The sequence below is a fragment of the Vigna angularis genome, chromosome 9 (genome assembly GCF_016808095.1).
Source record: "Vigna angularis cultivar LongXiaoDou No.4 chromosome 9, ASM1680809v1, whole genome shotgun sequence".
NCBI classification, from domain to species: domain Eukaryota; kingdom Viridiplantae; phylum Streptophyta; class Magnoliopsida; order Fabales; family Fabaceae; genus Vigna; species Vigna angularis.
In genome coordinates, this window is record NC_068978.1 from 6822944 (window position 1) to 6967122 (window position 144179).

The window sequence follows — 144179 nt, forward strand, 5'->3', positions numbered from 1 at the left end:
AAGCAAAGAAAAATTATAATGTTCAAAAGTTGTATTTCTTAACTTTAAATTAAAATATTAATATATATATATATATATATATATATATATATATATATATATATATATATTATTTCGAATATATCTTGCAAACTTTTGTTGAATTTTATTAACAAAATTGTTGATGTTATTAAAGTCTATATTATTATATTGAATTTTTGTTGATGTTATTTAATTTTATATCCAAACTTTTTTATTGATGATTATGTGGAAGTCTATAAATAATACCATTTTAATATATATATATATATATATATATATATATATATATATATATATATATATATATTTATAAATTAGTTTTTTTAGAGATCGAGTTAGATTTAGATTCTACTTTTTAATATTTGAATTAAATTTTATTTTAATAAGATTTATTTATTATATATATTATTTCATTCACTATCAGATTATTTATTAAGATTATTTATTAAGATTGTTTATTAATGTCTAGTTTTATTCATTGTAATTTTTAAGCGATGAAAAGTGAATGAAGAATTTTTTTCATAAAGTAGAAGAGACCCTGATAACTATGATAACTATGAGTGTGTAAGAAACTACACTAATAAAGTTTTTGTAATAGAATAAAATTGAAAATCAAATTGAATGATAGTGTATTATAAATGTTTGTATAATATATTCAAATCACAATATCTCAAAATTCATCTATAATAGTGTGTTATTTGTTGTATGATGCTTTTAGTAAATAAGTATGATAATATTATTAAATGAGTAATAAAATTTTCCTTAATAATAATAAAATTGTAAATCTGGTTTTTTAATGTGTTATCTTTGAATAATGACCATGTTTTTAATATGGGAGAAGATAATAGTTAAAATATTGGAGCATGGTCATAAATAATAATTGATGAGAGGATATATGTTTCAAATTTTGTTTTTATTTTAGAGAATTTTATATTTCATAGTGTGTATATATATATACTTGGAACTTGGACATGTTTTTTTTATAGCAGTTAAGCTGTATTATATTTGTTCTAGATTTGTTACACTTTCTTATTCTCCCCATTATTCTTCATCCAAACTTTGAAATGCATCCTTGTTGAATTGTTTTAAATAAACATTAATATTAGATTCACATTCACAGTACAATCTTGACTTCCTATGAATGAATTATCATTGACGTGGACAATCATACCAATAAGGTTTTTTTTTTTAACACAACCACATTTCTCTTATGGGATTTGATGTTTTTTATAGGAAGGGTGGGATACATTTTTTATTTGGTATGAAAAACCATAATTATACAATATGTTTATTCATTTTTTATATTTTAACGGATCAAATTAATTTCTATTTTTCAAGTCTATATTGATTTTCTATTGATACTAAACTATATCACTTTATATTCAATTAGCCTAAACACTAATAACCAATATACATGTTATAATATAACACACAATATTTCAACGATTATAAAACTCTAACATAGATAGATTAAATAGTAAAAATGCAATGATAAAATTTGCAAGAGAAAAATATATTTAGACTGATTTTTTCTACGAATTTTCAGACAATTTGTTAGATTATTTTACATTTTCTTTTATTTGTGTATTTTTTAATCCATTTTCTCATCCTTTGTTGCAATTTTCTTTTCCATTTATTACGGATGTATTAATGCCTCTTGAATTTCTACTTTGCGATATAATATACGCAAATAAAATATACCTGAACGGATTAAAACTATGTGCATATTTAATTAATATACTTTCAAATTTTTTTTTCATAAACATTATTAATACTTTATTTTGAAAATTGTCAAAGGAATGGAATAATGGTGAAGTTTGATTTGGTAAAGAAGTAGCAGAGTTAAACACAATTTTGGTTACTTAAACATGCTGATTTTTTGTGTTATTATTGATACTTAATGTAAAATTAAATTTTATTTTAACTAATTTGAGGAAATTTAAAAATAAAAAGTAAAATTGTTAAATTATTTATATATAAGTGGGCCCGTCCTAGGTGATGTCGGTGAATGTGGTCCTGTCGAAAAGAGAGTGGTGAGTGGTGACGTGTGTCTAAGTGCGTTGTGAAGGAATGATTGATACGATAGAAGCTGTTTGTTGCGTACCCAACTCAACGCGTTTTTTCTTCATAAACCTTCTTTTCACACCAAATCTGCTTCTACCCCACCAATATCAATATATCAAAATAAGTTTACTCCTTTCTCTCGAATCTTTACATTTTAATTGTAAAAGATACAGCAAGAAAAGTAAATAATTAGTAAAGTACTTTTCAATAAACTTTAATCTTATTTTGTCACGTTGTAAAAAAATTAGAGTAATTTTGATCTTCGTATGTTTGTGCCAGGAGGGTGAAAATGAAAGTATACATAAGGTTATTTTGTTTTTAGTTCGGAATAAATAATGAGAACTTGCTTATATTGATTTTTTTTAACACACTTTATAATAGGATATATATTTTTCTTAGTTGTATAAGATTTAATTTTTTGTAATGAAACATCCAGTTATTTATTTGTTTATTATAGAGAGATTATTTAAAAAATAAAATAAAAGTAGAAATTTTACTTTATATTTAATGTTAAATTGAAATTTTAATCTTCAAGTTAGTTTTTCTACAAAATCTAGTCACAATTTTAAATTTTGTTCTTTCACATTATTTTTAAACTCTTGAGATTTTTTTTTTCAATTTTTTAATCAGAAGTTCCAATTTATGTGACAACAAAATTTAAAACAATCTAATTTAATCAAACTTTTGCTTTAAATAAGTTTTCTTTTACCTCATGTTCCAATTCTTTTTTTCTAGTGAAGCTTGCGTGTATAATTTTTCTTAATTACAGATAAGATTTAGACAGAATAGATTTAGTTTTATTAGTCTTCATATTTAGTAATTAATTTGATTTTTTAATCATATTTTATGGGAATAAATTATGATTTTTCTATTTGCATGCCCTTTAAATAATTTTCTAAAAAAAATAAAGAACTCAAAGTAATGGAAGCTAGATGTTATTTAATTATGTATGTTTTATGTTTTACAATTGAGTTTTAGGTTATTTTAAGCACTTCGGAAAATTTAATTACCAATTGTTTTGAATTCTATGTAGTAGAAACATAAAATTTATATTTGCATTGAAATATGTATAAATTGTTTGTTTATGTGTTGATATATAATGCATGAAGTTTGTGAATGTAAAGAAATAAAAGGTTAATATATCATATGGAATTGATAACAACTTGGTAAAAAACTGAAATTGTTTTTCATAGTCATTCCAAATTCTTCGTAGGACAAACCTACGTGGACAGTACATTATGAAATTATCAAAATCATGTTCAATCACATGTATTACTTTTGTATAGATACAAAAGTATATCAATAACATTATTTGGTCTAAATACTCTCAATCAACCCAACATTGACTCAAAATTATTAATCATGTTATTAACCACACTATGACTAAATAACGCTATAATCATAATTATTATAGTGTATTTGAGTTTCTAGGTCAAGATTTATTAAAGGTAATATAAATAAGTGAACATCTCAATAAAATCATGAGAGTTTAAATATAAAATCATGAGACACCAATTAACACGACAAGTGATTTTATAAGATGAATTCGATTTTATAAGAATAAATATAAACAATGTGCGAACTACGTTGGTTTATTTGACTATCGAACTACATTTAGTTTTCAATCAATTAATTAAGTTTCACTAAATAAACTAAAATTTTGATGAATAAGATGAATATTCTTTAGGCTCTCGTGACCACCTAACTAACCCATTAAGTATTATTTAGACTTGTAATTACTTATAACTAATATCTTAAGTATTATTTAAGCTCATAATAATTCCTAAATAGTCTTCTACTACTCCTTCAACAAGGTGTCATTAGAAATCAAAAAATTGGAATTGGACTTTTCAATCGATTTAAAACATTTCAACCACAACTAATGTCTATATGAACTCCTTTTACTTATAAGAATACATATTTAATCTATCGATTATATTATGATCAAAATCCTACTCAAGATTCTTGATGAAATTAGAAGAAGCTGAAGGTTATATTGCAATCAAACATTTAGTTAACATTACGTACTTTAATGTATTTAAATTTCTTAAAAATATAAAATTCTTATATAAAATGAGGTTTAGCTTAAAATATAATGAATATACATTCTATTAAAAAAAAATTAAACGAATTTCCTTCAATGAAAAATTCCATAATATTGTATGAGATTAGAGTGATAAATATTTTAACTTTTTTTTTGTTAACTTCTATATTTTACTGAAAATTTAAAGTAGTCTTTTTAATTAATTAATTTTATGAAATGTTTAAAATTAAAAGAATTTGAGTGTTTGATCGAAAACGAAAATAGTATAATGGAAAAATATATATTTATTAAAAATGGAAAATTTAATTTCTCATCTTAACAATATTTTTTTTTTCTATTTTTCAAGTTTTCTTTTTGTTAGACAATTATGTTAATTCCGGGTAAATATTTATTCTTTTTCCTATTTAAAGATCACAATATGTATGTTCTCGTTTTTAAGCTAACTTTCATTTGGAACAAATAATTGTTGTATATATACCACTGGAAATTCATCCGTCATCGTGCCTACCTCTTCATATATTTTCTCATGATAATTAAAACTCATTAATTAATGTAATTAATTTTATAATATAACTATTATATTATAATAAAAATAATTATTAAGACATAAAATGTAAATTTATAATAAGGATATGAAACATAAAAAAGGTAAAAAAAATGTATAAAAGCAGTTGTAAAAACAATCCCATTATTCATAATTAGAGATAAACTCAAGAAAATATTGTCATTAAAATGGTGTTTCTCTACCTTAACTTTCACCCCTAAGGCGATGATCATGTAATAGTGTAGTCATTGGTTGGAAGCAAGAGAACTCATTAAAATTAAATAAAACTAAAACATAGAAGAAGTTATTTGAATTAAGTAAATCTGAAATGTAGTTTCTCTATTTATTTAGACAATATTATAATAATAATTATAATTTCATTTTAAACAAAGACATTTGGCTTTCCATTTTTTAAAATAGATGGTTTTGATAAATTTAGAACAATTAATTCTATAAACTAGATATTTTATTTTGGAATGAGAAATTAAGAATTAAAAAAAGTGAGAAATTGAAATGATATTTTAATTTTAATAATATGAAACCAGAAATGATGGCTGCGTTGCATGTGAGTGGGCCTAGTGGGGTGTGACGCGTGCATTAAAGGGAACACGTCAGATAGAAACGCTGACCGTTGATTCTTTTTGGAGATGCGATTTTTGCGGTGGATTTGCGTTGTGACGTGTTCTGCTTTTCTCTTCCAATGCCTTCTTTCTCGCTACCGACAAAATGACGTGTCCCCGCATTCACATGCAATTTCTTTACTAGCTACATACGGTGGGGCCCAACCATTTTTGTTTGGACTATTTTACCCTTCTTTTCCATGTTCACATTTCCAGATAATGAATGTGGTGGCATAGTGTAGCATAGCATTATTGTTACTCTATCATCCGATTTAATGTCAATTACTATATAAACATGACTCTTATTTTGACCCCTTCAACAGATAAGTAATTTCACATATTTAATTTGAATAATGGGTAACGATTTTAAAATAAATTTATCAAAATCAGTGTACCTAAATTTAAGGCTGATTTTACGATTGACCTTGACAAACTCACTAAATTAAATTTGACTCTCTTTTTTTTCATTTTTTTAAAATCAGGTTTTGGTCAGTTAACTCACGCTATTAGTAAAACAAGAATTAAGGTTAAGCCTAGGTGGCATTTTTTTTAAAATAATAAGGTGGATGTTTTTCACTTGATTTGTGATAGTTATTGGAGTTCGTTTTTTTATTCAATGGAGATAGTGTATGAACTATTAGAATAACGTTATTTTTACCGATCAAGCATTATTTTAAGGAAAATAAATCAAAGTAAATGTTTTTGTCATTTTTTTACCAAAAAAATATCATAAGAATCTTAGAAAGAGAAGAGCGAAAAAATGTAATAAAATTTCATGAAAAAGATTTTTACATTAATAAAGTACATTGTAATAAACATAAATTTATTCTCTTGTATTTAATACAATTACTTACTAAAAACTGAAAGTCCAGTTTGTTGATAAAGTTAGATCACACGTTATATAGATAGTATGATTTATTATTAGGATTAGTAGTACCACTTTTTCTTTTAATGTTTTTATTTTTTATTTTTTATTTTTTAATTTTTAGAAATATTCTTTGTATCCTTTATACTAACAATGTTTAATTTGCTTGTAGTGATGGAACTGATGAGATTCATGTTAACAATAACACATGTAACTAAAATAATAATGTGAAAGTTTATTTTTATTTTTCTATAATATCTTTTTAAAACCTTAAATTAAGTACACTTTTATTTGATTCCCCAGAATTTTAAGAACCATTTTTTAATCTCTCAAATTTTAAAAATAACCTTTTAGTCCCTTATATATAAAACTGATTTTTTTAGTTTTAAATTAAAACTGATATGTACTTTACTTTTACAGTGAAAAAGGTGAATTAAAATCTGTAATTGAACCTTTTCGTCAATATTTAAGATTGGCCCATTACATCTATGATGATTTATTTTATATTTCATGAATAGATTTAAGTAATTAATAATACTATTTCTAAGAGAACTAAAAATAACGTATTAAATAATAATATTTTAAAATAAATTTGTATATCATTTTAAATCCCTAAATCTAATGAAAAAAAATTAAATAAAACGGTTAAAAACTTTTCAACAACGTTAACTTTGCAAATCGAAATAAATTATTTTCTTAAATAAAAGACAAAATTTTAAAATTAAATTTTTTAAATATTATTTTTATTAAATTAAATTATATGAAATGGACGCACTGAGTTTTCCTCAGAAGAAGAAAGTCTCACTGATGGAGTTTTTCCATTGGGCTAGCTCGGCCCATCTATTCATGGTAGTAAGTAGATGAAACTACTTTTGTCAACTTCTACTTCCACCAAACAAACGTATCATATCATCACTCCACATATAAATTAAATTACGTCAAAACAAATGATGTAGATATTTTCACCAAGTAACAAATGTAAAAACACTTTAACCAAGTGTTCTACGTTTCATCTCTTGACTAAATCATTTTTAATGTGTTTAATTGCACCCCTTTTGATTATATCCTAATTATATGATTAGGCAAAGCATATATTACATTACATTTCTGCAAATCAAACCGTCTCATGCTGTAATTGTAATGTACAATATTGATATATAATACTCCAAAAAGGATTAATATAAAAGAAGATTCTTATTCAATTGACTAATTTATCTATAATTATAATAATAATAATTATAGATAAATTTCTATAATCTTCTTAGGGTTTTCTTGTTTAGACTTAATATTTTATAATATCGCTTTTTTTTTCAAACAAGTGAATGAATATCGATCATTATCATAATTTATATACAAAATCATAAAATGTTCAACGAGAAGTTATTCAGTAAACAAGTATGTTAAGTGAAATCCAAAACTCTAAACTCAAATGAAACATAAAAAACAATAATAAAGCTAGAATCAAGATTTCATTTAATAAAATGTCAATTTATATTTATGTGTTTGGTTGAATTGGTAAAATAACAATAACTTTCCCAATAGAGAAGTAGGTTGAAGTGTTGCTACATGCATGCAATAACATATGAATAGGAAATAACCTATTTTAAATTATAAAGCATTTAGTGTGTTTGTTAATTAGTTAACATTAGTTTACTTAATTGAATGATTTAGCTTCAAATATATAGAAAGGAAGCCACCCTATAATCCTATAGTTTTATAAATGTCCTTATCCTTAGCTCCTTTTAGCAGAATTAGATTTTGTGAGAACTTTAGAGCTCATAGTAAGAAATTGAGTTCTTTCTAGAATCATATGAATTTATATGTTGGAAGCTTTTAGCCTTTTATATGCATTGTAGGTAAGTTCATCTTCCATAGGTTTGTTAACCAGTCACTGTTCTAAAATAACCTATTCAGTGTTTGGCTTTATCTTGAGAAGCATGCAGTTCCTATAATATGGGTCTCCGTTTGTTACCTTTATCAAGATTAGCCTCTGGAAGAGCTTTTATCAAAGGGAAAAAAATAAGCAAAATGGGTACCCTTAAGGTGTCCAACAGTTCATGCACATTTTCAAAATTCTTGGTAGTTTGCATGGTGGCATTTTCTTTGGTTGATTCAAGTTATGGTGACTGTGATTTTAAGGCAATCTTCAATTTTGGGGATTCAAATTCGGATACTGGTGGGTTTCATGCAGCCTTTCCTGCACAGCCTGATCCCTATGGAATGACCTTTTTCAAAAAACCAGTTGGTCGTGCTTCTGATGGAAGGCTCGTTCTTGATTTTCTTGGTAATCAATCTATTGTTATAATAATATTATAACTTTCTGATATATTTTAACGTATTCTGTTGAAAAATATTTGATATTGAACATGCAGCTCAGGGTCTAGGGCTTCCATTTTTGAGTCCATATCTTGAGTCAATTGGATCAGACTATAGCCATGGAGCTAACTTTGCATCTTCAGCTTCCACTGTGATTCCTCCCATTACTTCCTTCTTTCATAGTGGACTCAGTCCATTTTCCCTTTCCATTCAACTCAGCCAAATGAGACAATTCAAAGCCAGAGTTGATGAATTTCATCAAACAGGTACACAGAAAAATGTTACTACAGATTTACATTTACTAATCTAATAATGGTACACTCACCCATGAATCTTTCTTTCCATGCATGCACCATACAGGAACTATACCATCATCTGGTATTCCTTCACCAGATATATTCAAAAAGGCCATTTACATGTTATACATTGGCCAAAATGATCTCACTTCCAAAATAGCAGCCACTGGCAGTATTAATGGACTCATGGAAACCTTTCCTCAAATTGTTTCACAAATTAATGATGCTGTCAAGGTTTGAGTATATTCTGCATTTTATTTAGTAATCTTTCAGAAGATTTTTATCTTATGTTCATTCAACCTTGTTGGCAAATTATATATATGTCACACTGTTTTAATAAAGCATCTCAGGGCCAGTTGTGCAAGAAATTTGGACTATTATGTGTCATATAATTATGCATGATGTAATAACATTTAAATTATGTGAACATTTTTAAAAAAGTTAAATGACTTTTTGAAAAGCGTATATATCTTTTGACCATTATCAAAGAACCTTTTTCATATGATTAGTTCTTTAAGAAAAGTTTTTATAAATAATTCTACTCCTACATGTAGATAAAATAAAGAAAAAAATATGGTAAGTTCTCTTAAGCTGTACAAACTTTTCTTATTAAATTTCTTATAAAATATTTTCTTCTTACTTAGCTCAAAATCATCTCATTTGTTTAAATATAAAGGAATTTAATGTAAAAGAGAGTCTTATATATAACACAACTAGGACTTAATTATGTTGTTGATAGTTCAAAATTTACAGTGAACATAGTTTAGGTTTTCAAATTAAAAAAAAAGAAGAAAAAGTAATCTCTTACGTTTACTAAAATATTGTTTTAATCTCAAAATATTAAATTTAAAGAATTGGAAGGATTTTTTGAAAACTATTTTAGCCTCTCAAATTTAATATACAACATTAAAATCACATTTTTTTAAGTTTAAAAACTAAAATAAAATATTTTTAAATTTGAAGGACCAAAATCATGTTTTATTTTTTTCTTTAAGAATTAAAAAATAATCAAACCTAAAATTATGTACTCCTCAATTTTAAGGACTTAAAAAAAACATAGTAAACCTAAAAACTATTTCTTTTTTCTCTTTTGTTGGAACAAGTTATATAATAGAATATTATTGGTTTTACTTTAATTTATGGGTTCTATAGCATAATATCAGTTGATTGAGAAAACTTTCAAAATTGAATTTGTTTTGGAAGAGATTACTACTGTGTATATATATACATAATAAATTCATAAAACATTCTTTACCTTAATTTCTCTTTCATTTTCTTTCATCTTATCAATACTTTACAGTATACACTCTCTGTTTCTGTAACATTATTTGTATGAATTTTTTGTACTCATAAAGTTTGTGTTTTTAGGAGCTTTATGCACAAGGGGCACGCACAATTATGGTATTCAATCTTGGTCCTGTGGGATGTTATCCAGGATATTTGGTACAGCTTCCTCATGCTACTTCTGATTTTGATGAGTTTGGATGCATCGCTTCTTACCAGAATGTTGTAAATTATTACAACAAATTGTTGAAGGACACAGTAAGCCAAACCAGACAAAGTTTACCAGATGTTTCCCTCATTCATGTAGACACTTACTCTGCTTTGTCGGAGCTCTTTCACCATCCCACACTTTATGGTACAAACATATTCCCTTCACTTGTTTATCTCTGTAGTTCTTCTAACTGGTGATTTCAAATGGTTGAATAGCATTACCAAGTTTTATATGCTGCAATTATACACCAAACATGCTGATTTAACATATGCAACTTTGGTTTCTGGTTCAATTTTGTTTTCTTTGAACAGGGTTTAAGTATGGTAGCAAAACATGTTGTGGATATGGAGGGGGTGACCACAACTTTAACCCTAAAATTTTGTGTGGTAATATGCTAGCAAGTGCTTGTGCTGAACCCCGAGAATACGTGAGTTGGGATGGAATCCATTTCACAGAAGCAGCAAACAAGATTGTTGCAAATGCTATTCTAAATGGTTCTCTTTTTGACCCCCCTTTCCCTCTCCATGAACATTGTGATATACAACCTATTGTTTGATCCAGTGCTAGCAACCAAAGGTCTTTCTTATGTAGCAATTTAACTATTTTGAAATACTCAGCTGTCAAATTGTTAAATAATGTTTCGATTTATGGGGTGTTGTTACTTTCACCCTTGTGTGTAGCAGTTCAAGCAAAAACATGGTACTTATTGGTAGCATTACTGTTTGGAGGAAAAAAAAACATGTTATCATAAAAATGTTGGACTTTGGTTATTATATATTGTATCTGATATGAACTACCCTGCTTCATGTTATGCAGAAAATAATTTTTAGCATCTAGAGTTGATTTATCTTCCTTGAAAGGTTGCTATGAGTGTGTTGTAGTGCTTGGATTTGAGTTCCAATAAAAATTTCATAAGGTTTGAGTTTTAATGATTGTCACTTTCATTGATTTAAGAAAAACTCAAGGGTGTAAGACATAAATCAAGCTACACAAACTCTGGTACTTCGTGTTCAAATATAGACAGCAGAAGAGAATACAAACGTTTTGTTCACATATTCCTAAAAAGAATTTGACGTGAAAACAGAACATGAAATAAAAGTGCTATTAACAGCTGTAATAACTACATAAATATAGGATAGTTTCTTGTTGTTGTTGACTGAACAATTGTTTTGTTGATAAGGACCAAAGTTGAAAAGATAACATTTATGTACTCATCTGTTTGCATAAAAGTATCACAAGTGATATTAATGTACATTTTAATTCTCAAGGATTGGTTGTGTTCTAATCGATGAAGCTAATGGTAATTTAGTTTCTCCAATCCAAAATGTGTCAAAAAGCTCTTCCCCAGCTGAATTTTTCTCCATTTTTCTTATTTTTCTCTTCTTGACCTCCATAACCAAAGCTAACAAGATCAAACCCAAAACAACCAACCCAATGAAACCTATTGCAAACCCCAACACCCACCATGTGGTAAATCTCCTGCCATGACTGTGAGTATGAAGTTCATCTGGAAAAGGAAATGATGGAATTACAAGAGTGTAATGTCCTTGTCTGTGTACTTCACAAACATATGGCTTAGTCATGTTCTTGAATTTCACCAACCCATTATCAGTAAACTTAGCACAAAGAGGAGTGTGATTTCTCCCACGTTCATCGGCAAGAGGAAACCAAATTTTGATGGGATCACCATGAATGGTAAAGTTAATCTTCTCATCCACCAATGCTGATTCTGAAGAACTGTAAGCCATGACACCAAAAACTGGAGCCACCATTGTGTGGTTAGGCACATTGTAGTAATGAGAAGAACAATTGCCTAAGTTTTCGTACAAAATGGTTATTCTTTTCTGGCTTGGCCGAGACATAATCCGTGGCGGAAGGTTGAAGAAACTGTAGTTCATTCCTCTTGACCATAAAGAAAAACTGCGCAATCTAACGACTGAAACTTCCATACCTGTTAAGTTGGAAGGAAGGGAAACATTGTAGAGAACACCTGTTTTAGGATTTTTTATCTCTTCATTTGCTTGCATGCGAAGAAAGGAATCCAGTGATTTACGATCAGAATAAGTCTTCAAACCTTCAACAAGAGATGATGAAAACAAACACACAATTACCAACGTAACTTGCCACCATCTATGAAGCCCCATGAATGTCACCCCAGAAGCCTTTTTTTGTCTCTAATGTTCAATTCTTGAATGATTTTCAAGGAAATCCATGCATGCACTAAACCCATTGAAGCTTTTATGATGCAGTAGTAACTTCACTACTCATCAATGGAAGAAGGATGAGTTTTCTCACCACAAACTTTCTTTTCCTCTAGTTTTATTAAAGATAACTGAATGTAACTCACAATCAGAATCCTTCCCTAACCAAGTATATATATATAATATAACAGATCAGAATCTGTTTACAACAACACTTGGTTTTCTTCTCTTAACACATAAGAAAACTTGTACAAGGAGGTTTTCTTGATGATGTGATGCAAGACAGTTAATGGATTTGGTTGAGAAGTTACATCTATAGCATGTTATGAAAATGATTAGGTTCCAAAGTGGAACAAGAACAGAAGCCTGAATTATTCAACTCTTGTTATATGAATGTGGAGATCTATTGGAGTTTGTTGTGCCTAGAAATGAGAGGTGCATGTGGAAGAATGTGGGTGTAGAGAAATTAATGAGGCGATGAAATATGAGTGAAAATGTTGTATTGTGATGACATTGGTCAACAAATGAAAAGGGGAATGGAACCTTTCAGAGTTGGTGATGCCTAATAGGGTGTTGTTTTGTTATTAACTATTTGTCATTATTAATTATTGGATTGTTGAAGAAGAAGGATATTTATTGAGGCACATATTTTTGGTCCCACATCGATTCTATTTAGAGCTTTGGTCAAAGAGATAAAAGGGAAAGAATGAGTTGGTGAACACCTGTGCCAACCACATGGGGCGGAAGCCATGCAACTCCAATGCCTATTTTAGGTTACAAATTAGTTTGAGTTTTAAATTACTAGTATTATTCTTATTCATCTACCTGTAATTAGTGTAGTCTGGTTAAAAACATGTTAATTAATTACTAAGATGCCATTCTTTAAGTAAAAGAGGTTTCTCTTAACATATTAAAATTAATCATATCATATAATCTGTAAACTTATATTTCTGTTGTCTTTCTAAGTGTGTATTAAGTGTTAATGTACATGAACCAATTTTTAAAGGAAAATAATAAAAATGATTTAAAAGGAAAATAATGAAAAATATCTTCAAAAACTTTGATATGTTATATACATGTATGTATGTATGGTTAATTAATTATAAATGTTTAGTATTTTATTGAATGCATTACAAACAAAACTTGGATTGAAAATTACTTGCACGATGTTTGGATTTTGGTAAAATAAGAAATTTTATTAGTCATAATAAACTTACAAGGGTGTTTTGTAAGTTCGTATAGGAAGCAAAAAATATATTCGGATGTTAGAAGTCTCTTTCAACTTATTTTTCCTATTGCATCATTTTACTCATATTTTCACTACTTATTTCTTTCTTTCTTTTTTCTTTTTCTTTTTTTCAAATTGTTATTCATGCCAAAATTAGATATTAAAATAATCGAATATGATACAAGAGAGTTGACCAACACTAATTCACCTTTTACCCAATTTATTTATATATAATTGTAAAATTATTAACTTGATCTAATCTAAACAAACAATCTATATAACTTTTAAAAATTTTATTTTTAAAATAATAAAATAAAAATAATATATTGTATATTTAGCAAAACATACATAGAAATTAAAGTTCTATAATTAAGAATTAAATCTTTCATATAACACATATTGTATAATAAATTATAAAACTAAAAAGTCATATTAACTTTCTCTTTAGTATTCGAAGCTTTATGTTTGATTGGTTTTAACATTAATTTTGTCCATCAATACCAATTTTTTGAAGTATTCTTACAATAAATTAAAAAAGTTAATATTATAATTTTAATTAAGCCAAGTTTTAGATGAGTTGGTCAGTAACCTTGAATATGGATTTTGAGTTGTTTTAATGACTCTTAATAAAATGTTCTAATTAATATATACAAAAATGACTTTTTAAAAAAGGCTAATATAGCGAATTTTATGTATAGAAATCTCTTTTCGCGTTGCATCATTCTTTGTTTTACATGGAATAAAAAAATCATATATTATTTCGCATTTAATGTTGCGTGTTAGAGATTACATACTCACAATGTCAACTTCTATTTTATAAAGCAGAATAGATAATTTAAAGTGTGAGATTTTATACTCTCTCAATCAAAATTTTCTAATATTATATTTTTTCTCTTTCTCATTTACATGTGTATTTCAGAGACTACCCGTAATTAGCAAAACAATTTCTCTTTTTTTCCCAAATATGTTTTCAAAATGTTTTCTTGAAGTATATCATTTCATCATACCCTGATTTATTCCTTTTTCTAAATATATTTAAATATTTTTTAAAAGAAATTGTCAACAAATAAAATAACATAATATATATCATGTCAGAACCATTAAAAACTCACTAAGAAACTCTATTCGAGTGAAAGCCAAGTGTCAAGAGAGTTTAGAATTTCAGAAAGTAGAAAACAGGTGGCTGCAGGAGATTGGACGTTCGATTTTGACGGTAGAAGTAAAACTTGGTTTTCAAAAATCTACGCCACTCTCTGCATGCAACCATCTTCTTCAACCTTATGAGTTTCCATTTTTTCCTTCTTCTCTCTAGATTTCTTCATCATCTCTCTAAGAAACACTCATTTTCTCTTCTCTGATCACCACTCAGGCACCACTTCTACTCTTCCGGCATCGAGGGCGTCCGTTTGAACCGATCAGTTTCGGATTTTGGGCTGGTAAGTTCATCTCTCTCAGTCGAGTGGTTTTCTGTACATGCAAACTTAGTTTTCGTTGCATGAGTTTCTTAACCCCTTTCTAAACGTCTTTCTGGTCTTTCATTTGGTTAGTTTCGTAAATCACGATCGTAGTCTTCTAAGAAAATGGTGGTGAGCTATTCTGTTCAAACTGTGAACGTTCGGTCACGTTAGAGGTAAGTGAAGCTTATATAATTTGATTTTATGTTCGTTTTGAATGGATGCATGTTTGTTGGTTTGCTGAATGAATATGAAATATGATTGTTGCTATGTTTTGACTGTGTGAAGTATGAATATTTACTATGATATGGATGTATGAAATTATGAAGATAGATGTTGAGAAATAAATTGATATAAAGAATTCTATGTATGTAATCCCATATGAAAATTGATGTTCGTCACTGAAGGTCTTTAACCGTTCAGTTTTCCTATGGACTCGGTTGGAACTGGATTCTTTCATTTGGAAAGAATTCCAGTTGAGGATAGAGCGTATTCGTTCTGTAATATCTGTATATAAGCATTCAACCAAGGATATTCGTTCCTTGGTGTTTGATGGTAAACTTAAGTATATCTATATGTAATTGTATATCTCGTTCATTCTTAAACACTAGTTAAATGGTATCTTATATTTATCAAGCCTTTATTTTATAAGTTTAGTAGTGCTTAGTCTTACACCAAGTGCTCGTACTAAGTGGTGCTCGGTCTTAAACCAAGTGCTCGACCTTGATTCTGTAATTTAATTTTTTAAATAAGAGCATTCGGCCAAAACCAATAGCGTTCGGTCTCTACAGTGCTCAATCTTCGACTAACACTCGTTCTCCTTGATGTTAAACTCATAAATAAGCTAAGTATTTATAGCGTTCGGTTTCTTCATATAATTCTGTCACTTATTATTATTCGATGTCCTACAGTATCAGTTTCTATGGTGTTCGGCCTAGAGTCTTAGTACTCAGCCTAGACTTATTGGCGTTCGATCTAAACTCTCATGAGTCAGTTCATTAAATTGGCTCACCTTGTAAATAACGTTTGATTCTATTAGTCTTTGAGAAATATTATTGTAATCGGTCTCTTTCTCAAACCCGATAGTAACTCTCTCGGTTTTGATCTGTTTTGGAACTGGAGACCTCTCGGTCTCACTCAAGTTTTCGGTCTCATTCGGGGTTGAAGGTTAACGTTCGGTATTTGGTATCCTAAGGAATCTTTATTCAAATTGGTTTAGTTGAGGTTTTAATAATGAAAGATGATGAAATATGATATGGATGAAATGACTTTGGTTATGAACGAGTATTCCGGGGAGGAATAACTCATGAATGTATATTGGAATTGGTAAAGTATGAATGTGGACATGCTAAGCTGACGGTTCATCCTGATATTTCGTGATTACTCGTTTCTCACGTAGAGAAGGGTAAGTCATGTGTGAGAATGACAGGTGGTCCTAGTCCTTATGGTTAATTTGGACGGAACGGACTAACCTCGGGTGACAGCTGTTGAGGGTATCCCAGTTACTACATCACCCGGGTGCACGAACGTCGTAGCTACACAAAATTCATACAGTCCGGACAGTCAGAGTCTAGTATTAGGCTTTGCATGTAAAAGTGAATTAATTATCTCGTTTATTTGAATTGTGTGAAATCTATGTTGATACTTGAATTGAATTACATAAGCTTACCCTACTTTTTGTCTTGTCCGTTTTGTACGCTCGGTGGTTGTCCTTCTGTTGCAATGATCATCCGTGTGGATGTGAGCAGAAGGAGAAGCTTTGCTGGAAGAGGCGGTGGAAGAAGAAAATTTGGTCGAGATAGAAGTTAAGACCGAACAGTAGAACCGTTCGACCTTCTGCTATTTTCTTGTTATGGAAGACCGTTCGGTATAAGTATTTTGTAAAACGTTCGGTCTAAGTTGTATATTTGTATAGTTTTAACCCCCTGCTATTTTGTAAGATCGTTTGGCCATAACCGTACGTTCTATCTTTTGTAAAAACTGATGTGTAGTATTATGAATGTGATGATCCCATTATATGACTTTACACTATATTTTTGAGATGTTATATATCATAATTTAAATTCTCCATTGTAAATTGAAAATATAATTTATTTTATACAAATATGTTTATGAATTATAAATTTTAATTATAATATAGTTTATATATTAAATTTACTTATGATATATTTTTATTATATAAAAATGAACTTTGTCCTAAGCAATGTAAAAGACGAAATACTAGTTTGTAGTTAAGTTTTTTTTCCACAAAAACCATTTGAATATTTGAATGAAAGAGATAATTCTATTCATCACCTCAAACCATGTGTCAAATAAAATTACCTTTGACAAAAGAAATTGCCTCTAAACAATGGATACACAATATATATATATATATATATATATATATATATATATATATATATATATATTTGTATGAACAGGAGTTAAAAATAACAAATGAAATTTCCAAATTAATTTGTAAATGCCCCATTTACTTTATGCTCGCTGTAAAATTTCTACATGATTGATTTAAAGTTTTACTTTTAGCAAATTATGTGCTTTAAACTGGTAGTAGATCTTTAATCTATCATGGTCTAGACACAGAAACAACTGGTCCCATATATGATATAATTCCTCCTTCTATACTCATATATCACTTAAATTTCTTACACAGGAAAGAAGTGGAAAGATAATGGTTCCATTCAGAGCCATATACATAAAATTTGCTACATTATTTTAACAATGAAATGGGTTCATTACAGGGGCAATAGAGGTTGAGAGGAATTCTATTCTACTTCACGGGATACATACTTATACAGCAGATAAGAGCAAACAAAAACAAATGGTGCTCACAGAAGATAAACTTCACTTGGTACTTGCTAACACCATTCTATTCAGTTCCAGTGATTTTCTTCTTCAGTCCTTCAATGTCTGTAGCTAGCTCCTTCCTGCTAGACTGTATAGAAAATACACATAAATAATCACTTGTAAAATGTACATTTTACAATACATGTCTTGTTGCAGAGGTAAAAAAGTTATCATTCAATCACTTTTGAATTCATTCGTAGCTCATTTACCCTATGCCAAATCATCATAGCACTCAAAAGGATAAAAATGAAAACAAAACGTACAACTGTATCAACACCAGCACCAAAAACTCAGCAGAGAATCCAAATTCCTCAGGGCGTGGTAAAACAAAACATCTTACATTGTAAAATCTAAAAGAGTGAAGTATTCATGATGTGTGTTACTTACCTTGAACAGAAGGTATCGGTAGACAAACCATCCAGTGTATCCTAGACCTACCAACTCCATGATCTTTGGAAGCTGAAACATAAATGGTATTATTCCAGAATGGTTCACCAAGGTTTTATATAGATGATGTAATCAGAAATATATAACCAGAAGTGATGATACAATAAGGTAAAAGTGAATTATATTCATAAAGAGTGAAGGCTTACCAAGGGAACTGAGTTGATTGCGCTCACGAGAATGGAAGATAGCCAAACAGCAACTAAAGCCCCACCACCATAGATAAGCACTGTGGACTTGTTTTCAACAGCATCCCACTGATTATGATAAACGGAGGATATTATTTCCACTTGGTTAAAAATGAGTTTGTACCAAACATTGTGTAAAATAAGGGTTGGCAAGGAGGAGAAAGCGCATGCTTGTGGATTTGTTAAAAGGAAGTTCAGGACAAAACCAAATTGCTGAAATCAGCCAAGTAGTAAACTTCTTGCCTTTTCCTTCAAATCTGTGAACAACTCATTGGCATCTACTGAGGATGATTCCTCTGAAGAAGCTCTGGTCTGAAGCAGAAAAGATTTTCGGGACACTGAAAAAGGAAAAGAAACATCACCTTAGAATTATTATAAGATAAATGAACAAGAAAGAGATGTGAAGAAATAACATGAATATTGAATATGCAACAGAAGAATTACTAGTCCTAAAGCTAGGGAGGAGCTGTCGCTAAAACTACAAACACAGAAGGCTTAACCAAGTAACCATGTGTAAAGTCTTGGACAAGTATTGATTGATGGTGGCATGAATTGCCCCATTCACATTGCAGAAACTAAATTAACTTTCTGATTAGACTTTGATTTGGCAAAGTGTAACCACTCAATACAAGATGTTTACTACTCATCAATTTCAAAATGCAGAAGTGTTTCCGTTACATAATGAACATCACCTAGGACAGGGATGATCAAAACATGGAATAATTTCAAACTAGATTAAAGATTAAAACACATAAAAGAGGAAGTGAGATAAATTATTTCAGGAGAGGACAAGATAAAAGAATTGGACAACAGCTTAATAGCGCTGACAGGCCCAAAATTAAAAATATAACAATGTAAAAAATACAAACATACTATACATGACAATAATAATGCAGCATACTTCAAGAGTTTATGTAAATGAAACCCTTTTTCCTCTTCCATTTCCTGCTATTCGACTGTCGGAAACTAAACATTGGCATCACCCAGAAGGAATTTGAACGTGGTTCGTCACTTCACTAAAGTCTAACCCCATTAGTAAATCAAATCAATCCAATTAAAAAATTTCAACCCAATTGTTTGGAGCCACCAAATTTTACACCTTTTTATGAAGAAACAAGATTTCAAAATTAAGACTAACAAGGAGAATGGCATACCAAATGGAAAACGAGAGAACAAGCAAATGCATCTCAATTGTAAAAAGAAAGACCGCTTTTTTCTTTTTTCTTTTTCTTTGTCACAAATTTTAAAAACAACTTACTAGAAAAACGCAATATTCCTAAAGATTCAACGTTTTGAGACGAACAAGGAAAAAAGAGGAAAAGCGAACCTGAAAAGTGGTTGAGGGAAGGTGAGAACAAGGTGGTGCTGGTGCTGGTTACACGTGGAGGCAGAGAAGGCAAAGCAGAACAGCGGGTAACGTTGGTGGTGGTCGGAATCCTAGGTGGTAGTAGCACCGTCACTGCCGCCGCCGCCGCTGCCATTATTATTATTAATTAATATGAGAAATATGAACAGTGTGATGGGTATCACTCTATCTATCCCCAAACCAAGAAATTGGCACTTTGGTTGGTCTCACTTTCTTCCTATTCAAATTCAATAGATATTTATTTTTATAAAAAAAAATAAAGAAAGTAGAGAAGAACATGTTGCTTACACTTGTTATCCATTACCTTAATTCAATATTCCAACCTCTTGACACGTGGACTAACTTCGCTCTCTCATTGGCCACTTCCCTATCTTCTAAATCCACATCTCTATCAAAATTTCAACTCCTCCCGAAATCAACCCTATCATGCCTACACATTTATACCTACTAAATACAATTTTTCGCCTATTACTTCCTCCACCCCCATAATTATTAAGTGCATTCATACATTAACAAAATTTTAAAAGACTAAAATATTCATCATTATTTTAACAAACCATCGTTATAGAAGAAGAAAAAGAGAGAATGAGGAAAAAAAACTCGTTCTGTAAAGTTAATTGTGGAAAACATATTTCAGAAATTATTATATACATAAGGTATTATTATATGCATTTTGAAAAGTTTATTTTTTAAATTCTATTTTATAAAACTTGTTTCAAAATATATTTCATAAAATTCTAGATATTTTATTATGAAAATCTTATTTCTAAAATCTTTTTTGAAAAATTTCTAAAACATGTGGTTTAGAAATTACTTTAAAATTTGGAATGTGTGAAGAAATTGTGGAGTGCAGGAAGTAAAAGCCCAATTTCTTCATTCAATACTCCAAGAAAGCTGGGTCCTTTATGCTGTAGCAGCCCATTGAAAATTTCTTTTTGGGCCAGCTCATTGTCTGCAGTTTCTCTCCCTGTTGCTCTTTCTTGCCCTAACTCTGCTACCCACACTTTCCTGGCTCCAAACCACCAACTTCTTAGTCCGTAGAGAACAAACCACCACCGACCCGTCACCGGAATTATGTTCCGCCTCTCAAAGCCGAACCCTTTTCTCTCTGGGCACCACCTCATACAGCGCTGCTCCGTCAGCGGCACAGCGAAGGGCAAGGCGAAGATCAAAGCGGGCCAAGCCCTGAAACGCTCCCGCATCACCACCAAGAAATCGGGATCATCCCAAATCGCAGCCCCACCAATGTCGCGCGAGCGCCAAGAGCGTGAGAATCTATACGAGCGGTGCCTCCAGGCCCCCACCCCGCTCCGCTACCTCACCCCGCGGCAGCGCGAGCGCGAAGCGGAGCGCGAGAAGATGGGGCTCATCAGCAAGGAACGGAAGCGAGAAATCGACATGATGAGAAGCAAAGACAACAAATTTAAGGTTTCAGAGAAACCCACGATAATCGGGACACCTGGGTTGGACTATGTCTCTCTGGGGTTGGTGGATGTGGAGAAGTTGCCCACGTATGAGCTAACGGTTGAAGATGGGAGGAGGTTGGCGAAGGACTATAGTAGGGTTTTGATGAGGAAGCATAGGGCTAGACAGGCTGCGGAATCGAATCTTTTGAGAATGAAAAAGGAGGCAATTGAGGCTTTGCCTGAAGGGTTGAGAGAAGCTGCTTTGGTTCCTGATTTGAGTCCTTTTCCTGTTAATAGGTTTATGGCTACTCTCACTCCTCCTATTGAGGGTTACATTGAGCAGATTAGGGAAGCTGCTAATAAGATCAGTGGAACGGAGAAGATTAGGTGACTCTGTATTGGAATGTATTGGTTTTGTTTGTGAATTTTGTCCACTGTTTGGTGGAATGGATTGGAATAGCAAATAATGTTGGTTGTTTTTGGACTGATTAAATAGGATGTAATGTGATGAGAATGAAATATATTTAGTCTGATGTTTTCCATTGTTTTGTTGTTGTTTAGAGGTATGCGATGAAATGATGTTAGCCGGTTTAGATGGTTTGAAGTTGGATGAAATGAAACAGGCTGGCTAGCTGATTTACATTGTTTGAAATTGAATGAAATGAAATGTGATGTGATGACAACTTTGATTTGTTTTCTGTCATTTTGAGGTATTGGATGAAATTAACTAGTTTTCTAGTTTACGTTTGGGTTCATTTATTTTCTAGATATTGGAATGGGATGAAATACCTACTAATGGTATCATGATTTTATGTCAATTCATTACATTACACATTAATTGTTGCATGATTCTATCTCCTTTCCCCTTGTTTTTAGATGAACAGTTTGAAAGGAGGAGGTTTTGAATTGTATAAGTGACTTGACCTTAGTGTGTGATATTGTCATTGTTATGATTGAACTGGTTTCTTTTTAGTGAAATAAAACAGAGTGAAAAAAAATTGGAAAAAGGGATAGACTAGGGAGCATGAAAAGTTATGTTTGTAAACTGATGAAGATCTTGCTGGATGTTATGCTCAAAGAAACCTGTGATTACTTCTTGTCTGGTTCACATTGGAGTGGGATTGCTCTGTGTTGTTTGCTTGTTTGGAGTGCACATATTAAATGGCTAGTATTAGCACTGATATTAAACATTTAAGACAGCAACTTCAAATCTAATTCATTGCATTGGAATTAATTGTTAAAGAAATTCAACACTGTCAAATTAGTGAATTGTGCAAGTGATTCAGTTGTTGAGTGAAACGTGTCACTGAAGTTAGAAATGACTCAATTAACTGAAGATTCTGAAATTCTGCAATGGGTATTCCTTTATACTGTCGTGTCATTTTGTATTATTGAGTTTAACTAAGGAAAAACTGAGAAATACTCAACTGGGACAAGGGGAAGACATAGTTTTGACCAGTATTGACAGCAACAGGGTAATTACAGAAAACTTGATTCAAGACTTAATAATTCCAGTTTTAATGATAGAAGTGCTGAGAATGAAATGGATGACAACATTAAATAAGTTTGTAATTGAAGAGTATAATAGAGGGTGGTTAACTGCAGTAAAATTTTGGTTGTTTTAACTACATAGGTGTGAAATTTCTTAAGATATCTGAGTTAAGGTTTCTAACCTTTCTGTAGTTTTGGTTTGGATAGTTTTGCATGCAATTTTTGGCTGAGGTTGCCTTTTAACATGTCTTTGTAACTACTAGTGTGTATTTGAATTGAATTAATTTTAGAGATTATAATCTGAATGATATAAAAAAAAACATTGACAATACTTGTTATGTAAGGTTTTAAACCTCTTATAAAAAAATCATTTCATTTTTTTATTTCTGCTCTTAAATTTTTGTTCAAGCTACCTTAATATACAAAATTTAAATTTCAAATAACCATAATATTTTATATTTTTTGAAATAGTTTTGAAGATAATTTTTGATACGCAAGCATGAAGTCTTCATTTTCTTTTGGTAAGTTTCATTCTCGTGTCATTTTAAGATCATACAAGAGTTTTATAAAACATGTTTTTAACAATTTCTTGTTTATATTTTATCTTTTTCAAACTTAAAAAATTATTTAACTATTAAACTCAAATTTTATTTTGAACTTGTTCAAAGAAAAAATATTTTTATGATAAAAAAATATTTTTTATTCTTATAATTGGAGGACTTACATCAGATCCAAAATTTTAAATTTTATACAATATTAATATTTTTAAAATCAAATTCTTTTACAATTCAAATCTTATTAATTTAAATATGATTAGTATTGAAGATGTTTTTAGAATACGACTAAGTTCACACCTACGTAAATTTAAATATAAAATATACTTTTAGTTATGTGAAATTAAAATTTATTTTTATCTAAAATTTTAATACATGTTCTAAACTTTAAAAATAAATTTATATATTCTTTTAATTAAATGATATTAAATTTATTTTATGTGTTAAATAATATTTCAGAATAATTTTGAATTAAAATTTGTTAAATAGAGTAAACCGTTTAAATGAAACTGTTCATTTTACACCTTAAAATAATTGGATTAAAAGAATTATATTTTTTTTTAAAATTTAATAACTAAATTATATCAAAATTTAAAATAATAATAAATTTCAATTTTATATTAAAATTTAAAGATTAAAAACATATTTATCTTTAAATTTAATTATGGAAACAAAAAATACCCAAGTTTGACGATAACGACGGGGAAAATGCAAAATCATTTGAATAAACATTAGAAAAGGGAAGGGAATGAAGACAAGTTTTGTAAGATCTTGATTATTTTTAATGTCCCGATAACGAGTAAAAATTAATTTTTTCAATCATAAATCATCGTGAAAATCTACTTATATAATATCAAAATTAATAAAATCAAAATAAAATAAAGTAAACTTCATTACATTATTTCTAAAATTTATAGCACAAAAGTTTTAAATAACTCAATGTCATACATTTGAAGCATATGTAACATTCCCTCTTCTCGTATAACCAAAACTCATACGATCATCGCAAAACACATACATAATCACAACACAAATCACAAATAAATATGGATAAGCTATTATAGCACAATCAATAAAAATAAAATTTGTACATAGAAAACAAGCACACCTTAATAACAAATCAATCATCTACAAAGATATCCTTATTAAGGAATCATTTGTACACCCTTACCACCATTAGTATCCTCATTAACCCTATCATGATTATACCATCAACCTTATCCTATTAATAAAGTTTCCAACCACATTATCACTATAAATTCCCAACATCATCAAGAAGATCTTGGTCAGTCTCCTGTAGTGAACCGTATCACTATAACTTTCTCATACAGGCTCATAAACATAGCACATTTTTATCATTCACTTATCAATATACAAAGTCTCATGTAAGTCTAATATAACCCTATATATAAGGCACTCAAACAATAGATCACAAAATCTCATCCATATTTTAATGTCAATCTCACATAAGTTCCATTCTAATAATAGATTAAAATTATAATTAAACCCATCAGCAAGCTAAATTGTAATTCAATTACTTTGTTAAATGCTTATTCGGACTCTTTTGTTTATCTATTTTCTTTTTCTTTTCTTTTCACCCAAAATCATTCTTCTTTCTAATATTATCGTTATTTTATCAACGCTATACTCAAACTTCCAAAAGAAAAGTTTACGGTAACTTTATAATATATATTATATTATAATATTTTATACCCATATTTTAGCATACTAATATATAACGTAATAAATATTATATATATATATATATATATAATGTATCAATCATGACCAATATATATATACATAACATAATGGAACCTGAACGCACATTATATATAGGTTTAATATCTATTTTGATCCTTTGATTTGTAGGGTCTGTTCAAAGTTGTCATCTCTTCTTTTTAAAGTTCACTAACATCCTACTTTTCACAAAAACAGTTTAAGTGGATTCTTTTTGCTTATGGCGTTAAAAAACTAACGGCAAAGTTGTTCTGCTAGTCAAAATTAGATGACGTGTCCAATTAGTCTAATTAGTTGGCAAGTTCAGCCAATAAGAAACTGTCACGTGACAGTCCCCTTTGCACTCAAAAACTTTATCACACTTCTTCATCTTCATCATTAACCAATCACACTGTAATTCAGTTACCAAGAAACAAAAAAATCAAAGTGAGGGAGAAAAACCTATAGAGGGTGAAGACCAGCTTTGAGTTCATGAGATTGTTGTTCTTCGGTTTCTTTGCTGCTTAAATCAAGTGTCGACGTTAACTGAGAAGAAGAATCTAATGTTTGATGAGCGTTTTCGGGATTATTGGCGTTGTTGTTCTCTAATTCCTTCTTCTCCGCTGTGAAATCCATAATCGCGCACCAAACCCTAATCCCCTTTTCCCTTCTTCCCAAACCCTAATCCCCTTTTCTCCTCTTCCCAAACCCTAATCCCTAATCGCACACTGCTTCAGAAATAATTTAATGTATTTTTATTTATGTCTATATTCAATTTTGTTTTACTGGGATAAAAAACCTCACTATCTTCCAATCTCAGTGTCTCACCATTGTCGTAAACCAAGATCGTCGTCGCCCCGTACGCCTTCGCTCTCTCCACTACTGTGACACGCCCAATCTCCCCGCCCTTCCACACTCAAAACAAACAAACAGTTTAGAAATACAGTGCAGGGACGGGCGAAAAATCCCTCCAGGGGCTCCGGGGGTTGAAGTCAATATCTTCTAATGGGTTGACGTTGTCGAAAAAGGAGGTGTCGATGTCATAGGAGGGTTTGCATTTAGCGTAGAGGATGGAGGGGTGGTGTTAGGATTTGGCGAAGAGAAGGGAGACGATGTGCAGCGGCGAAGGGAGGAGAGAGAAGCGGGAAGAGGGAAAAACCGAGAATGCCACGTAATAATAAACTGTACAGCTAATTCAGCTTTCGCGAGGTAAGCAACTCTGTCGTTAATCTTTTTAACGTCAAAAAGGACTACCGTGCACCGTTTTTGAAAAAAGTAGAATGTTAGAAAAAAAAGAAGACAACATTAAACAAATCTTACAAATCGAGAGACCAAAATAAGTATTAAACTATATATATATATATATATATATATATATATATATATATATATATATATATATATATATATATATATATATATATATATATATATATATATATATATATATATATATATATATATATATATATATATATATATATATATATATATATATATATATATATATATATATATATATATATATATATATATATATATATATATATATATATCCTTAACTCACATCATACAATTATATATTAAAGAAGATTTAACCAATTAATACAATAAAATATTTTTGGAACATTTTAATCAAAACAACAAACAATTCCCTGAAGCAATTTCAATCCAAACAACAAATAATTTTCTGCGGCATTTTAATGTTAAAACAGTAAATTTCTGGTACAGTAATAGCAATCAAAACAACTTAATACAGAAAGATTTTCTAATGAAGTAGCAGCAGAACACTAAGCGATTTATACACCCTTTTTCATTCCAAACAGCAACTAGAAACAACAAAAAAAGAACAGCAACATGACTGCTAGTGATTTTAAAACTGCACCACTTAGACAATTTTTTTCTTTTAAAACCACCATGGTTAATATTTCCTTCCAAAGCCAACGTGAATTTGGTTACATAATCATCCCAACATCTAACCAGATTTAAAACCATATTTTTAATACATAACAATATAATATTATAAGCACAACATGAATTATAATAGGTTTGGCATCCATCAACGAGACACATTGGTAAATGATAGTCTAACTCAACCAGAATCTTAGCGTCAAATAAAATGAGCAGCGGCAGAGAACAAATTGAAATTAGCAAATTGTTCAGCGTCAATTTAATTAGTAGTACAAAACCTTAATTGAAAGATACCGCATGGCCAACAAATATCTAAGCTAACCTGAAACCTCCCACTAATCCTTGCACCTAGCAGGATTTGAACACAAAACCACCGGCTCCCAACAAAGAGTTTTTTTTACCAATTGAGTTACACAACATCTTGCAAAAATATGCTTTCTCATAAAAAAAAAAAACATTTAACAATATCAACATCATTCTCTTATTACATTTGAATTTTCCGGGTCTTACAAATTTCATGGTGTTCTGGAAAATAATTAACAGATAAAATGCTAATATTTATCTTCCAAAAATTTGAATTTTAATGATGGTATAACAATTTTAAAATCCATGTCCCGCAGAGAACCTAAGTGGCTTGCTAGTCATTCGTATGTTTCCTATTGTTAATGTCGTCGAGTGACTAGGAAAAGCCTTCGTGGAACGTCATAGATTTCGAACATTTTCTTGTTTGGTGGGGGTTTGTAACTTATTTTCAAACATGTACATATATAATCCTATCACGTAACCAATTTGTTTTCAAACACCCGAATTCAGTAAATTGAATGTAGATTATGGAACATGCACTAACTAGGTCATTGCTGAGGGAAGTGAATGACAAGTTAAATTTTTGGCCTCACTGGGTCAAATCTCGAAACCATCCTCAGTTTTGAAGCTGCCACAACTTCATAATTTAAACAAATGAAGCACATTTTTCAGCTTTAGAACGAGGCAAAATCATATTATGGTTTACCCAAGACGGGGCAACATTTGAAATCATTGGTCAAGTAAATTTAGTACTTGACATTTAAAAGTTGTCCATTCTTTATATCTTATTCATCACACTGCTGTAGCTGCTAATAAACTTAACAATATGACGTTTTTCTGCTTAAAATCCTTGCTTATTATGTATGGGGTTCCTATATAGTTACTGCAGTCTGATCTTGCATTAAGCATCAGGTAATCTCTATTCACTTACATTTATGATAGATTTATCTTCATATTTCCAAAACAGGAGGAAGCTATATTTCGGATGGCATCCCAGCTCCACAACATTAATCACCACAGAAATTCATTTCATAATTTACACCCACACCAAAACTATAACAAAGCAGAAAATTAGACAGAGATAAATAGTCCATAAGACGATAATAATGATAAAACTCTTTAAGAGGATTAAGTTTAGGACTAATTTGAAGGGTTTTACAAAATTTAAGCGACTATGTATTAGAACTACTGCTTAAATGAATATACCTTGAAGAGAGAGTTATCCTAATAATATCAAATTGGTCGTTTACTTAAAATCAACCACTCCAACAAACAACTGCCTAGGAAATCAAATCTCATCACATATCTAACAGGTAGAAATAAGAGTACTGCCACAGGACTAGGTTCATAACGGATTGGGTCATGTTTGCTCAAATAGGCAAAACATACAGAACGTAGGATCCGTGAAACATTATAATCTACTGGCCTACTGCCAATTGCCCGAGTTGCCTGAATAATTGAAACAGAACATTCTAAATGAACTAGCCTATGAAAAACTAGCTCTAAGGACAGAACAATACACTAGCAACTATGAATGACTACAAAAACTGAAAAATCCTATCACTAATTTTGCACAACTACAAAATGATTTCACATATCAAGCTATAGCCACCAACACAAACATAACTCCTTCAAAATCTTAACAAGAATTACAACCAAAACCAAACTTCCCATGATTTTGTTTCTTGCCTCTGATGATGATGGAGAAACAAAGAGAAAAGGACCAGGAGAACAGATCCAAACACCCTTTACGTCTTCAATAAAAAAAGAAAATAAACGCCTCAAACTATGTCAAAGATATTTTCATCCCCATTTCAAAACTAAATCAAAGATATTTTCAAAACTAAACCAAAACCAAGGTTTTGAACTACAGTCCTCAAATGTACACAACCACCAAGGACTACAGTGATTGTAACTACAACCACATTGGTCACTCATGTCTGCAATCTCCTGTGAAACATGAGATTAAAAACCTTAACCAAAAGTACTCCCAACAGCTTGTTTCGTTTCAAGTTTTAGATGTGGATTTTAGTTTCAAACTTCATTTTCAAAAGTAAATGTTTATAAATCTCCCGATCCGCACATGACTTTCAAGAATTAATGGTTATAACTTTTACATGCCAAAAGTGATTCTTCCATCCTCTAGACAAGTTTACAAATTGAGTACTTTTTGGATAACCCTGTGCTAGAGGTGAATCCAAACACCCAAAACACACTATAAGTACATGCTTGGATGACCCTTCCAAAAGTACGGGCAGAATGAAAGATACAATAAACAACCTTCTCCAAACTGTACGTTAAAAATTGTCAAAGCATGTACTATTCCATCCCATTCACAACCAGATCAATAAAACAGAACAAAGGAATCAATCAAGAAACACAGAACAGTACAAGTATACCACCGTATAACAGAATATCTTATTTCATTGACACTCACCATTCATACATGGCACAGTACACAGACAGACAACACCTTAAAACCACATACAGTTAAATATAATCTCAACAAAGAAAAAAAAAGGAAACCAAAAACCGTTACCGAAACCCTAATATTTCAAATCTTATCGATATCCTCATCCTCGAACTCAATATAATCATTCCCAGCGCCATCGTCTTCCTCGTCGAGGCCAGCGCCGATACCCTCGTTGAGCCTGGTGCTATCAGGAAGCTCACCGTAGGCCTTGAGGAGACGAGCCTCGTCGGGCATGTACTTGAGGATGACGTCGGCCTTGTCGTCCTGATAGTCGCGAAGGCCGACTAGGATGATATCGCCGGCGGCGATCCAGACCTTCTTGTGCATCTTGCCGCGGATGTGGCAGAGCCGCTTGGTTCCGTCGATGCACATGGCCTCGCAGCGGCCGTTGCCGAGCATCCGGAGCACCTGCGCGTACTCCTGGCCGTCTTCCTTGAAGACGAGCTCACGCTTCTCGTCGTCCGCCTCGTTCTTCCCACGCTTCCGGTTCTTTCCTCCCTTTCCCTTGTTCTTCGGCATCCTCGATTCGAAACCCTAACAACTGATCCTCGCGCGCCGATTTCTTTTCCCCTTTCCGTTTCTGTTTCACGAATGCAGAATTTGCGTTGCCTTGCGTTGAGACGCAGAGAAATTGGGGTCGTTTGAGTAGGGGTATGCGTGGGGAACACGAATTGAGGGCGAGTTCGAATTGACACTATTGCCCCGGGTGTAACGTCACTCTTATAATAATACAACTATCTTTTTAATGTAAGAAGAAAATAATAACGTTGTTTTGTTGCTTGACAACCAAGGTTTAGATTGATTAAATCATGACTCTTGATAGTTTTATACCAATTGGACACTACTTATATAAATTTTAATCTATATATTAATTTAATCAAAATATTATACCAGTTTAATCAACGTGTTGGTGTCATAAAAAATAGTTATGATATTATATATTTCTATCATACCATAATAAAGTAATAATTAATTTTTCTTATTATTATAAGATTGATGATGATTATGAAAGTATTTTAATAATTATATAATATTTAAATATGTTATAATTAATATATTAATTCAGATACAAAATTAATCAATAATTATACTAATTTAACTAAAACATTGTATTAATTTAACTAATATATTTCGTAAATTATAGGATTCTCACAAGTAGCATATAAAATTATATCCAAATCACTTATTAACATATTTAAAAGGGTGATCTAAGTTTGGGACTATAATTTTGAAATGTTGTAGTTTACTGCTTAATTTTTGAAACGTTTCAATTTGTTTTGTAAAGAGACAAACTGATTTTGTTGCTCATACCTTTCTCTAACTAGAGTATCTTTGTTTCGGAGGTTGTACTTAGCGAATGGTCGAACTTGTTTTCACGTAACCAATGTAAGCTACTTTCTATATAAAAAGAAGGACGTTAATTTGATAGAACGAGATTAACAAAATGTTAAATGAAAGATGTCAGAACCATTAAATTCAGTTGTATGCAGCTGGTTGGACCAATCGGTTTTTGACGATAGTATATAAGCAAAATTTTCAAATGTTGAGCCACTTTTTGCATGCACCTCTTCTTTTCAGATTTCTGAGTTTCTCCTCCTTCTCTCTACAATCCTCATTCTTCTCTCTAAAAATCCTCACTTTCTTCTTCTGCTGATCATCATCTAGGCCGTGTTTGAATTTTTCCTTGGTGGCAAGTGTTTCTTTTCCATCAATCTAGCTGCTGTGCAAAATGGGTAAGTAATTTCTCTCGTTCGTTAAAGCTTCGGTAATTTCTGATACATGCAAGCACTGTTCAGTCTAAACCTGTTTATGTTTTGATCCTCTGGTTGGTCCCTTTTCACCGATCGAAATTGTAGTGGGTTGCTTTAGAAGTGATTGCTGGTTATTCAAAGTGGTGGAGGCTTAGGAAATTCCTAGTTTATTCAAGGTAAGGGAAGCTAGTGATTTAATTATATTTTTCTATGTTTGAAGTTGATGTGTGAACGTTTGCATATATCAATGATGATATGTTTGATTGAATTGTATTCAAATTCTGTGTTTGGCCGAGACTTGTGAACTGGATTGAAGTTCCTATTGTAGAACGTTCGGTCAGTCTGGGTGAGAGAAGAGAGTGTGTGAAAATGTGAGTGGTGAGTAGTGTGTAATAGGTCCAGTAGAATATGTTTAAAATAACTTAGAAATCATGTTTAGAGGGTTAGAGATTAAGAAAAATATCTTATTTTGGTTTAAGAATTGTTATTCAAAGATTTGTTCTGTTGACCGTTCGGCTGTGTTATGTACTCAGTCATTAACTGGGTTTGGTCTATTAGCAGTATTATCTATTTATGACCGTTCGGTCTAATCGTAAGTGTTATAATATTAAACTAGTGTTCGGTCTGGATAGAGTATCCAAAAATTTCTAAGTACTCGGTCTAGTATAATATTCAGTATAAGTTTTTTAAGAGTTTTCAGTGTAAGTTATGAGTGTGTGGTTTAAACTCTTTGGATTGGGCTAAGTGTCTAGTAGTTGTATTCTATGGTGGTCGGTCAATAATAGCGTTCGGTCAATTTCTTCTATTTTGTCTGTTATGAACCGTTCGGTTCTCTCGGTTGGGTAGGGTGAAGGTGTTTGGCTGTTCACATGTTTTATCTTTATTATGTGAAAATTTAATTGATGAATGATTGTGTATGTTAAGAATTGAAGATTTATACTTTCAAATATTGTGGAAGAGAATTCGAAGGAGGAATGTCTCATGGATGGTTGTGGAATTGTAAAGTATGAATATGGATATGCTAAGCTGGCGTTCATCCTGATATTCTGTGAGTTACTCATTCTCAAGTAGAGAGGAGTAACTAATGAGTGAGAATGACAGGAGGTCCTACCGCCTCAGGGTGCCGAGGTAGGTAGTATGAGATTAACCTTGGGTACTAGCTTGATTGGTGTCAGCTATTACACTACCACAAGTGCAAGGATGACTGTAGCTACATATTCATACAATCTGGATGGTCAAGTCATAGTGTTCGGTTTATATATATTTATATGAATTATGATGTTTTGGTTGTATGTGATGAATTGTATTCATTGTTGTATGATGTACTGTTCGGTTTCATATGGATTGAACTTGCATGAAATGCATATATGTGTTTATAATTAAATTACAATAGCTTATCCTATTTTATTGTTCTGTCTTGTCTTGTCTGTTTGATTTTCTTTTCCCTTGTGATGATCATCCTGTGGATGTGAGCAGAAGGTGACGAGTGTTCGGTGGAGCAAGTGTTGGAAGGCGAAGATCCTGTCGCTTAAGTTATGACCGCTCGGTCATCTGTTGTGTATAGTTTTGAATTGGACCGTTCGGTCAATATATTTAGTATTCCTTTTGCACACCGATCGTTTTATATAGTGTGTTGATCACTGTTCGGTTTATTCCTATGTTTTGTATCAAACTTATGTTACTTTGTAAAGTTTTTAAGTTTTATGGTTATTTTGGATAACTGTAATGTTAAATACTTTACTAACTCTGGTTGAACTGATCTATCTTATTATTATATGTGATTAATCTATGATATAGTATCATGCTATATTTTGAGATGTTACAAAAGATAATACTGAATTATTTGCATAACAATGTTATATTTTGAAATAAAAAAAATTAAATGAAATTTTGGAAGCATAATCCATTAATCATGTTATTCTATTTTTAAAAAATTATGTAATTGATAATATTATTATATACTTAATGATCAAAGTAATAAAATAATAGTTAAGCTTGAGAACTTAACAAATAAATTCAAAATTTCAAAACAATTTACTATATTTTTTTAAGGAGCAATGATATAACAAATTAATGATTTATGTAATTTTTTAAAAATATTTATAGGAATAGAATTATGATCGATTTAGTTTATCAAATTGCAAATTTTAGTTACTAAAATTAAAAATTTAAAAACAATTCAAAATTTATAATTTGTGCAATCTCACCTAAACTTACCACTTTTATAATTTTTTTTAACTAAATACATGTAAAATTTAGCTTTATACAAAAATGAATGTCATATATAAAAAGTCATATCCTAAAATTTAAGTTGATTTTTGTTATTATTTTGAACTTATATTACACAACATAACACAAATACATAAATGGTAAACTAGAAAAAAATAAATAAGATATACACTTTAAATCACATTTACATTTCCCACCTTATAGAAGATGCACATCTACTTCCGAGTTATTATAAAGGAATCATAAATGTATTTACACAACAATCAAGACCTTGATAATTTTTAAAAGAGAAATACTAAGTAGATTCACTTATTAAAGGGTTTTAGTATAAATAATTTTGTTATAAGTTTAATAATTTTAAAATACATAATTTCTCTACAAACTATTTTTCTAGAGTTCTCTGACTTTTATCCAGGATTCTCATCCACTGTAATTTCTCGATTATTGCTAGTTTCGTTTGGATTATATATATATATATATATATATATATATATATATATATATATATATATATATATATATATATATATATATATTATGAAACTGGTGATGCTTCATGGATTTTAATTTGAGTATGAATAGGTATGATGTTTATTTATACATGATATAGTGAAGCTAATGAGATATTATTAGTAATGTGCATGAATATTATAAATTTGAGATGGATTAGGGTGTTTATGCATGCTTGATGTGTGCGATGTTATTTATGTGGATGAAGAATATGATGTGAGATGTTGTTGAGAGAATTTCACGGAGAAATTATGTAATGTGGTAAAGTTAATGCATGCTTTGACATATGGAAGTTTTGGAAGTAGGGTATCTTGAACTCGAATAACCATTCACACTCAAATAGAATAGAATGAGTTATGTGGTGAAAGTGACATGAGGTCTTTCACCTAGCTATTTAGAGTCGATTTAAAAATATTAACCTCGTAAGTAGTAGGGTCTACCCTTTTGTTTAGTACCTACAAAATATAAATACTACGAGTGCACACCTATTGAGTACATATGTTAAAGCATGAATCCATATAATTGAGTCTAGTATCAACTGTTTATGTGTGTTGATATGACTTATTATGTTTTATAAATGTTTAGATATAATCTTTTGGTACATTAGCTTATCATTTCTTTTTAGTTTGTCTATCTATGTGTGTTCCTTCCTTGTTTGTAATGATCACTTTAATGGTGGGAGCAAATCAAGATATTCTAGTTGATCCAGTGTAGGAGGGTGTCAATGTAATAGAAATCTTATAGGTGTAAGATCTTGGTATGTGTGTCTATTTGATGTTATAGTTATGTTATAGATACCTGTAATAGCCTTATTTACATATTATTTTGTAGTTATTTGTTCTCGCATTCCTTTGTATATGATGTCTCTTTAAATAGTTGTATATTAATTATTAAACTGACATGTTACATTAATGGTATCAGAACAATTTGTCGTTAGGATGACCTGAAGGTTATGTGTTTTTTGTATGTGTTTTTTGTGTCTTACTAAGGTTTTAGATTGTAAAGTTGTGTATATTGCTAGAAGTATTAATTAAGAATAGAAAAAGTCTTGATAAGAGTAATGAGGGTTCACACTCATGACTATATCAAAGATGGTTTTCCTTTCTTAATTCTGAAGGCTTAGGGAAAATAAGGAGTTATGGTTCGAGTCTTGCTTTCTATAGTGATTCTTGTCATGTTCTTGCCTTTATGGTAGTGTTAAGAAATAGTGGTAGAGGAATGCATATTCGAGGTTAACTTGACCTTCTTATCTTTATGAGTATTGATTAAGGCCTTTGAGACAATTTCTTGTTTTGAAGATATGGAGATGTAGTGTGTTGGAGCTTGAGAGTTAGCGGATCAAAGTTTTTGGTTTTCAAAGGATGGGGAAATATGTTGGAATTCAAAAGTTATGTATTGGTTTGAGTGAGCTGCAATAATAGGTTCTTAAGATCGAATAATACAAGTTTTTGCAAGAGAAGTTGAATTCAGAGGTCGGTAAAAGGGAAGATGTTCACTAATGTAGCAAGGCTTAAGAAGGCAACATGATTTTACATCTGGGCAATGTTAGAGGTTTAAAGAAGGAGAGTAGTGGAAGGTTGAGGCCGAAGCTAAAGAGGGCATATGAACCTCAAAGTGAACCAAAGGGGATAAATCTTTGGAAAAAGAGACTAAGATGAGGTCGAGCTTAAGGTGTTATTACGTCGGGTGGTGTTTTCTAAGTTAAGAAAAACATAGTCTTTGAGGAGAATGAAGTACCATAAAGGTTTTTGTTCTAAGTTCATCGAGCAAAGGGAGATGGTTGGATCTTATCAACAGATGACAACATCAAAGTAGAGAATAGAAGGAGTGTTTTAAGATCAATGTTTCGCACAAAAAGGGTTAGTTTATTAAAGAAATAAATGCTAGTGACTTTGGAGCATAGTGAATGAAGAAAAGATAAAAAAATTCTTGAAAATGTTAAAAGGGTGTCTATAATAACAATTGCTAAAGTGGTTATCATGAATGATTAGAGAGCTTGAGTGGGTTGAGAAGTTAAGAGACCTGATGTTGCATGAGAATTTTGGAGCTAATTTCATTAGATGTACTAGGCTGACTATAAAATATCATGACACAATTTCAAAATTTAAATTTAAATTTTAAAACCTATATTTATAATTATTTTATATATTACTAAAGTTTCTTATAAAACACTAAAAAAATCGTGTATTATAATTGATAGTATGTTAAAGGATAGATAGTAGGTATGTTGTGTTTGCTTTAGTTTGTGTTATGTTCATAAATTGTAAAAGTGTTATTATAGATGTATATATATTTTTAAGGTTTAAGGCACTTAAAGATGACAAATCTCCTTTCGCAAAGCTTAATTTCTCTAAACTACATTCTTTTATCATTCTTGTCAAAGAAATATTTTTATCATTCTTTTACTCTCTTATTTAAAGATACAATGCAACAATAATACAAATTAGAAGAATAAATTGACTCAAGAATAAAATAAAGACTAAGTTAAGTCCCAACAATTTTACAATCATTAGTGCAGTCAAGGAAAATGACACCGGTTATTTTCGCTTATAGGCACTGGTTCTGCAACCGAGGCATATACAGGCGAGGTAAAAAGGGATAAGTTTTTTGCCTCAGTTCTGAACCGAGTCAAAAAGAGATAGGATTTTGCCTCGGTTCACCGGTAACCGAAGCAGTACAATTTTTTTATATATTTTTTTTCGAAGAACTTTGCGCCTCGGTTCCTATTGACACTAGAGAAGTCACACCTAGGTTTATATTTGTCCCCATTCTTCTTACGCTAGACAAGTCACACCTAACTTTACTTGAATACTTCACTAGTACAAGGATCACTAGTGGCACTGCTGACACGTTGTTAACCTTGTGCTTCTGGATTGCATCAAGCATATCTTGGAAGTCAAACTTCTGCATCAAAATTGTTGTTATACCAGCACACAACAATCCTAATCCAAAAAATGCAAATCCATAGATGTAAAACATTGGAATGAAGGCCAAGAAAATATCATCTTGGGATCCACTAACTTCAGTAGACCAGAAAATCAATCTCATTATGGAAAGGAGAATTGCATGAGTTAAAACCACACCTTTACTTATTCCCGTGGTCCCTAAAGAGTAAAATATAGAAGTAGTGTCTGACTGTGCCACAGGAACTTGCGGCAACTCAGTTGAATCATAACAACCTTCTATTAACTCTTCAACTCGGTATCGGAGGCGTCGGCGGAGGCGACCCACTCGCCATTGGGGGAGAAATGCGCGACGATGGCCGAATAGGCATGTTCCGCGTAAACAGAGACGTGAAGGGGATTCGCGAGGCTCACGATGACCACATATTTGGCGTTAGTGTAGACGATGGAGTTGGACTTGGAGTTGCCGGAGATCAGAATCCCGCGGCCGCACTTCAGAGATCAGAATCTCGCGAGGTTGAACAACGACTCAATTTAGGGTTCATGGAATTCAGTATTTTATGATTTTTGGGTTTGTATGTGATGAAGATGAATGGTGGCGTGTTCTGCTTGCGTCGCTGTGCAGATTTCTTTGATCGAGTTGCGATGTAGATGGAGGTTACAAGGCTAACGCGGGAGCTTCGTGAAGATGCTCATAGAAGATTCTCTATCGCGATGAAGATGGTGAAACGCGAGTCCGGTGGCGCGTTGATGGAGGATAGCGCCGACGCTAGGTGGCTGACGACAAGGTGGCTAGGGTTTTGCTTAGGGGTGGTGGAGGTCACAGGGGAAGAAGAAGATCGCTCTAGGGAAAGAAGAAAAATGTGTAAACTTTTTCTCAAGTTTGAGTCATTTGAAAGAGTTATTAACTTGGTTAATCTACTAACCGATGCCTAAAGAGCTTTTTTTTTTTTCAAAACCTATATGCCTCGGTTAGAAGGTAGACTGAAAATATAAATGCTCAATGACATCGGTTCGTAAAATAACCGAAGCAATAGAGTGTATAGACTTCGGTTCCTACTGAACCAAGGCATGTAAGTTCGCCTTAATTACAAAATTGTCACCGTATTTCAATATGCTTAAAAAACTGTTTTTTTACTAGTGAATGTATTAATTAGGAGGTTGAAGAGTTGGAATTAGAATGGTTTTCTTATGTAGCATTAGAATTTGGGATTACGATGAAAGAGGATCTTATTGAAGGGTTCTCATTCCTTTTGTAACATTTAGTATGTTGCTATTTAATATTTGTGTTATAAAAAATAATTAGTTATATTTATTTTCAATATAATAAATATTTATATTTTAACTTGCAATAACGAATATAAATAATTTGTTTCATAATCCATGATTAGTAATTCGTTCAAAAGTCCATTGTTTAAGTAATTTGGATTTGATTTGATATTTATTTTTGTCTTTTTCATTTTTTTGGTGGATTCTCAGTTGTTTTGCATTAAATGAGAAGGTAGATGATGCAGGAAAGTTTGTGAATTGCAAATAAAACTGGAAAAGCTTAAAGCAGAGAAAAAAAAATGGTTTAAAACAAATGTAATGCAATGTCAGTGTTTCTGTTCCTTGTCGTTGTTTGGGATATGACTTTCTGGTTTATTTATAACTCAACTTGAGCTCAATTCTCCATATCTCTGTATGTTAGTTTATGAATTTCTCAAATCCACTCTTGAGTATTATACTTTCTCATATTGACAATAATTTATATATTAGGAATATAAAAAAATCATTAAGGTTGAATAAGAATTTAATTATTAATATTAATTTATTATTTTAAAAATAATTTAAATAAAATAAATAATTTATTTATTTATTATAAAAATAATGAAAAAATAACTAATAATTGAAAATTTGAAAATTTAAAATTATATTTTAAATAATTTGTGAGGGTTTTAAATCTTTAATAACTGTTAAATAATTAAAAAATATAATATATTTTGTGACTATTTTTAATTGTTACACAATGAAAAAATTATAAAAAAAGATTAAATCTTGGAGCAGTTTTTAATTGTTTGGATTGTTTTTTTCTTTTTGTAACAAAACGTGGTTAAAATATTTTTGTCACAAAACATTTTTGTATATGTGTTTTTGAGCGTTATTTTAATTATTAAAAATTTATAATTTTAACTGCCATAAATATTTTATTTTTTTAATTTATTACAAAAATAATATATATATATATATATATATATATATTACATGATAATGTTTATATTTATTTAATATTATTTACTAGTTCAAATTGATGGTCTGTGGTGCATAAGTTGGCACAACTTTTACTAAGTTTTCCTTTAGATACTTATTAATTATATTTTATAATTTTTCTCCTGAATAAAATTGAAACTGACCGTATAAAAGTTTGTTCATAAGTTGGCAGATTTTTTACTAAGTTTTCATTTAGATATTCATTAATTATAATATTCTATAATTTTTTCCCAGAAGAAAAATTGAAACTGGCCTGTATAAATGGCTGTAATGTAAACAACATGTCTATAAACTATTAAGGACACATTTCAAACCTTTTATAAGTATTTAAAACTTTTTAAGTTCCACAAAATTGAAAACTGTAATATAGGATTAACTTGCCTGTGAGGAGACCATTGGTATATAAGATAATTTAAGACTAATCATTAAATGATAATGACTATTAATTAATGAACAGTTAATATTGATTAGGTTGTCTTTTTAAAGTTTATAAATATAAATTCAGTGTCAAGGTAATGACCTTTATTTTTTTTAATATAATTTTAATATAAACTTTATTAAGAAATATATCTTACTTAGTGTTTGTTACAAATCAACTTTCACGCTGAACCATTGGTAAGAAGAGTGTCAATAGACTGACTAATTGAGACTTAGATAGCAAAGGAGGGCAAAATAGCATCAGTCCTGAACCCCAAACAACAGAAACAGAAACTATTATACAACTATAGGCACTTTGATGTTGGCAGAAAAAACCTTTGTATGCTTCTTATTTCAGGTTTGGTGTTTTAAAAATGGGTTCAAAGTACTATAAAGAAACTGAAGTTTGAAAGTAACCTGACAACCTTGGACAAACATTTTCAATTTTTATAGTTCACCCATTTAAAAAACTATCAGTTAAAAATGTATGTGAATGTTGTAAACATGAATCTATAATTTATATTTAAATTGAAATTACTTTTTCAAGTAATTTATATAAAAAACCTTTCTATTAAATTGTTGTAGGACACATTCTATAAAAAAATCTTCATGCCCTCATCAACTTTTTTTTTAATAAAAAATATGCATGTAGATTACCTATGTGACAACAGAGCACTCAAAAGTGAACTATGATAAAAGTTGAGTAAGGGATAAAATCATTATGATCACATGAAGATAAAATTAACACCAAATGAATACAAGTACACATTTTTTTTACCAGCATAAACACATACGGTAATACACAGTCAGTGACAGTTCATCACTTCACCTTCAATCAATATTCTTGACTGTTCATCACTTCTAATCTCACATATTAGTTAATACAAATAATAATGTATTTCATTTTAGATACAACAACACAATTTTTTTTTTAAAACATAATCATACCTAATAAAATACCGACACTCTTCAACTAGGTAGAACAAAACATTCTTCTTTCATCTTTATTAATTTTTTTTTTTCAAAACACAGTCAAACATAGTAAAATCTGGACACATTCATCTTCATCCATTCCTTAACCCTTCAATCTCCTCTTAATTAATGCAATATTAGAATCGGCAAAGACTCCACCTAAAGGAATTATAAAAGCAATCAGTATACTTTCATAAAAGCTATTTAGAAAGTTTTGAATTTAATGATAGAAAAAGTACAAGTAGTGTACTGTATCAATTATAGAGTAGACGGCCAACCTAACAACCTTGACATCCTTTTGGACCATAAGGTTATGATGAAATAGACTGAACGGTCAGTCAGTCTAAAAAAAATAACTAACTCTAAGTTTGGTTAATTAGAGACTAAGTATATTTATCACTAGTTGGATTGTAATTAGGTCGATATTAATCAGAAGCTCATTTAGAAATCTATAAATTCATATTTGAAATATCGTGGTACGTTAGATACATTTAGTACACATTTATTGTTAGATTGTTGAATCTTTATTGACTTTGACATCAGAGTATCTTCTGCAAGTAACCTCCCGCTCGACCGAACGAAATGAAGGACGAAGAATGACTTATACAAGGAATTCGACGAACGAGATTTGGAGAATTTTTGACCTCAACCCCACAAACTAAAATATTTTGGCCCCATCATGGGACCCAGGAAGTTGAAGAAAACTTAATGGTGACCACAAGAAACATGGGCCTGACAAGATAGGAGAGCAAGATCCCCTGGATCTAATCCAGGAGATGCAAAGGCAAATGCAGAAGACGCGGCGAAAACACGAAGCTGAGGTAATGGTGTTAAAAGTTGAGCATACAGTCACATGTCAGGAGTAGACCTCACAACATTCGTTGCTAGTCATTGTTGAGTAAGAGGTCCCTCATAGTGAAAACGGTACAGGCAAAGGGATAATTACTTTTCATTGTTGCAGTCATAGAGGCACAAATGCTCGAGCATTCGATACCTTCAGTTTTCAAGAAATATGATGGATCCCGCTTTAATCAGCATTCGTTAACACCATGACGTTTTTCTCAACGAGCAACCATCTCTGGTGCAGAGCCTTCTCGTTTTCCTTGAAGGGAGAGGCGCTGGTGTGGTTCAACACTTTGCCCCCCAACGCGGGCACTAGGGTCTAGAGCTTGACACATCTTGCGTTGGTCAACATCAAGCAAGAAAAGGATGAAACCTTGAGAGCTTTCATTGACCGGTATAACGAAACTGCTCGGTAGGTGAAGGATGTCAGCCAAGAATTCATCCTCATCAACCTTTCAATAGCCCTACGGGCATGGTCGTTCGTGGATAACTTGTGCGTTAGACCACCTAATACCATGGACGAGCCTTGACGACTGCCAAAGGGACGCCCGACAAAGAAGTAGGAGCTGGAGTAGGAGCCATGACCACCCACTACATGGTCACATCAATACCATCTCAAGAGGATTCGCGGGCGGCAGATCGTCTTCGTCCACAAGAAAAAGTCATCTCAAGAATGACCACTTAGTGGACAAGAAGCCAAAATCTATATAGCCTATCACGTTCACAAATGAGGACATCTAGGGACCAAACCCTAACTAGGATGAAACCATGGTCATCACAGCTGAAATCACTCGGTATAACCTGAGCAAAGTCTACATCGATAAAGGGACTTCGATCACATCCTTTATTGGAAGACTTTCTAGAAGATGGATTTATCGAAGGATCTTATTGTTCCGTACAACGAACATATCGTCGGTTTTGCTAAAGCTTACAAGCGAGTGATCACCAAGAGATACAATACGAAGGCTACATCAATAAACTTTTACGAAAGGGACTTGATATGGAGAAAAAACTTGCATAGTTTGCAAAAAACCTACGCATGGAAAGCTGGTAGCAAATTGGGAAGGACCATTTAGAATTGTTGAAGATTTAAAGAATGGAGCATACCGATTGCTACATCCAAACGTCACTCCAACTCCCAACATATGGAACGCATCGCACTTAAAGTTTTATTTTAGTTAAGTCATCCCTACATTTTTCTCGAAAAAATCAATAAAACAAGTCATTTTAGACATAGAAACCTTGTGCATTCGATAATCAAGATCGTCCATAGATACTCTTTTACTTAGCGATGTCACCTGAGCAAGGGCCTTATAAAAGTCGACCACATGTTAGTCATAGACTTAGTCACCAAAGTCGATTACCTCTGTAGAGAGCTTAACTTTTTCTTGCTGAAGCATGTCTCTCTTTTTGGCAAGGTGTTAGTCCCATACAACTTTTGGACCTCTAGAGCGAGATCATCGTTCTTTCTCCAAAAGTTGTGATATACCTTCTTATACTCTTCCAATTGAGCAGTTGTATCTTGTGCCTCCTTCTCACAACTGGAGTGGACCTCAATCGCACGAACAACTTGGCGTTGGCCTTTTGAGCGAGCACTAAGCCCGCCCGTGTGGTCTTCAAATCCTCTATACAGAGGTAACATCCTTACCCTCGAACTGGGATGCTTGAGATATACATATGCCAACCGAGACGATAAACTCAAATGCCGCCTCCAAGGCCTCCTCCCTTGAGAGTTTATTTGCGCATGATCTCTTGCTCCTATGAAGATTGACGTTAGAGACGCGCATTGAACGAAAGCCCCGATCGAATGGCGCGCTATGGAAGGACCCCAAAGGAGTAGACTTCTTTTGGCTCTTTTTTTGTGTGGAAGTGGATTTCTATTTGTGGGCCTTCCTCTTACCTTTGTCTTAAGCGGTTGGCAGGACGACCATGATCGATGTAGGTTGGGCGCTCGCCGAAGTGGAGGGCCTATCAGCCCTTGGGTGAGGTTGCCCACTAGGACCTTTTCCATGCTCTCCAAACGAACGTCTTGGGGGAGGAACACAGGGACAAGGGTACATGACGTACCAGTGCCTGAAGCAAAATCTTTTGCCTTTTCCGTGTGGCAACCCACAAAAATGCATCACTCTTTGGATTGAGGATCGCCATAAGATCTTTAATATAACAAGAAATTTAGCCAAGTTAAGAATGAAGGGTCAGGAAAACGAAATGAAATTAAAATCTTACCGAACAACCTACTATAAAGGTTCGCCTTATCAATATAAGTGATGTGCGTCCAGGAGGAAAAGCGATGAAGTAGTTGGTGGATTAGTCGAACTGCTTCCAGCTCGTCGGGTGTCATCATTGATCTTGCCCACGAGGTTATTCTCCTAGGGTTCTCGGACCAATAAAATGGGAACTTAGGCCGACTGGTCTTTGAACAAAATTTAGTTCGTTCGATTTCCTTTATTCCAAATTTAACGTAGTTTGTCTTAAAATCCCTTAAAGGAGGTGTCGTAAATGGTGAATAACCACCTCCCCTTCTCCGAAATTAAAGAAACCCAACCCCTTCTGGTGTGTGGTTGAGAGCAAAAAAAGTACAAAAATGATAAAAGAGTTGGAGTAATAACAAACACTTTGCCCACCACCTCAAAAGCTTGCATAAATTCCCAATTGTTCAAGTATAGTTGGGTGGGCAATAGGTTTAGCTCCCAAAGTACACCAATCTGAAATTCGTTGAATGACAGCCAAACGAACAAATCCTTGAATATACAAGAATAAGCGTAGAAAAAAATATATGTTAGCTCGCTCCTTACCATGAAAAACCCGCTCATTCTTCCAATAAACCATCAACTTGAAACATTTAGTGTCCTTGACATCAGAAACTAAAGCCACCCTACTAGTGAAGTCTTCCAACAACTGTCCACTCTGGATTCTTGGGGAGCTTAGTCATAACCCTGAACGGAGGGGTGCACAATACCCATCCCCCTCCTTGGGGCATCCACGTTTATGGCTATGTGCTCCTTGCCGCTGAAAGTCCTATTATTTCTTTGTATAAGAGCTACCTCGTCTTCCGATACCTACTCCTGCTCGATCAGTTGATCCAAAAATGAATGACTTGATCGATGATGCTGACAATGTCGGTTGAGCACCTTTTGCATACCCTTCGTCTTCCCTCCCTTCAAACTCCTTATACATTGACATGTAGACAGTCAACATTATTACCTTTATTATAAGAGAATTTGAAAGTCGCTAGGTTGTTTGAAAAGGTTTGAAAGTTGTTTCTGTTATGGGGCCGAGTCACACACCTTCACAATTTGTCCTTCCTCGTTGTCCGCTCTTGCTCCTTGGGTCCTTGGTCCGCTAATCCGACCGATGTGTACCTATTAAAGATATTTCGATGCCAAAGTCAATATTGGATCCGTTCGGTTATCAGATAAGACAATGATAGTAGTAAATGCACAATAAATGCACAGTAAAAGTCCTTTACCTCTTACCTTTGACTTGTATTTATAATTTTCGAGCGTGGGCCTAGGATTAGCGATATTTTAATACTGGCCCAATCCTGGTCCAATGTTCTTAAACTCAATTAACCATAATCTTAATCATTTCTGCTCGTGAGGCCAGCCGTCCCCACCGACGTGTCGGTGGGTTTTATCGTCGTCCGATCAAATAAGGAAGCAGTTATGGATGACCCGTCCGGTCATATGATACAAAAGTGATGGTGAAAATGATGCTAGAGGCCACTACTCTTTATAGCCAAAATGAGCGTCAGGATGATTCAAACTCAATCGTCAGATCAACTTTAATCCAGCGGCCATCCCAATGGTCATGACTTACCCTTCAATAGTTACATCTAACATGAACAATAAGCTACGGATAGGCAAACAAGCAATTTTATTGTACAAGGCCAGACCTGTGCGACACATACTCGTTGCAAACCCCTTCATCTATCAGGAAAGGCTCGGGCTTAGGAAGCCTGTGTACCATATGATCGTCCAGTCAGCTATAAACTAGACGACCAACCTAACAACCTCGATGAAAATCATCCTTTGGGACCGTATGATCATTATGAAAAAGACCAAATGATCAGTCTAAAAAGATAACTAACTCTAAGTTCGATTAATTAGAGACTAAGTATATTACCACAAGTAGGGTCACAATTAGGCCGACACTAATCAAAAATCCATTTAGAAATTTATAAATACATGTTTGAGATATCTTGGTAGATTAGATACATTTAATATGTATTTATTGCTAGAGTACTGAATCCTTACTGAATTTGGTATCAAAATACCTTCTCCAAGTAACCTTCTCGTCTGACTAAACGAAGTGAAAGACGAACGGTGACCTATACAAAGAATTTGATAAACGGATTTAGAGAAATTTGACCTCAATCCCACAAAACAAGTAGCAGGAAGTGAATTTCAAGTTATTCACTAGCTAGTCTCATAAGTAAAACATGAGAAAGAAATATTCACTTGAATACATATGAATAAAACATAAAATGACGCTAATATAAAATTACTTAGTAATAAGACGTAATCATCTTATGCTCTGAAAAACTGTTTTCAAATTAATCATCACCTGCATGCGCAAAGAGGAAGATGATGGTAAAAGTCACCATAAAACATTAATAATTGCAATTGCAGTGGCATTAGTTAATATTTGATGTACCATATCCGGTATCTTCAATATCTGAAGTATTTGATGTAGTTGAAGCATCTGGAGCCTATTTAAAACACAAGATCATATTGAAGTTACTTTTAAGCAGGATGCAACTCAAAAACACATTATCCTAAAAATAATGTTCTCAATTGAAAGCGGGAATAACTAGCTTTGTTTATGGCTTTCTTATAAATTCTCCCGAAAGAAAATGTAAAGTATTTTTAATGAAAATGATAAATCATACAAATTGATAAAGAGAAATTAAGAAGAATGTTACAAATTAGCAGGGGCCCTATACTCCTAATAATTCTATCTAACCAAGATATTAATACGTAAAAGTATGCATGCATACCTCTTCTTCAGAAGTTCTGTGAAGAACAGAATTAAGATCAGAATACAACGGATTATCTATTTTGTTGAATGCACTGAAAGTTTTCATGGAGCTGCACTTGATGATGTGGACTTCCTCCAAGGATGGAAAACTTAAAGTAAAATTGCCATCGTAAAAGCACCTTAGCCCATCTAATTTTTCAAGATACAAATCTCGGAGCTGCTCAAATTTTATTTCTACGTTCTCATCAGATTCCTCCCCCTTCTTTGATATTATCTCTTCAACTGATTTACATTTATTTATCGCCATAATTTCGAGTTTACCCAAACATTTTGCTGTTGAAGATCTGAACAAATATGGCAGGCTATTGCAACTTTCCACCTTCAAATAAATGAGTTGTGAAAATATCATCTCATCCTCAACTAATTCCTCCCCCTCACTGTATTCCTTTGCAACAATTGCCCTCAATGACTGGCAGTGTTCCACGATTAGTGCTTCAAGTTTCACAATATCTTTAGCTACTGATTCTGGAAATATGGTTTTGACAGAATCACAGTTTCGAACTTCCAATGTTTTCAATTTAGGTAATAAAGAAAGTAAATGGAAGGGTAGCACTGCATCCGATAAAAACTGGCAGTCTTCCACAATCAATGTGTCTAACTCACTGAAACAGAAGTCGGGGATATGCAATGCGCCACGCCATATCTCTTGTAGTCCAGGCCTACTTTTTAGATCAAGTTCGTTAAGCTTTGAAATCTGCAAGTGCAAAACAATAAATAAAAATATGAAAGTAATTATTTACAAGTGTCAATGATATCTTTTCTACTGAATTTAAAAGAAATTTTCTATATTTAAAAGAAATTTTCTACTGAATCACGTTTTCTAATTCACATTACTTGACATCAAGACTTCCAAAAACAAGTTGATGGAAATTTTTATACACACGACATAAAATAATAAGTTTAAAGATATGTTTTCTTATATAATATTTAACTTTGGGACTTGATTCTCAACACAATTGGATTATTCCCCATATTAGTTAAGAATTGAGATTTGTAATTTTGTCCAGTTGTCCTAACGTCAACCACTTATATATAAAGATAATTTTTCTTTGTGTCCACATTTGTTTTTTTAGTTTTCTTCTTTATTTTTTTTAATTAAAATAGTTATTTTACTCATTTAACTCTTTAAGTAACAACTTTTTTTTAATTTAATATTTTTTTCTTTATTTAACCATTTTTTTTAAACTTCACTTTTTAAATTACTAAATTACCTACAAAATAAATAAAATTAATTTATAATAAAATTATAAAAACTATTTATATTTAATTTTATAGTAATAATAATTGTATAATGATTAAAAAAAGTAAGATATGTATTTTCACTAAGAATATAAATAAATTAATAAAAGTTATTTTTATGAATATGAAATTTTATAATTATTTTAAACAATGTCTTTTTCCTTTCATTTTCATACTTTATATAAAAATTGATTTTTCAGTGCAGTATATTCAACCGAAATTACATTTTTTTTAGTGACAAATAATTCATTGCTTCGAATTTTCTAGCAAAAAGTTAAGACTTGTGAGGAATGCTATAGTAAATATTTCAGACAGATTTTAATTAATTTTGAATTCCATTAATACAATATATGTATATATATATATATATATATATATATATATATATATATAGAGAGAGAGAGAGAGAGAGATATACTCATAAAAAACTCTTAGTTATTTATATTTTGTTTATTTTGAAATATTTCAATAGTACTTTTACATTTTTTTCCAAAATATTCATTGTAATTATTGATTAAATAATGATTTTAATTCGACTTTAAATTATAGAGATAGTGTGTAAATTTTACTTAGAAGTTATAGAAAAAAATTGTAATAATTAAAACTTGCAGTAGGCTACTGTTAGCAGTGAAAAAACATGAAGAGTATCCAATTATGACTATTTATTTATAAGAATTGTTAAATAAGTTATAATACTTTTTCCAGCATTTTGTCCTAAGTCTTGCCTGTATAAACAAATTCTACAGACATAACGAAATGTGTTCTAAGATACTGTATTTATAAGAATCAAAACAATTTCAATGACAAAAATTAAACATGTACCTTTCTCCCAAATTCCTTTCGCATGGTAGAGTTCAGATCAGTTTTCAATGGACTATTATGGTAATAAATTCTCACTAGAGACAACTTATCTGCTTTTAGCCTACCTGGACATAAAGTTATCATCTCATGGCAATTTCTAACTGATAATTCTTCTAAGGATGGAAAACTTAAACTGCCTCTGGAGAACCTTTGCAGATTCAATAACTTATAAATATTCAAACAATTGAGCTGTGGAAATATTATCTCATCCTCATCTGATTCCTCTCCTTCTTTAGACACTATTTCTTCAATTGATTTACACTTTTTTATCTCCATTCTTTGAAGTCGACCCAAGCTTTTGGCTGTTGAGGATGTGAACAAATATAGTAAGCCATCACAATTTCCTACGTTTAAACATCTCAGATTTGAGAAAGACACAGTGCATGTTACCAAGTTTTCCAAACTGGAACATCTGATGACTTCAAAAATTTCTAGATTTCTGACAAAGGGCTCAGTCCATGAGTTCTCTAATCCAATGGAAACTAGCTCTCCAAGGGACTCCAACCGTACTTCATTCAGCTGTAATAGAAGTTCAGTATTATTAGGTTTTTGATGGCAGAAAATCACCTTGAATGAACTACTCCACACTACAAGCTTCTTTACATTTGGCAATTGTTGTAGAAATCCATACTCCGGAAATTCATCACACTCAATATCAAAGCACAGACCGAGAACTTTTAAAGAATGGTTTCTATGAAATTCTCCCTCCACAATCATCTTTAGTTCATCTTTACCCACTATCAGATTCTCTAAGTTGGGTATAATTAGCTACAAAGCAGAAAAAGCAGCTTAGTACAGTCATAGATTTAACTCTATATAAAACTGAAATTGTGAAGTTTCATGCTAAAACTGATGATAGCGTATGTGCTTACAATTTTGATTTAAAATTAATTTGGATGCACATAGAAGAATGTATGTAATCGACTTGGAAAAAAATGGCCGAACCTCAAATGTTGGTGTTGCACCATCATGAATGCAATATATAGTATTATGCTTGAAGTTGGGCAAATCCCATATTGTCAATGATGCCAAACTGGGGAAAGTAAGTTTAGGATTCGTTCCTTCTGAATCAACTGGATTAGTCTGTGTAACAATTTCATCTGTATCTTCATTCCAAAGGGTTTCCAGATTTGGCAGTTTCCATAAAACTAATGTCTTCAGAGGAGATGTGAGTGTGCCTTGTACACATTTGACATCAAATATGGTTTTGACAGAATCACAATTTCGAACTTGCAATGTTTGCAATTGAGGTAATAAAGGAAGCAAAGTGTAGGGAAGTACATATGATAGAAATTGGCACCCATTAACAATTAAGGTTTCCAAGTAACTGAAGCAGAAGTGTGGGATCTGCAGTGAGACACGCCATATCTCTTGTAGGTCCGACCTATCTCTGAATTCAAGACTATTTTGATGTGTATTCTTCCAAAAGCAGCACATGTAAACGAGTAAATAAAAGTGAAATTAATCTTTTGCAAGGATTAACAAGAAATCAGATTTTTTACCAGTTTTCTTACAAATCACCAACTTTATACTTATAACTAAGTACTCAGAAATGCACACATCAATTTTAATAGTTATTCTTTCCGTACTACATCTTTTCTACATAATTCTTTTTCTGGACTTTGCGAATTGCTAAAATTCCATTAAATTTTCGTAAAATTTGAAACTGTTTCCACAATCAACTTTCATTTAAAAATATAACTTGCTTTGGCAATTTAAGTATACAAGTTAAATATAGAAAAATCTCTGTCTATATTTTAATTAACTTTGAGATTGCTTTAATTGAATTCTAAAATATTTCAAATTATTGTTTTGTTAATTTCATGTAACCTTGTTTATTTTTTTGAAATTTAGGAATTTAAATAAATATATATTAATTTAAAAATTCAACTTTCATACTAATTAAATTCAAATATAAGGATGTAAATTACATCTTCACTTAATTTTAGTTTAACTTTACTTTTCTGATCCATTAAGTTATGTTTGACATTCCATTTTAACTATTTTCTATTTTTTTAATTTTTTTGAATCAATTAATAATATCTAGGAAAAAAAATAATAACTTAATTGTAGAACTTTTTAAATGTTATTAGAAGTGACATCTTTTATGTTAGTTTTTAACTTTTTATATTTATATATATTTATCTCTCAATCATGTATTAAATTTACTTTTCACTTTTATATAAGTTATGAATTTCTTATTTTTATATTTGTACATTAGAAAAAAGGACCATTTTTAACGTATTTCTTAATAAGATATTGATAATAATAACAGATTATTATTACTATTATTATACTTTTATATTATCTATAGTCTTTATTTTATATTATTTCTATATAGTTAAAATCCAATATTATTGAGTATGGTAGATTTATTTTATTGTTATCAATATTATATATAGGAGTAGAACATTAATATGAAATATTCAATATATAAAAATTGAAAATAACATAAGTATAATTAAAATAATTTCATAAATAAAAATTACAACAATTTAAAATTAATTAAAAATTCAAAAATAAAAATAAATGTAACCTTCCTATAATTAAATTATTTAATTTTTATATTATAAAACTTTAAATTTTAACTTTTACTATAGTTTTAATAATGTGTTTGTCAGTGTTAATTTTTTTCAAAGTAAGTTTTTATTTCAATGGTGTGGTAGTGTTCTTTTTTGTAGCTACGAGAGGGAAATAAGTATAATTACTCTATAAAACAATTTAATAACATGACAATAATGAAAGCCTTATTTAGTAATTTTTTACCTTATTTAAAAAAATAAAAAATAATTTAAACTAGATATCTCTAGTATAGACTTTAATACTATATTAAAAAATATTATAAATCTAACTTAATCCTACAGAACCTAAAGTAAAATTTGTATCCACTTATAGATTGATCTTATCTGTAATGAAATTTCTAACACCTATTCTATTTTATTCTTATCTTCCTTATTAATAAGTTTGACAAAGAGGCGATAAAGTCAAACTCTTAAAATATGAATATTGAGCTATCAAAATGAAAAAGTTATTTGCTAACAAATACAGTAAACAATGTTAATATATATATATATATATATATATATATTAAAGACATACCTTTCTCAGATAGTTCTCCCACATAAGATATTTGAGATCGGTTTCCAATGGAATAACCTCTTTGGAATCAATTATTACTTGAGACAACCTGCCTGATTCTATACTTCCTACACATAAACTTATCATCTCATCGCAAAATGTTACTGACAGTTCCTCCAAGGATGGGAAACCTAAACTCCCTCCGTAGAACCTTCTGAGCTTCCATAAGCTATCAAGATTCAAACAAGTGAGCTGCGGAAATACTATCTCATCCTCATCTGATTCCCTACACGCTATCTCTTCAATTGAATAACAATCCTTTATCTCCATTCTTTTGAGTTTACCCAAACCCTTGGCTGTTGAGGATGTCAACAAATATGATAAGTTATAGCAATAATTTACTTTCAAACACGTCAGATTAGAGAAAGACACTGTACATGCTACCAAGTTTTTTAAACTCGAACAACTAATGACTTTAAAGGTTTCTAAGTTTCTGACAAAGGAATCAGTCCAAGAGTTCTCTAGCCCAATGGAAACCAGCTTTTCAAGAAACTCCAACTGTAATACTTTCATCTGCTGTAAGACATTATCACAACTTTCACAACAGAACATCTTCTTGAAGGAACTATCACGCACCACAAGTTTCTCTATATTGGGAACCTGTTCTAGAATTTTGCATTCAAATACATCCGAACCAAAGCAGAGAGTAAGAGCTTTTAAGCTGTCTAAGACCTTTTTCTCGAATCCACCTCGAAAAATCATCTTCATTCCATTTTCTCCCACTGACATGCACTGTAACAACCAAGAAAAAAATAAGCAAAAAGTTAGTTGAAACCGTTAAAGATACAAATGTTTTAAAATTTCATACCAAAACATAACCTCATAATTAGTGGCAATTTGTTTTTTCTTTAAGATTCTGAGAAGGAATATGTTATAAATTAGACAGTTAGCGAGGTTGTAGTGGTTGTTACGCAGAAGAAAATGAGCTAACTAACAGAAGTTTTAAATTGTAAGGGTTTATTAAAATAAAAATAAAAAGTGAAAAGAAGAAGAAAACGAATAATAAGCAATAATATAATTTTATCAAAGAAAAAAATTATAATACCTTTCTTTTTAACTTTAATGAAAAAAAGTGAATTTTTTTATCGGAATAAAAAAAATAATCATAAAAGAAAATTTTAAAGGGAAAACTATTTCTATTCTTAATATTTTTTTCAAACACTAAAATAATAGGATTTTTTTTTATGAATATGCTAAGATAATGTATAGCTGTTTAAATATACCAAATTAAATTCCGCTAATACTAGCCATCTTCCCATAGTTTACAAAGATTGTGGCAGCATACACATGATACATGATAAGTAGAATGGCCTGAGTGAGTATCTATTAAATTGATCTCAGATGTTATTGATGAGTCATGAAATCTGTTGGTATTTTTGAAGTTGTCAAACAGAATAGTTGATGGAGTAGAAATAAATGTAAGGATAATGGAATGTGAAAATAATAATTTGAAAGAAGCGTATTTTGTATTTGTCTTATTTTTTTTTTTATAGATGTGGCCTTGCGTTAAACAATGGAGTACATAAGTATTTATACTAGAAAATGTTAACCACCAGTTTTATCGTTTTAGATTTTTATCTATGTAGGATATCCTTCATTTTCTTCTTCTTTTCTTAAAGTTCTCTGTAATATTTTAGAATTTGTATTACGTTTCAATCAAATCTATTCTTTTACTTATTTATATAAAACACATATAACATATATACTGATGCTCTGCATCAGTGAATTTTGACAAAATTTATATTTTGCATGATGCTCCTTCTATTTTTATGGAACAATGACAAACAAGTATAGGAGCGATCAAATCATTCTGGAAGTCATTTGTGTTTAATTCTTCTCTCCAATCCATATTAATCATCTCAAATTCTGAATCCAAATTTTCACTTTTTTTAAAACTCAATTCTGCTTATATATATTGTAGAGAAACCAAGCGAACAGACGGAAAACAATTATGAGAGACCTAAAGGAAGCAGATCCCATTCACGACTCTTACTTTTTCAATTTGAATATAGATCTTTTATTTTTAACCAAATCGTTATAATTTTATCTTGTAAAACTAAACTCTCCGGCCACATAATATATAGTTTGCAATGTTCAATTTGCAGACACTAATCCAATATGCAACAAGGAGAAAGCTAAAACAATATTACCTTTTCATTAGGAAGTTGATGTTCGGTACGTGAGTCCAGATGCGTATAAATGACAGACTTGTGTGAGCAGTAATAAAAGTACGTGAACTTTTGCAATCTCCGTAATTTCAATGATCGCAGGTAAGGACAGGGAAGCGTAAGCTGTAGATTTGGATCACTATTATCCTCTGCAACAATTCCCACCAATCTCTCACACTCTTCCATTACTAGATCTTCAAGTTCAAGATCTTTGGCTACAGATGCTGGAAACACACTTCTAAGGCTTTTACATTCCTTAACTTCTACTTTTTTTATATGTTGCATGCATAAAATTCCATGAGGATCTGCGTTCCAAAAAGCTTCCAGCTCTGGCAACTTCGATAAAACCAAATTCTTAATAGGAAAAGTAATTGAAGTGTCTTGTGTTGAAGGGTTGACATCAAATATTGTTTTGACAGAATCACAGTTTCGAACTTTCAACGTTTCCAAATTAGTTAAGAAAGAAAGTACATTGAACGGTAGCAGTACATCTGATAAAAACTGGCAACCATCCAGAATTAGAGATTCTAAGAGACCGAAGTAGGAGTTTGGAATAATGCACCTTGAGCCAAGACATAACTCTTGTTTATCTCTGTCACTCAAATTTGATATACTCTCCTACAAAATAAATTAGATTTAGATTTTAATTTTCGTCACATCCAAATTTGTTTGAACTGTAAACTTCTGGGAATATATCTTTCATGATTATGAAAATGATGATGAAAAACATGAATATAGGAAAAAAAAACTAGCAAATCATAGTAATAAAATAAAAATGAGGACTTACAAAATTAAGATTATAGAAAGTAACATAGAATAGAACGAAGAAAACGATTTTTTTTATTACATTGAAGGAATAATTTCATTTCTAGGTGTGATGATAAGATTTGGAACAGAACTAAAGATGTTTAAAATGGGCGATGATAATTACATTGTGATTGTTTCTTTCCCAAAATGATGGTGTGAATAAGATATATATAGTTAATGGTCTAGGTTAATATATTGTTTATATTTATTAATTATCACGATTTGTTAAAGAGGGTATAATTCCTATTATCCGTGATGTTAGTATTTGGATAACCATTCACATTGACTCACATCCTTGTCTTGGACGTATGCTAGGGGACTAAAGTGATAAAAAAACTGACCTAATAGAACATAATTCCCCAACCATAGGCTCAAGCTAAGAGGGAAAAGATTTATTTTAGCTTATTTCACATTGTTCCTCCCTTTCTCCCTTTCTTCTCCATAGATTATTGCATTTTGTATCCTTAGGTGAAACTAGACGTAGTTAGAGAAACTTCTATTTATATATCCACCAAAAACCTCTACACCCTTTTGTCTTGCTTAGACATTAAGCTATTATGGGGTTGATGACAATATTATTGTTGACCCTTGTCTTAGTGAAGAACCAGTCTCTATGGACTATAAAGATGACTTTCCCTTATGCTATATTTACAATACAAAATTTTCAAGCTCGGTTTGCGTCTTCATTTAGACACTTTTGAGAAACTTTAAATGTATTGAATGTTCCATACGAATAATTGGGCCTATGGTTTTCCATATTTTTATGTGCCCACTTTGGCCTAGATCAGATGTCTAATGTCTTCTTTTAATTATATGAATGCAAGAGATCTATACAAATTTGTTGAGCTCTCGTTAATATTGTAAATGGACCGTGGGTTGTTATCTTTCCCATGGAAAATTACACACTAAACAAGGAGCTCTCGTTACTCACTAAAATTTCTGTAGGTAATATTATAATTGAAAAGGTGCAAAGCAAGGAGTATTACCTACGGGTTGAGGTAGGTGATAAAATAAGAAACATAGGTAATATTATTTAATGATAAAATTAAAAACATAGGTAATATGTAACATTTTCACGAATCTCCCACACTTTCCAAATTTCCAACAACATGTGTTCTCCATTTTCCCAATAACAGAACACATTTTGAAATCTAAATGCAATCTAATTCTTAGTTGTAGTTGCATAAAAAAAATCATCTCATGATTAGGGTTCTTTCTCTGATTCTTTCCATCCTTTTTGTTAAGGGGTTATATTCAATTGAACGTGTTATTGTTATTGAATATGAGTCTTACATGTTCTGGATATTAGAGTTTTCTGAATTTGGAATCTCGTTTCGGCAATAAATCCTAAGGATTTATTCCTTCGTTCACCCGTTCCCCAATCACTACTACAACGACCAACAAGAAAGAGAAGGGATACGAAGAGAGAGTAAAAGCAGGAGACAAGTTTCAAACAAGAACAACAACAAAAATGGTTGATTCTCCAAGCTTTGGATCCTACTCACATGTTAATCATTCACAGTGATCACTCTCTCTTCTAAGTTTCCACCATTTATTAATTTATCGATTGTTAGGTTTAATCAGAAGCTTCACTTGTTGACATTATGTTAATTACTTGTTAAATTTGATGTTCTTTTTGTAGTGCTTTCATTTCAGTTGAGTGATGATGTTTGTGCAGTTGGAATCAATGTTGTAGTATAATTGTCTAATGAATAAAGTATAATTTTAGTGTTGTTCCTTTCATTCAATATAAATATTTTAAAACATTCTTTCCCAACCTAAATTTCTATTGGATAGATTTTGACTCTATGAATTGTGGATTTAGTATAATTGTGGTATTTTAGAAAAATAGAAAAAAAAATTACATATTTAAATTATCCACAAATGATAAGTAGTAAGAAATTTTACCTACGAATTTATTGTGGCGGGAAATTACATACGGATGGTGGTGTGTTGGTATTATCCACATAGACTGAGTAGTGGATCATCCACAGAATTTGAGTGATAGGAAATTATCCACATATGTATTATCTATAGATTTATACTTTTCATGAACCAAAAGTTCATCCGAAATTTACGTATGCCAAGACTATATACATAACTTTGTGTCGTTGAGAATTACTGATTACTGTAGATTTTTTTCATTTTTGTTGTGGGTAAATGCAATTTTGTTTTTGTAGTGAGTTTTGCTAGTCTTGCTTCTTTACAAAGATATTAGTTGTACGGGTTTGAAACTAAAAGAATAATTACAAATTCTCTGTAGCTGGTGTGAGCCATTTTGAGGATCTTCTTTTATTGTTACTTCTGGCCTCTGATCACAATGTAGCTTAAAAATACATTATATACTTTTGATCTAACATTGTGTGTGACTTCTTTAAAAAAATCTTCAGACATGGTAAAAATTAATAACTTAGGCAATTATCTTCCTTTCACATTTTGAACAAAAACTCTGACACAACTAGCTAACTTCACAACATTAACATCCCACCTTTTTGAAAAAAACAATTTTGTTTGGAACAACTTTGAACTCTGATCTTCAACAAATCATGATATCAACAAAATGTCGTGAGACCCGTTTAAAGGAATGAAGAAGCAAACATTCATACAAGCATAAAATAAGTGTTCATAAGTTTGACATGTGTTATGAAAATAGTTACGGCATGTGTTTGTCAGATGAAGTATACTTGGTTGCATATGTTCAAGAAAAAAACTTATCAGATTAAGTTTACAAACTTGCATCTATTAAATGAAGCACACAACGTTTGTACTTGTTCAACACATAACTTCCATTTATTGGACTAAATTGAATACTTGTGTCTGACAAGATTTGATGCTCATAAAAGATTGTGTTTTAAATTTTTTCATTCAAGCACAAAACAAAAACCGAATAAATGGTTTGTTGAACTTTGGTCTAACACTGTTAATTTATAATAAATTTTGGCATATATTTTTATGTAGAATTTAACACCGAGAATGGGGAAAGATTCAAACAGGTCAATGGAAATTCTACAAGATTAAAACACATGGAAACAAGGAAATCAAAGAAGGTATTTAAAGCAACCATGAAAGGAAAAGCATCCCTACATCTCTTTTAGTGAGTCTCCACAAAACAAAACAATGGTGTAGAACAATTTTCACTTGAGCGAGAGATCTTCTTGCTTGAGGAAAAATAGCTAAAACAAGAAGTATGGTTTTAGGTATCATTTTTTCTTGAAGGAAACATTTTTAGTTAAGTAAATATACCTTTCTTTAACTTGGAATAACCAACTCTCTCAAGCAAAAATTCATTGATCACAAATATATAAATAGTTGAAGGGTAGAATAATTAAGAGAATAGAGGGGCAAGGAACTAAAAAAAATTGAATGAAAAGTTAAATTTATGAAAGCGATTGCACTCTTCTTAAATTATCATGAGTTTTTCTAATTTGTAATCATTGTCATGAATAACTAGACCTTTTTATTGGGATTTGGATGTAACTTTCAACTTTGATGTATTCTTATAATTTAGTGATTGCACTCTTCTTATTAAATTATCATGAGTTTTTCTAGTTTGTAATCATTGTCATGAATAACTAGAACTTTTTATTGCGATTGGATGTAACCTTCATGTTTGATATATTCTTATAATTTATAAACACACACATAGAGTTGTTCATTTTCATTTGTGATGATGATTTCATTATGTGTTTAATGCTTATATATATGACAATATGGGATCAGTTTTTATATCTCTATTTAGATTATGTTTTTGCTATAAAGATTGATAATGGTTTTTTAATATGGAAGAGTAACACAAAATGTAAGGAGAGTAGTATACCATCTAGGGGGAGATACGAGTTTCTATTATTGTTTGGTACTACAATTTTTTCGTATGTATATTTGACTTTGCATGTTAGGACGCCTCAAATGTTTTTTTTTATTATTAATCTATTTATGATAACTAATAAAAAATTGTGTTCTTAAACCTATCTTATTGATGGTTTTAAGATATAGAATCTAAGTTTTGATTGGGAAGCGATTCTTAAAATCTGAAATGATTACGACTGGTTGACATGTTGAAATAGTAGGAATAGATTGAGATCTTAATGTTGAGAATAGTTGACATATCAAATGTGCCTAATTTCCAAGCATAATGTTGAGATATTTATTGTATACTTGAGAATTCAATATTCAATAGTCATTCTCAGACAACTTATTTTAGAGGAATCAAATAGATAATTTTAGAATGTGCATAAAGAATGTTGTATACATATATTGTTGTCTAAAATAATATGTATGAGGTGAATTGTACAATTCTAGTTTCTATAAATTGAATTTTAAATTTTATTACAAATCAACCTTTAACTTGAATATTTGTAACCAATGATAAATTCAATTCAGAGAAATAGAATGAAATAAATGTTTTTGGTTGTAAATATAGTTTATAGGAGTTAAACTCATGATAAAGGTAAATATTTATCAAGTTTCTATGATATTTAAATATTTTTTTGTAATATACTTAAATTTTAGGAATTCAAGATTATATATGCTCTAGGTTGTTACACAAATATTGTATAAAAGCTAATTTTGAATGGTTAGATAAAGTCAAGGTTGAGAGAATTACATGCTTGGAGAAGTGGATAGAGTATGTGAGGCGCGGCAATTTCTCCAGAGTCAATGTGGTGAGATGAGGAAACACAGACCCAAGTGTTGTTCCTTGTCCTTGCTCATCCTTTCTATCCTTCTTAAATATTTCTGCCAATTCCTTACACTTTGTTACCTCAAGCACTTCAAGTCTTGTAAGATCTTTGGCTACTGATGCTGGAAACAAACTTATAAGACGCTCACATTCTTCAACACGCATTTCCTTTAGCAGTTGAAGGCCAATAGTTCCCTCGGGATCCTTGTCCCAGACATGCTCCAGATTTGATAGCTTACATAAAGACAAACTTTTCAGACGGAATATTCCTAAAGGTTTTGTCATCACCCTCTTCTCATCATTCATATTAAATATCACCTCTGCTGCTACGCAATGCCCTACATTTAACTTTTCCAAATTGTGAAAGCAAGAAAGCAAATGAAATGGAATTACATGCACTACACTATCACATCCCCATGCAGTCAAGCTTTTCAAATAGCCAAAGCTGTTTTGCTGCACCAAATGTCTTCCATCACATAGTTGCTCTATAATAAATTGATGAGTATGATTATCAAGCCTCAGATCTTCCGTATATGCGAAACTGACCTGTAAATCAGATAAATTATTAATTAGTTCTCTACCTTCAAAATATAATCATACTTTTTTTATCGCCCCTACAAAGTTTAAGAGAAAACAAATTTCAAATTAAAAATTTTACTATACCCGACACTTTAATAATTTAGTATCCTTTTATCTTTAAATTATAACCTTAAAATAACTAAAAATATATTTTTTCATTTATACTATATATATTTTTAGGACTAATAACATTAGAAATGGTGTATAAATTAAAATTATTAAATTACTATGTAAATATTTTTATATTAAATAAATTTAATATAAATATTTTAACTCTAACAAAACTATTAATATAAAATAAAATAAATACCAATACTATTATTTTAATATTTTTAGCCAAGTATAATGTAATACTATAAATTTATTAAAATAGTTATATATATATATAAGTAAAAGTTATTAAAAGTTTTATATTACAACTATTTTTAAAAAAAATTAATTATTTTAAATTTAAAGTAACAAACTTATTACCCTCACGTTTGTGTAATTTCTTTTATTTTAAAAACAAATTTTTAATATATAAAAGAAGCTATTGAACTACTACAGTGATAATTTTGTAACCGTCTTGTGTGAAGATCGCTTAGTATCAATTTTAAATTGAAAGAAAATATGAACAGGTTGGCCAGGCATATATTTTGTTCAGACAATTTATATTAGATAGATAAAATATTAAAGTGTAATACAAATTTTAGAAAAATATAAAAAATACTTAAAGATAAAAAATGTAATATAAATTCTAAAATATTATAAAAATTTTAAAATAAATAAAAAATATTATACATTTGAAATATAAGTTGTGAATAATATTTTCTAAAATAATCTATAAATTTATAAATATTAATGTATTTCATCTTTTGACGTAAAAGAACGTCTATTATAACTAAGACAATTATAAAATATACTTCTTTCAATTACTATTTCTACGTTTTCTCAATGCCATTAATTATTCTTTCATAATATCATAAAGGACTTTTAATCTTTGGAAAACTCAACATACTTACCATTTAAAGCTTATATGCTAAAACCAAAGATTTGCAATTTCCAATTGTGGTTAGGACAGAATATTTTAATAAAATCTCAGAAGAAATAGTATTAAATAGATGAGTAAGTGAATAATTACCTTATCAAAGAAAATTTTATGTATAGTGTCATTCAGGTTGCCTTCCCAGTGCCATTTGGATTTTTCATCTCCTTCCACACCAAAAACATTTTTTAACTTTGGAGTTATTGCCTCTCTCTCACTGAATTTCTCCATCTTCAAGCATTCTCTTACTATCAATATTTCCAGTGATGGGAACTCAAATTCACAATCCTTGTAACTGCAAAAAGTTGCGAGGTTGACCAGCTTCACAAGTTCTATGGTAATCAATTTGCTGAATACAATTTTCATCTCTGTACCTTCTTCACTCAGCTCATTGCTTACTATTTCCTTTACTTTAGGACAATTGATTACCTTCATAGTTTTGAGTTGAACCATGTTTTTGGCGGTGGAGGGTGTCATTAAATATTTTAACTTCTCACAATGGTATAGTTCCAAATATGTCAAGTAAGTCAATGACACAGATGAAGGACCTAAGTTGTTCAATTGGTTGCAAGATACTAAGCTTAAAAGCTCTAGTTTTCGTACAATTGAAACTCCTGTTAGGTCATTTATCCTTGCTCTCCACAAAACTAATTCCTTGAGCTCTAATGTGATTCTCAATCTTTCTTCTGATGCAAAATTTACTCTTGGCTCTAACTCTTTGGAAGAGCAAATCAACTTTAGCTTTTCAAGATTTGGCGTTCTGTACGGAAACCGGTTAAGGAAATCAACACTTTCTACTGAAGTCAGACTAAGTTCTTTTAGACGGTGCATTGGGTACTTGGGTAACAAGTTTTGTGCTTCCTTGAAATCAATTTGCATGTACTCCAATTTCGACAATACCTAGAAAATAAAATAAATAAAAGTATGAACATATGATTTTTCTCTTTGTTTGGTTTTTTGTTCTTGACCTGAATGCCTCCAAGGTATATTAACTGCTGTAAGAAGAAAATGACAGCACGATGAATGCATCCATTCAAATAACTCAACAAAAAGATACGTTGGATTGATCATTTTTGCATGGCAAGTCAAGTAGTGTAACACTTCCTTAACACTGAAGAAATTCATATCCCTTCTTATTAGAGGCAATTCCAATTTTAAAACAATTATATACACACACCCCACAAAAACTAGACTATACTCAAATTTAATTTAATTTCTTAGTTTGATTATTTAAAATATATTTAATCAATAATAACTAAGAATAAATATTTTCTTAATTTATCATTATAAAAGTAAATTATTTCTTTCATATAATTAACGATAAAAATTAACAAATGTATTACTATATAATTTTTACTTTTATGAATATAAACTTACATTGGACTTTTTTACTTTAAAATTGTCAACACACATTTTAAATTATTGGAAAGATCTAGAAATTGAAAATTTTGAAAGAAATTTTGACACGAAAGTTAAAACATAGTTTGACTAAAATAAATTATAGAAAAATAATTTTAAAGACTTCAATCACAAATTAAAAAAGAAATATCATACTTTTAAAAATTTCATTTAATAATATTAATGTCATGGATGTGCTAATGCATGATTTTAAAAGAAAAATGTGGGTTTAGAGAAATCCGAAAAAGCTTCCGGATCCTATATCTTGAAAATAAAATAGTACTAATTAAACCTCGTTTTTAATGTTAGTTTTCTTTAAAGAAATGTTAGTTACCTAAAACAATGTTTTTTATATCATTTTAAAATTTAAACTTATACTAATTATAAACTAATAATGGAGAATCAAATGTGTGTATATATATATCTATATATATGTATGTATCGGATGAAAAGTCAAAATGCCGTTAATTCCATCTTTAAGAAAGTCCAAGCTTTTAACTATCGAATGCAACATTATAATTTTTTAAACAAAGTGCAAACTTTTAATTATACCAAAAATAAATCTTTTAATAAAAATAATATTAATAATATATTATTAAGAATAGCATTCACTGTAAAGATAAAATAGCATTCCTTTATTTCTTTTTAAAATTGAATAATCTTACAAGTTTAATTTTTATTTAATCTATCTTTTATTTCTCCTCATCAGAAAAATATTTATTTTTATTTTAGTTCTCATTTTTTGACTTTCTTACTTCTCTTTATATTATGATTATTGACTACATATATATAAAAATAAAAATTGACTACACATTTTCTTTTTGTGAACTCTGAGAAAGATTGAACGTTCCGTACCTTTGGAGCTGAGAAAACAAAACTTTCTTCTTCCTCTGTCGTTTTGCTGATTTCTTTGGAGAATGTTTTAAGCTTCCGACAGTTGCTCACAATTAATTCCTTCAATTTTGGGCACTTTATCGGATGTCTCCCTTTGTAGAAATGTTTGATATTTGGTAGTAAATACAATCTGACATAGGTTAGTTCAGAAAACTCTAATGGATGATTGTTAGCTTCTGATGTATCTTTACTTGAAACAATTTCCACCATCTTCTTACAACTCCATATTGATATATGTTCAAGCTTTGATACATCTTTTGCCATAGAAGTTGGAAACAAATTCCACAATTCATGACAATTACTTACATCTATAGTCCGAAGCTTTTTAAAATGAATAACTCCGTGTGGATCTTTGCTCCACAATTCCTTCAACTTTGGGAGGTCTTGAAGAAGAATAACCTGTAAATTTGTGCTTATACCTCCGGATGCATCTATTTCTTCATAATCTTTGATTTCAAAAATCACTTCCACCGATTGGCATTTATAAACTTTCAAGTTGTCCAAACTTTCAAACCATCCTTCCATATTAATTGGAAAAATCTTGTCTAGTTTATTGCACTCTTCAATGTTCACCGAAATGAGACTAGAAAAAGAATCAATGTTCACTTTAGTATGCCATATATCTCTTAATCTCCTCATTTTGCTAAGGTGGATTTCCTCCAACTTAGGGAAGACACAAACCTACATTTTTTTATGAAAACATATAATTACATTTAGAAGTTAAACAAAAAACACGTTAAGAACCGTAAACAAAATATTAACTGAACTAAAAACATGTGCTTATTTACACTAATACACACCTTATCTGCATTATTTTCTTTTGTCTCAAAAATCTTCTCCATAATTGGACACTCACTTATGATGAGACTTTTCAGCTTCTTTAAACTACTAGCCACAGACAACGAACATAAGTATGTCAATTTATCACAGTCTTTCACAACTAATTTGATCAAACTTTGAAAGCAGAAACTTGACGAGAGTTGATCGCTCCATATCTTATGGATGTTGAGTGAGCATAAATTCAAACTCTCTAAGTTTGGAATTTCAACCTGCAAACACATACAAAGTTAATATTTTACAACAGTTGAACAATTTATTTTAATTATAGAAAAAATGTGTAATATCATACTTGTTCTCCAAAAAGTGGGGGTGGGTTGAAACTTTTCTGATCTTCTTCACTACCACTATTTTTAGCTTGAGGCTTTGTCGGATGTGGCCAGCAAGACTCCTCCACTTCGGTATAAAAACATGTAAATGATGGCAACGATTGGAATGTCAAAGTATGCAACTTTAGAAACTTAACCTTATCACAATTCATTGGTATTAGAAGGATTTCCTTTAAAGCTTCACATTCAGAAACCTCGACTATTTCTAGGGTAGCACAAAATTTATCCAAGTAAGAATTACATTCAATAATCTCACATGGTTCTTCACTGTTAGGAAGTTCCACAATGTAAACGGAGTACAGAGTCACCAATCGGACACACATATTCACCTTGATGGACTTTAATTTGGCGAATGATGCAACTGTAAGTGGACCATAAAATATCATCTCCAAGTTCTTCAGATTGTAAAGGCATAAAGATTCCAAATTGGGAAAAACATTTATACAATTAGACAATTTCATTGAATTGACATATATGATGGCATTGCTATCAATGATGGATAAGTGTTTCAGATCAGGAAATCCATCTATATTCAATTCATTAACAACTTTAACAACCTCTACCTTTCCTAACAACAAACTTTGAGCTGTTTTAAACAACAAGTTTATGTCTTCTTGGGAGTCAATGTTAGTGTCATGATTCAATTGCAATGCCAAAACTCTGAACGTTTCGTACTTATCAAGCATCTTAAAGCCTATAACAGAAAACATTTCTACGTCTCCAACCACAATTTTGTAATCTTTTAACTTGTCATAGAATAAGTGGTTTGGCAAAACTGAAAAACATGGGATGCTTAAGTCCACAACTTTTAACTGATGCAAATTCTTCAGTTGAGAAAGAAACGAATTTTGACCATGGCTTTGCCCTCCTTCCACCAACATTTTGATCAAGCTCTTTCTTATGTACAACTCTTCTAAATGTGTCAAACTTGAAAGAATATTAGGTGGAATATTAATCTCCAGTATGGAACAATCGGTGATGTCTAGCAGTTGTAACTTATCCAAGTACCCCAACTCAGTTGGCAAACTTTTAAGTTGGGATCCAGAAAAGCTAAGAATTCTTAACTTTTTTAGCTCTCCTATGGATAAGTTGTCCTCTAAAGTGCACCGCTCCAAGCAAAGCATTCTGAGCTTTAATAGGCTTTTGATCGAAGGTGGAAATCTTTTTAGATGAAAACCAGCCAATATTAAAACTTTGAGATTTTTCATTCCTTCAAAAAACTTGTCAGGTATTGTCAAAGATTGATTATTAGTGTCTATTTGAAAAAATTTAAGTCGAGAACAATTGACTATAGGAAGCTCGTCGATGATATCACAATTGCATATAGACATAGAAGTGCATCTCTTGAGTTCTGGCCACTCATCTAGTTTTCCATTTCTTAGAGTGAAAACATTTTTTTCCTTGTTTGCTATAGACAAAGCAGCATCTCGAACTATATCATGCATATTGAAATGAATATCAGAATTTCCATCCAATAGTAAGCCCGAGTCTTTTAGCTTTTGGATTGTTATCTTGATTTTGTCCCGAGCTTCCCAAAGTGAGAAGACCCCTTCAAGTATACCCAAACCAAAACAACACTTCACCAAGTCCATAATTAGTGGTTGATGGCCCATTTGAGCACAGAGTAAGAAAATGGATTTGATCTCCTCATTTTCTAGATGGTCATAACTCATCTTCACTGAAATGTCCATATATGTCTGAACTCCCACCAATTCCTTCTTTTCAAGTTTTCCAAGTGCAGCTTCCCATACTAACTCACTCTTACCTCTTAATGCCTTTGCAACTGTAATTATTGCCATGGGTAACCCTGCACAATACTTCTTCACAATTTCTTTTCTAGAATCAGACATATTATGTATTCCAGATAATTTCTGAAAAAACATCAAAGCATCATTGTCATCTAATGGCTCTACGCGGAAAGTCGATTTTACATCCATTTCAACTTCCAATACTCTTTTTTGACGTGCAGTTAGTAAAATCTTGCACCCCTTGTAACCACCAATGACTTTTTCTCTTTTCAACACATTCTGATTAAGATCCGTGTGATTTTTGTCTTTTTTCAAGAATTTATCATCAAGATCCCTCATATCATTACTTAAATCATCATTGTCATCATTATCATCACTGACAATCCCTAACTTGTTTAGATCTAATTTATGCCAAAGGTCATCCAAGATTAAAAGGGTGTTTCCTTTTTCTTTCTTTAACCTCCTCCGTAGACAATCAGCTCTCACATTTTCACCTTCCCCTTCCAATTGCAATCCAAACACATAAGCAATTTCTTCCTGGATGCTTTGCAGATTGGGATTGGCTGTTATTTCTACTTTAACCACCACATTAAACAACTTCTTATCTCTAGCTATCCTTGCAATTTCTTTGATTAAAGCGCTTTTACCCACCCCACCTTCCCCATACAATCCAACCATTCTCACACTGGAATTTTCAAGTTGTCTCATTACTTTTTCCATTGTGGATTTTGTAGAACCAAATTCTTCAAAACCATAATTAGACAATGTGGCATCATTAGATGTTACATTTTCCCTATAGGAAATTTCATCCAACTTAGGGGACTCATCAATTATCTTTTTAACACCCATTTCCATCTTCGTAGCTTGTCTTCCTAACCTATGTCTATTCCACAAGTATGGAAAAACATAACAATTGAGTGATCGGGCTCTTTTATGGCCATCATCGTTCTCAAACACCTCCACTGTAGTCTTAATTTCACTCACTTTTCGACTCCATTCAGTAACCTTACCTTCAATGTTTTTTAGATTTTTATCAGCCTCGTCACTTTGATGATCTATCTTGTCTTTTTCATTTTCAAGATCCTTAACACTATCCTTCAGTTCATGAACACTTTGCTTATAACGGACGATGTAAGTCACGTGTCGAACACTGTGCCTCCATACAAAACTAAGCACTTCTACTACAACTTTGCTAAAGGGCGTTGACCAATTCATCCTTGGAGCCTGGTTATCTTCTACAAGGTTAGACTACATCCCTTTATCAACAAAGTGTAAGTCGAAACATATCAATCCTAACTAAATAAAAAAAAAGATAACATTTTTAATAGGTAACAAAATCATTTATATATGTGTTAATGTCAAATCAATCAACCTTGTGTTAAAGTGTTTTAGATAATTTATATCTGTATAAAATTATTCTAATTACACTTACATATCCTATCTTATTGTTTGTGATTTGTGGTTAGATGTTACATTTTCCCTATAAGATATTTCATCTAACTCAAGGGACTCATTGATTAATTTTTAACACCCACTCCCAAATTCTTTGCTTGTCTTCCTAACCTATGTCTATTCGATAAGTACTAAAAAAAAATTAGGTGATCGGGCCCTCGTGTGGCCATCATCGTTCTGAATAGTCTCAATTTCACTTACTTTTTGAACCCATTCAATAACCTTTCCTTCAATGTTGTTTAGATTTTTTGTACCCGTCACACAATCACCAACTAGAGAATGTTCGATAAACTTTAAAATCAGAAGGCTAATTGTAATTTCATTTAGTGGATTTTTTATTATTTCAGTTGTAGTGATAAGTTGTTATCATTTAGGATCAATTTTGATATTGAGTCAGTTTCTATTTTGTAAAGTATGGCACTCTTCGTGGCTATTTAAAAAGCCAACGTTATTCAATGGATGCAACACACTGAGTTATAAAAAACATTACTTGTGTATGCGCAGATGCAAATATGTGCAATGTTTTATTTTTAGAGACTATAAAGGGTGTGTGCCAAGTTCAAATTCAACAAAGTATGGTATCATAGCTTTATGCTCAAGTTGTAAGTACAGAGTGAAAAAAAGAAAGGAGTAAGAGTAAAAAATCGTGAGAGAATAAGTAAGTGCTTGATTATTTGAAAATACAGAACAAGTGAGATGGCAAAAGTAAATAGAATGAGTATGCCATAGTTGATGAAAAAGTCCAATTACGAAAATTGGTGTTTGCAAATGAATGTTCTTCTTGGATCCTAAGATATGTGGGACATACTAGAGAACGAGTACAATGACTTGTGGAGGATGAACATCAGATAGTGACCCAGATTGCTGCATTGAAAAAGACACGGGTGAAACACAGATCGACTTTGTACTTTCTATACAATGTAGTGGATGAATCGAGGTTCGAGAAAATAGCTAATGCTAAGTCAGAAAAAGAAGCTTGGGAAAATTTAGAGGTGACGTACAAAAGAGATATTCTAATGAAGTAAGTCCAAGTACAAGCTCTCATAAAGGAGTTTGATCATATGGAGATGGATGAAATTGAGGGAGTTGACGAGTTTATAGCTCAAGTGCAAAAGATGGCTAACCAACTCAAAATGAACGAAGAAGAGAAGCCTCCTAACCTCCTAACCAACTCAAAAGATCTTGCATAAAAGGTGCTTGAAGCAAGATATGACTAAGAAGAGCTTAGATAACTCCACCGATGAGGTACATGTAGTATGTCTCTTAACAAGTGAAGAAGATGTAAAATTTAAAGAAGTTTTGCTTGATGGAAGATGGAGGAAAGCCATGGATGAAGAAATAAGCTCAATTGAAAAAAATGAAACATGGGAGTTGAAAAATTTACCAAATGTCCAGTCAATTGGTGTAAAGTGGGTATAAGAAAAAGAAAACTAATGCAGAAGAAGAGGTGGAGTGCTATAAAGCCCGACTTGTGGTGAAGGGCTACAAACAGCATAAGGGAATCCACTATGATGAAGTATTCACTCTAGTGACAAGGATGGAGACAATTTGGCTACTATTCTCACTAGCAGCTCAATAAGGATGGAAGATTCAGTAGATGGACTTCGAATCTTTATAGAGGAATTTACCTCTTCGCCGAGTGGGATTTACCGCTCGGTCTTCAAATCTTTATAGAGGAATTTACCTCTTCGCCGAGTGGGATTAACCGCTCGGTCTTTGAATCTTTATAGAGGAATTTACCTCTTCGCCGAGTGGGATTTACCGCTCGGTCTTCGAATCTTTATAGAGGAATTTACCTCTTCGCCGAGTGAGATTTACCGCTCGGTCTTCAAATCTTTATAGAGGAATTTACGTCTTCGCCGAGTGGGATTTATCGCTCAGTCTTCAAATCTTTATAGAGGAATTTACCTCTTGGTCTTTATCTTCAATTTTGACGAGAGGGGTTTACCTCTCGGCCGAGCGGGATTTACCGCTCGGTCTTTTTCTTTAGACTTTTCGAGAGACTTTTTTCGCTGGATATGCACTTCTTTAACAACGTTTGGGAATGATTGATTGGCCCTCAATTACCTGGCCTTATTTATTCCATAATGAAAGCGTAGGACAATAACAAAAGTCTAAATCAAGTGAAACTAAATTTAACCATGACATTAACAGAGTTTTAGAGGTTTCTCCTTAGTTGATAAACCCACGAACCGACCATTCTCGATGACGACTGGGACTGCGACTATAGCCCCGCCCTCGCTCGTCTTTCCTAATTGCCCGCTCGGGGCTTCTTCGCAAATATCCCTCCTTGGGGAGGTTGTATCTTGCTTCCTTTATAAACCTACGGAGATGTCCCGCCCGGATAAGATTTTCTATTTCATTTTTTAATGTGATGCAGTCTTCTGTAGTATGTCCATGGTTTTGATGGTACCGGCAACTCTTCCTTTCATCTACGTTTCTTGGAGATGGTTTCCTTCGGGGTGTGAGAAGTTCTACGCTAAGGTCTTCTTCGAGAACTTTTGCCCTAGGTGCATTGAGGGTTGTATAATGGTGAAACTTGAATGGCCGGGGAAGCTCCCTATTCTTATCGTTATTGTCGAGCGGTCGTTTGCCGTCCTTTCTACTTCTGCCCACATCAGCCTCTTGCTGTCGTTTCCTTTGCGACAATCGCATTTCCTCCATACGGATGAACTCAGCTGCTCGCTCTTGGAGCTCCTCCATAGTTTTTGGCGGTCGTGCATACAATTTTTCCCCAAAATATCCTGGTCTCATACACGAAGGCAAATTATTGATAATAAAAGATTGATCTATCTCTCTAACCCGTCGTGCGGTTTCAGTATACCTCTGCATAAAAGTCTTCAAAGTTTCTCCTTTCTCCTGCTTAGTATTTACTAAATCCGTCGGTGTTACCTCCTGTTTCCGATTGGATGCGTATTGTCTCCTAAAGAGGTTTTCCACAGTAGCGAAGCAATCCACTGTGTTGGGAGGAAGAGTGTTATACCATTCCAATGCCTCTTCCTTAAGTGATAACGAGAAGGCTCTGTACATGATCGGGTCGCTGTCTGTATAGAATGCCATTGCATTACCGAACGTCCTTAAGTGATTATCCGGATCAGCCGAACCATCATACTTATCCAACACGGGGGGAGTCTTTTCTGGCATTGGGGTTTGCATGATGGTCGCCGTGAAGGGCAATAAACTGGTAGGTCGAGCGGTCTGCAGGGGTGTTGGTTCCCTTCTAGCCCGACCGTTGGCGTGATTATGGCTTGCCTCATTAGCATTCTCTCGATTCGAGGCGGACCACTCGGGAGGTTCCCGTTCGGCCCTTAGCGCCCCCATCTCCTCCTCATGCCTCCGCCGCATCTCTTGCTGCGCATGCGCCTGCGCTTGTATAGTCTGCGCCTGTGCCTCAATCTGGGCTTGTAACTCTCTTATTAAATCTCTGGTGCTCTGCTCCTTCATATTTCTTGTGGTCACCATTGGGTTTCTTCAGCTTGCTCTCGGCCCCACGGTGGGCGCCAAAATGTTTCGGTGAGATTTGTGAGACCGAGACACTAACCTTCGACTGGTGTGCTTCGCTGGTCGGCTTTCAGTTTGGACCGATCGGTCACCTTCAATATTGGCCGCTCGGTGAACTTCAATCTTGACCGCTTAGTTGTCGCTTTGGATCGAAGGGGGAGGTACCTGCAAAAGGCACTCTGACGCTCAAGTTAGGAGTCGTTTTATGAACTGTTTGTTATAGTTAAATATTAAAGTCCTAATAGGACGTAAATAGGGCTATTATAATATGAGTTGAATCTGTCTTTACCTCAAACCTAAACTCTTATTTATAGAGTTTAAAGGAATCTGACAAATAAATTTACCTCTTAATGGTCATTAATGCAAACCTTAATTGCTTAACGGTAGCCGTTATCACATTCATTATATATTAACTCTGCTCAATAATTGTCGAGACCGAACGGATACAAAACTGATCGAAACCGATCGGTAGCCTCAACCCATAGTAACACAAACCCTTTTTGTAAACTTACTTTCAATATTGTTTAGGTTTTTCTGATCCTCATCACGTTGATGTTTATCCTCTTCTTTTCAGGTACAAGATTTTTAACACTATCATTTAGTTCGAGAACATTTTGTTTGTAGTGAGTGAACTATGTAAGTCAAATGTCCAACACCACATTTCTGTATAAAATTAATTACTGCTTTAACAGCTTTGTGAAAGGACTCCAAATAGTCTATCTTTGAAGTTTAATTGTACAAAAAAATATAATCTTTAATCATTAAAAAAAACATGGTATACATGCTAAAATCAAATCAATATTTTATTACAATTTATATAGAAATGCTAAATTTAAGAGGCATATAGACAAATACCAAGTTAGCCATTATTAAACTGAAACCAGTACTCTTTTTACCACTTTACACTAATAATGAGTACACAAAATGCTCAATTATTTTCTTTATTTTTCTCAAAGATAAATAACACAATTATGTTTTATATATTATATTTAAATACTAAAAACAAAACTATATTACAAAGATAAATCAGCAAATGAGAATATTTTTAAATTCAATTAATTCTATTTCTTTTATTCAATTCACTCTTATTTATTAATCATCCATAATGTTTGATTTGCTAAAATTTAATAATTTGAAAACATATAATTTAATCAGTAATTTAAATTGAATCGAGCCATTCAACTAAAACATTGGTCAACCGCTATGTGTTCGATTCATTCAAATAAGACAATCAGCGTACAATAGAATCACTCTCAGAATCCATAAACCAATAAAAAAATAAAATCACTAAATGGGTTAACGAATCCTTTTAATTTAATTTTATTTTAATTTTTTAAAAATAAAATTAATCTAAATTAATTGTCACTTTGTTTCTTATTCTATATTTAAACTTGTGTTCTTTTTTATTTGTATTTGAAATGGTAAAAATGTACAGAATGTGTTATTTTTAGTTTAAATTATGATATTTTACTTTCATAACATTATTTTATATATTATTACAAATTTATAATATAATAAAATTATGATTAAATTATACTATATAACAGATATAATTTTTTTCTTATTAAATGAAATTTATAATATTGAATTAAAACTAATTTCACTTTTTTTAATATGATAACAGAATAAATGCATTATTCATAATTCTGAAGTAAGTTTATAACTAAGAGTACTGTTAAGGATGTTACCTCGAGTGTGAGACGAACTATGTAAAACTTTAAATTATTGTTTGCTAAGTTCATAATTTTGTATACGTAATATCCATTTTGTATGAATCAAATTTGTAAAATAGTCAAACAAAAATAATGAGGCGATATAGAGATTGATAGATTGATATTTATATAAGCTACAAAACACACCTGTTATTAGAATCGAATGACAAAGTTGTGATTTGCCTTTACGTGCCACCGTTCCAAATCCTAATACCGAGCAACACTGCAAGAGAATGGTGAGAGAGTTTGAGAAAGAGGAGAGTTCCAATATGTGATTTGTATGACGCAAACGTTTGATATTATAGATAAATCTAAACTTGGTGTCTAATATACTTCCCTTATAGCAAGAAATGAACAAGATATTAGCAACAGAGTGAGAAAACTGAACTTTAACATGAGTCTTTACCTCACCACTGTATGAGGGAAACTAAAGCAGCCAGAGACTCCGAAGAAAGCTTCAAAGAGAGCACTGAGAATGGATGATAACTAATGCAGCTGAGAGTTTTGAATGAATGAGTATTTGGTTATGGTAATCAATGATTATTTTATTATCTTTCAGTTCCCTGCTTAATAAAGTAATCAATGATTAAACGGCTAATTTGTTCTAAGATGGTTGTTTGTACATCACCCATTCAACTACCCATCCCTTCAGACACCAATAAATATACCACAACCAACACGTATCTCATTAACATCATACATAATACAAAACAGTGTTCCATTATTTTGAAATTGTGAATTAAAAATCTTTATATAGAGAGGCTCGATATGAGAGAAATATAATTAAAAGACCTCATTAACACTTTCTTCAACTTTCTCAATGAGTTATTTAAATTCATTAAACAAATGTGATAATTTCCCACTGAAAAAAAAAAGTTTTAACAAACTGACATTCCGACGAAATGAAACATTTTTTTTATGTGATCATAGGAATTAGATCTGGAACAACACAGCGTATTAGAATATATGAAAAATGGAATTAGAAATTTAAAAAGAAGTGGAGAGAAATAAAGAGACAGAGACAGAGAATAACGAAATAGAAAGAAAAAAGAGAGAGAGAGAGAGAGAGAGAGAGAGAGAGAGAGAGAGAGAGAGAGAGAGAGAGAGAGAGAGAGAGAGAGAGAGAGAGAGAAGAGAAGAGAAGAGTAAAGACAAAGAAAAAGACAAGATACTCGGCCAAATTTTCCACTTGTGGTGTTCAAATGGTGGGTCTGGTGACAGTCAAGCCAACCAATTGAAATATGTATTATCATCGTTCAACTCAGCTAAATTATTATCAAACTCAATTGCAAAATATATATATATATATATATATATATATATATATATATATATATATAATTATATAATTACTTAAAAAGAAAAATGGATTTGTATGTTACATTAATTTAATTTTTAAAAACTCAATTGTTCTTAGATAAACCTTGTTAAAATTAAATTGGACCATAACTTACAGTAAAAAAAATGAGGTATATTATTATTCAAACAGTTCGAATAGTTGAATTATAGTTTTGTTTAAACAATAGTTTTGTTCTATTTGTACGTTTTGTCCATCCCTAATTGCAACAACGCCTGCAACCACAATTCCTATAATGCAATCACAATTTAGAACCATGTAACTAACTAATTAATCAACTTAATTTTTGTCAATTGAAAATATTTATGTTGAGAGGGTTACACCATACAATGAGAAATATAATTGGTACAAAAGAAACGTTAGAAAGAATTTACAAAATAAAAAATTGGTAGGTTAAATTATATTTAAGATTATAAAACTTTGTAATTCAACAATGATAGTGATTTATTCTATTTTTAAGGTGTCAGTGGAGACATATTACATGTCTTTAGTTCCAATGCAGGCCTTTTCTAATTTTAAAAAGATATCTTTATTTATTTTTGTACAATATATAAAATATTATGACATCATTTTGAAATTTAAATTAAAACTTATATTTATGATTTTTTAATATATTACAAAAATTTCTTGTAGCAGTTTAGAAAATTGTATTTCAGAATTAATAGTGTGTTTAGAAGGGTGAAACTTAATTATTTTAATAATTAAAAGTATAAATATAATTCTTATAAACGAGTTTCATTATTTTAAAAACATATTATCTCTTTAAATCCTTTTTTCTCTAGATTTCTCTTCTTTTTCTCTAGGTTTTCTCACCACCTGCGTATCCATTTGAATATTGGAGATCATTAGAGTGATCCTTGAGACAAGTTCTTCACTTTGGTTTGATTAGTTTTTCAAATATAATAAGTTGGTTTTCCATTCCTTTTTTTTTGGTTGGTATATTTTTTGTGTATGTGGACCATCTTGGTTCGTATGAAGTGTTTGAGTCTTTTATAAGTGTCTCTGTTAATCAATGGTCTTGTTGTTGTGTTCTGATCGTGTTTATGTTATTCATATGGACAAATATGGCTTCTTGTTCATCTGCAGGTGTTTTTAGGACTCCTTGAGCATTTAGTTCGTCTTTTAGGTAAGGGAAGCTTATTAAATTATTTTTTACTGATAGATAATCTATAATAGTTGATTGTATGCTTGAATGATAGTTGGCTTATATAATTGAGTCGTTTGAAATTTGATATGATATTGAAATTGAGATTAATTAAATCATTGAGTTGTGTATAATCTAATGGTTGATATGTTTTGTCATCTGTGGTTATTGTTAGACTAATTTGTAGGGCTTAAACAACATAAATTTTCATAATTATATTTTGTAGAATTACCTAAACTTGTTGGATGAAATCAAAGTCAAAGAGTTATTGACTTAGTAGTCGTTGGATGAGACCTAAGTTAGAAAGCTTATTAACTTAACAGTTGTTGAGTGAGAATATATTCATTAGGTGAGGTAAAAGTCGGAGAGTTACATGCTTAGTAATCGTTGGGCGAGAACAAAGTCAGAGAGCTCACTGACTTGATAGTGGCTAGGCGAGACAAGTCTCACTAGGCGATTTTTGTAAGAATTTATGTTTATAAGTTACAATGATATTCTTGTTGAGTGAGCAATCTAGTCGTTGGGCGAAAGTGCTCTCAAATACTACTTGTTGAACAAGTAGATATTCTCACTGAGCGAAAATATTAGAGTTTAACTTAAAATTTTATATGTCTCTTATGGTATGTTTAAGGTGTGTGATTTTTGTGAATGATAAATTGAGGGTTGGTTCATACTGTAAATCTTAGAATGTTTTGTACTAATCCAAGAAGGATTAGTGGTGGTTATAATAGTGTGTCTATTGATATATATATTTTGTATTGAGAGTTATCATGTCGCTCTAATAACAATTCAATTTTAAGTAGAGAAGGTAGGGTATATGGTGAGAGAAGAAGGAGTGGTTAATCTATTGGATTTTACCTTGGCCAAAAATGTTAGCAAACTAACATTGTGTGTGATGGGTGAAACTCATTAACAATAATATGCAAAGTAGTAGAGGTCACCACAAGTGAATAACTCGCTAGAGTTTGATATTAATACACGTATTCGGATCGTCGAGTCTAATATGAGTCTTTTTTATATGACATGTTTGTAGTTATGAATTACTATATGTAAGAATATCTCTATACCTGTTTCATGATTTCTCTTTTTACACATTAGTTTACTCTTTCTTTTGTGTTTATTTGTCTTTGTGTTTTCTTTGTTTGCAATGATCACTTTAATAGTGATGGGGCAATAGTTTTAGGAGTAACTATGTTTTCTATAATCTCTTTCTTTTGACAAACTCTAGTTTTTGTTAGTATAAATATATGACTATCTATACTTAGTCCATAATGGATGACTGTTATATATAGTAGCTATGTGTTTGTCTTCTCTGCTTGTTAATTATCATATCTATAACATTTTATATAGTAGTTTCACACTATTAAATGAGATGTTATTAATAACATTATCATTGATGTGATTACATTAATACTACAAAACTATAACAACTTCAATATTACTAAGATAGTAGCTAACAAATAGAAAAGATAAAGTAAACCCTAAGTTGTCTCCCAACGAACACGGAATTGATTCCTAATAAATTAGTTCTTGTCTCAACTATACAAAAGGTTTAGTCAAACAAATAAAGATAAAAAATAAATAAATCAAAGATTAAATAAAATAATAATAATAACAAAAAGAAATATAATTGAAAAGATAAAAAGAGATAGATATGATAATAATGAAAATATATAAGTCAAACTTGATGTATGGGCATTTAATCTTTCCTCTTCAACTTGTAGAACAAAAGTTTCCTTCAAATCTTTTTTACCAGTATAACGACAGTCATAATTAGTTGTAATGAGTAATTCTTATATAGAGCACCTTGTGTTAAGTAGTGTAGGAAATAAAGGAATTATTACGTTTTCTCTCCTAATATTCCTCTTCTCTGTCTTGTTTTTCTAGATTATTCCATTTTCTTTGTTTTTTTTATTACAACATCAAAGACATTTCTTTCTTCAATGATAGAGAAGATAATACGAATTGGCCACTTACAGAAATCTGCATGCTTATATGCATTATTGACATACTAATCCGTCCATAAATCTGTCAGTAAAAAAAATGTGACAAATTTTCTGCCCAAATTTCTTCTTCAATGTCAACTTATACACGAGTTCCAAGCTTTTTCATCTTCTCAAATGCTCGGGTTCAGAGTTTTTTCGTCTTCTCAAAGCCTCCTCACCACCACTGTAACCCGCCACCACTACAACCCACCACCACTTTAATATAAAGTCTTGTCACCGTTGCTCCCCGCCACCGCTGCAACCTGCCACCACCACTACAAGCCACACCATCACCACTACAACCGACATCAACAACGTCTTTCTTTGCTCCTTCTTTCTCTCTTAGATCTGAGAATCACTAGAAAACATCACCTTATGTGTGGTCGGGTGATAACCCTTTGAGGCTAGGTTCTATATAGTCTAGAAACCACCACAGGTGCGTACCTCTGATGAGTTTCGATGTCAATGACAAGTATCTAGATAATTGAATCTAATGTCAACTGTTTATGTGTATCTATATGATTTATTGTATTAATCTATGTTTAACTTATGTTTGATATGATTCAATTGTCTTAGGATAACTTTTTTGCACACTAGCTTTCCTTGTCTCTTTTACATTTTATTGAGTTTGTTTGTCTCTTTTGCAATGACCACTTCACAATGTGAGCAAATGAAGGGTAGGTATTGATGCATCTCTAGTGGAAGGCACTGATAATGTGGAGTAGTTTTCTTTGATTTGTAATAGTTATTCTATATAGGAGGTTCTAAAACTCTAAGTCTTTCTTAATTGTTTTATATACATTTTATTTTTATAGTTATTTGTTTTTGAAAATAATTGTATTAATTCTATATTTTTTTTAGACAATCTATTTTGTTTTATTGATCATATAGTGGTTTATTTTTATCGGTTGTAAACTGCTAAAAATAAAATGTTACAAATTTAAGGTAAAATATAAAAAATGCAAAATACTTTTTATATATTAACATAGAAGATATATTTATATAAGTGTTGATGATTAAAAGGAAAAGAAGAATAATATAAAAAGAGAGAGAAAAAAACAAATTAGCTTTTATATACAAAAAGTATATGTGGAGTTCAGATTTTCTATTAGATCCCTTTAGTTTTGTACTCTGATGTGTCTTTAAAATAATGAAGTTGATATTTTAAAAATCATTTTAGTATACGACTGATTAGTATTGTGTGTCATTTTAAATAATATTATAGTTAAATATTTTCTGTGTAAATTTTCATATATATATATATATATATATAATTGAATATTATTGAAATTGAAAATTTTAGGCCTTTATATTGATATAAGTTTTAAACTAACTAATACAGAATTTAATAAATTTGTTATACATAATTTAAATTTGAGATATTTTAGGTAGTTTGAGAAATATTTTTTATTACTTCACACTTATAATAATTTTTGCAACACTTATTGTTAAGAAACTTACTATATAATCCAAAATCTAACTTAAAATCATAATGTTTGACTGATAAGACGTTATTTGAGTTGGACAAGTTTAATGGATAGGAAAAAGTTATTATTTCCATTTGATTCAAATTTTAAACCACAATTTGAAGAAGAAGAAAAACTAGCATGGAGCATCAAAATAATTGCACTCAAATAATACATGTAGACAACTAGATCAACATAAACTTAAATGAGATTTCAAAAATAAGTTATTTATGTTTTATCTACCTCATAACGTATCAACTAAATTATTGAACTCACCTATCATAATTTTAATTTATCACAAACTGATATATATTATAATTTGACTCATATCAAGATTAAAATCAATAAAAATTCTAAATTCAATCAATGCCAGTCAAATACAATTTCACGAATAAAATTACTTTCCTACTCAAATATAAAAACTCAATTCCAACACAAGTTCACTTTTCTTATATGAGAGTTACTAGTGCGAAGTAATAGTTAGGAAAACAAGTGAATAACACAACAAAATCCTAAATATTTAGTAAACTATTGTGAAAGAAAATAAATTTTGTAACTAACACACCTAAGAAAAAAAAACATTTGATTAACTGTAAATTAACAAATATTAAATTTTACACTTGAACCAAATAAAAAATGGTTTAGAAATGTTTCAATATATATCTGTTTCTCAACGATAGAAACTCGTTTTGAAATATACAAGAATTGGAATTAAAACTTTAAAAAAAAGTAGGAATAATTATGAGACACGGAGAAGAATAACAAGTCGGGACGATGTCTATTTGTTTTTCAACTTGAAAAAAAGAAATTTATCTGTTATATAAAATATAAATAATAAAAATATCAATTATTTTAATTTTAACTAAACTTAACTTAATAAAACATAAGTTAAATTTTAATTTTAATTTTTTGCAAGTAATAAATATGTATGACACCGACAGTGATTTATTTGCACTTGATTTGTTTTTAAACAGATACTAAATTATCTATTATTTGTAAGTAATAAATACGTAAAAGTATTAATTATATGTCACAAATTTTATCTGTGAACACTCAGACATAAATAATTTTGTCGTCTCAACATAACAAATTTAAATAATGAAATAGATAAAAGGAAGAAAAGAGAAAAAAAAATAAAAGAAAGAAAAAAGAAAAGAAAAGGTAATGGGCCAAAGGCCCTTATGTGACATTTTCTACGTGTGGTGTTCTCATAATCGATTCCGGTAAGAACGATTTAATAATGATTAACAATTTGACCACATATATATATATATATATATATATATATATATATATATATATATATATATATATATATATATATCATAAAAGGATTATTGTGTAAAGATTATAATCAATATTTTAATTTGTTGAGGAGTTAAATTAAAATATTAAAACTAAAAAAGAGTTGTCTGAGAGATTACATAAAAGGATCATGTTCCATTTGTGAGCAAGTTTATCATTCATGTTCTTTTCTTTTCAAAGAAAAAACTTAAGATGTTATAGAAAAGAAAGTTTATATATCCAACGTTGTTTCTTAATTGTTTCTAATATCTAATTCTTCATATACATTTAAGCTTTTATGTACTAAAGTGAATTGAAAACTATACATGTAGAGGATTTATTGCTCATTAATTAATTATTATATCTGAATCATAAATCTAACAATGTGTTCAGATTTTAATCATTATTGTCATTGTTTTTACATTATTATATTCACTTACATGTGTCATTATTCAAAATTTATTGGAGATTTAGAGTTGATTAGAGATACTTATAATAGATAAATAAATGTAAATATAATTAAAATTCTCCTTTTAATAAAATTATTTTTTATAATTTATTAATAAATTAGAAAATACATAATAATAAAATTTTCGTATCAACAATAAGATATTAGCATTAATTTGGATAGTGAAATCCAAAAAGCTATTAACTGAAGTCTATGTACAACTGGTTACTGCATGAATCCTTGAAAAATGAGAGATATGTTTTGTTTGAGGTGAAGGTCCAAGCCACCTTATTTTGAAGAGTGTTTTTGGACCAATTCACAGTCAATTTCCCATTCACATAGCCAAACATTTAGAATTCCTCAGTTAATTAACGTTGCCTTCATCTCAGTGGTCATGGAATTAAAATTTCTGGTTTATCGTACAACTTTGGTTCCGTCTTCTTCTTTTCTTGTTAATTAAGAAACTGTCCCTTTTTCAAGACTATGAGAGTTCGTCATTCAAAGAAAGTTTGCCAACTCTCTCACTCTCACCATGAAACTAGATAAGTGACCCTAATTAGATATCAAACTACTTTAATCAAATCTCGATTGGAGTGCTATTTGGATTGAGAACAATATTTGACGAAAAGTGAATGAATAAATTTAAAAAAAAAATTAAAAAAAAATATATTATTGTTTGAATTAGGGAAAAAATAAGTAATTAAGTTAATTTAAGATAAAAATTTGTGTATGATAAGATAAATATAATAAATTAAAAAATATTTTATTAAATGATTATCATTTTATTCTTAAAAATAAATATGATATAAATTTAGATATAAATAATAAAAATTAAGTTAAAATAAAATTAAAATTATAAATTTTATTATATTATTAATTATTATTATTATTTATATTATATTATATATAATAAAAAATCAAAATTATACATATAAATATAAAAGAATCATAATCGATTTATCAAAATCGATTCGAATAAAAAATCAATTTCATTTTTTTTTCAATCACTCATAATCGATTCTATAGTACATAATCGTTTCAGAAACACATTCGATTTTAATTATGTGTGGATAGCTCTCGCTCAAATCGTCACCTTGAGATTTGTACAAAACCAATGAAACAAACAAATCTAATATCACACTTTCCCTTGAACATCCCAAAACAAACAAAGGCTAAATGATGTTGTCTTGTCAAATCTTGATTAGAGTTCTTCCAAATATATTAGGTTGCAACATGCTGAATTTTCTTTCATTGATGGGAATTTAGGTCAGAGGGAATAACACCACGCACGTAGTTTACAATATCAGCATACGAAAGGGCAAGTTTGTGTCACACCAGAAAATAATTTTAGAACGTGTGCGCTATATATCAGAAATAACATGGTTTATACAATCTTATATTCTTCTGTCATCTCTTTTCTCTTCCCATTTAAGAGTAGTTTCATATTTGTATTTGCTGTGTTCTTCTGTTGAATTTGTTTATAGTAAATGTTATTATTTTATAGCAATATTTGCTCACAGGGAATGTTTCCTATGTGAGCAAAGATTCTGTACTCTCTGTTTCTGCAACTTGTTTTTGGTCTCCTTTTTATTCCACGTCAAATTGTTGGAACAAAATGACCAAATCATGTGGGAAAATTGATACCACACAATCGCTGAAAAGTGACATGTGTGGTACAAAATCATCTTACTTCTGCTGGTACATCTGGTTGGTGTCATTTGTACATAGAGAAGATTAATACAGTGCAGTTATATATATACTGAACTTTCTAAATTTATATCGTAAGTTGATCAAGAATTGCATTCTACATCCTCACTGCAAATTCTTATATATCCTTTGATAATTAATACAGCTAGAATAGGATTCGTGTTCAGCAACAACAAGAATATTCTCATGCTACCACTTTAATTTTACAAACATGTCATCGTACAGATATTCTCATGTTCTAATTTTCTGTTTATTTCTCCTTTCCTTTTTCTTATTGGAAGAAATATACACAGATGTAAAGTAGAACTTGTCAGGTCAAATTTAAGAAATGTTTTAGTTTTCTAAATGTAAATGCATATAATTGAAATCAGTGATGAGAGATGGGATTCATAAAATTATATCAGAAAATTCAAAATGCAGAAAGAAAAAAAAAGGAAGAGGAAGAACCTCGGCTATTTCGATCACTTTATTTTAGATAGTTCCAAAACAATTTTTAAAACTTAGTGAATATTAATGACAAATTAATTCCGCAGAATTATTTTATAAAGTAATTATTTTAACCGAAAAATTAAAATATTTAATTGAAATTATTTTTAATTAATGTTGTTTTTCTATAAACAATTGATATGAGCTAAATTCTTTTAATCAATGTTAATGACTATAATTTTTAATCAATGTAAATTTAATATGTTTTAGTCAATATTAATAGATATTATTTTTCCATTAACATTCTTAAAAATTTTATAGAAGTGTGTAATGATTAATTGTTTTATCAATATTGGTGTACAAATTACTTTTTAATCAAAGAAGTCATTATTATTATTTTATGTTTATTTTCGTATTTTTATATTTTGTAATACTTAATTTTTTATCCAAATAAAAAAATTAAAATTGAATAAATATAAATTATACCTACTAAACAAAATATCCTTTTAATAAAAATAATTGAAATTCAACGTATGTTAATTTGCTGCAAAATTGTAAAAATGTCATTCTTAAACAAGTCCTTGATAAAAGGCACCGAGTGCAAATAGAAAAATGGAGTCAATATGTTAAGGTGTGATTTCAATTCCGACACTGAGAAAGTGAGTTTTTCGAGCGAACAGGAATGGAAGGCAAGTTGACTTCTCTTAGATATCTTCTCAATCTAGTGCACATGCCTGTATATTTAAGCTTTTGAAAGATTACATGTTATGAGGAATGATAATAATTCGAGATCTAAAAAGAGGTCAGGGCTACCAATTGGAATAGAAAAGTTCAGAACTAGAAATGGGGGTCAGTGCCTGATGGTGAGCTCAGCTCTAAGATGGAGGACACCATTGATGAAGTAAAGACTATCCTCAGCCATAAACGATGTCCATGGAATAGCAAACAAGTTTCTATACCCAACGGCCTTTCCCCCTGTGAACATGTAGTTACCTTTGTACTTGCTAACGAATTCTTCTGTTGGCCTAGACCTTGCAGCAAACTCATAGTCAACAGCAAAGCTCACTGACCCCTTCTCCTGCATTCCCAAAAACAGCCCAAAGCAATGGAAAGAGCTTTGTTGATCCATGTTACAATGTGCTGATAGGAAAAAACCTTGACCACCCAAATGGAATGCCTGAGAATATACCCGCCCAGATGGAAATAGATTGGCGCACTCCTCCCTCTTCAGATCCAAGTACACTACACACTGCTGCCGGGGAAGTTCGAATTCAACCACCTTCACCGGCCGGTACTTATATGCCCTCTCCACAAATCTACGGTTTGAAGAAGCAGAGTCTTCTGCTGCCAGTGCCCGTTGGCGGTGTGGAGCCTCAGCCTTGAAAAATAGGCCCTCCAGTACAAGCTTGGATGCAACATCATGGTCAAAGTCAGAACAGGTTAATACCTTCTTAAGCTTTCGGCAGGTCATGTAAGGGAAGCGAATTAAACGAGCAAGATGGGCACCCAAGACTTCTCGCCTTTCTTCCAGTTTAGGGTACTGCTGTCGAGACCACTTCAACACAAAATCATATACAGCATCCTCTGATGCAACCTGGAGATCATCGCTAGACAGTATTGCCTCTACTCCAGCTAGGGGCAAGGCCATGACCTCTTCCTGGAACCTGGTCACGTGCAAGATTTATTAGCATTCATAAATAAATATGACAATAAGATGAAAACAATGAAAAATAGCAACAAAATAAACAGCTGTTCTACAGAAGAATGGACATTTATAAATAATTCCATATAAAGAGAAGTATTTTCCAAAGACGTTTTTGTCATGGGATTCTATAATAGAAAAAAACTCTAAATTACGTATAACCTATTAATAACTTGTTTGGACACTTCTCTGAAATGGGAAATATCAAGTCCAATACAAAAAATGCAGAATGTACAACTGAGCTTTAGGAGAGACACGCATAACAAGTTATTCAAAATAAGGAACTAAATACACCATAGTTGATCAACCAAAAGTAGAACAGGTGTATTACCTTAAAGGTACCTATTATTAGACACAATACAGACACATTAGAGTCACTTCTAAAACCATACATTTTCTTCCCCGACCATTTCCAGTTTCCAACAACAAAAGGGAAGAAATTAAAACAAAATACAGTAAAGCAGCTACAACTGAAATCTATTTTAATACCAGCAGCTAACAAGAGAGACAAAATGAAGAGGGAGAGGAAGTAGTAAATGCCACTTGGCACAAGTAAACACCAGATCTAGACAAGAGTTTGTTTCAAGTAAACATCAGATAATGTGACTGAAAGTAAAATAAAAAGCTGAAACACTTACTTGGTTATATCCTTGTATCGACCAGCCAGATACTGCTTTGCAGCATCAGTCAACGGTTGGACTGCATCGGCCATTAAGACACTAGAAGGAAGCTCCAGATAAAGCAAAGCAGAGTCAGGTGTCATAGGCATGTTCCGCAATAACCGGCTACAGTATCTCATGCACGAAGCAACTTCAAATTTGTCAGCAGCCATCAACACGTCCAGCAAAGCAGGTGCTGTAGTAGTGGTCAAGGTATTACTGTACATAAAGTTCAGCAACTCCATGAGAGCAGCTTCTTCTGCACATAAAAAGAAGTATGGCATTTCTAATGTAACCATTTGAGGGCAAAACTGTGCAAAGAATCTACAAAGTACATTCCTACATTCCTACCTGAGGCATTAATTCTGAGGGAAACATGTCTCTGCTCAGACTCCCTCATCCCATTTGAGAAAAGCTGCATAAGTAAATACATACTAGTAAGCAAATATATTTTTGGTAGAAAAAAATCAAATGTACCCTATAAAGAAGAAAGATCTTCCTCAACCTTATAAAAGAAAGGACTTTTAGCAGCCAAGATAGGAGAACTTATGTGCAGCGTTTTAACTCTAACAACGGCACCTGCAGAGCAGTCCATGCTCCAGTCCGAATCATGACTATTTGTAGCTTCATCACCTGAATTAACCACACCAGACTCGAGTATTCACAGAGCAGAAATGATAACTTCATACTAAAAGGGAAGGAACCAAAAGATATCCATAAAGATATCAATATCCATTCCTTGTTTAAAAGCAAATGAGAGTGTCATATTTTCAGATAACAAATAAACTTCTCTAAACAATCACACTCGTGTATAAATCGTACATTTACGAATAAATTAGAGGATTTTTCATGCAAAATATGTAGATTCCTAAAGATAATTGGGAAACGAGGGCATGTTTCATTCCCTTCTCATTTTTCAGATTTAAAAACGATTTTTCCAAAACAATTTCACACCTAATCAGCAATCTATTTCTTATCCAAAATTTTTGAAAATGATTTCCGAAATAGTTACTTTAAAAAATCAATATACAAAAGCATATGTTCTCATCTTTTGTTTTGATCTTGTTTGAGCTCTACCTCAATTCCACACTCTACTCTCGCCTCACACCACCCTCCACTCCACCAACTGTCCGGACAACATTATTTAATTACGTTCCGAAGACAAAGAACAGTTATTGAAAATACTAATCCAGTACGCTATATGTATAACACTTTAAAGGTATTCAATTCAAATACCAGAATGAGGTTCTTCAACCATTGCAACAGCCTCCTCATCTTGGTTTTCACGCTCATCCACATCAGGTTGATTCCCGTTCAAAATTTGCTCGTCTGGCATAGCAGCAGGTTCCGTGCCTGAACCAAAAAGAGCACACATATTAGCTACACAATGAGAAAAAACTTGCTTCTACGTAATCTATATCTAACATTCACTTTCAAGAAGAAGAAAAAAAAATCTATCAAATTTATACAAAATAACACACTTAATCTGTATTTCGAGTTTCAACACTTCAATAATTTTTTTTTTCTAATTTTGTAAAAAACACGTTGTACGTGCAAATCACAACCATTTCTACTTCTACCAGTGAACAATTCTAGAAACCCTAGAAATTATCTTTCCCATAAAAACAACAGAAACAGGTAGGGAGGAAGTGAGGGAGAGAGAGAGAGAGAGACAGGACCTGTGTCCTTTCTGATATCCTCACGGCGACGCTTGCGGTGGCGCGCCCAATCGGCAATGGTGGCGCAGCCATCGGAATCGGGTCCGGCGTCTGCAGGGTTAGCCATGATCTCGATCCGAAGAACCCTGTCGGAGAAATTGCTGTCGTTGAAGGCGAAGGCGAAATCGGCGTCGGAAGTGGAACCAGCGCGAGACCAGTCGGATTCCATGGCCACAACCGGGTCAAATAGATCCGAATTCGAATCTTTCATGCGTCTAACGACGAACCGAACCTATGATAAGGTCGAAAATTGAGAAACGGATCACAGGTTATGGTTTATAAGGGTTTAGAGAGAGAGATGAGTGTGTTTGACAGAGAAACAACTCAAAATAATGAGAAGAAGGAGCAAAAGCCATGACCCCCAAAATACTGCATACATTTCTGAAGTTCATCACCAGAGTAAAATTGTTTTCATTTTATTCTCGCTCTCAGATTTTATTCTAATTATTATTCAACTAATTTAAAGAAAACAAAGTGTCTTTCTACTTCTTATTAGGCTTTTAGAAGAATTAAATTAACTTTAAAAAATTAACTCAGTTAGGCTTTTAGAAGAATTAAATTAACTTTAAAAATTAGCTCAGATATATTTAAGTGTATTATAGATTTGGAAATTTTCAATTAAATTTATATTAATTAAACTTAGTTAATAAGTATCTTAAAGCAAATCAATTATTTACTATAATATAAAAATATAATTAAAAAAAGAAAAAAAATTGAGACCAAACTAAATTCAAGTAAAAAAATACAAATTAAACTTTCCTAAAAAATAATTAAACAATTCTAAACATAAAAGTTTATACCTTATGAATCCAACATGTTATAATATCATACTATTTATAATAATTTTTTTAGTTATAAAGAACAAACTTAATTGTATAATAATTTTATTTCCTAAAACTATCAAAATATTTCAACTCCATTTCTTCTTACATATTTTCACAATATTTTATTTATCTTTATTTAAGAAACCAAGGAATATTTGAGAAAAAAAAAAGTTTACAATTGTCAAAAGATTATATTGTTACCACCTAGTACAAGGGAATGTTTCTAAACAGTAATAAAAATAATGGATAAAATAACATGTCACCTAATTAAAAAAAATGACATAAACTCAATTAGAAAAGATTAAAAAAATTGAATATTCAATAAAAAAAGAAGTAACAGAGATTTAATTAAAAATATATAAATTTATCATAAATTTAAAATTTAATTAAAAAATAATAATTAAACTTAATTAGATTACAAAAACTAAACTATTTTATAAAAAAAAAAAACTAAATTTATTTTATTTTTACGTTATCGATTTTTTTTTTAAATGGCGATGATGATTTTCTATCCGTAGATTGTAAATTTTATTTATTAAAAATTGTTTTGAATACATTATGATAAATTACACAGGAAAATTACACATTATTGTCATGGTGGAAACTTTACTATTTCAGCAATGATTTATTTTCCCTCATGACTTCAGTGTTTTTATTCATACAGTTTGCCTATAAATAAAATAAATTCATGTATGAATTTAAGATAAAAGAAATAGAATAATAAGTTATTTCTTTTTAAATCAAATTGTTATATTAAGAAGGCAGGTCATATAATTAAATTAATTAAATTTTGTTGAAAAAAAGAGAAACGGTTTAGTTAGTAAAATAGAATGTCGTGTTAAACTAAAATTCTAGTTCTATTTTAGTTGGAGTAATTTTTATAGTTTTATTTAGTAAGCTATTTTTGGTGAGTCCAAACCCATTTTTGAACATCTCTACCTCTTATACCTATAGTGTGGTAAAAAAGTCCATACGTTTAATTAAACATGGCAAAAACATTAATTATATTCATTTATTAATTTAGTTATAAAATTAAAAAAATAGATCTATATTAATGTTTTTAGAAGAAGTTTGGATGAATATATGTCAAGGTTTTTTTATCTTTTTAGGAAGTCTAACTTATAATGAGTTCATGAGAACATTTATATTTTGAATTAGAGAGAAGACTTTTTAAGGTTTTGTTTTTATTACAAAAATAACTTTTGACGTTTGTTATTTTTGATATTTAACGTAAGAAGAAACTCCAATGTCGTAGTTGAAGATGTCAAATTAATGTTAGTATTAAAAACAGACGTTCAAGGACATCGATCATGTAGTCCAATGTCTCTACACGATAGGTTTCACAACACACCGACGACCAATTGGTGTTACTTCTAACTAAAAATGGATAACATTTAATGTTTCTTAGTGCACTAAGAGACATTAAATGCTCCCTTCTTTTTAAATATTTTTTTATACTAAAATACAATTTAATCAATCACTTAATAATAATACAACATCACCAACAAAACTAAATAACTAATTAAAATTTGATATACTGTATGGCCTAGGTTGTTGTCATAACCACTGCCAAAAGCACTTTATGCTTCGGCTATTATAGCAACTGCAGTCAAAAGTAATTAAAATATTTATTTAATATAAGGATCTTTGGTCTTGGTTGGAGCTAGAATCGAGGCCATAGACTCTTTTTTGCCTTAGTTTTTATCACAATTGATGCTTAAAGTCTATGTTTTTTTAATGATCGTTCTAGTTTTTTGTAATATTTTATATCACAGGAACAAACCTCCATATAAAAACGAGTATCTACATCACAAAAATACAATCCAAAATATACTTTTAGGGGAAAAAACCCAAAAGCCCTTGTTTTGGGTCAATCTAAAGCTTAAAAATTATTTGGAAAGTCAATTGTTGCAGATCTTTAAACGACCATAACTTTTTTGGTTGACAAATTTGACATTATTATATATCGATTTGAGGTAGAAATTTTTTTCAATACAATAGCAACCCGCAAAGTCGGTTGCTCCTTCTAGATTTTCAAAAAAAAGGTCCTTTTCTATTTTTCATCAATTTATTTTATTTTTTTCAAACTTTGCAAAAATATTTCACATACTTACACTTTGAATTTTGATCTAAAATTTGTTGTGGGGGCTTTTCATGATTTTTTGGTACTGTGAACAAATTTTCAGGTCATTTGAAGTTTTTTTGAATATACTCTCAGTTTTACCCTATGTTTGGATGTATATGTATATGGTGTATGAACAACAAACAAGTTCAACAAATGAAAATGAAATATCATTAAAAACCCAAAATGAAATTAACCTTGAAGGTGAGTTTGGCACCGAAATATATCGTTGTCGTCGGTGAGGGAGAAAAGGAGAAAGCGCCTATGCTCCAAAGAGTACATGTGCATGAAACCAATCAGTCAAAATGAAATAAATTCATACTTAAAGTAGTTAATCAATGTGCATTTGTGTAAAATAAAAGAAAAATTACTTGTGTTGGTCATTGAAAGCTTTGTCGGATAAGGGTTTGGGCAGAGAATCATGCTCACAAACAGCTTTGAACAAGTGATGATGGTCGTGAAAATGGAAGACGATGTTGGAGGCGCAGTGACGGTGTTGGACAATGGAGACGAAGAGAGGAACAAGAGAAAATGAAAAAAAAATGTGCAAAAGGCTCTGTTATTTTGAAAAAGAACTGTCGCTAAAGCCTCCAAAAAAAAATGTTTTCAGTGACAATTTTGAAATCAGTTTCAAACTTTATGCATCGGTTCACGATATAACCGAGGCATAAAAAGTCTATAACATTGGTTTTTAAAACAACCGAGGCCATAGAGTTGTCCATAGGGCTGTTATTTGAAAAGTTAACCTACAATTTTATGACTCTATGACAGCGGTTTTGCAGAGAACCGAAGCCATAAACCTTTCATAGAGTCTTGTCAATTGAAAAGTTTAAAATTATCAGTTTTACATAATCTTATGACAATAGTTCTGTAAATAACCGATGACACAGGTCCTACTCTAAAATTAAATTTGAAAAAGTGTGGTTATCTAACACCTTTTTAAACTTCGATTTTAATTTAACCCACGCCAAAAACACCATTATAACTTTGATTTTTATGAATCAAAACCTATATAATAAAAAAAATTACAAAATTATCACCGCATCCTTTTATATTTCAATTTTATATTAAAAACAAAAACATAATAGACATATTAAAAATCCTTTTTATATAAGTGATAATTCACTATTTGGATGTTGTTTAAGTGGTAGTCCACCACTGAAGGTTCGTATAGCAATAGTTTTTTCAAAATCACATATAACATTTATTAAAATTTTATATTACCATATTTTTTTCTTACAATTATTTTCCATATTTCACCAACAATTATCTTATTATCCATCATCGCGTAATTATATCCAAAATATAATTGGACTTTCCAACAACAAAACATACATATGGATTTTAATATTTCCAATAAATATAATTTTACATCAACATTAGAGTTCTCATATCTAGTTTTATCCCTTCAATTAACACTCATGACCTAATGAAAAACGTGCTTGGTATAATAATTTCTCCAATAGCCTTTTCATCATTCAAAATATCAATCCCTACATTAATAACATCTTCGTTCAAATTATCTTAATGTTGTAAGAAAATTCATACAATTGAATTAAAAATATAAAATTGTCAATAAAATAAAAACTAAAATATATATAACGCCCCAAGAAAACAAGAATTAAACTTCATAAATTTTTTTCCAACAATTCAAAATTAACAAACTAAACAACATATTATGATATGGTTCTTATATTCGTTTAGACACGTCCCTAAAATTTCAAAGTCTACACATGCGTATGCTCAAATATTTAATAAATTAATAACAGATCATCATATAGACAACCCTGTAAGAGTACGCTACTAAGAGAATGAAATTATAAGAATGTGATCTGTGATAATGCATTTAAAAGAACAAATCAGGGAATAATCACTGGAATTCTTCATCATGTCATCAAATACATACACATATCATACAAATATATAACATATTCCTATTTCTCATCATAATACTTTTCATTCTACATGCCATATTCTTATATATGTTCATAATATAAATAATAAACACAACAATATAATTTCTCCTCTCCTAATCACTAGGACTTTTAAACACATAAGCAAGTTCATAATATATCAAAATCACTAACTATGATTATCTAAATTAGTTTTCCCTTCATGAATTTTTTCTTCTTCGTTGAGAAAATTTCAACTTATGTAAGAAATCATTCAGCATTTCAAAGCTTTGATAGAGGAATTGATTCCTTGAAAACAATCATTTATTCTCTAATTACTATGAAGAAGTATGATTAAAATATAAGTGATGAAATTGAATGAATGTGTGATGAAAGAGTACAAAGAAAAGACTTTAGAGAAAGAAAAGGAAAAATATTTGCATGTGAGTTACGTAATGCAAATGAAAACAAAAAAAAATCTGAAGTAAAACCTAACCTATTTAAAAACTTTCACATATTAATCCATTTAAAAATAAATTTATATTAAAGCCTCAAACATGTCTTACCATCTCATTTGTGAATTATATCTCTATTTAATAGTTATTTTTGTTGAGATAAATAAAAATTTGTAACACATTAATAAGTTATTAAATAAATGCTTTTTAATTAATATTTAGATTTAATATATCTTTTACATCAAAGATATGTTATAGGTGTTGGGGTACAAACAAAGTCTATAAAAGAAGAGATAGACATGAGTTTATATACACATAGATACCTCCATTGGTAAGAGATTTTTTGGAGTGGTATCAAAAACAAACAATACAGAGATATGTGTATCGAACCTCCAAACAATACGAAGGGTAAAATTATTCACTTTTGGTTTTATAATCAATCTTTGCGTTTTTATTTGATTAATTATTAATTAATGAATATACGTCTCGTGTGCGTGGAAGAGAAGAATGTGTCAAATGGAGGAGGCCAGTCATCTTTGGACTATAATTCAATTCAGGAAGATACGAAAAATTCTAATAGCAACTTCATCGTTTTTATTGAAAATCAAGATGATAAAGATTAAGGACTTGGTTAAAAAAGTATATCTTTTTATATGATGACACGTTTCAATTTTTTTGAACATAAAATGTTGTTTAATAAAATTATTTTAAACATATTAAAATATATAAACAGTTTTGTTTCTTCTGAAAAAAGGCATATGCAGTAGAAGAAATAAAAACTTGGAAAGATGTTTTTTTTTTCTATCAATAAATAAATATAATCTTTTATTTTATAAAAAATTATTTAAAAACAAATCACATTTTTAATAAAAAATTTAATACAAGCAAATATAATGTTTCTTGTTTTCGTCTCTAAATTTATTTTAGTCATTATCTTAAATATTAAAAATCTTTAACAAAATACTGAATGCGTTTCATATTTTGATAGTTGAATATTGATTATATTCTTATATAAACTTACAATAATTACTAATGAGAGGTAATTTACTTAAATAATTCACATCATTATCGATCTTAATCTTAAACTAATAGATTACTCCTTCGTGTCAATTTAATGATAGATTTTCCTTTTTATATGTTGCTAAACTTTATTATTTGATCGTGAAACAATAATAACAACAATATTAAATTATGTAGCAAAAATAATTTCTAAACTTGCAAGAATATATGGAGTAAAAACAATAAAAAAAAGTAATAATAACCATAAAACAGAACATTAATATTTTTAATCTAGAAAAGTTCTTTCAATATGAAAAATAAGAATACACGTACATAAGCTAATAAATCAAGTTACATTAACATTAAATAAGATACAAGAAAGTCAAATGAAAAACACAAACAAATGTCTATAATGAGCCAATATATCAAAACAATAATGTTCTCAAATATAACAATGAAAGAAAAACTCAAAATAAAGCAACATTGTGAGTCTGATTTCTCTAAACCCAAACCCTTGTGTGTTTTTGATGATGCCAACAACAAAAATGTTTTAATAGTTCCCTGCACACATTATGCAAAGTTGTGTTTATATGTTTGTTTGTGCTTGAACTATTTGCTTTGCATACTCACTGTTGTTATACATGAGTTTATATCTACGGTATGCATATTCATGGTTTTAAATAATAAAACTCTTTGTACAATGCATATCTGTATGAATTAATCGATTACAGTGTTTATGTAATTAGTTAGATTCATCAGATATCAGTAAATGCTTAATTGTGGCAAACTACAAGTTTTAACCGATTACATTATATGTATAATCGATTAAAACTTGTCCCTTTGCTTATACTTGTTTGCCGAGTGCAGTGATGTGTTTTCAAATGAAAAAGTTTTCAAATTTGCTAAGTGTCATACTTAATTGATTACACTGTTCTCTTAATCGGTTAAATCTCGTGCACATTGAAAACTGTTTTCTTGATAAGTCTTAACAACCATAACGGTCATATTTTGAATTGTTTTGGCTTACATTAATTATGCATTCGATTACCTTAAATGCGTAATCTATCAAATGTGGTTTAATCTAATTCTGTTATAGCAGTATTAATTGCTTAACCGATTACATTAATATTGTAATCGATTAAGATGCGTCAGACTTAAGAAAACTATATATTGTCGCATAACTCTCTGCATTAAAAAGAACTTTTGGAATATTATCATTAATATCTGACAAAGTTAGTTGAGATAAAAAAATTGCAAGAGTGTCCATTCTCCAAGAATGAAGAAGCGTTTAGTTTGGAAGATTCAAAGGATTCTTGAAGGAATTGTTGTGTGCTTATGTTTGTTGATCACCATCCACAGTCTTAGGTGTTTTGAATCAAATCAGTGTTGATTTTGCAATCTGTGGATTGTGGTTTCCTTGTTGCTGGTGGCTAGGAAGAGAACGTGGAGTTCTGATTTCTTTGAGAGGTGTCTCAAAGGGTTTCTGTAGAAAGAGGATTGTTTTTTCTGTGTTGTTTATTTTTATATTAGATTTGGAGTTGGAGAGGAGATTGCATTGAGAGAGGGTTTCTGTAATTCTTGTTGTATAACTCAATCTATATAGTGAAGTGACTTTCAATCTCAGTTGATTGATAGTGAATTGGATGTAGGCATTGAGGTCGAACTAGTATAAAAACTTGGTGTTTGTCTTTGTATCCCTTATCTTTTTCATTTCATTACATTCTTTATTTGCTTGTACTTCAAGAAAGGGTTAAAGATTTTTCAAAGGTTTTGAAAAGAACAATTTTTTAATACATAACCAATTCACCACCCCCCCTCTTGGTTGTGAAATAATGCCTATCTTTTTCTACAGTTTTATTAGCCTATTGGACCTTATGATATGGACTTATGGTAATTCAAGTGTATCACCAAGATTATCATAAAGTTCCTCTTGAGAATCATCAATCGGAACCTCTACTCCACCTCCAACCTGTTGATCATCAACATCACCATGTTGCTTATCATCTTGAGTCAACATTATCCAGATTATGAATAGGCAATAACTTCATCTTATCGTCAATGAGATCACAATCTTTCTTGGGTGTAGTTTTCTCCACCTTATTGATGTCTTCAATAGTTTGGTCTTCTACAAAATGAACATCGCGACTTCTGACTAACTTCTTCTCTACAAGATCATACAACTTGTAGTCAAATTCATCTTAACCATAACCAATACAAATACATTGTCTTGTCTTTGTGTTTAACTTAAATCTTTCATAATTTGGAACATAAACAAATGCCTTACAACCAAAAACATGCAAAGGATCATGGCTAATAATCTTGCTAAACCATATTTTTTCTGGCATCTCAATATTCAAAGCAATTGTGGGACTAAGATTAATAACATGCACAACTGCAAACAATATCTCTCTCCAAAAGTGTTTTGGCAACTTTGTTTCAAAAATCATACATCTAACTCTTTCAACCAAAGTCTTATTCATCGTCTTTGGTAAATCATTTAACCAAGTAGTTTTAGGAGGAGTCCTCTCATGTTCGATACATGTTGCTTGAAATAAACATCAAAGGATCCATGGTACTTACCACTATTATCAATACAAATGCATTTCAATTTCTTCTCTGCTTGTCTCTCAACCAAATCATGAAATATTTTGAACTTGTAAAGCACTTGATTTTTTAGTTGAACATAGCTTCCTAGGATAATAATCAATAAAAGTAAAAAAGTAAAATGTACCATAAAACGACTTTACCTTTTTAAAGTTCCTCATAAAGAAGAGAGCAAAAATGATGATAAAAGAATAAAATAAGAATATAATAAAATAACTTTATAATTTTTAAAAGAGAGAAAGGAGGAATATAAATGTGGAAAAGGGTTTTACCTCCTCTATTATTTTCCTTTCAAGCCATATTCTCACCCAAAACCCTCGTTCCTCAATTTTTTTTCTCAATTTCTTTCTTCATGCTCATCCATTTAAATAATTGATATCACCCTTGAGTTGCTAAAGGGTTAAGGATCATTTTAAACCGATTGGATTTTGAAATAGAGTAAGTTAATTTTTTACCCTTTTTCATTCCAACAATATGTTTTCTCCCTTGCATGTGCATTTCTTTCAATTGCATGTAGTTTTTCTACCTTCTAGATGGATCTTTATCTGTTAGTGATCATGAAATTATGCTCTGATCATTGATTAGACTTTTGTTTGTGTAGATAGAGAAAATATATATTTTGAAGTTGTGTAAGAGAAAAAGTATTAGGAATCTTTCTTAAGGTAAGTGAAACTAATCATTTATTTAATATTAATTCTAAATATAAATGTTTGAATGGAAAATTAGAAGTTGTAAAAGAAATTTTGTTTTATGAATTTTAGATTTAAAAATTGAGCACTGTGATGGGTAATATGAACGAACATGAGTTGTTTTGTGAATTTGGTGTATAAAGAAGATTTTAGGCACTTAAAACTATGAGATTATTGACAGAGTTGAAAGGGGTATTTTTATGTGAACTAGTGATTAAATTTGTTTAGGAGCACTAGAAATGAGTATCGAGACGTTGGGTTTGAATTTTTTTTTAACTTTTATATCGAGTAGAAAATTAGTGTGCTTGACATGGAAGAGTTACTATGATATATTTGTCTAAGTTGAGATTCATAAGATGTGTTTATGTGATCCAATTGTTGTGAATGTTGTACACTAAATCGAATGTTCGTGAAATTGGTAAAACATGTTTGATTATGTCGTTTTGGATTGAATTGATATGTTGGTTTGGAATCTGAAGTAAGATGAATGGACAAAAATGTAGGTGATGACTCTTATAACTTTAAATCCATAATTACGCTTGCTCATTTCAATTTTTTCGTGTACATCGTTGGGAGCATAAGCCCCACTACTGGTTGCCATTGTCAAATTGTTTAGAAACCGAACCATTGACTTGTTACAACTAGGTGAACCTTGAACACCATTGAGCATCATAATTACATGGGTGGGGCGTTGGATGGTAGCTATCCAGCATTGCGCAAAAATCAATAAATTTTGACAAAGAGCTCTCTATTTTAGAGCTTTGAGTGGTGAGGATGTTGGATTGGGAGACATTTTTAACTTAAACTTTTAAATGATTAATTTTAGAACTTGCTTTTGTAGCGGTGATGTGTAGTTGAGTTCCAATAACTATTGTGATGGGAAAATACTAATGCTTAAGGTGTCAAAATGTATTGAATGGGACTTTAAGAGTGAGATTATCCTGACTCAATTAGTATCTCACTCATAGAGAGTATGATATCTAGGTAGTGTGAGTCGAAGGAGGTTCCACGTGACAGATGACATAATATGCAAAAAGGATCATACTTAGGGAGTCAGTGAGGTTAGCCTTGGCATGGCTTGGTTAGGTTGGTCTTGAATGATGGAACACCAATGGAGGATTTTAGAGCAAGCATGACAAGTGCAAAGTTTCACAAGTCTATTCAATACGTCTTTCGGAAGTAGTGTCTAGACATACTTCTATGTTTAAGCCATTTGGGCTTAATGTACTTGAAATTTTGGATAGAGTCGGTGGGCTGACGTTGGATAGTTGTTGTTTGTTTTTTTAATGAATATGAATTATTTTGTGCTTCTAGACTAAATTTTAATGAGAATTTTCATTAAACGAAATAATTTGAAAGTTTGTTTAAGTCTTAAGGGTTATAATGGGATGGTTGAATTGGAATAAGAACATAGTGAGACTGATTTTGATAAAGATTATACGCTCTACATGTATTATAATGACAATAAGGAAGAAAAATTGAGAAAGACTAAGCTAAGAACTGATTTTATTTCATAAATATGTTTTGATAATCTTTATAATAAGTTATTATTGCTTTTATATTGAGTTTATTCTTTATATGCATTAGCTTACCCTTATGTTTTTTCTTTGTTTTTTTTTTCTGCAATAATCCTATAATTATACGTGAGTAGAGATAAGAACAAATGGTGGTAGTAGAGTAGGAGATGGAAAAGTTCACCGAAGGCCTAGAATAGAAGGAACCGTAGGTGATGGATTATATCATAGAATTGGAGAAAAGTATCCATTATGTTTTAAAAAACTAAAAATTATTCTTAGATCTTATTACAGATAATTTATGAATTTTGTTACCACTAAATAGTGATATGAATGTTTAAAATTTTTAGAATTTTTAGGATGTTACAACCTTCAACAAACCACATGAAGTACATAAAAAACACTAGAAGGGGATTGAATAATGTTAATGGAAAAATTCTTTTCGTAACCCTTATGATATAGCACGTTGTCAAGCTTTATGATATTCTTTTAAACGCTTAGACGCTCAACCTAAAAATAAATTATAACAAGAATTTTTTTTGTCGTGCTATTTAGAATGTACACTGCAGAGTTTGTAAGAACTTCCTTTGTTAAAGAGTAATTGTTTAGCTTGGAAGGCTCTTGTATTTAGAAATAAAAACAAAACTACAGGTTTTGTAAGAGAAGCGTTTAGGCAAGAGAAGAGATGAATGCACATATATTTTATATTGGTTCACTCCAACTGAGCTACACCTAGTCTCCTCCGCAGAGGGTTCCACTATAATCTTCAACAAGATTATAACTGAGTATTCGCACCACTCTTGGTCTTCTCAGTCAATGGATAACCACTTGTTATTCTAGACTAAATGAGTATTATCACCACTCTTAGTCTACAGTCATCGAATAACCACTTGTTAACCTAGACTGGATAAGTATTCGCACCAATCCTGATACTAAGAAACCTTGCCTAGATTTCCTTAACTCAACTGAGTTCAACAAGTGTTTTAATTCACTTTAGAATTGCAATCAAAGATTGCTTGCAAGTCGTTCAGATTATTACCCTCGTAGAGAGGATTTGATTACAATACAACGCAGTCTAAACACTCACAGGTGTTTCTCTCTTTCTTACAATCACTAAGCAATATAACACTGAAGCTCGAGAGTATTTATTTTCGTCTTTTCTCTTCTTCTCTTCTTCTCTTTTTCTGCTTAGATTTATTTTTTCTTTAGCTCTTTCCTTTACTTCTCTTTTGAGCGCTTCTTAGGATGAATATTTTGTTGTATGTTATCCTCTTGATTTTTCTTTCAAAGACTTTTCTATTTAAAGGCTTTTTGGATAAATGTTCGTTAGACTAAACTCTTGGCCTTGATTCTTTTGTTTTCTCTTTCTTTGTATACAAGAGTCGTTGGATAAAGTCAACTTGTCAAAAGCAGACATGCTTTTTGAGTACTTTGTTTGAAATAGGTTGTACATTCTTTTGGACACCGCTTCAAGTGATGAACATTCTGTGAATATCTCTTTTGTCTCTAACGTCTAGTTCTAATATTTTGATTTGAAGCTTGTGGATGCGTGTAGAATAGCTTATCTACAAATATTAAAGCAGATTGTGCATGCAACATATATGTTTTTTCTTATCACTTTTGTTGTGTTTGAATGTTGAGCATTCAATTACATTTAATGTTTGTTCTTAACAACAAAGTGTTTTCTGATTTCCTACTATAGAGTTAACATTTAACAATTAAGCTTTTCTTCTAAGGATACTAAGCGTTGAGTAAAGACTTCATCATTGGACAAAGTAATGTTTTAGCTCATGGTACCGTTTAGACAGTGTAAACGCTTCTTGTGATTTCACCTGTTTAGACAAACAACATTTAGCATTGTTTGTGTTATCTTTGGTGTTTTTAAGTTTTAGTCTTTTAGTGTGTTTTGTCAATGACATCGTCTTGGTATTGTTTTGTTTTCCCGAGAGCTAAACTGAATACCTTTTAGGTACTATATAAGCTTTACGCATTTAGCTTCAACGCTCTTAGACGCTTTTGACTTATTAGTCGTATAGCACTACGTCTAGGTGTCTTGACTTAGTTATTTTTCTATTTTCTAAAATCCTAAGTGTTTTTCTATGTTGCCAATTTTGGTTCTAAGTCTTATGTTTTCATCTTGTGTTGTTTTCATATTATTATTCCGTTTAATGTTATTTGAATAAACTTCAAAACATGAGAGTGTTTAGGTGCTTAAATGATTTTGTCTTAACACCACAAATATTAAAATGTACCAGCAATTAGAACATAACTCCACACTCTTTAATTAAAAAAAAACACATTTTTTTACTTGATAATTAAATTATTTTCTACTTATATAACCAAGCCCTCAGCGTTAGAAAGATACCTCAATGTTTTTGTTTAATTGGCATTATGACCTAAATTAGGTGTTCTTAGTATAACATAGTATGACACTATTTAAAGTAAGTGATATATAAACAATATTAAATAGCCTCTTACGTTGAATCTTATTTACGCTTACTAGCCACATAGTTTAAATTATGCACGAGAATTAAATAAGTGAGTCTGATTCTATATATAATCATATATGAGTATATATAATTACATTATCTGTGTCATACTTAATATCTTATATTTCTTTTCACTTTCTTTTCTTTTTTATGTTTTATGTCTTTTCTTCTCAATGAAAATTTGTTGAATATGTATGCATATGCCTCCCCTGTAGGTTGAGCATTTTTTCCCAGTAGTAAATGCTAGATTTCTAGGACTACAATGAAACGAGATACACACCAATACGAACACACAAACACAAATATAAACACACACTCCAAGAAAAGGAATAAGTAAGAGCTTGTTTTGTTCTCCACCAAAATTCCTAAGGTGGGTTCTACTCTTCAAAAATAAATAGATCTTTCAAACATATAAGATAAGATAAACAAAAATAAGAGTGTGTGTTTTAGAAAATTAATTATCTTTCTAAAATGAAGTTTGAATAGTTAACATTTTCTATTTATAAGATTCGTACTTAAATAATATATATATATATATATATATATATATATATATATATATATATATATATATATATATATATATATATATATATATATATATCATCTTAATTTTTCCACTTTTACTCTTAAACAATTAATCAAATCCTTACTAGTTTAATATAAAAAATATAAAAACTCAACCTAATTTAACCCATTTTTTTTTTTAGTGAATTAGATAATGAATTTGCCTAAATTGTATCAAACTCAACACACACTATGAGAAAATCACCAACTAATTTTAGAGACAAAAAATAATTAATTACTATAGTGATACTAATTTATAAACTAAATTTTTTTATATTTAATATAGTCTTCATTATGAATAAAATATTATAATTAGTTTGTGAATTAGAATGTAAATTAAACTCTTAAATTAACTATCAAGATTTTAGCTACTAAAAAAATTAGTGTCTACTACTCAAATTCAAAAACCAATTATAATATTTTTTATTCATAATAAATAATGTCTTAGATAGTAATATTTTTAAATTTTTAAATTGTATATATAAATTCATCAATTATTTTTTATCTCTAAAAGTGATTGGTATTTTATAATTTTCTTATAGTGACACATACTCCTTTAAATATGTATATGTTACTCTTGCAATTTTTTAAAATTTAATTTACTAATTAAATATAACATAAGTTTGAAAAGTTGTACTCTTTGAAATCATGTTCAATTTGGATTTCGATAATCATGCAAATAAAAAAATTAAAATTAAATCTTCCAATTTCAATTAGTCAACTTCAATTCTAATTTATTTTTTACTATTGGATAAGAACTAAATTGATTTCAAGAAAGAAGCTACAACATTTTTCTTTTACTTTACTACGTTAATTTAATCGGTATTAATATTTAAATAGAAAAACATTTGTTAGAAGACTTATAAGACTAGATTTAATTAATAAAATCTTAGTTGTCTTCCATATAAGAAATTTCTCACGACCTTCGTTCAATACTTTTGAAAGAAAATAATCAATTGTCAAAAATATTAATTATGTTAATTTCATTAAATTGAAATAAATATTAAATGCACATGTCTTTATTACTTTTTTTTTCCTTTAAAAGCAATTAATATGCATGGTTGTTTTTAAACTTGTTTTAAGGAAAAATTAACTTTATCAACCTAAATATTAAATGCTCATTGAAGTCTCTTGCACAAAGAATATTAAAAGTCGAAAAGAGCTTTAAATATTACATCTATAAAATTTTATTTAAATCAATTACGAAGATGCATCGACAAATTCAATTTTCTTTTTGATGCCTATATAATCCAAGGCATACTAATGCTAAAATCATTCATATTCCAAGTAAAACACTTTCATTCATCTCAAACTAGTATTAGAAGATGTGATAAGTGTTCAATGGGTCAAAATGGAGCTTCCTTTGCCATAAAAATTGAAAGGAGGTGATTGTAGACCATGATTGAAAGCTCATATATACCCCATGTGAGTGACCACAAATATCATTATGCACTCACTAGGGTGTGCATGAGCTTTGAAACATGGCTATTTTGATCTTTTCTATTTTGTGGTGAAGGAAGCTCCAATCAAATTTGAGACTAATTTAGCATCTTTTTCATTCATTTTTCTAACATATCACTTTAGTTGGTTTATTACATATATGAATTTAATGATTTTCTTTTCAATTGTTATCATAGTTTTCACTTCATTTTAATTACTGTAATTATCATATCAAACATTGACACTCTAGCTTTATATCTTCTGGATTTAATTAGGTTTTTATGTAAATCTTGATTAGCTTTTTGACCTTAAACCATTTTGGTTTTCTCTTTTGTTTAGGACATGACTTGGATCTGAAATTGGGATTGAGGAGATCTGTGGAAAGCTTAAAGAAAACTATACAAAGCGTGGACAAACATGTTTTGTGGATATATAAATCTGGGCTTGCATTTGAAAATACTGTGTTATGTGTCTTGTTTTGAACATATCTTGAATCGCAGAAAGCAAAACATGTGAACTATAAACTTGTAAAGTTTTGCAGTTTTTCTAAATGTTGGTCCTTATCAGAAAGTTGTATACATACATGAATCATATACAATGTAACAATAGCAATTCTGCACAAATTTTGCAAAATAATGTAGCAGAATGTTGTAGTATTTAAACTGAAGTTTAATCCTTCTCATATGTTAAAAAGCTTGTAAATTTAGTTGTTTACCAAACTATTGTGAACTTTTATCACACTGTTTTACATCATTCAGTAATCAACAGAAGAAAATACTGTTGTTGCTGCATGCTTTGTATCTGTCAAACACTTACAGACTTACTAGATTGATCAGATGATGCTGGACTTTTATCATATTTTAATGTTATTTAATAGATTAAAAATGTTTCAACACGCTATTATCTTTGTTTGTAGACGCGTAATAGTTTATGTGCAAATAACAGAGTAGGTTGCACATACAACATATGTTTTTTTTTCATGATATTTAATGTTTGCTCAAAACAACACAGAGATTTTTGATTTCTTATCATTGAGGTAGTTTTTGACAATTAAGCTTTTATTTTAAGGATAACAAGCGTTAAGTAAAGACTTCATCATTGTATAAAATAATGTTTTAGCCCATGTGTAAACGCTTCTTGTTATTTTACTTGTTTAGACAGACTGCGTTTAGCATTGTTTGTGTTATCTTTGGTGTTTTTAAGTTTTAGTCTTCTAGTGTGTTTTGTCAATGACATGGTATTGACATTGTTTTATTTTTTCAAGAGCTAAACATAATACATTTTAAGTATCATAAGCTTTACACATTTAGCTTCAGCTCTCTTATATACTTTTGACTTATTAGACGTCTAGCGCTGCGGCGTCTAGGTATCTTGACTTAGTTAGTTTTCTGTTTCTTAAAATTCCAAGTGTTCCTAAGGTTTTTCTATTTTGGGGATTTTTGTTTTAAGTCTTATGTTTTTATTCTAAGTTGTTTTCAGATTATTATTCTATTTAATATTATTTGATTAAACTTCAAAACATCATAATATTTAAGCACATAAATGATTTTGTTTTAATACCACAAACATTAAAACGTATCAATTAAAAAAACTCTCACATTTTTTTTTAAGAAGTAAGAACTATACTTCTTAAAGGAGTAGTGATTTATTTACAATTAGAACATTTATCTAACTCCATACTCTTTAATTCAAAAAACCACATATTTTTAGACTTAACAATTAAATTATTTTCTACTTATATAACCAAGCCCTCAGCGTTAGAAAGATACCTCAATATTTTTTCTTAATTGGCATTTTGACCTAAATTAGGTGATCTTAGTATAACTTAGTATGACACTATTTTAAGTAAGTGATATTATAATCATATTAAATAGACTCTTACATTGAATCTTATTTACGCTTACTAGCTACATAGTTTAAATTATGCACGAGAATTAAATAAGTGAGTCTGATTCTATATATAATCATATATGAGTATATATAATTATATTACATTATCTGTGTCATACAAATTATTATCTTATATTTGTTTTCACTTTCTTTTCTTTTCTATGTTTTATGTCTTTTCTTCTTAATGAAAATTTGTTGAATATGTATGCATATGACACCCCTGTAGGTTGAGATTTTTTTGCAGTCGTAAATGCTAGATTTCTAGGACTACAATGAAACATAAAACAATACAATGATCTTCAGAGGATAAAAGTCATCCTTGATAACATTACTAGATGGAACAACAAATACCTTTTATCACTACACCAATTACTATTACTTTCACTACTCAATGTTGATCCATTATACACTATATTAGAGGATTAAATTCCTTTTAGATGATATAATTAAACTTTAAATTTTGTAAAATACATATATAAATGTGTATAAGTATAAATTTGTATTTTGTGAATGAGACTATCATATAAAGTGAAATGTGAATTGCCAATAAGTAGTCATAGGTAAATTGATTTTTTAATAGTGTTATTATAAGAAACACCTTAAGATAAAAGTGTGAAGAAAATTTTAAGAGATTAGGCTTAATAGTCTAAGAGACGAAGCTCATCAATCTTTTGTCTAAATAAAAACATCCATCAAACGAAAAAACTTGCGTATGACTTATGAAATTATAAATAATATATAATTTTTTATTATATTTTGACTGGTTCAAGCTATTATATGACACACCTTTGTCTGATACACTAACAAAGAATTCTTAGATCATATCGACATAATAATGATAAATTGATTTTTTAATAGTGTTTTACAAATTAGACATGACAAATACAAGTATGTTGTGCTTTCAAATTCATGCCATTAATACAAAACAAGAAAAAAAATGATTACAGATTTTTTTGTTTGTTTTATATATTTTTTAATATAAAATAATAAATTAAAATATATTTTCAATTAAAATTTTCAAAATTTAGAATGTTGACTTAGTTTGAAAGGAAAGATGTACTATACTTGATTATACAATTTAATTCATTTAATTAAATTTACATAAAATTGATGATAAATTAATTTTACTTTTCAATAATATTTTGTATTATTAAAATTATAAAGTAAAATAAGTATATAATATAAATTATAAAATATTTGTAAAACATAATACAAATTATAATTAAACATTAATTTTTTTTAATTTAGTTAAAAAATGTTTTAGGGGACAATGAAATATCCTTTTAAGTGAAGGTTGTTAGCTAAAGCATTATTCTCAACTAAATTAAAGTTTTCTTGTGAAATTTATTTTAGTTAAATTGTAACCTTACTCAAATTATGTATTTTTTTCTTGTCTTAAATTAATTTTGATAAATTCGACATGACTTGACTTCATGAACTTAAAGTGTGTATATGTATGCATGTATAATGTTAGTATTTTTATATTTGTGCTTGTATTTGTGTGTGTGATTGTGTTTATATCTGTATGTGAAACACACAAACAAACACATATATACTAGACACACATAAATAAACATACACATATTCCAAGAAAAAAAAAGAATAAGGAAGAGCTTGCTGTAAACAAATTCTGATGTGACAAAGTTATTTTGTCACCAAAATTCCTAAGGTGAGTTTTAATCTACAAAAATAAATAACTCTTTCAAAAATATATAAATAAGATAAATAAAAAATAAGAGTTTGTGTTTTAGAAAGATAATTATTTTTTTTAATATAAGTTTGAATAGTTAACATTTTCTATTTAAAAGATTCGCACTTAACTATAATATATATATATATATATATATATATATATATATATATATATATATATATCATCTCAATTATTTCACTTTTACTCTTAAACAATTAATTAAATCCTTACAAGTCTAACATAAAAAATATAAAAACTCAACGTAATTTATCTCAAATATTTTTTTAGTCAATTAGATAATGAATTTGCCTAAATTGTATCAAACTCAACACACATTATAAAAAACATCAATAAATAACAATTAATTTTAAAGAGAAAATATAATCAGTTATTATAATAATACCGATTTATAGACTAAAAATTATTAATATTTAATATAATTTCTATTATGAATAAAAAATTATTATTAGATTGTGAATTGAGATTTAAATATGTATATCTTACTCTTGCAATTTTTTAAATATGTATATCTTACTCTTGCAATTTTTTAAAATTTAATTTACTAATTAAATATAACATAAGTTTTAAAAATTGTACTCTTTGAAATCATGTTAAATTTGGATTTCGATAATCATGCAAATAAAATAATTAAAATTAAATCTTCCAATTTCAATTACTTAACTTAAATTCTAATTTATCTTTTATAAAAGATTTAAAGAATAATTAGATATATTATTTTATATGTTAGGGTTTTATGATTCCTCAACTATTAAAGGATTTAAATTATAATTAATAGAATATTTGACATATTATAACATCCCACTCAAGTTGGTACATGATATCACATATTTCTAACTTAAATAGAGACTCATTAAACACTATGCTTGACACTTTTTTGGTGAGAACATCAACCAACTGCAATTCTGATCTTACAAAGTGAAAAAAATTATTCCAACTTCAAGCTTCTCTTTGATGAAATGTCTATCAATCTCCACATCTTTTGTTCTATCATGTTGCACAAGATTGTGAGCAATTACTATAGCCAACGTATTATCACAGTACAAACTTATAGTTTCATTTGGTTTAAAGCCAAAATCTGAGAACACATTTTTAATCCACAAAAGTTCACATACACCTACTAGTTTCATGCCTCTGAATTCTAGAAGTAGATCTTTTATCATCTTTTGAACCTGTTCAATCTACATTAGTATATCCTTCTACCTTTAAGTTTCCTTGATTTGAGAACAAAATTCTTTTTCCAAGAGTGAACTTCAAATATCTCAAAATCCTCTCAACAACATCCATATGGAACTTTTGTGAGTCAGGCATAAATTGAGTAACAACATTCACTACATAGGTAATATCTGAACGTGTATGAGATAAATAAATTAATTTTCCTACCAACCTTTGGCATCTCCCTTTGTCTATGCTTGCTGAATTTTGAGCATTAAAAGAGCTTACTCCGAAACAGTCCAATTTCTCATAGTAAATCAATAGTATATTTTCTTTAGCATAGAAAAATACCATGTTTTCATCTAGCTACTTCAATACCAAAAAAATATTTTAGGTTTCCAAGTTGTTTCGTCTCAAATTCAGATACAAGGTATTGTTATAAATTAGAAATCTCATCTTGGTCATTTCTTGTAACAATCATGTAATCTACATATATAATCAAAGCTATAATTTCTTTTTTCCTTTCTTCAAAAATAAGGTGTGATAAGAGTTACTTGCTCTGTAGCCAAACCATGCTCTTGGGGACAAACCATAGACTTGGTAAACCTTCCAAACCATGCTCTTGGGGAGTCTTTTAATCCATATAGAGCCTTCTTTAATTTGCAAACCTTCATTCCAATTTAATTTGTCATGCCTAGTGAAGAATCCATATAAATTTCTTCTAAAATTTCTCCATGTAGGAAAACATTTTTCACATTAAATTGTAGAAGAGGTCAATCTTGGTTTGTTGCTAGCGGCAGAAGTATTCTTACAGTGTTGAGCTTGACTACCGATGAGAATGTCTCGTGGTAATCTACAACATAAGACTGAGTGTAACCTTTAGGCACAAGTTGTGCTTTATACCTCTCAATAGTTCCATCAACTTTGTGCTTAATTGTAAATACCCATTTGCTCCCCACAATTTTCTTCCCTCTTGGTAATGACACAAGATCTCAAGTGTTATTTCGTTCTAAAGTTGTAATCTCATCAACCATTGTTTTGGTCCATCTAGGATGTGTCAAAACTTCTTGTATATTACTAGGAATAGAAATTGAAGATAATTGAGATACAAATTATGCATATGACTAGGATAACCTGTGAGATGACACATATTTACTAATGGGATATTTAACTTTGGTTTGGAGGTCCGGTTCATATTTAGTTGGAGGTTGACCATGGTTAGAACGGGATGCAAGATTATATTGAATAGTAGTAGACTCAGTGTTTGGTGTGTTGGTGGTTTCACGCAGACAAGAATCAACTTCATGATCAGTTTCAAGGGTAGGACCAAAAGAAAGAAGTTCATGATTAATTTCATCTACAATAGGATTATCAGAGATAAGATCAGAATGTATCTCTAAAGAGTCAAGCCGAACCTATGGAGAAGATTGAGCCAATTAGTTATGATCTAAAGACATTGTATTATCCAAAAGACCAATGTTGGAAGTCTCACATCGACTAGAGATAAAATTAGTTTAAATTATATAAGTGGATGCAAATCTTACCTTATAAGCCAATTTTGTGGTGTTGAGTTAGGCTTAAAGTTCAAGAAAGAAGCTACAACATTTTTCTTTTACTTTACTACGTTAATTTAATCGGTATTAATATTTAAATAGAAAAACATTTGTTAGAAGACTTATAAGACTATATTTAATTAATAAAATCTTAGTTGTCTTCCATATAAGAAATTTCTCACGACCTTCGTTCAATACTTTTGAAAGAAAATAATCAATTGTCAAAAATATTAATTATGTTAATTTCATTAAATTGAAATAAATATTAAATGCACATGTCTTTATTACTTTTTTTTCCTTTAAAAGCAATTAATATGCATGTTTGTTTTTAAACTTGTTTTAAGGAGAAATTAACTTTATCAACCTAAATATTAAATGCTCATTGAAGTCTCTTGCACAAATAATCTTAAAAGTCGAAAAGAGCTTTAAATATTACATGTATAAAAATTAATTTAAATCAATTACGAAGATGCATCGACAAATTCAATTTTCTTTTTGATGCCTATATAATCCAAGGCATACTAATGCTAAAATCATTCACATTCCAAGTAAAACACTTTCATTCATTTCAAACTAGTATTAGAAGATGTGATAAGTGTTTAATGGGTCAAAATGGAGCTTCCTTTGCCATGAAAATTGAAAGGAGGTGATTGTAGACCATGATTGAAAGGTCATATATACCCCATGTGAGTGACCACAAATATCATTATGCACTCACTAGGGTGTGCATGAGCTTTGAAACATGGCTATTTTGATCTTTTCTATTTTGTGGTGAAGGAAGCTTCAATCAAATTTGAGACTAATTTAGCATCTTTTTCATTCATTTTTCTAACATATATCACTTTAGTTGTTTATTACATAATCTGAATTTAATGATTTTCCCTTCAAGCAATTTTAGTATTGTTATAGTTTTCACTTCATTTTACTGTATGTTTATCATGTCAAACATTGACACTCTAACTTTATATCTTTTGGATTTAATTAGGTTTTTATGTAAATCTTGATTAGCTTTTTGACCTTAAACCATTTTGGTTTTCTCTTTTGTTTAGGACATGATTTAGATCTGAAATTGGGATTGAGGAGATCTGTGGAAAGCTTAAAGAAAACTACACAAAGCTTGGACAAATGTTTCGTGGATACATAAATCTGGGCTTGCATTTTGAAATACTGTGCTATGTGTCTTGTTTTGAACATATCTTGAATCGCAGAAAGCCAAACATGTGAACTATAAACTTGTAAAGTTTTGCAGTTTTTCTAAATGTTGCTCCTTATCAGAAAGTTGTACACATAGACATGAATCATATACAATGTAATAGTAGAAATTCTGCATAAATTTTGTAAAGTATTTAAACTGAAGTTTAATCCTTCTCAGATGTTAAAGAACTTGTAAATTTAGTTCTTTACCAAACTGTTGTGAACTTTTATCACACTATTTTACAACATTCAGTAATCAACAGAAAAAAAATATTGTTGCTGCTGCGTGCTTTGTATCTGTCAAACACTTACAGACTTATTAGATTTATCAGATGATGCTGGACTTTGTTTGGGGTTTTCTTTACTCTGAGAATTTATCACATTTTAATGTTATTTAATAGGTTAAAAACGTTTCAACACGGTATTATCTTTTATATTTATTTATGTACTCAGTTTTAAATCCAAAGTTGATTTATATTGGAGAAACTTCTTGCTGGTATCCACTAATATAAAAAAGATGGATATTAACTCACTGTATCAGTTTCTTTACAACCGTAACATAAAAAGATATGATGACATTTTTGTAATTATCACAAACATATATGTCTCAGTTAAAAAGGAATACAAGTTTAAAGAGGTATATGATTTCGGTTCTATGAACAATCAAGGTTAAATCCCTTTGCAAATTTCACTTTTTAATTGACTCATTTTTGAACTAAGTCTATGACCTCAGTTATTTAGTGAATTGAGGCCATAGAATCCTTATGGTTATGTTATGGCATGAACCGAGATATAAAATAACTGAAATATTATTTTTTAATATTTTATGGGAGGCTTTAGGCATCGGTTCTAATAACCGATGCAATAGACCTCTTATTGCTTTGGTTAATAAAATAACCAAGGTAATAGCATCCATTTCTATGGTTAAACTTCGCAAAGTAATAGAGCCTCTTGCACATTTCTTCTTCGTTTTCTTTGTGTTGTTGTCACTTTACTCTCTTCGTTCTCCATTTTTGTGACCATTAACCTCAATATTTCTTCCATTTTATTTCATTTTACGTTGATTAAATACTTTAGATATGATTTTATTTCATTTTGACCGACTGATTTTGTCCACATGTACTCTTTTATGACGTTAGTTTCGTTTCACCACCACACCCTTAGTTTCGTTTTGTTTTAGCTTTTTGATGAACTTTCATTTCATTTGGTTTGATTGTTATTCTTCGTACACTATATACATTAAAAGCATAGATAAAACTCAGAGTATGGTAAAACGAATTCGAAATGTTCTGAAAATTTGTTGGAAGGACTAAAAGATCATTAAAACCTGTACAAAAAATTTTAGCTCAAAATTCAAAGTTTAACTATTTAAAATATTTTTGCAAAGTTAAAAAAAACAAAATAAATTTCTAAATAATAAAAAACAACATTTTCTGAAAAATCTAAAAGAATTACTCGTTATTATACGCACGCAGGTAGGTCTGTTTATGTAATATGTTGCTTCTATGATATCGAATGGTGAAGAAATAGAATTGTTATTTAAAAAATAGACAGTTGTGGTAAAACTTGAGACAGAAAAGGGTGTATTGTCTTAATTCTGAATCCAATCGAAGCATAAAATAGTCTATTATCTTGGTTCTAGATCCAACTAAGACAGAAAAAGGTTTATTGTCTGAGTTCTAATCCAACTGAGACAAAAGACCCAATTTCTTTTTATTTATTGCATCAAGTTTTTGAAACAAAATTATAAACTTTTTTGCAAGTTTTTTAATCGAGATCAAAAGTTTCATTTTTTACCTTACCTTAATATATATCTCAGTTTTGAAACTACTATCGTAACACCAAAACAACCGTATCCTCTCGTTGCATTGGAGTATAATTGAAAATATATCTAATTAATAATTTCACGTTGCGAATATCCAAACGCAACTAAAACCATGAGATGTGATATAGTTTAACGTTGCAAAAATATATCTCTAAAATTTAACTTCTCATAAATGGTTGATATAGTTTTTACATATTCTTTATTGTTTTAATAATGATACACAATTAAATAATAGAGTAAAATTATTTTTTGATATTCAAACGATATCTTAAAAGATTAAAAAAGGCATTTCGTATAAACGATATATTTTAATAATTATTTTGTGATCTAGGTTCTTATAGATTTTGCAACCTTTTATTTGTATGTAGAAAATATCATTTCTACAAAATAATCTTACTTAGATATACGACACTTTTCCAATATTAAAGAGTAGTATAATTCTCTATTTCAATTTAACTATTGTTTAACACTTTCAATTTAACTATTGTTTAACATTATGTAAAAAGATTTAAAAAATTGTATTTCAGAATTATTAATAGTTTAAAATAGTGAGACTTAATTATTTTAGTATTAAAATATTTTAGTATAAAAGAAAATTTTATAAACGAGTTTCATTATTTTAAAATATACTATTTTTTTATAAATCACTTTTCTAGAGTTTTGTGTCTTTTTTTAAGTTTTCTCATCCGTGTGCATTTGTTTGAAGATTTGAGATCATAGGAGTGGTCTTATTAGTGATTTCTTCAATTCTAACCGATCAGTTTTTCTATTTGAGTTAGTTGATTTTGTACCTTTTTTTTCTTGGCCCAAATATGTTTTTTATATTTGCATGTGTCCTTTTAGTTATCAATATGAGTCTATGTTGATAGTATAGTCTATTTATTCTTGTGATGTTCCTATATTTAGATAGAACATCCTGTGCAGTTAGAGGTAGTTTGAAGTTCTAGAGTTGCTTGAGTTGTCCTAATAAGTGAGGAAAGCTAATTTTTGTTTGTATATCTTATTTTTGTTCTAATTATTTATTATAATTTGGATGTTGTGATTTTTGAATTGTGAATTATAACTTGCTTTGGTTTGCATTGTGTTTGATTTGTTGAATGTGTTGCATATTTGTAAATTTATACCGAGTTGTGATATGCATGAAAATTTTGATCTAGTTTTGTTTAAGAATAACTCAAGAGTGCCAAATTACTCAGTCCAAAGATCAAAAGGGAAGTTCTGGGTAATGATATATTGTTGGATACCATTGTAGTGTCGTTGGGTGCCAATTAAACAATGGCCACTTACTTGGTGGCGTTGGGTGTCACGTTTGGATTGCCAAGCACCATCAAATCAGTGAGTTCTAGGGGTCATAGCATCTAGTGTCACTTTCCTAGCGTTAAGCGGCTTGAGCCATTTTGAAAAAAATGGGATTCTTGGTTTGTTAACCATCAAATCAAGTTGAAATTTGACATGTCCTAGACATATGAATCTTTAGTTTGACTGTTGGAATCTTTGATTTGATGTCAGTGGTTAGAGAACTTTTGGTCACCTTTTTGTTGTAATTAATAGAAAATAATATATATGAATGAATGATAATGATGTAGATTGTTGAATATGATGGAAATGGTGATGTGTAGTGATTTCGAGGGACAAAGTCCTATTATGTGTGATTCACTAGGGTGTGTGCATTGAATAAGGACTGTTCCATCATGTGAAGTTATCTTGAGCTTTACTAACCATTCATACTCATGTAAAGAAGGTTGGTTATAGGCAGTGAAAGTGACAGTAGGTTCTATATAAATATGACCTTAGGATTCTTATGACCATGATAGGGACTAACCTTGTGTGTGACAGTTCGGTAGAACAATGTATTACCACCACAAGTGCATGGCTTCACGAGTTTGACTCAAGTTGAAAATTGAGTCTAGAAGAGGTATGATCTTGTGTGATGACTGTAAATATATATATATATATATATATATATATATATATATATATATATAATATACAAATTAAATGACTTAGTATATTATGGTTTATTTGTATCTCTTTTTCAACTTACTTACCCTTATGTTTTTTTTTTGGTTATGTTGTATGTTATTTATTTTTTTACAATGATCATCTTGTTAATGTGAGTAGATGAAGAAGCAAGTGTAGAGACAACTCTAACATATTAAGAGCTAGTTGTATGAATTATTGGATGATATGATAACACATTTATTATATTATTTTGAAATAAAGCTTAGTTTGTCTAGTAGTTGGTATTTATGAATGTTATATTATTATATTTTTATCTTTTGTATGACTATATTAATATATATACTTTAAATTTTCTTTTTACTGAATATTAATTATGCAATGTTTATTTAGTAATTTTTAACTACTAAAATAAGATGTACACTGTTTTTCTAATGTAAGAACCTAGAAAAGAGAGTATTAGAGTAGATAGATGTATTAAAATAATGAGACCGAGTATTTTATTTTAAAATAATCTTATAATATAAATAGAGTTTTCTAAAGTTCGTCTCATTATCTAAATACCTTCTATCTCTCTAAAACTTTGTTCTCTTCTTTTTCTCTCACATCTCTCTAACTTTTCTTCCATTTGGATCATTTGTTCAACGATTAAGAAGTGTCTAGGGGATACCTGTGTCAAGGGCTACTAAACTGACCAATCAATTGGTTGAATTAGACAGGTAAGTGGTAAACCCCTTTCTTTAGTATCTAGGGTTCTTGATCTTGTGAAGGAATTCTGTTTGCATGGATCAAGAGTTCCTCTTCTTCAATTGTTAACTCAATTTAGATTTTAAGGTTTCTCTTCTATCACCATTCGGTGATTTACAAGTGTTTCTAGAGTTTCCTGGCAGTGTAAGCAAATGGTCTGGGTTTCTTTGCTAGCTGTGCAGATTTATAGAGGTAAGGGAAGCTAGATAACTGCTTTTACTTGAAATATGTGGTATGAGTTTGATGATTTACGATTATTAAATTGTTTAGTTGGAAAGGGTGGTGTTGTGTTAATAATGATTGAAGTAATTGGGTGAAATTCATGATTTGCATGTTGAAAGATGTTGTAAATGTGTGAAATTTGTTATATGTATGTTTGTGATATTGAATTTGTTGTTGATGACTTGAATTGTACAATTTGGACTGTGAAAGAAGGGGAGTAGTCTTGGTTATTGTATATTTGGTCTAGAATGTAGAGTTTTGGTAGTGAAATGAGGAGAAATGGTTAGTGTACTGATTTGTTGTAGTTGTCTTGGTTAGGAACTGTTTTGGGTGATGAGTAAGTATCAAAATTTGGATGAAATCTGTTTTAAAAGGGTATGTTAATGTATATATATAGTTTGTATTAGTTTGGGAATTGTTTTTAGGAAGTGGAGTGGTGGAAACTTGAGTGAAGGACTTGGTGAGAAATTGATCAGTTTGGAGAGTTTTAGTAAGTCAATTAAGATTTATTAGAGTTCCTAAGTTGGTGAAATATGTGCTACAAATAATAGATTTTAATTTCACCCTCTAAATTGAGTTTGTGTAAGTTCTTGGGTGAGATCTTGAGGTTACTTGTTTAGATTGATGTTAGAAGGGTTTAGACATACTTAGTTAAGTATAATTAGGTATATAACACAATCTAAGAGGGTTAGAAGTTGGGAAAAATATTTATTGGTCACTTTGGGTGCATGTTCATAATTCTGCAGTTTAGTGCTGTAGAATTATACAGACTCACTAAGTGAGTGGAGTCGCTCAGCGAGTGGTTGAGAGGTGTGACACACTGTCTGAACTTTCGCACAACAAGCTAGATCTTTGAGCGAGAGGTTAAGGTCTGGGAGCACTATGAGTTTTATTCGCACAACGAGCAAGGTCACTGAGTGAGTAAGTAGAGGGTTTGGACCACTGTCTAGAGGATTCGCACAACGAACAAAGTTGTTGAGCGAGTGCATGGAGGGTCTGGACCACTGTTTGGAGGTTTCACCTAGCGAATTGTGTCGCTGAGCTAGGGGTTGAGGTCTGGTATCACTATGACTTTATTCGATCAACGAGCTGGGTCGCTGAGGGAGTGGTTTGAAGTCTGAAGGTACTGCCTATGGATTCACACAACGAGCATGGTTGTTGAGCGAGAGAACGTTGAAGTTGCTCAGCGAGTGGATCCGCTTAGCGACTGGTCCAGGTCTGAGTTACTCTTTATTTCCTTGTCTTTGATTGATTTAAATGATGTTTTGGATTCATTGTGAATTGTGTATGAATGTGTATTGAGGTTTATAATTATCAATGTAAAGAATTGTGATTCAAAGTGAAAGTATGGTTTCAAAATGGTGAAAGTAAGTTCCAAAGTGAATCCTCTTGGTGAGGTTCAAGTTTGTTTAGAATGATTGCAGGAGTTCAGTCTTGGGGGTTATCCTGAAACTCCAATAGTCTTTCATTCTCAAGTAGAGAGGATTGATCCATGTCATGAGGAGTAGCAGGAGGTCTTAGTCTTGGAGGCTTCTAGTATGCTGCAAGGCCCGGAATAGACTAACCTTGTGAGTGTGGAAGGGTGAAACCCATTGGCAATGGCTTTGCAAAGCAGTAGACGCCACCACAAGTGCACAACCCACCATAGCTTGACAATCATTCTAAGTCTGGACGGTCAAAGTTAGTGTAATGTCATGCATAAAGTGTTTTTGTGATGGAATGTCTATGTATGGTTGTATGATATCTAGTTGATAAATAATATGATTGTTCTTTTATTTAAACTAGCTTACCCTATTGTTTGTGATTGTGTTTTTTATGCGCTGCGTTCTTTCCTTTGCAATGATCATCCTGTGGGTGTGAGCAGAGGGAGATGACGTTTCCCTAGAGCATGCGCTGGATGGAGGCGATGCAGCGTTATAGATTAGTTAGATCTATAGTGTATATAGTTTTGTACTAGATGCATTGTATATAAAGTTTAAATTCTATGGTTATTTTGGATAACTATAAAGTTTATACTTATATCAAAATCTATAACTGTTCTACCATACTAGATCTGTGATAATTCTTCTATATAGTTCTTTACTATATTTTTAGATATTACATATATGGTTTTGGATTATTGATTTACATAATTTTTTATTTATTATCACTATTATTAATATATATATATATATATATATATATATAAATGAAAATATGATTTTTCTTTATTTTAATGTTTTTTAACTTACTAGAGTTTTAGTTATGGCGAACTGATATTTTTGAGCAAAATGATTTAAATTTGTTTATGATTGAAAATTTACTTATCATAAATTATATCTGAAATTATAAATAATAAAGAAAAAATATCGTTCTCTAAAATTTAACTTCTCATAAATGGTTGATATAGTTTTTACATATTCTTTATTGTTTTAATAATGATACACAATTAAATAGTAGAGTAAAATTAGAGATCTCAAGATGATTTAAACTCGTGACCTAATCTTATGTATTGAAATTGAGTTTAGTTGACAAAAAGTTTACTATTTTCTTAAATGTAAGTTAAATTGAATTTAACTTTATTAATTGTGGATTGAATAAATTTAAATTGAGTTGAAAGGTGGATTGATCTAATATCAATCTGTTATTTTTTTATAATTTTCTATTATCTTTAATTATGTAGATTGATGAATTAATTTTTAAAAAAATTAAAATGTTATTTGAATGATTTATATATTTAATTTATTTGTTTGTTCAATTGTATACGTTAACAATTTAATTTTTACTTTGTTATATTATTTGATGAAATAAAATTAATTATAATTTTTAGTTTTTACTTTTGTTATAATGATTAAGTTTACTCTACTCTATTAAAATTAAATATTTTTGTAGTGCCTTTCTTTAATTATCATTAGGGAAATACATGCATTTCATTTATTTATGATAATAGAAAATAATAAAATTATTATTATAATTATAAAATTGTATATAAATCATTTTTATAATTTTCTTATAAGTAACTTTTATTTATTTTGTAAGTAACTTTTGAATTAAAAAAATAGTTAAATTTTAAAAAGTGTCAAATAAAAAAACAGTTAAATTTAAACAAATAATCACTTAAAAAGATAATATTGATAAAATAATTATTATAACTTGAAAAAATATTTAAAGGATAAAATTAGAAAATAATAAACAGAAAAAGAGGAATTATTTTCTTATATAACTGTAAATATTAATGTAAGACCCATGAAAAATATTTACAATTTTATTACTAGTAAAAATATATTTCTTTGTGAATGGAAAATATAAAAAAAAACGAAAAAGTAAAATAAAATTTAAAATATTGATAATGGAGAAAACATTCAGATTTGAAGGCATTATTGAGGAATCAATTATGTAAGTGATGATTAAGAAATTAATATAATAAAATAATATTAAAATAATAAATAATATTAAAAAATTAATGAATAGTAAAATTTTTGGACTATAAATAGCCATGAGGGGAGGCTATTTTGCACAAAGAGAGGAAGAATCAAGTGAGAAACCTTGAGAAATAGAGAAGAAAGAGTTAGGAAGAAATTTTTAGTTGCAAGAAGAGTAGAGGCTCTAGAGGGTTTTTCGGGGAAACAAATTCGGAGCAAGAGAAGTCTGAAATAGAAGTAGAGGAACTAACATTTCTAAGCTTTTATATTATGATTTAATATTGTTTTATTACTATTCATGTCTTGAAATTCTGTGTGAATATTGTTAGTGCTTACTGTATATCTATCTATAGTGAATTTCGGTGTTAATATTATATGTTGTTGTTTTGAATCTGTAAATAAGTAATTTGTTAAAAACTAGTTGAGGAACACTTTGGCTAAGGAAAGACTTGGTACTTAAGTTGTCCATTTTGACACACCTCTCTTTCCTGGAAGTCTACTCGATATGTTTTTAACTTAAATCTTGTTGTACAGATTGAGTACTGTTAAATTATTATGCAATATTTCTCGTTGGAATGAAAATGTCTGATGGATTCATGTTATTGTGGTAGATATGGAATTATGAATTATAATTGTGATGGTAGGATAGAGGAATCTTAAAAACCGGAGTTGGTACATCCCTGGTCATAGAGCAGCCCTGGTCCAATCTAGTAAGTTGTGACTAGTCATATGTACCGACGTTTATGGTGAGTTTGATTCGTCAAACATTTGATTCTTCTCCGGTGACCATTTATGGTGATATTTTAGTATTGTTAATTTATTTTGTGATATACTGTGATGATTAGATTTAAATTTATGCATCTGAACATGATATGAGAATTATTGGGAGATTTTGTAATGGTATAATATGAGTTGAGGAATGTGAGCATGGTAGGAGTCTCGCGGAGAGATTCTGTAATGCCATGGTATGTGTGTATATGTTGATGTTAATGGTCATGAAGTTGGAGGTTATCCTGATACTCTAATAATCATCCAGTCTCAAGTAGAGAAGGATGAATTATGTGGTGAGAGGGGCAGGAGGTCCTGGTCTATGTGCCGGTTTTGGACATAGTGTTGAGGACTAACCTTGTGGATGGTATGGAGGGCAGGATGTCCTAGTCTATGTGCCGATTTTGGACATAGTGTTGAGGACTAAGAAGGCATCACAAGTGCGGAACCTCCCGTTGATCGCTCATCAACATATCGTCGGGATAAGTGTCTATTGGACATTGTGGAATGAGTTTCTATTGGGTATTGTGGAATGAGTGTGTATTGAGTGTATCAAAGTAATGGATGAGTATCTATGATGCGATTGTTGTATGATGGTATGAGTGTGTCTGACATAATTATTATATGATGTTTGTTGAGTGCATCAAAGTAAATATGCATGTTTTATAAATGATTGGTTGCATGTTAGCTCACCCTACTTGTTTGTGTTTTTGTTTAAGTATGTGCGATGATCGTATAATTCGTTATACGGGAGCAGATGAAGGAATGTCGTCTGACTTAGCGCCAATGAAGAAAGAGATAGAAGAATAAAGTAGAAGAATTCGATCTATACTTATGAATTTGTAGTTGACATTTGAGTTTAAAACATATAGATATATATCAACTTTGAATTATCAAGTGAGAGATCATGGGTTGTTACCTTAAATATAATACTACAATATATAAATTATAAATTTTTAAGTATGAGAATTTGAGATGTTACAATTAACACATAGCTAACTAATATTATTTATTGAAACATTAAAAAATATTTCGCACTATTCAAATGGTTTTAAAGGAAAATAGTCAAGTTCATAATATTAATTTTATAAAACTTATATATTTAATTTAAAAACTAATTATTTATAAAAATACATAATTTATAATTTCCATAATCTGAAGAAATATAAATTGAATTAATTTTTAGAATTTATATATAATTTCAGTAAAAATATCATTTAAACTTGATTTATAATATATTATTTTGTTATTTAATGAGTTATCTTATGTGCATCAAATATTAAATATCATTATAACTTATCATACTTTATTTTATTCTTTTTAAATAATCTTAAATCCCTATTAGAAGGAAACTATAACCATTTATTATCCAGTGCCACTTACCTTAAAATAGTTTGTAGGAAATAAAGCAATAATCACCATGGTGTCCACGTCCGCACTAATTAATTTTATATCTTTATGCTTGACTTTTAAGTATAAATATTGAATATATTTACCTTTTCTGTTAAATATTTTTTATCAAATTTGAAGATATTATACAAGAAAAAAAATAAATAAGATTAACATAAAATTAGAAGTACGCTGGTCAAAAATGATTTTTTTTATAAGAATTTCCAAATTTTGAATTGACTCTACTTCAAATATAAGTGGCCTCCTCCATTGACCTCTTCATAACAATTTTCTTAAGAACTCATTCTTCTCTCTGCCGTGTTGAATACATATTACCTAACTAACTTTTAAGAAAATTGTGTATACTAAAATCAATAATAAAAAAATATGTTTTTATGAGTATAAATTATTTAAAGGACCAATTTAAAGATATGATAACTAATTATAAAATTATGACAATCATATATTTTTCTCTTTATTCACGTTTTCTTAATCTCTAACTTTTTTTTCATATTTGCTATATTATGAAGAATCATAAGCATGTCTTTAACTTTTAAAAAAAATTATTAATACTGTTAGAAGCACCAATTAATTAATAATAAAATAAAAAATAGATAAATAGATATAAATTTTATAATTTAATATTATTTAATAATATGAAATTGAGTTAGAGTATTCGAACTTGGGTATTTGTCACGTTTTTCACGTCTTGTTAACATGTGATGAAAAAAATAAAATTGTCGTCAAACCTGATTTTCTGCATATATTTTCTTTTCATGGGTTTAATAACTTTTTTATCTCCATGTTTGGTAATAATTATTTGATGTTATTTTTTCAATTTTTAATATACACTCATATTTACTAAAAAGAATTAGTGTATTTTTTTTTTTAAATTGATGTTAATATTATTTTGAAGGTGATAACATCACAGTGTATATGTAGTATTAAGATATATTCACTAACATGACATTAAGGTGGACTTATTAAGTAGTATGTATAATTAATACTGTTGTTATCCTTTTAAATGGTGATAAACTCTACTTTAATAAAATAAATCATATTTACTTTATATATTTTATGTTGAAAAGCTTATCACTTTATCTCATGGTTGTTTTAAAGAACATTATATGTATTATTAATTATAGTGTAATTATAAAATAGATTAAAGTCTGATTAGAGATTATAATTCGATATCTCGAAATATGTCTGATTAGTAATCTAACCAACCATTGTTTTTTATAACCTAGTCTTAAAGTTCAAAATAAGTAATTAAACTTTCTTATAATCAAATTGTAATATTTTCATTAGGTTGATCTATATAGATCTATAGAATTCACTCTAACTCTAAACAAATATTATTTTATAAAAATATTAAGGGTTTAATAAAAAAAAAAATTAAGTATTCCAAGTTTTAGTCTCAGATTTTTTTTTAGTATTCCATGATTTTAGATTAAAAGTTTTTGAATTTTTTTCCCTATAAATACTAATACAAGACAACTCCAATTTAAAAAGGACACTTAAAATGCTCTTATTTGACCATTTAACCTTTAAACCATAACATTAATAAATAATAAATAAATGCAAAAAGATATTTTAGGAAATATAAGTAAATTTAAAGATATATGAAGGTACATAAATGGCAAGTTTGAAGACCTATGTATGAAACAAATACTTAAAAGAGGAGTCTATAATCAATGGAGCTAACTATATTAAATTAATTTAGATAGACAATACAAAATTACGTTGATTTTAAATAGTTAAGTTGAGCAATTTATGAATAAGATTAAAGCAAAAATATATATAATAAAAAGAAATATTTAACTCAAGAATTTATTTTAATATTACTTTCTAAATTAATGATTTTCTTAATTAGTACTAGTACTATACAAATATATCCATATTTTTAAATATTTAAAATATTATATTATAAATTATTAATATTTATAACTTAATTAAGTGAATATGTAAAATAAATTTATATTAATTAACAAAGTTATATATATATATATATATATATATATATATATATATATGTTATAAAAAAGAAATCATTAATAAAATATCATAAATTTGCAAGATTAAATTCTTTTTTAATTGGGGGACAAAATAAATATTGATGTTTTTCTCTGTCGTTTATAAAAGGTAAATGTTTTTTTAATATACAGCTAGAGATTTGAGATATAACAATAATTAAGAAAATTTATAATAAATAAGCAATTGAAAATTTATAGTGAATATAAAGATAATTAAGCCAATTTAATGTTTCTAACATAAATAAAGTTACTTTCTCGATAAATATAAATTACTTAACTTGTACAAAACCCAATAACTAAAAAGAATTATAAATAAATAAGTAAATAAAAATGTAGAGAGTGAAAAAAAAACATAAAAAAAAAACAACAGAGAGACTAGTTTATTATGGCGATGAAGTTCAGATATATAAATATTGGGATCATGGCTTTGATCTGTTATTATTCTGCGTTTTTTGTCTGTCACATACTCTCTCACGCTTTACTTTTTGGTAATAAACCCTTCAAAAGGAAAACCGTTTTCTCCGTTTCTCGTCTTTCAACCTTATCTTAGGTTCGATTCTGCGTTAGACGCATGAAGGATTCAAATTCGGATCTGTTTGACCCGGTTGTGGCCATGGAGTCCGAGTGGTCCCGCGGCGGTTCAACTTCCGACGCCGATTTCGCCTTCGCCTTCAACGACAGTAACTTCTCCGACAGGGTTCTCCGGATCGAGATCATGCCTGACCCCGTCGACGCCCGACCCGATTCTGACGGCTGCACAACCATTGCCAACTGGGCGCGCCACCGCAAGCGCCGCCGCGAGGATATAAAAAAGGATAACGGTTCTCTCACTCTCTCTCTCTCTCTGTCACTCCCTCTATCTGTTTCTGTTGTTTGTTTAGAAAAAATAATTTCTAGGGTTTCAATAATTGTTCACTGGTAGAAGTAGAAATGGTTCTGATTTTGCACGTACTACGTGTTTTTTACAAAATTAGAAAAAGGAACAATGAAATGGTTAAAATTGGGAATACAATTGGGTGTGTTTTTTTGTTTGAATTTGAAAGTTTGTTTTGCCTAAAAAGAGTTTGTTAGATGGATATTGTTTACGTAGAAGTCTGTGTTTTCAAATTGTATGCTTAATATATATGTCTATCCTCTTTTGGATGCAGGAGCGGATATTGCTTCGGTGCCAGACGAGCAAATTTTGAACGGGAATCAGCCTGATTTGGATGAGTGTGAAAACCAAGATGAGGATGCTGTTGCAATGGTTGAGGAACCCAATTCTGGTATTTGAAATGAATGCCTAAAAAATATTACGCTTGGGGAGAGCTTGAACAAGATGAAAACAGAAAAAAATCATCTCCTAGTTGTTTTTGGTTTTTCAAGTACTTGGTTTGGAAATAGTTTTTTAAAACTTAAATGATTCTGGATGGTAAATTAATTGTTGACGGGTCTAAAACTGTTTTAGAGAACAGCTTTTAAATCCAAAAATGAGAAGGGAATCCAACATGCCCCAGTTATATATAGGTTTTTGAGAACTCTACATTTTTCCCAATGAAATGCATATGATTGAAACATGAGTGCGATTTACTTAATAAAGAGAAATTTTTCAGAAAGTATGACATTCTCCCTACGTATGTAAAAAGGAAACGCATATGGATATCTATTGGTTCCTTGTCTTAAGTATTGAGTTATCAGTTCTGCTCTATGGATGTTTGAGTTTTGTGTGGTTAATGTAGGTGATGAAGCTACTAACAGTATTGATTCAGACTGGAGCATGGACTGCTCTGCAGGAGCAGTTGTAAGAGTTAAAACGCTGCATATAAGTTCTCCTATCCTGGCTGCAAAAAGTCCTTTCTTCTATAAGGTAGATGGATATCGTTGTCTTTATAGGGTGCATTTTGAATATTTTTTCCAAAGTTATGTTTGCTTAGCAGTTTATTTACTTTATTCAGCTTTTCTCAAATGGGATGAGGGAGTCTGAGCAGAGACATGTCACCCTCAGAATTAATACCTCTGGTAAAAACATAGGAATTCGTTTTTTAGATTCTTTGTATGATTGTTTTTATTTTCCCTCAAATGTTTGCTTACAACTACCATACTTTTATGTTGCAGAAGAAGCTGCTCTCATGGAGCTACTGAATTTTATGTACAGTAACACCTTGACTACTACTACAGCACCTGCTTTACTGGATGTGTTGATGGCTGCTGATAAATTTGAAGTTGCTTCATGCATGAGATGTTGTAGCCGGTTGTTGCGGAATATGCCTATGACACCTGACTCTGCATTGCTTTATTTGGAGCTTCCTTCTAGTGTCTTAATGGCTGATGCAGTCCAACCATTGACTGATGCTGCAAAGCAGTACCTGGCTGGTCGGTACAAGGATATAACCAAGTAAGTGTTTTCCTTTTAAATTTTAGTTTCTGTTATATTATCTGACACTAAAGCATTACAAACTAATACATATATTGGATGGAGTTTCTTTTCCTTGATCTGTTTTCTTTTTCTTTTATTGAAGGGCCCTCATCATCCTGCTCTCTTTGTCTGTGCTGGTATTAAATTTTGTCAGTTGTAGCTACCTTTTGTATTTTGTTTGAATTTTTAAAATTGCTCATATTGTTGGAGGCTGCGAAGAGTTGGAAACAAAATTCATATTCCTAGAAGAGACTCCTATGTGTGTTCATTGCATCTAATAATTGGTACCCTTGTATATAATACTCTGGTGGGTGGCTACTACTTTTAGTTAATCAACTTCTATTGTGTTTGATCCTGCTTTTGAATGACCTGTTATGCGAGTCTCTATCATAGCTCCCAGTATTCTGCATGTTTTACAATGGCATTCTGAACCTTATATTAATAGATTATAAATATTTTAGAGAGGCTTTCTCTATTTCTCTGTTTCCATGACAGTCCATTCTTTAGAAAAACACCTGTTTCTTTTGTTGCCATTTTTCATCGTTTTGGTCTTAGTGTCATATTTCTGAGTTTTGTATACGTCCAGGTTCCAGGAAGAAGTTTTGGCATTGCCCCTTGCTGGAGTAGAGGCAATACTGTCTAGCGATGATCTTCAGGTTGCCTCGGAGGATGCTGTATATGATTTTGTGTTGAAGTGGTCACGACAGCAATACCCTAAACTGGAAGAAAGGCGAGAAGTCTTGGGTTCCCGTCTAGCTCGTTTAATTCGCTTCCCTTACATGACCTGTCGAAAGCTTAAGAAGGTCTTAACCTGTACTGACTTCGATCATGATGTTGCTTCTAAGCTTGTACTGGAGGGCCTATTTTTCAAGGCTGAGGCTCCACACCGCCAGCGGGCACTGGCAGCAGAAGACTCTGCTTCTTCAAACCGTCGATTTGTGGAGAGGGCATACAAGTATCGGCCGGTGAAGGTGGTTGAATTCGAACTTCCACGGCAGCAGTGTGTGGTGTACTTGGATCTGAAGAGGGAGGAGTGCGCCAATCTATTTCCATCTGGGCGGGTATATTCTCAGGCATTCCATTTGGGTGGTCAAGGTTTTTTCCTATCAGCACATTGTAACATGGATCAACAAAGCTCTTTCCATTGCTTTGGGCTGTTTTTGGGGATGCAGGAGAAGGGGTCAGTGAGCTTTGCTGTTGACTATGAGTTTGCTGCAAGGTCTAGGCCAACAGAGGAATTTGTTAGCAAGTACAAAGGCAACTATGTGTTCACAGGGGGAAAGGCCGTTGGGTATAGAAACTTGTTTGCTATTCCATGGACATCGTTTATGGCTGAGGATAGTCTTTACTTCATCAATGGTGTCCTCCACCTTAGAGCTGAGCTCACCATCAGACACTGACCATCACTTGTAGTTGTAAACTTGAATTCCAGTTGGTAGCCCTGACCTTGTTTAGATCTCGAATTTTCATTTTCTGTTAACATGTAATCTTTTCAAAGCTAAATATACAGAGGAATGTCCTTTAAATGGCCAGTGTTGCATGTGATTGAGGTCAAGTGAACTTGCCTTTCCGTGATGCGCTCAAAATATGCTTCTGAGTGTCATCACACCAATATTTTAGCATAGGATATGTGGTCTTTGCTGTGGGCACTTGAGGGTTTTATCTCCTGCACCAAAGAAATTTATCAATAGTCTATTCTGTTTTATTTCATTTTTCGTTTTTTTGGTTTTGGAGATTGCTTTTTAAAACATGTAAATAAATAAAGTGCTGGGTTTGATATTTTTCTGCTTTGTTCTTATTCCACTTTCCCAATAGCGTTCGAACGCATCCTAAATTTTCAATTTTATTTCTCAGTAATTTAGTTCCAAAATGTCTTCAAATTTTCATGGACAAATTCCGGTGCATATTCCTAGAATTCATTTGTTTACTGGGCTAGTTTGGCCTTGTCATTAATTGCTAAAATCTCCTTGAAACGAACTCTTGAAATAATCTTATTTACTTCAAGAAAAAACTAGTAAGAAAGAGATGTTTTTTAATCAAAATGTATTTAATATTATCGACAATGCCATAATTCTTTTTTAAAATTCTTTAATACAATGTTATAAGTCGTGTTCCTTAACAGGACTCCTTTTAAAGTGTATGATCCAAATTACGACTTTTTTATATTGTATTTTTATTTTTTATTCGAAAATAACTTTGCCAAAATCTGTTTCAATTTATTTTAGAAAAGTAAAAATCGTGTTTCATTCATGATTTCTCTAAAATATTTTTCAAGGAATTAAAGAATATAAAATTAAAATCATATTTTAATTAGTAATTTTAAACAAAATCATCAATGAAAATAGGTAGAAGGTTTTAAAATATAGTTTAATAAAAACCACTATGAAATAGCTTGAGATGCCAAAATACATTACAAATAGCAACAAAAATATGAGCAATTAAGCTATTTACAAATGTATATTAATATCTTTACCTATTTGTTATATGTTTCCATATAAGGTATGCATATGGTATGACATATTAAGATACAACTATTTTTAATTGTATCATGTCTAACTTCTTTAATAAGTTTAAAACAACATCAACTTGTCAATGCTTCAAAACTCATAATATCGATTTATCTCAATAAGATTATCCTCGAATTCCAAAATAAAATATTCTAACCATAACACTCAAACATTCATCGTATTTATATAATTACCGTAGTTAGCATCGTAAGCATGGTGCAATCTCTGAAATTAAATTTATTTAAAAAATATTTCTTCACTTACATACAAGTGTAACTTAAGGATTTGGAACATCTAAAATTAACTTAAGAATGAACAAGGCCAAACTTGGAACATCTAAAATTTATATTAAAATTTATCATAATTTTATTTAAAATTTGTTTAAGTTTTTGTGATGTAAAATTATTTATTAAATTATCGTAATTAATTTTATTTAACATTTTTTTCAATAGTATTAGTTGAGATATTGTTGATCTTAAATAATTTTTATTATCTTTAATTTTAAAAAACTCTTTTTATTAAAGGAAAGATAATAAAATTGTTAACATTATTTCATAAGTTATATATATATATATATATATATATATATATATATATATATATATATATATATATATATATATATATATTAAAAAAGAATATACTTTTATATAATTAAGAATGTTAATTTGTTTATCATTTTCTAATCTTATAATTTCCTTTTAAGATATTTAATCATGAAAATAATTCAATTTATCAAGATTCAACAAATTATCATATTTGTCAAAGTTTAAGTATTTTTTTTTTCAAAAATATATAGTCTATTGACTTTAACTTTTTAATATTAAATAAAAATCCAAAAATATTTTCATATATTTTAAATTGTTCAAATTTACTTTGAAAAATAATAATTATTTTATCTACCATGTGTAGAAAGTAATTAATTCAAAATGACTCTTAAAAACCTTTTACAATTTATTCTAACTATTTTCATCAAATTGTTTCCTTTTTCTAGTAATATGTTTTTTTTTACAAAAACTTAGATTCAATATCCATTTCAAAAGGAGTTTTCTTGACCGGAATAAGAAGACATTTTAATTGTTTAATATTTTCATCAATGCTAATATATTTTGATTGAAGAAAGGTATTACTTTATTAAATATAAATTTTAGTATCAATAAAATTTAACAGAAACTTATAATATTTTAATGACTTAATTATGTTTTGAATCCGTTATAAATTTATAAACTTTTAATTCAGCTCTTAAATCAAAATTTTAAAACTTTTTGAGTTCCTGCAATTAAATTTTCATTATATATGACATACCGTTATCTGACATTGTTCAACTGTAACAACCGTGGTTTACAAATATCATGAGGAGGTCCTCCATAGATATTTTTCGTATTTAAGAAAAAATCATTTTGAAATTAATTACAATATAAAATACAAAATAAAAAATACAAAAATATTAAATATTTAACTATAAAATTATAATATTATGAAATTACAAAAATACTAAATTATAAAATTAAAAAGTTATAAAATTATGAAATTATAAAATTAGGATGTTATAAAATAAATGAATATAAAATTAGATAATTATAAAACTATAAAATAGAAATTTATGAAATTATGAAATTGAAATTATAAAATTATAAAATTACAAATTGTAACATCTCATTTTAATAGTATAAAACTACCAAAATGAACGTTACATAAATGCTACAAGAACAACTAGGTAAAACAAACCTCCTTCAAAAAAGAGATCTATTTCTGTAGATCTATCTAACAATTCATCTGCTTCTCCCTTACCTCTAGCTTGAACAACTGAAAAGGTGAATCCCTAAGCTCACACCATTAGGTGATCATCGCAAAAGAGAAACAACATACAAAGACAGACAACAGAAAAGTAATGGTAAGCTAGATACAAAACAATACATCACAAGTTTAAAGCATTTCACATAAGAATCCTACGTACTTTTATCCAATCCAAACATCTTAACATGGAAAGACCTAAACCGACTATCCAGACTTAGAATGAATACCGAGCTATGGCGGGTTGCGCACTTATGGTGACCTCTACTGCTTTGCAAAGTCATTGCCAATGGGTTTCACCCTATCACCCACACAAGGTTAGTCCGTTACTGCGCAATAGGCCTCCAGGTAGCACCTACACTAGGACCTCCTACTACTCTCACCACATGTATCAATCCTCTCTACTTGAGAATGAAAGATCATTAGAGTGTTATGATAACCCCCAATACTAAGCTTCCTGTATTAATTCTAAAACACTTTAAACAGTACCGAAGGAGTTCCTCTGTGGAACCCATGTTACCAACTGTGAAACCATTCCGAAGGATTTCCCTGTGGAACCCAAGTTACCAACCGTGAAACCATTTGAAACCATATCAATAACCATATACTATCACATTGTATCCAAACATATAATATCATTAAACATACATTAAATACATACATAACCAACTGAATCAATACAATTAAATCATATAAAAACCAAGAAAGAAAGAGCATACCAACGACTTGGACCAGTCGCTTAGCCCATACACTCGCTTAGCGACCACAGAGTTCCCTCGCACAACGACCTAGCTCGCTGTGTGAATACACAAACAATACCCCCAGACCCTAAACCACTCGCTCAACGACCCATTTCGTTGTGCAATAAAACTCACAGTGGTTCCAAACTCCAACCTCTCGCTTAGCGACCTAACTTGCTGTGCGAATAAAACTCATAGTGGTTCCAGACCCTAACCTCTCACTCAGCGCACCAAGTCTGTTTGCTTAGCTAAAACCCACTCGCTCAACACACCAAGTCTGTTCGCTGAGCGAAAGTAGAAATAGTGGGTTCTACTCACTCACCTCTCGCTGAGTGAATCTCGCTCAGCGGGGAGTTCACTCAACAAAACTGCATAATTCTGCAGCACCAAAATTGCAGAATTTGCACTACTCAACCACTCAAAACCTATTCTATGCATCTTTCCTAACTTCTAACACTCCTAAATTGTGTTATATACTTAATTATACTTAATCAAGTGTGCCTAAACCATCATAACCTTATTCTAAAGTGTTTACTAACCAAATTGAACTTCAAAATCTACCAAACGTCAACCTATGGACCCGAATTACATTCTACCACTTTTGGCACTGTTTTAAGTGATTTAAAGACTCTAATAAGTTCCAAATGACTAACTAAGACTATCCCAAGTGACCTTTAGAGCATGTAACTCCAAAATCAAAATTTCACCACTTCACTTCCTCTAAACTAGCTATAAACAAAGATAAATTGTATCCATTCATAATCAACCAACCTTATCATAGATTTCTAACATATTATACATCCAATAACAGATCAAATCATCATACAATACATTTCAAAATCACAGTTCATCATTTCACAATCAAAACACACAATCCATTATTCTACAAGTACTCATAGGACAAAATTCTCATACAACTAGTCCAAGATTTCAAAATTTTCAAACATGCATAATTGACATCAAACAAAGCATGATCTAGCTTTCCTTACCTCTCAAAGAAATTATCCAACTCTAAAAATACTCCACCGATTACTTGAATCGCAAGGAAACTCTAGAAACACCTACGGATCACCAAATTGAGAAAAGAAAAATTCCTTAGGACCTTAGATTAACCAAGAAGCTCAAAGAACAACACAAAACACACATGCAATGGACACTTCCATGCATTGACTCGATTAAAGAGCGAAGAGCAAAAAGAAGCTGAAACTTACTTGCTCTATTGCAGAAACCAATCAAATAGATTTGTAGACCTTTGTCGTGGTTGATTAGGTACCTTATGATAGTCAAATAGATGACTCAGGAATTAGAACTCTTAGAGAGAAGGTAGAGAACTCTAGAAAAGTGGTTTCTAGAGAGATGATACGTTTTAAAATAATGAAACACGTTTATAACAAAATTATTTATAATAAAACCCTTTAATATTAAAATAATCGAGTCTCAATATTTTTAGACTACTATCACTTCTAAAAATACCATTTTTCGGAGTTTTTGTGAGAACCGAGAGGTTTAGAAGAGTTTGGAAGAGACAGGTGTAAGCAAAGGATGGGTCCGAGCAGTTTATATTAAAATAAGATTGATATATAAATGAAAAGTTCCAAAAAGTCTCGTTCCATTCTCTGCATACAACTTTACATATCCAACTTCTTCTACTATCTTCTTGTCTCCTCCTTCTCTCTAAAATTCTTCAATCTCACTTGATCTGTTTAATGATCAGACCGTGTCTAAGTAATCTAGGAGAAGAGAGCCTTATGTTTCACTAATCAGTGTAGTGGTTAAAGCTGGTAAGTTTCGTTCCTTTAATTCTAGTGAATTTCTGGAATTTCTGACACATGCAAGTAAGCCTTGCTGTTTGCATGTGTTCATCAACCTTCTCTTCTATTTTCTAACTTCATTTTTGGTGCTTTGGATGGTCTCTTCTTACTGATCAGTGAGCTATAGGAGTTCTTAGGATTTTCTGGAAGTGTGAGCAAATTCTAGAAGGGTAGAAGATTTTCCCGTTCGGTTAAGAGGTAAGGGAAGCTAGCTAATTTAATTATTTGGTTAGTGATGTATGAAAACGTTGTTAGATGGTTTTGCATGTGGGTGAAATTGAATGTTTGGGTGATCGACATTGTTTGTTTGACATGTTAAATGTTGTGACTGTTGAGGTGTAGATTATACAAACCTTGGAGTGAATTCTGGGTTGGGAAAAATATTCAGTTTTGGTAAATTCTAGTGTGTATTTCATTCTGCAGAAGTTCTGCAGAAATATGAAAGAAAGTCGAGTTGACCGCTTGGTCAGGTCAAGTAATCAATCTTAGCGGTATTCAGTTTCGTAGTAGTATTTTGTCTTAGTGTTGCTCGGTTTAGTACTAACGTTCGGTTTTAACAGTATTCGTTTTCGGTCTTGACAATATTCAGTTTGGTATTAGCATTCGTTCTTAGTCGTACTTGGTTTAGCGTTCGTTCTTAGTCATACTAGGTATTAGTGTTCGTTATAGTCGTACTATGTATTAGCGTTCGATTTAGTAGTGCTAGGTTTCATATAAGTGTTAGGCTTTGTTTCACGATCAATCTTATCAGTGTTCGGTCTGAGTAGTGCTTGGTGTTTTATTAACATTCAATTTTAGTAGTATTCGGTCTTGTCATAACGTTCGTTTTCGTACTAGTATTCGGTTTATCTATAGGGATAGGTCTTGTACTAACGTTCGGTTTTAACTGTGTTCGGCCTTTTAGGGGACTTACCAGTTAATGACCGTTCGATAATGCTTTAGTGATCGATCTTTTATTAGTATTCAGTTTACGTTCTTAGTGTCCTACCTAAGTTAAAAGTGTTCGGTTGTTTTAGCGTTCGACCTTTAACTACTTTAGGTTTTGGTTCGAGCATTGCTCGTTAAAGGACCATTCAGCCACGTCCATGTGTTGTATGTGTTTTTCCATTCAGTCTACTCAGAGGTTATGTTGTTGTCTGTTCGGTTTCTTCTACAAAATGTTATTCGGTCTATTAAACGTTGATTTCATTGTTTGGTTCAGATTGATTATTAGAATTGTATTGATATATTTGTATGAGAAATTGTATTGAAATTTAAATAAAGTATGAAGTTCCAACTGGTATGAAAGAGAATTCCAAGGAGGAATGTCTTAGTGATCGGTAAATCAAGGTGTTGGTATAATATGAATATGGATAGCGAAATCTACAGCGTTCATCCTGACATTCTAATGATTACCATATCTCAAGTAGAGATGGGTAAGTCATGTCGTGAGAATAGTAGGAGGCCCTAGCCAAGGGGGGGTCCTACGGTGAGTGATAACGGGTTAACCTCGTGTGGCAACTGATGGTTTTTCAGTTACTACACCCACGAGTGCACGAACGGCCAAAGCTACATATTCATACTAGTTCGGACAGTCGGTTAAAGTGGTCGGTCAATATGTGTTATATATTTTTCTTTGTGTTTAATTATTTTATCTGTCCGGTATGTTTGGATTGTATGTTTACATGACTATTAAATTACACTGGCTTACCCTTCTTTCTGCCTTGTCATGTTGCCCGTTCGTCATTTCTCCTTTGCAATGATCATCCGGTGGATGTGAGTAGAGGACGGTGAGTGTTCGGTAGAGCAGGCGCTAGATGGAGAGGACTCGACTACTTAGTTTAGTACCGATTGATCATGGAAAGTTTTGTAGGGACCAATCGGTTGTGTCTATAGATTTGTTCTTTAGACAGGATAACTGTACGGTTAATACTTTATTAATTAGTAGATGACTGTTCTATTTTATCATGTTATGTAATGACTCTATAATATAGTTATACTATATTTTTGGGATGTTACACTTTTACACAAATTATAAAATTGTAAAATTATAAAATTTAAAATATAAAAATATAATTATAAAATTATATAAATATAATTACAAATTGTAAAATTACTAAATTGTAATTCATAACTTTATAGTTATATAATTATCTAATTTTATAATTTTATATTTTTGTAATTTCCTAATTTTATACTTTCATAGTTTTATAATTTTATAACCTTATAATATTTTAATTTTTTAATTTTGTTATTGTATAATTTTTATTTTTTATAATGTTATTATTTTATAATTTTATATTTCATAATTTTATTGTTAATATATATATATATATATATATATATATATATATTAAATTTAATTAAAGTTAATAAAAAGTTTGATTAAATAATGTAAATCTTTGATTAAAGATACATTATATAACAACATTTAAATAAGATGATCATGCAAAAATAGATGCTACATCACATAATTAATAGAAAATTAATTGTAGGAACTCAATTAAAAATTTTAAAATTTTTAAAAATCAATTAATTATAAAAATTTAATAGAAATTCAATTGGAAGTTTCTAAATTTATCATGAATTCAAAACTATTTTAATTAAATTTTGTTCTAAAACTTAATTTGAAAATTAATTTAATAAATATATTTAATAGTAGAAAAAAAATTAGAATTTTTTTTAAAGTCTATAAAACAAGTGCTTTGTTTAGCTGCCCTGCGTACATATAATTGGGTATCCTTTTGTAACTCCAATCATAGCTTAGTTGAATCATGTGATTCACGACTCAGCTGCAGTTTGCGCCTACTTATATTTTCTGCAAATTAAACGAAACAACACAAAATAAATGAAAAATCATCAAATGTGAAAAATAATAAAATGAAGAGTAGTGGATACTGATTGGAACAAACTCACTGTAGAAAAAAAAAAGGAAAAGAAAAAGTTTTACACTCTTTTTCTTTAAGTTCTGTAAGAAGAAATAGAGAAGCACGTTATTAACTTTTTCTTTAACACTTTTCCATTTACAAACATTATGTGGATAACTTTAATAAACTCCAAGACATACTATGCATAATTTGATGTACATTTCATGACTTTAATATTTTCTTCTAATAATGTAAGAGGGAAACCCTTTTGTCTTTTTTTGAGTGACAATGATATTTTGTATATGAGATATACTTTATTTTCAATCTTGCTTTTCGTTTAAAAAGTTAATTGTCATTTAAAGATCAATTAATTTTATCTTTTACAAAAAAAAATATTGTTTAAATTAGTATATATCTATTATTATATTTTTATTTTATTTTTTTAATACAAAATTAGTCATTGTTTGTACATCTATTCCAAATAATATTAGACATTTTTTTAAGATAACTATTAGAAGATATAGAGAAAAAAAAAGACAATAGACCGTCAAGACTATTCTAAAGAAATAGATATCCAAGATAATGATAAAAAAGGAACATCATTGTCATTTGTCAAAAAAAGGAAAAAAAAAAGTTATAAAGCAAAACAAAATCATTAACGAAACATTTAAAGAAAAAGAGTTTGTGATTCCAGACATTTGCAAATGCATGCATGATAATATTTTACCTCATAATTTGGTAAGAAACTTCTTATTTATCTAAATGCTAAAATTTGTTCCTAAATGAGAAAGGTTTAAAGTCTCCTATTTATCACGATGTTAGAGTATATTATTTGAAAAAATGGGATGACAATATTTAAGATAGTTTGAAGAAATATAAGGTTCAATAAGACTGTATTTTGATGTGTGATGATTGGATTGATGGAAAAGGAAGTTTTATTACCAACTTTTTGGTTGATAGTTCAAGTGGAATAGTTTTCTTAAAATATATTGTTATTATTAATGTGATTAAAGATGTCAAACAAACATTTGAAGGTATTAGATTCGGTGGAAGAAGAAATTGGGAACAATAATGTTTAGAAAGTTGTGATAAATGGTTTTAATTTTGTGGTAGTGGAAAAAAAATATTAAAGGGAGAAAATAACTAAATTATTTTGAACTCCTACAATAATAGTAAAGAGTTACAAAATCTAGTAATTAGGGTTTTAAGTTTCAATTGTAGTGCTATTATAGGCGAACTAAATTGAAGTATATTTAATCTAGTGTATACTAAAAGAAGAAGTCTTTATAATAACAAAGATTTAATGTGTTTGTTTTAGTGAGGTATAATCTTCAACTTGAAAGGCTAAAGAGAGAAAGAGGATATTTTGAATCTTATATGTTTATATGATATTAAATCAAAATGATGAGTGAAAAAAAATATGATCCTCACGTACTAAATGATGTTTTATAAATGAATATGCAACAATATATTTGTTTAAACTTTAAAACTTGTGCAATATAATTAATCATAAATGTTATTATACTTAATTTTTTTTACTTGTTTAATAGATATAGATTCAATAAATTTAACTACGAATGTTGATAAAAAAAAGAGAAAATCTACCGTACTAACTAATGAAAATGAACTTGAATGTAGATGTGGAAGAAAATTATGAGAATGAACGAGAATAAAATGTCATATAAGATGAAGAAGAAGATGAACTAAGTGAAATTGATTTTTCAATATAGTAAATAGTAATTTGCTTTTTTATCATCATGCTTTCTTATTATGGGTTGAATATTTAACTAGTTAGCTTTATTTTTATATATGATATTTCTATTTTTTTTTTCTCATTTAACTTTTTTCTCTCTCTTAAAGTTATCATATTTTATTTATTATGTATCTTGTAGTTTATCATTTAACTAAATAAAAATATTAGTAACGAATCAAATATTTTTCTTTTTTTTTCACTCGTCTCTCTCGCATCAAATAGTTTTTTTACTCATTTATTTATTTTTCTTTTTTTTTCTCTTCTCTTATTTTTTTTATTGAAAAACAAAACATTTAAAACATATTCAGTTGTAATCTGTGTAACATCATCCAAAGATGAGACTAATACTAGTATAATCGAGGGATAATAGGTCATATACAATATACATTTAATGAATATTAATCTAAACATTAAATGGTTAAAGATAAAACTTAGTGTTTTTTTATCAAAAAATAAATAAATAATATAAAAAAAGAGTCTTATGACTGCTCTAACCCATATACAAAAGAGTGCAAGTATCTAAACAACGATACAAGTATTGAAGGATTTGATGAAAAATAGCATTAGCTCATAATACTAGTAAGAGTTGATGAAATACATAACCAAATCAAAAGTCATCTAGAGAATAATTACAATAATTGAAAATGATAACAGATAAAAGTTTGTTTTAGTCAAAGTATAGGAAGCTTAAGCAATTATTGTTTTCTCTGAAGTAGCATGAAAATTATCAATTATCACTGATGCAGACATATTGTCCCTGCAACAATAAGCAACCTTGACCTGTATGCATCCTTTTAGTGTGCTCTGCTCTTAATGAGGTAGCAAACAATCTCCTCCTTTTGCACTATTTTGTATCTGTATACTCTTAGTACCTGCAATAATAAAGCCCACACCCTATCCCCCATTAGCTTGGCATTCTCCGAAACAATTCCTTACTATAAAACATGGACCATAATTCACAATTGCAATAAGTATTGGATTGAGCAATGGTACTAACTACTGTAGGAGAATGTAACTGTAGTAGTTTATGTTTCATCGAAATCCATGCATTCACTTGTTCCGTGCCAAAAAATTCTATTAGGTCTATCCTCCCTTGGTTAAAAATCACTTTGTTCCTATGTTTCTAAATCTACAAAGTAATTGATAACCACGTGATTTTCCAGATTTTATTTTATTTTCCATTTAATTCCGTAAGAAGAAAGGATTGAAAGTCAACTCTAAAATTACTATGATGTACTGCATTCACTCCAACTCACCTATCACACAAATTGGCTTTTAAGTCTAACTCAACTCCACGTGTGACTTCTAACACAACCCCTTCACGCCGAGGTATAGAGATTTCGAGCGTGATAGTAGAAATTAATGGGTAGTTCGATAGCGACCCGACAACGGGTATAAACAGAAATGCCCACATGGAACTCGCTAGGATAGGCTCTAACAATGACTCTGATACCATATTAGCAAGTGGGTTTTAAGCCTAACTCAACCTCACAAAATCGGCTTATATGATGAAGTTTGCACCCCACTTATATATTATAATTTGATCTTATCTCTAATTGATGAACACACTCTCTTCACGCCGATAGCGGTCTGAGGTGGAAACAGAAATGTCCACATACAACTCATTAGGACATTTTAAGCTATTTTTTCATACAAAGAATAGATAGTTGGTACTCTCCTCATTCTCTACTCACAACTCACAAACAATACTTCCTAGCTGAACACCCCCTGCGTGCTAGCTTTTTGCTTAGTTGGCACTTGTCCAGCAATACCCTCTATCCTATAATTTGTTCTTTTGGGACAACCTTCACACTCCAAAATGATTTGAATAAACTAGTATCTTCCCCACTTAGATTGCTTATAAATATGTTATAAGTAGATCTAACCATAAATGATCCTTCATCCACACCTAATAATCCACGCAATCTCTTTTGGATTTTTTTTCCAACAATGAGTTGCATTAATTCTTGTTCCTAGATTGTTTCCCACACCATTCTTGGTCTTCTCGAAGTTAAGTTCCAAACCCAAAAATTATGCTTCCATCTTCCCAACTCCCTCATAAATCTTCCTTTACAGATAGACGATGAAGAAATATAGTAGATATATTATGAAAACAATTTGAATTGGTTTGGTTTACTTTTTGTACATAAAATATGGAGCGAAATAGTATTTGTTTGGTTAAATTCAAACGAATAGGAAGACATATATAGATGCAAATGTATCAATTGTGACAACATATAATAAAAATAAAAATATAAGCTAGACCAATAAAACAATAGAAGGGACAAATACAATGTACAATCTCAGGAGCTCATTGGTGTTTGAACTAACTATATGTTTCAATCTCTACCCTAAATTTGTATATGCTCAATCCCAAAGAGTTCTTAGTATGTTGTCTGCAATGGACTACATATTTTCATAGTAACCATAATTTGAATAATTTCTTCATTTGTTTACTTTATAATTCTAGTGGCTTGCTGAGAATAGTTTTTTGTAGAGTTATATTTGGGAGGGAAAGATAACATTTTGTTAGGATATTTTGAATGAAATACCATTTTTATCTTTTTTTAATGTGGTTTCTTTAAATTTTTATGAAAAAACACACAACATTAGTCAAAAGCTGACGTTAACAAGCAAAATTTGACGCTAAATAGTTATTAGCATCAAATTTTTGTCACTTGTGCATATGACCATGGATGCTAATTTGTTAACGTCAACCTTCAAGATCAACTTCAAGTATTATTGAGTTAGTTAACGTTAACTCATCATTAGATTTTAAATTTATTTTTTAATTAAAACAGTGTTGTCCAAGTCGGCACTAATGTATTTTTGATTTTAAAATTGATTTTATTTAGCATCAATTTGGCTTATACTAATGACAACAAATTAAGAAAAATCTCATATAGTATCTTCCTATTCAATAAATATACACGAAAAAAGAATAGTATAAAAACTATAATGGTATGTGATGAATGTATAAGAATGTGTATGAGGAAGATGAACCGTGGATGCAAGATATGAGTATCAAGGAAGGAGATTTGAAGAATGTAGATGAAGGAGATGTAGACAAAAAATGTAGATGAATGTGTATAAATTAAAAAGATGAGTGTGTATGAAAGAAATGAATATATGTAAAGAAGATGAATACGAATGAAGGATAAGAGTTGAGGAGATTTATATAAAAAGAGAGAGTGAAAAAAATATGACTGAGGAGATTTGTCATTTTAAAACTAGACCATTAGATTAAAAAGGAATTTATGGTTCATATTAGTCCTTCCCCCAATGCACACATATTCATAATATATAATTTAGCATCGACTAACTAGATGTAAACTTAAATAAATATATAAATATTAAAAATAAATAAAGTTAGTGTGTTAAATTAGTATTAACTTTATTCTTTTTGAATATTTATTTATGTTAGCGTCTACTTAAGTAGAGCTAACTTTATTTATTTTAGTTAGCTAATACTAACTTATTTATTTTCAATATTTAATTCACTTAGTTTTTGTTATGTTGAAGTTAAATTATTATTTTAGTTAGATTCATTAAGTCAAACATTAACTTATTTACGTTTAAGATTTATTTAAGATGACATTAACTCAAATATTTATTTACTAAATTAATTTTAAAATCGTTGTACGTTATGATGTAGTCACGATTCTAATTTTTGGAAGCTAAATTTATCACAATTTTACTTTTTGCAAGCTAAATTTATGTTTTCTTATTTTGTTTTGTTTGTAAATAAGTTGATGTAGTCCATATATATTCACATTTATAAATTATTTTTGCTTATAAAAAAAAGGTTAAAACTTTGGGATGAACTTTATATTTGTACGAAACTCTTAATTCAATCATTAGATTTTAAGTTGTCTCACTTCAGTTCTTGTTTTTGAAAAATGTGTAACATATAACCTCATATTGTTAATGTTTTGCAAATGGTTAACGCTGGTACACAATGAACATGGTGATGTGAATTATTTTATTACGTGGAATTCAATATTTGTTAATTGCACTACTTCGTTAGCACAAGAATTGGGGATTTGGTGTACAGTGGCCATGGCTAATTAAGGATTTGAAGACCAATAGAAAACCAACACAAGACCACCATAGTTAGGGATTTGGAAACAATGTGAAAGGAGCAAGATGAGTGAAGACAACCAAAAAACCAATAGATGACTACCTCACTAGTAAATAAATAGTTTTTTAACTTGCACATTACGTTTCAGTTTCAAAAACACCGAAGCGTATAAAAATGCGGTGACAATTTCGTAAATTTGGCGACACTATATGTCTTGGTTCAGTGCATACCGATGCCTAAAGGTATATACTGTCTCGGTTCTCTGACCAACCGAGGCAAACCCTGCTGACCAAATGCAAATAAGACTTTTCACCTGACAACTTTATCGAAATAGGCATACTGTCTCAGTTCTCTGACCAACCGAGGCAAAAAACTCTGACAACTTTTTCGAAATAAGCATATTGCCTCAGTTCTCTGGCCAACCGAGGCAAAAAAACCCTGACAGCTTTTACAAAATAGGCCTACTACCTCGGTTCTCTGACTAACCGAGGCAGTATGCCATGCTAAAAACTGACAACCTCTTATCTTGAACGTTCCAAATCCATTTCTTCAACCTCTATTGTCTGGTTCCATTTTAACTGATGTCATAAGTCCTTTATGGCTCGGTTTAACCACGAACCGAGGCCTATAGTTAGTACAAATTTTAAAATATTTCTTTTATAATTTTATTTTGAATTTTTTTCTGGAAGGTTTATGCATCGGTTTTATTTATAACTGAAGTAATAGCCTCTTCCATAGTTATATTACAGAATTGTAAAACAGTAAGCATATTTTCACTCTTCTTCTTCTTCTTCCGCCAAGAGCAAACGCTAATTGCTCCTTCCCATCTAGCGTGAACAAATTTTCCTTGCCGCTCCGCCACCGCTGCCTCCACCACTAGCTATCGCCGCTGCCTCCCCCACTGGCTGCCGTTGTAAGAAATTTTAACCTAATGTTCCTTCTTCTTCCTTCCGCAACCATTCTGTCTCTCAAGCGAAGCTATTGGTTTGTGGCCTCCATTTCTCTCCCGCGAAGTGCCTGGTGTGATCAACATCTTCGTTGGCTTCATTTCTGTCGAGTGATCGTTGCTGCCTCTATTTCTCTCGCACGAACATTGTTCGTTGTCACCACCTACCGTTCGTCGTCGCCACAGGTTGTTCGTCGTTGCCTTCGACCGTTTGTCACCACCTTCAATCGTTCGTCACCGTCTTTGGCCGTTCATCACCGCCTTCGGTCGTTCGTCACCGCCTCTGTTGTCCATTACAAATAAAAAAAGAAAAAAAAAATGATTTTGAATAGGCATAAGACCCCATTTTCTGAAGAAAAAAAAAGAGGCATCTACCGCCTTGGTTCGAAACCAATCGAGGCAAAAGATCTCCACATACTGTCTCGGTTCAGAAACGACCTTTTTGCCTCGCCATGAGATACCTCGGTTCATAAACCGCTGCTTATAAACGAAAATAACCAGTTTTGTTTCCTTTTACTACACTAGTGCCTCTTCTTTCACAACCCCAACTTTTGAGATGGAGACACGTGGTGGGGGACTTTTGCAGGTTCGCAATTTGGGTTTTTCGTTGTTACGCATGTTCACATGGTTGATGGCATGATTCATGTGTGGTTCACCTGCGATGCTACTCAAACATGGTTGTCGCATAGTGGTGGCTCATGGTTTCTAGTAGGTTTCTCGTGAGGTTTCAGTGGAGGTTAATTGTAGTGGTGTGGTTTTATGACGGAAGCACATTGGCTTTTGCATTGGTTAATTAGGAATTTGAAGACCAACAGAAGATACATATTCTTTCGTAGTCTCAATTTCAAATGTTAGGACAAAGAAACCAAACACTTAAAAGGAGATGAGTGACGACGTTAGCTATTGAAATTATTAATCAAATGACACCTCATTTACTAAATATTATAGCTTACTATGTCTTGACGTTATTTCTGTTAAATTAACATAAAAGACTTATTTAAAATCTAATAATCGAATTGAGATTTCAATACAAATACGAGGAGCATACATAATACATCTTTAATCTAAAAAATGAATACATCTCTTTATTGAATCAAAATCTAGAAGCTTATTATTTAAAACATTATCTGATTTACGTAAACAATTTAAATGAAACATTTAATATTTAGATTAGTAACGCTAATTCCTTTAAGTAAGTTATGAAATCATCTTATTTATTTTAGGAGTTTTTTTTTGAAAGAGATGTGCATTTAATAGTTTTTTAATTAATTAATGAGTGTTTAATATTTTTGAGAAAATTCTATAAATTTCTTTAATATAGCAATAAGATCTGTATATGGTTGCAATTTATATTTGAATTAATTAAATCTAGCCCTTGAAGTTCAAACGAGTAACCTAATCAAGTGGACTTAAAAAATGGTGACAAAAAGAAATATTTTAAATGTAATAATTCCAACAACGCATCGATTTGATGTCAAGTAATTGTTTTTTCATTAAGGTTTTGTTTACTTGAATGGATTTGGAGGAGAGTGATTGAGGGGATTTGATAGGATTTGAAGGTAAATTTTGTTGTTGTTTATTTGAGTGGAGTTGGAGGTAAGTGAAAGTGAATTTGGAAGTAAAGTTTGTGAGAATTAGTATAGGATTTGATTGATCTGACAGATTAAAAAAATTTATTTCCAAATCCACTTTCACTTACCTCCAAATCCACTCAAATAAACAATTAAAAAGTTTACCTTCAAATCCTCTCAAATCCCCTCAATCATTCTCTCTCAAATCCAAATCCATTAAAGTGAACAAAGCATAAGAAACTTTTTAAAGAACATAATGATAAATTAAATGTGGTAAGTCTGAAAAATAAAACAATAAAAAAAAGTAAAAGGTGCCCCCACTTATTATTACCTGTACATGAACACCAATATTAATCCCTATGTTTGTAAAGTTATTAATTACATTAATATATTTCTAATTAGCTATGATTTTAATTTAATACTATGTGTCACCCATGCCGTTGAGATTTTCTTTCCTATTCAGTCCATCAATTTTAATTGTCCAGATTCATTTCCCAGCCTATATAAAGGTGAGGTTCAGACATAATACTGCATACCTTTCCCTCTTTCTTATTCTTCAAAACAGTGTCTTTGGTTAGAAATAGGGTATGAAACCCAAGTTGGAGTTTCCTTCACTCCAATTATTAGAAGATATGATGGTAAACCTCTGCTGCTGGTTCATGGATACCTATGGTTTCGTAACAACATGTGACGGAACGAAATCAAGGGTTTGCATGAATTAGGAGATGAGTTACCTTGATCTTTTCGTATTGGAGTGAAGGGATCTCCAAAGGTTAGATTGTATTATGTTCATCACATTATTCTCTCTCAGTGTATATATTTTGTCTCATATTTGTGTTTGAAAATGTCATTAAGGGCTTTTTATTTTTCTTCCGTTAATCAGAAATCTGGATGAAAACACTCTAATGTGATGCTAATCCTCATATGTCCTACAGAACAACTTTCCTTTTTTTTTTAAGAAAAAAATATGATTATACGAGAGTATACTATTCCGATCTGGAGTCCGATTCTATACTCAAATATCAATATTAAACATCTAAAAGTTGACTTAAAGTATGATTCAGAAATTAAACTTAAATCTGTCCTGTTTTCATTTTAAATTTTATTAATAGATATAATTGTACAGGACATTTGATATGTGATTATTATATTTGTAATCTTTATTTTGGTTATTTTTATGTTTTAGGAAAATAAAAACAATTATATCTATTTTACTTATAAATAAGTGGTTATTCTCTTACGACAAAGGGACAAAATTGATTTT

At 30.4% G+C, this 144179-nt stretch overlaps 9 protein-coding genes across 9 annotated transcripts; 3 read left to right on the plus strand and 6 right to left on the minus strand.

Annotated features, from left to right (window-relative positions):
• Positions 1 to 8096: 8096 nt before the first annotated feature.
• Positions 8097 to 11038, plus strand: LOC108322613 (GDSL esterase/lipase At4g01130). The gene is made up of 5 exons (XM_017554758.2): positions 8097 to 8442; positions 8531 to 8740; positions 8835 to 9004; positions 10139 to 10409; positions 10577 to 11038. The coding sequence occupies exons 1-5, from the start codon at positions 8112 to 8114 to the stop codon at positions 10819 to 10821; spliced, it is 1227 nt and encodes a 408-aa protein (XP_017410247.1). The 5' UTR covers positions 8097 to 8111; the 3' UTR covers positions 10822 to 11038.
• LOC108322614 (uncharacterized) lies at positions 10981 to 13070 on the minus strand. Its single transcript, XM_017554759.2, has one exon. It carries the CDS (start codon positions 12407 to 12409, stop codon positions 11522 to 11524), a length of 888 nt encoding a protein of 295 aa, XP_017410248.1. The 5' UTR covers positions 12410 to 13070; the 3' UTR covers positions 10981 to 11521.
• Positions 13071 to 17843: 4773 nt separating this feature from the next.
• LOC108322597 (protein CURVATURE THYLAKOID 1A, chloroplastic) lies at positions 17844 to 20222 on the minus strand. Its single transcript, XM_017554739.2, has 5 exons — positions 19958 to 20222; positions 18874 to 18968; positions 18592 to 18699; positions 18386 to 18457; positions 17844 to 18086 (listed from the first exon to the last, which is right to left on the minus strand). Exons 1-5 carry the CDS (start codon positions 20109 to 20111, stop codon positions 18021 to 18023), a joined length of 495 nt encoding a protein of 164 aa, XP_017410228.1. The 5' UTR covers positions 20112 to 20222; the 3' UTR covers positions 17844 to 18020.
• Positions 20223 to 20925: 703 nt separating this feature from the next.
• Positions 20926 to 21944, plus strand: LOC108322599 (uncharacterized). Its single transcript, XM_017554741.2, has one exon. It carries the CDS (start codon positions 21071 to 21073, stop codon positions 21791 to 21793), a length of 723 nt encoding a protein of 240 aa, XP_017410230.1. The 5' UTR covers positions 20926 to 21070; the 3' UTR covers positions 21794 to 21944.
• Positions 21945 to 29786: 7842 nt separating this feature from the next.
• On the minus strand, positions 29787 to 30541 carry LOC108322598 (eukaryotic translation initiation factor 1A). Its single transcript, XM_017554740.2, has one exon. It carries the CDS (start codon positions 30370 to 30372, stop codon positions 29935 to 29937), a length of 438 nt encoding a protein of 145 aa, XP_017410229.1. The 5' UTR covers positions 30373 to 30541; the 3' UTR covers positions 29787 to 29934.
• An 11049-nt stretch (positions 30542 to 41590) lies between these two features.
• LOC108322591 (uncharacterized) lies at positions 41591 to 67709 on the minus strand. Its single transcript, XM_052868048.1, has 21 exons — positions 65914 to 67709; positions 64684 to 65850; positions 64355 to 64603; positions 64008 to 64235; positions 63516 to 63896; positions 61359 to 62162; positions 59585 to 60205; positions 54157 to 54792; positions 52411 to 52738; positions 51968 to 52302; positions 49814 to 50287; positions 48830 to 49636; positions 46728 to 47462; positions 46385 to 46439; positions 45985 to 46058; positions 45016 to 45090; positions 44773 to 44896; positions 43796 to 43881; positions 43093 to 43391; positions 41959 to 42133; positions 41591 to 41701 (listed from the first exon to the last, which is right to left on the minus strand). The coding sequence occupies exons 1-21, from the start codon at positions 67681 to 67683 to the stop codon at positions 41591 to 41593; spliced, it is 9534 nt and encodes a 3177-aa protein (XP_052724008.1). The 5' UTR covers positions 67684 to 67709.
• A 2383-nt stretch (positions 67710 to 70092) lies between these two features.
• LOC108322592 (uncharacterized) lies at positions 70093 to 71382 on the minus strand. The gene has a single exon (XM_017554734.2). The coding sequence runs from the start codon at positions 71380 to 71382 to the stop codon at positions 70093 to 70095; it is 1290 nt and encodes a 429-aa protein (XP_017410223.2).
• A 12251-nt stretch (positions 71383 to 83633) lies between these two features.
• LOC108322611 (BTB/POZ domain-containing protein POB1) lies at positions 83634 to 87439 on the minus strand. The gene is made up of 6 exons (XM_017554757.2): positions 86991 to 87439; positions 86548 to 86664; positions 85817 to 85944; positions 85663 to 85726; positions 85291 to 85570; positions 83634 to 84614 (listed from the first exon to the last, which is right to left on the minus strand). The coding sequence occupies exons 1-6, from the start codon at positions 87238 to 87240 to the stop codon at positions 83801 to 83803; spliced, it is 1653 nt and encodes a 550-aa protein (XP_017410246.1). The 5' UTR covers positions 87241 to 87439; the 3' UTR covers positions 83634 to 83800.
• A 35444-nt stretch (positions 87440 to 122883) lies between these two features.
• On the plus strand, positions 122884 to 126568 carry LOC108322609 (BTB/POZ domain-containing protein POB1). Its single transcript, XM_017554755.2, has 6 exons — positions 122884 to 123292; positions 123620 to 123736; positions 124190 to 124317; positions 124406 to 124469; positions 124566 to 124845; positions 125453 to 126568. Exons 1-6 carry the CDS (start codon positions 123043 to 123045, stop codon positions 126264 to 126266), a joined length of 1653 nt encoding a protein of 550 aa, XP_017410244.1. The 5' UTR covers positions 122884 to 123042; the 3' UTR covers positions 126267 to 126568.
• The last annotated feature ends 17611 nt before the right edge of the window (positions 126569 to 144179 follow it).

Coding starts and splice junctions, on each gene's coding strand:
- LOC108322613 (XM_017554758.2), top strand. CDS start 8,112: ATGGGTCTCCGTTTGTTACCTTTATCAAGATTAGCCTCTGGAAGAGCT. Junction 8,741..8,834: donor TGATGAATTTCATCAAACAG/GTACACAGAAAA, acceptor TGCACCATACAG/GAACTATACCATCATCTGGT. Junction 10,410..10,576: donor TCACCATCCCACACTTTATG/GTACAAACATAT, acceptor TTCTTTGAACAG/GGTTTAAGTATGGTAGCAAA.
- LOC108322614 (XM_017554759.2), bottom strand. CDS start 12,409: ATGGGGCTTCATAGATGGTGGCAAGTTACGTTGGTAATTGTGTGTTTG.
- LOC108322597 (XM_017554739.2), bottom strand. CDS start 20,111: ATGGCAGCGGCGGCGGCGGCAGTGACGGTGCTACTACCACCTAGGATT. Junction 18,700..18,873: donor TCACAGATTTGAAGGAAAAG/GCAAGAAGTTTA, acceptor TATCATAATCAG/TGGGATGCTGTTGAAAACAA. Junction 18,087..18,385: donor ACCGATACCTTCTGTTCAAG/GTAAGTAACACA, acceptor TTTTCTATACAG/TCTAGCAGGAAGGAGCTAGC.
- LOC108322599 (XM_017554741.2), top strand. CDS start 21,071: ATGTTCCGCCTCTCAAAGCCGAACCCTTTTCTCTCTGGGCACCACCTC.
- LOC108322598 (XM_017554740.2), bottom strand. CDS start 30,372: ATGCCGAAGAACAAGGGAAAGGGAGGAAAGAACCGGAAGCGTGGGAAG.
- LOC108322591 (XM_052868048.1), bottom strand. CDS start 67,683: ATGAATTGGTCAACGCCCTTTAGCAAAGTTGTAGTAGAAGTGCTTAGT. Junction 64,604..64,683: donor CCCCACTTTTTGGAGAACAA/GTATGATATTAC, acceptor ATGTGTTTGCAG/GTTGAAATTCCAAACTTAGA. Junction 41,702..41,958: donor AAGGCTCTGCACCAGAGATG/GTTGCTCGTTGA, acceptor CCATTACCTCAG/CTTCGTGTTTTCGCCGCGTC.
- LOC108322592 (XM_017554734.2), bottom strand. CDS start 71,382: ATGGTGACCACAAGAAATATGAAGGAGCAGAGCACCAGAGATTTAATA.
- LOC108322611 (XM_017554757.2), bottom strand. CDS start 87,240: ATGAAAGATTCGAATTCGGATCTATTTGACCCGGTTGTGGCCATGGAA. Junction 85,727..85,816: donor AAAGTCCTTTCTTTTATAAG/GTTGAGGAAGAT, acceptor TTACTTATGCAG/CTTTTCTCAAATGGGATGAG. Junction 84,615..85,290: donor CGATACAAGGATATAACCAA/GTAAGTGTTTCA, acceptor GCACGTGACCAG/GTTCCAGGAAGAGGTCATGG.
- LOC108322609 (XM_017554755.2), top strand. CDS start 123,043: ATGAAGGATTCAAATTCGGATCTGTTTGACCCGGTTGTGGCCATGGAG. Junction 123,293..123,619: donor GGATATAAAAAAGGATAACG/GTTCTCTCACTC, acceptor TTTTGGATGCAG/GAGCGGATATTGCTTCGGTG. Junction 124,470..124,565: donor CCTCAGAATTAATACCTCTG/GTAAAAACATAG, acceptor TTTATGTTGCAG/AAGAAGCTGCTCTCATGGAG.